The 144,179-nt window shown below is 33.1% G+C and overlaps 3 protein-coding genes across 3 annotated transcripts in view; 1 reads left to right on the top strand and 2 right to left on the bottom strand.

The window, feature by feature from the left end:
• The first annotated feature begins 68,383 nt into the window (after positions 1-68,383).
• Positions 68,384-92,076, top strand: LOC123668653 (hepatic leukemia factor). The gene is made up of 7 exons (XM_045602364.1): positions 68,384-68,589; positions 86,594-86,730; positions 87,067-87,274; positions 87,980-88,083; positions 90,675-90,866; positions 91,258-91,382; positions 91,960-92,076. Exons 1-6 carry the CDS (start codon positions 68,409-68,411, stop codon positions 91,342-91,344), a joined length of 909 nt encoding a protein of 302 aa, XP_045458320.1. The 5' UTR covers positions 68,384-68,408; the 3' UTR covers positions 91,345-91,382; positions 91,960-92,076.
• Positions 92,077-94,800: 2,724 nt separating this feature from the next.
• LOC123669036 (proton-coupled amino acid transporter-like protein CG1139) lies at positions 94,801-109,571 on the bottom strand. The gene is made up of 8 exons (XM_045602701.1): positions 109,495-109,571; positions 105,121-105,180; positions 100,527-100,677; positions 99,740-99,946; positions 98,136-98,414; positions 97,653-97,831; positions 96,768-96,949; positions 94,801-96,213 (listed from the first exon to the last, which is right to left on the bottom strand). The coding sequence occupies exons 1-8, from the start codon at positions 109,569-109,571 to the stop codon at positions 95,954-95,956; spliced, it is 1,395 nt and encodes a 464-aa protein (XP_045458657.1). The 3' UTR covers positions 94,801-95,953.
• Positions 109,572-140,825: 31,254 nt separating this feature from the next.
• Positions 140,826-144,179, bottom strand: part of LOC123668749 (L-lactate dehydrogenase) — an 11,143-nt gene continuing 7,789 nt past the window's right edge. The window contains exons 4-6 of the mRNA XM_045602443.1: positions 143,323-143,545; positions 141,766-142,007; positions 140,826-140,990 (exon numbers count right to left, since the gene is read on the bottom strand). Coding sequence (XP_045458399.1) covers positions 140,826-140,990; positions 141,766-142,007; positions 143,323-143,545 — 630 coding nt within the window. The remainder of the gene's footprint in view (positions 140,991-141,765; positions 142,008-143,322; positions 143,546-144,179) is intronic.

The following is a 144,179-nucleotide window of genomic DNA, read 5'->3' as shown; positions in this document are numbered from 1 at the left end:
ACAAAATTAATAATTCCATTCAAGGTACAACTGATAACTGAGGTCAGAGCACAGAACTTCGCTCTCAAACGAAATGTAGTAACGATGTTGATTTACGTTAGACTTTGTAACGGCTGCGTTGTTCGTGCGTCTTATTGTTAGCACATTGGTTATAAGTTTTTGGGTAATTTTAACTATCTCACGACGTTTTATAGCCTATAACCAGTCTTGAATACACTTACAATACATTACAGTTTGTGTTTAATGAAATTAGGTCTTCATATAAAAGTCATGATCTTAAATTTAATTTTTAAATAATATTTTGGATTGTATCTTTTTTTCTCTGTGAGTAAATATGTTTAGCATGTTTTTAGTCTTTCACCTTGAAATTTAAAAAGCCGGACGATGGAGGGATAACCATCAAACCGCAGGCTTTGAAATACACAGGCCGAAGATGAACAGCAGCGTCTTCGTCTGCCCAGCGTGATGACTATGGTCAAAACACATGAGTTCATCCAGTCCATTTTTGGCGCGAATTTGGGGAGGCCTATGTCCGGCAGTTAACTACGATAGGCTGAAGTGATGAATAAAAGTTCAATGTTGTTTTGTTCATCATATTTAAAAATAATAATAAATAGTTTAGAGCGCTTAAGCATTTTGCTCTCGCGCGCCTATCCATGTGATTTTTAACAGCGCACATTACATACCACAGAGAAAAGTAATATAACTTACGCGTTATACATGAATTTAGACATGACTCAACTATTCTCAAATTTTAAACAATAAAACGCTCGAAGAAATACACATATTTTTTATCTCTATATTACGCAGTTTGAAGTCAAACTTACTGCCGCATAGCAATCGCATTATTATCATATCAATTAGTGATATCAGCGTTGGAAAGAAAATACACAGCTTGCGAATTATTTGTCTTTTTAAGATGCTATTTTATGGATTCAGCAATTTTAAAGCAAGCAATGACATACCTATATAATACCGCGAAAGCTATAATAGCCGGCTTTTACCTAAACATAGGCATTAAGTTACCTTAGGAATAGACGACCATGTGTGTATGAGAAAAAATGATTTTATGAGATATTCAAGAAAAGGATCAATTTAATAAGTAGCTGCTAAATCTATATAATAATACGTAATTTTGTACCCCTTTTTTACGAAAATTGCGCGGACCGAGGAGTATGAAATTTTTCACACTTATAGTTTACTAGCGACCCGCTCCGGCTTCGCACGGGTATAAAATATAATTATAGCCTATGTCATTCACTGAAAAAATGATTAAAATCGATCCAGTAGTTTTGATTTATTCATTACTGCCCGTGGCCCGCACGCGTTAACTTAGAGTAAAAGCCGGCCGGAACCGCCGCAAACGCTACGTACCGCGATTTTTAAATCTGTAATATCTTCGAAAATATTCATTTAAATCATATGCTGTAAAGAGCCATATAGATCTATATTAAATAAAGAATATATTTAAGGTATTTAATTGGATAAGGATTAATGCTGTATTGGTTAAAATCGCTTCGAAAATTAGCCATTATTTGTCGTAAAAAGTAAATGACAAAAAAATGTTATTGTGGGATATCCATAAGAGATAGGTATATACCATCGCGGAGTTTTCTGTAGACCTTTTCAATGTGTACAATACTTAGTACATTATTTTGATTAATCTCGTAGGGTTCAGCCTGCGTTTGCAATTTAAGCGATTTTTTTTTATTATTTACGACATAACATTAGAAAACTCAAAAATAACACTATTTCTCCACTATTTAATGGATGTTATTATACATATAAACCTTCCTCTTGAATCAATCTATCTATTAAAAAGAACCGCATCAAAATCCGTTGCGTAGTTTTAAAGATTTAAGCGTACATACATGTGCAGGGACAGAGAAAGCGACTTTGTTTTATACTATGTAGTGATATAGAGTAGGAGCGCAGAATGCTATTAATTTTTTTTATCATTAAACAAAAACATTACACACACTACCATTTATTTGATGCATACGCTTATGTATACTCTTTTGTTTATTATTATAGAAGTAGAGACTTCGTCAACAGAACCTTAATAATGTTCAAACTTATAATTAAAAATAATTATTGATTGTGGTCGAATTTCGACCACTGGGTGACCACGAGTTGAGATAGTTGTCTAACATATAATGGTGTCCATTAGCTTAAGGTTTTTGATACATTTATGGATGACTTGCGATTTACTTCATATCAGCTTCTTCTGATATGTCTATATCTATTCGCAATCTTTGAAATCAAATGAGGTAGTTTGTTATTTGACGTGAGATAGACGTCGGATTATCTCTAAGTGTTTGATAGTCAATCAGGAGCTTTTGTGCGAAATACACATTATATGGGTATAAATACATCACCAGTTGATGAAATTTACAAGTTTTCTTGCATTATTAGTCGGTAGTAGCTTCAAAATAAATATAATGAATTAATCAAATAAATCACAACGCACGGGTTTCGACCTATGAAGTTAGTATGAAGCGGTCTTCAATATTTCGAAATTCTGTGTGGGCGACAGTATCGAATTTCGTCCCATTGAGGAGCGCTTGACACTTTGTGTGGTATTAAGGCATTTATTTGGAAATTCAACAATTTACCGACGTGAAACGTGAATGAAACACGGTAGTATGGCTTTTATTTACACTTTTAATACTTAAATGATATTAACTCATAATAACAAATATTTACATTCAAAATTATATTGTATTCATTATTTATATTATATTTATTTTAATACGATAAAGAATATATAATAATTATAATAAAAAAAAATGTTTGTATTTCGGATGTTTTTCGTTTTCTTATTAAATCAGAATCTACATAAAATATTACAATACATCAACTAACAATACACCTACTTACAACACTACAATACACATGCTCACAATACTACAATACGTTTACTTGTGATACACCGTAGTACAGGAATTTTTCGTAGTATACACTAATCTAAAAGGTATTAAGTAATTTCAACGAAAAATGGTATATTTTTTTATTAAACGGTTTTATTTAGCTCACCCCGTTTGTTTTATTTATTTTTTATTATTTATTCTTGGGTCAAATTTAGTAATTCAAATTTCACCCTCTTCCTGTCAACCGATTAATCTGAAATTTTGTATACACTTTGGATTTTGGTGACAATACAATTATGTTTATTCATTATCATTATAAATTCAAGATGGCCGCCGCTACAAAATGGCGGATAATTTATGTTTTATTAATCCCATCAATATGGGTATCAAATGAAAGGGCTCAACAAGCAGAATACAATATACTATAAAAAAATTGAAATCCAAGATGGCGGCCGCTACAAAATGGCGGATAACGTAGGTTTTATCAATCCCATCAATATGGGTATCAAATGAAAGGGCTCAACAAGCAGAATACAATATACTATAAAAAATTGAAATACAAGATGGCGGCCGCTACAAAATGGCGGATAACGTAGGTTTTATCGATCCCATCAATATGGGTATCAAATGAAAGTGCTCAACCAGTATAATCAATGTACTATATAAAATTAAAATCCAAGATGGCGGCCTCTACAAAATGGCGGATAACTTAGGTTTTATCAATCCCATCAACATGGGTATCAAATGAAAGGTCTCAACAAGTAGAATACAATTTACTATGCAAAATTGAAATCTAAGCTGGCCGCCGCTACCAAATGTCTGATAATTTTTTTTTATCAATCCCACCAATATGGGTATCAAATAAAAGGGCTTGACAAGAAGAATAAAGTGCACTATACAACCTCAATATTTAAGATGGGCCTTGCAATAATGAAGCACTAAATGAATTAAACAGAATGCGAAATAAAAACTAAAAACTAGAAAATAAAAATAGGTAAAAAAACTTTTTAAGTTAAACGGTTTTATGTTAAACATACATTGCAATGTTTAAGATAAATGTACTAAAAACCAAAAAATAATAAAATAGATACAGTCGTGGGAATTATAAACATATGCATAGACTAGACTAAAATAAAACCGTGGGGCACGTCAATTGTCTTGCAATGTATGTTTAACATAAAACCGTTTAACTTAAAAAGTTTTTTTACCTATTTTTATTAATAATAACCGACAACAATCCTTACCTATGAATATGTTTTATTCTTAAGTTGGTATATGTACGTATTATTCATCTCTTCCAAGTCAAAAACCACCGTTTTTGTGTAGTGGTACCAGAATTCTTTAACGCCCCTTATTGCGTTCAGTTCTCGCTGGATGAATTCATTTATATTTACAGTACAGACAGTAGATATTGATAATTGAGCTCCAATCCTTGTCCTATATGAAGAAAGTAGACTATGCCCAGCAGTTGGATGTTACCGGCTGAGTCGTCATCGTGGGTTGACCAGTTGCTGTGACTACAGTGTGAATATATGTAATAAAAAGGAATTATATATTATAATATTCAATAATAATTTATCGCAAGCCTACACTGATAAAGTTCAAGTCGTACTTAGTTCTGGAGCTGATAGCGATGATAACCTAATGCTCTAATATCTATACTTGTTATAAACACTAATTTATCAGTCTGTTTAAATGCGATTTTCTCAGGAACTACTTAATAGATTTCGGAAATTCTTGTGAAATTATGTAGCTATTAACAATAGTTACAGGATAATACGTATGACTTATATGTACGAGGCTACAGCCATGAAATGAAATGTAATGAAAATATTGATTTTTTTATTACGCCATTATTCGCAGTAAAGATACAATAAAAGATGTACAAAAATCACTTCTTCCAATCTTTACGATAGGTTTTTTGTTAAAAAAATAATATAATTTAAATCCGTAAAATAACGAGTCAATTGTGTCTCAGTTACTTAAATAAGTATTTTTTACTTTTATTTTAAGTAAAAGACTCATAATAGAAGCATAGAGGTTATAAATATTAAAAAATAACAATAACAAATTTAAAATTACAATATAAAGTAACAACTTACTTTATTTTTTATAACTTTAAAAGTACACTTTTTTAATAATCGACGATTAAACGCTATCACAGACTAAAGATATGCCGTGATTGATCCGCTTTACGAGTACGTTTAGTTAGATAAACTTGTGTGCTTGTGTGATAAGAATGTGGAAGAAAACACGCACGCAAGGTCAGGAAACGCACGGCCCTCGTGGCACAGAACACCGACAAATGAAAATGGTAATGCGCGATAATGATAATTATAAATAAATAGTTACATAGACTTTAATTGATCTAGGTAATATGTCTGGCCACTGACAAAGTACGCTGTACTTACAAGATTCCAGCAAAATAAACTGCTCGTAACTATCTGTAGTGTGTCTGAGAATTTGTTGTGGTGAGAGCAAGGGTACGGTGCGCAACGCGTTTATGCTGTTATTTTTGCAAGTACCCATAAGCTACGGTGATGGCTTACAATCAGACGGACCATAAACTTGTTTGCCTCCTCAGTGATATAAAAAAAATACTCGATGACCCCAATATGATGAAATAGGTGAGAAAATTAACACATCAATAGGAATTATCCCCTGCAACAAGACGTGTATTGGGCGTTATGCGTTTATTTTTGGTTATAAATAAAACATTCTTTCTTACAATTTTATGAATTCTAACGTTTAAGAAATATTTTAAATAATTGAAAGTACAACTAAAAACAGTCCACATAATCTACTTCCATTTCTGACCTTTTAGTCTAAATCTTTGTTTAACTCATAAATCATATTATAACTTAATTTCCATTTCCATTAATTCGTGTTCTGTGGTCGCACAACGTCTTGCGTGTTTTTAGAAAATATGTAAATGCGACGCTATTCTTTGACTTTGCGCAAACTTGAGTTAATATACATATGTATACCTACATTGTGGTGCTAATAGTCTAAGCAATTCGCATTTTCTAAGCATTCGAAATTTAAAATAAACTATAAATATATAAAAATTAAATCGTTAAAACTGACGTAAACGGAGATTGTTTTTATTTACAGTCTGTGCTATCAAAACAAACAGAAAAATGTTTGGATTTTTTTATCACTAATAAATCATAAAATTTATTGGCATTATGACAAATAAGCTTTTACGTCTTCTAAAATACATAACAACTATATATTATCCCGGTGTTTCATTTTATTTGCTCGAAAACGACAAAAAAAACGACATCAATTACATCGACAACACAACGTAGGTAAACGAAAAATTAATCATTATAGGAGCACATGACAAGCACTAACATTCTATTAAAAAAAGAATAATCAAAATCGGTACATCCAGTAAAAAGTTATAAGGTATAATACAACGTACATAAGTGGACGAAAAAATAGTAAATTAAATAATCATTATGCGATATGATTCGAAAAAATATGTCAGATCTCGATTAAATTTATATAGGACCACATAAGAAGCTCTTAGTAAAAAGTTTTGACACATAATTAAAATACAATCATATAGAGAACCTCCTCCTTTTTTGAAGACGATTAAAACGTAGTCTTATTCCATTTTAGATCAACTAATTAGCAAACTATAACCCATCTCTGTGTCAATTCGTTGAGCTATTCTGTCGTAATTGTGTTATAGACATCCGTCCAAACTATCTCGTTCATAGTGAATAGTAACACATATGTACATATGTATGTAACCCAACAAAGGTCCATATATGTCATTACGGCTACAATATCTTGGTCTAACCCAATAATTCCCGATTCCAAGATATTAAGACAGAAAGACAGAAGCCTTGACAATATCCTGTTAGTCTCCAACTAACGGAAATACAACGAACACGTAGATATGTTCCAAATATTGTTTTGTTTCTCATAACCGTAAAATAACGAACATAAACCAGAATAATGTTAAGACATTTACTTTTTATGTACATACAATTTTTTTTTATATCCTATGCACACCCACAAATATTCTCTGTATATCCTAATTTTGGGTGGTAGATAATGCTATTAGCATGAAGCCCATATGTGTGAAATATATGTATAACTAGCTGACGCGGCAAACGCTGATTTGCCATATATGTTAATAGCGTCCTTTAACACCCTCCCCCCCCCCTTGTATAATTATACACCTTATATAAATAGATCCCTTATAAATTGTGTGACCCCTTATAAATGTAGCTGATTCCGCAAACGTTGTTTTGTTATATATGTCATTAACTCACTTAACCCCCCCCCCCCTATAACTTAGGGGTATGAAAAATCGAAGTTGACCGATTCTCAGACCTAGCCGATATGCACACAAAATTTCATAAAAATCGGTTCAGCCGTTTCGGCGGAGTATTTTAACTAAGATTGTGACACGAGAATTTTATATATAAGATAAGTATATTTTACAATAACACATAAACAATATAAGACCAAATAATGGTTTTTCCGAAAACTTACCCAAAAAATCGATTTATCGGTCGAATAGCTACCGATCGACGGGCCGATGTATTGTGCATACGCCCGATTAAACGAACGATCTTCGCACATTTCGTTGTACATTAGCTGTACACAAATATACTAGCTGACCCGAAAAACGATTAAATACCTGATTTAATACCTGATTAGGGATAGCCTAATTACCTAGCAAAATGAAATATAGTTAGCAAAATATTCGAATATAAAAATATATGTACTTGATAATTCATTGATTGTTATCCAGTGGTTTGGAGAAGTACGACTACAAAAACTGTGACACGAGATTTTTATATCTTTGATTTAAGCTGAAGCGAAACAGTCTGCCTAATGCTGCGTTGTTGCGCAAATATCACTTCTTATGTAGAAAAAATGTTACATCTTAAATAGTTTAGTATTTAAGTAAAATCTATACTCTGTAAATTTCCATATGGATGTATGGTATAATTTCGTCGAAACCAAAACAAAATATCGAAAACAGAACAATTTACAAATTCGAAATTGTCTCAATCGTATGAAAATGCGAAACTTTGCTTTACAATTTGTTGTATTCCCTGTGGCTTTTGCTATTTGTAGTTTCAAAAGTGCCATACCGACGTACCAAACACGATTAACAATGGGATTCTCGGAAAAAATATGACATATTTTTCCCGTACACCCGCTTTGATAGGTATTTTACCGATTTTCAACGACATTCGTGAAAAAATGCACAATAGTCTCCCGTACAATGACTCTAGGTCTAAAAAACTACGATCGCAAACTTCTCATATTTCGTTCACTTTTGTTGTATTTGTTTAACAAAATCTTCTAAATTCAAATAAAAATAAATCGCTAATTGTGTTGTTAGGCACTAAACTTGAAGCCGTTTCAGCTTATTATTGGAACGAAATTCCTAATGGGGCGTTGCGAAAGAGTAGCCGGCAAAAAACGTCCGTAGCGTTACCTAAAAGCGTAAGATTCTTATGTATGACTATACATATGATGTGACTATATGTATACTATGTGATGTTGACTATGTGATATACTGTATGATAGCTCCATGGGCACAGTGTCTAAAGTGTAGTCTAGTAATGACTGTTATTATTATTGTAGTTTGCCAAGGTGTTAAGTTTGTAAAGTAGTTTTTTTATGATTTTTATTGATAAAAATATCATAATAAAAAATGTATACGCGAATAATTATTTTTTGTATACCTCGAATAGAGCTTGAAATTAATATTACATAATAAGGAACTTCGTTTCTATCTGGTTGTCCACGACACCACACGGCTTTTTCTAGTTTTCTAATATTTTGTCGGAGGTAAATGGACGATGAAGGAAGGAAATGATAAATTGAGAAGATTGCAAAGAAAATTGGAACATTTCGGAAAACATAACGATTATTTAAAATTCATGTATTTGACAGTTCACAACACAGGACGAATCAGCTTATTTAAAAAAAAAAAAAAAAAACGCACATCAGCATTGCATATACAACTTGAACGCTCTGATTAGGCGGTGATGACGATTCCAGAAACTTCTTCACAAGAAGAAGGATTGGTTATTTTTTTAAAATTCCTTCCCGATTTCACGAAACCACCTGATCGTTTTTTTTAACTATCGACTGAGGTCGTCGTTCCCAGTTGTTATCAGAAACACCTGATAACGATAGATACTATTGACTATTGATAGCGGAAACTATCAGCACAAACATACTCGACGTCTTGCAATGTGGTGTATTGAACTCCAAGCCCATGTTAACAATTGTGTTATCAATTGCTAGTCAGTCGCTAACTGAAATACTTATTGCTAGCACTAGCGCCAAACACAACTAAGTGCTGAACTAATTAGATAAAGTTCGTCTGTACTTTTGTGATTTTAAAATTACTATCGACTTAGATAAACGTGAACTGGGTCATCATAGGCTTATTTTTTTTATCTAAGCTATCGGAAGAGATTATTTCTTCTTTTATCTGTTCTATTATAAGAGTCTTGGCTCCATTTATGATCCGGACGTTTTATTTCCGGTTGTTTTTATTCAAAAAACGATTTGTTTTCAAATATAGAAAAACAGCTTTACAGACTACGTAATTTCTATATAATATGAACAGTTATTTGGACTTTTTCAGTTACAAAAAAACTTAAACCTTTGCCTGTTATCATTTTCGGTACTTGATCATTAATTTGAACTCTTAAAACGTCAATGTAAGTTGAAATATGTTCGTATTGATAATATTAATTATTAACCGTTGCCCTACGTGACAACTACCTACTAGACTCAAGGTGACGCGAAAATATTGCTGTCACGTCATCCATAAAATACACTGTGACATTAATTCAAGTCACGTGTAATATTTGTGTACTCGTCATTCCGCGTCGATTCGCGACGTGTCGTTCTTAATCGTATCGAGTCTGACTGCGACTTATCTCCAATACTTACTTGGCACACTTACCTATTAAATGTAAGCTTATTTGCGTCACATAATGATGCGTGAGTCAGCTCTTAAGGGTAAATAATGTTAACGTGTTTTTTCTTTACTTTTAAAACAAATCAAAATCTATTATACTGTATCAAGCCGACAAAGCCAGTACTGCGGTCACTAACCCGCCTGCCCAGCGTGGTGACAATGGGCAAGACACATGAGTTCACGTTGTTTTTGGCGTAAACTTGTGGAGGCCTATGTCCAGCAGTGGACTGTATAGGTTGTAATGATGATATTTACTAAAGTTCTGTATCGTCAATTTACAAACAGAATTTCAATGATATTGGGTACCTACCGTAGTATATAGAATGTAGTATCTGCTGAGATTAAATGCTAATAAATATAGATACTTTTGTAGAATATTCTAAAATAACACTCATAGTTTCACATTATTACTTTGGATATAATATTTAATGAATTAATTAAAATAATTAAGTAAATTATTACTCAAAAGACATATTAAAAAAGAATATTTTAGTTTCTTTAAATTTATAAAAGTAGTTTCTTTGTTTTCAAAAGAATATAAATTATATATATTAAAATAAATTTAAAATAAATATAGTAGTGCGTATTTATCTATTTTTAATATAGATTATCTTCCGTGTAAACAGATAAGTCTTAACTTTAGTTGACCATACAATTATCGGCGGTTATTATTATTACTGGTCCTCATGACTTCGACTGTATGAAATTTAGCAGGGCAACGTAATAATCCGATTTTGTTTATAATTTTTGTGGAAAAATCTCTTTTGCAACAAAAGTAAATCAGCGTTAGGTACTCCATATGACATTGCATATGGTAGATTTTTTTTTAAATATATAGACTAGCGCTTGATTGCGATCTCACCTGATGGTAGGTGTGATGCAGCCTAAGATAGTGCGCGATTGCCTAGAAGATGCCTATTCACTTTTGATTTGAAGATTATTTTTATTTATAATTTATAATTATTAAGAAAAATGGAGGTCGGCATTCCAAATTTTTGCGGTGTATATTAAGAAAGAGGAAGCAAAACGCTAAGTTCGAGATCGTGGGATTTCAACCACGTAGTGGTGCAGACTCATGCGATGCCTTGCGGTTCAGTAGTAGAATAGTGATGGTAAAGTGCTGTTAAAATTGTTTTAGCCGTTAAGAAGACAGACAGACAACTAAAAAAGTTAATTATGCTTGTACGAGTCATCATCATCGTCATCATCATCATCATCATCGTCATCATCATCACTTCAGCCTATGGCAGTCCACTGCTGGACATAGGCCTCCCCGAGTTCGCGCCAGACATCCCGGTTTTGCGCAATCCTCATCCAGCATACACCGGCAATCTTACGTAGATCGTCGGTCCAACGGGCCGGAGGACGTCCTACACTGCGTTTGCCAAGACGCGGTCTCCACTCCAGGACCCGTCTGCTCCAACGGCCATCGGTCCTGCGACACATATGAGCAGCCCACTGCCACTTCAACTTGCTAATTCTGTGGGCTATGTCGAAGAATACTGAGGTACCTCATTCTGTGTGATTAAGTGTCTGATTTGAATTACACGAGTCCGATTTTACTAGTGTTGACTTTTATGTTTATCAGACTAATTTAGAACTATACTTAATTTACAGCTCCTATGAGTCATGTGATGTTTTGTAGTTTACAAAAAAAAAAAATATTAAAAATACCGGATAATTAGTAGCGAATATAGCATATTTTAACAAATAAAATCTCAAACTTATTATAATGGAACTAATGAGTGCACACGCGTTCAGTATTTCGTATTAATTAAATCCTTATTTAATTCAAGCCTTTCGTACTATCAGTTTTGCTAAATGTTTCCAATATCCGACTAGCCTGGCGATAGTTAAAAATTATTTTCATATCACTGCTATATACATATAGGAAACTTTTAGTGAACTGTGATGTGAATACAAATTGAGTTATTAACTGGACACATCTACCTTCAACGATAAACGTATATAAGCGATGTCTAATCTTGATATTTGAAAAGAATTTAAACGGAACTAGATACAGCTCCATTGGGAGAAAGAATGAAAGCCAAATTGTGTTCCCATTTACAATTCATTAATGCGTATTTTCTATTTTATTTATTATATTTTTGTTAGGAAAAAAAAGATATTAGAACGATGATTCTAGAGCTATTTCTTGGTCTGTTTGTTCAGAAATTACAGGCTTATTTGAAATTATAGTCTTACAGTCTTTTAGCCTGGTGTCAAAATAATTTGATACTCTGAATGTACAGAAAATCTTTGTACACACGACTAATATTTATTCGTTTCGGTAATAAACTGTAATCAAATCACGGTGTTTGTGTAACGCGAATGCGAATTTCGAATCACAATCTGTTCCCACGGAGCTTAAAAGATTTAAGCATTTAGTACCGTCACGTCGCAAGCTTTGCGAGTTCTAGTGCAGGTTGGCTAGTTCGAGCTGTAGAGTGATGAGCAGAATTATATTAAATACAACAGAGAGCACATCGATATCGATAAATTGAAACATAAATTAAAACGCTGATCGACTAATTGTTGTACGGAAGTTTTAAGTGTGTCAATGTGCGTTAACTAGTGTATATGTGATGTGTGTGCTAGTGCGCTTGTAGTTGTGATTACGCTGTTTTGATGTGTGTGTCAGTTCAGCGATAGTTTTTGCATCGAAGCAGGAATTAATTTGTTCGAAATTCGAAACAGCTAGTCTGTGGAAACACCTCAACTTTACAGAATATCGCCGGTCAATAACACTTTTTAACCGACTTCTAAAAAAGGAGGAGGTTCTCAATTCGACTGTATTTTTTTTCTCATGTAATGTTGTGTTTTTGTAATGAGAGAGGTGACCAGAGCTACCGGAGAGGATCGTAGGTAGAGTCGGCAATGCGCTTGCGATGCTTTTAGTGTTACTGGTATTTATAGGCTACGGTTACCGCTTGCAGTCAGGTGGACCGTACATTCATTTGCCGCTCTAGTCGTATAAACAATAAATGTGGTTTTTGAATATTTATATTTTTCACGCATTATCCCGTTGAAATATTGTTATATCCCAGTAAAATATTTAAAAGTTTCAACATGCTGTATAATATAATATTTTATATCTGAGTACAATAATAAAATGCTCAATGAAAATACGCATCGAATAAATTTCCTGAAAGGAAAAGTTAACCGTAACCCTCCTCCGAACACCTCACCGACTCACAACAAACCGGATAAAAATAGTAAAGAGAAATTTATCGAGAAAAATTTTCTTTTTCCTGTGAACTGTATTTTTTTTTCAATGACCTTGAACTGCGAATAAAACTTAGCAGAAAATTCCGTTCAATTCTTTTAAATAGCGTTGTTTTATTACGATTTTTTATGTCAAATATAACTTACGCTAAATAGGGCTAAATGTGTTTGTTATGAAAGACACTTGATAGTTATCGTTCCTAGATGTAGGAAATTATCTGAGTTCGGAAAGGCAGGGTGGTGGAACATTTATGCCACATGGAGGATCATTACCCAGCACTGGGACACGTTAAGTATATTATACAAAAAGAAAAATATATATAATAATTAGTAAATTGTTTGTAGCTAAATTTCAAAACCATTTTTAAAAATATTTCTTATCTGTGATACTAAAATTATGAAATTAAGTACTTTACTGTTCATTACGATAAAGATTAAATATGCCATTCACTATCAGATAGTATTTACTAAATTATTAACATTTTAACTAAACGGGATTATTAATATTATTTACATAAGTGTATAATAGTTTGTAATATTTTAAGTTTTTTTTTTAACATATATCTAATACTAATGAATAGAGCTTGATACTGCGATTTTTTTTATTGTATGATTAAAGAGAAACATATTAACAATGAAACACTAGAAGGAAGCTCATAAAAAATCTAGGTTAAGTCTGAAATAGAATAGCCTCGACATTTCCAAGGCATTCAAAGTGCAAAGTACGAGTTCGTAATGTGGGCCATTCACGCTGCATCAGACGCACGACGACGCTAGAGTTGAGAAGATTAACTTACTAGATGCAGCATGCGGCTTATTCTGCTCTTATTCTTTAAGTCTCTAGAGTTATCTGCTTATGTTAATGATTCTGTTTGTGGCATAAAAAGTTTGTAAATACCTTAAATTAAACAAACCTTAAGTATCCTTGTTAATATAGATATCAACAAGTTATTGTGAAATGTACCCGCTTCGTTTTGAAAAGAAATATATAATAAGAACTAAGTCCAAGTAGACCTTCAAACAATTTTTGCTTAGTATGAAAAAAAGCAAAAAAATACACAACTACTTACAACTTAAGACACAACTGTCGTGACCAGAATGGTCGCCCTTAATAGCGGAGCATTGAGTTTATCGTAAAAAATATAAGTGCAACATTCGTGAGTCTTCTGAAACTTTTTTATGATTCTATTCTTAAAATTTTAAGTGCCGGTCTATTCTTTTAACACCAACCTTTAATTTTAATCTTGTATACAAGTAAAAGGGATATTTGAAACATTTGCGAACATTTAGACAGGACCAAACTATTCTTTAAAAATATCAAGTATCCAAATGACGCAAATTCAAAGGCACTTTTGCAAACGACAGACACCTTAGTTATCCCTTTAGTAACCCTATTGTAGCAGCTTTTGTGTATACGATAAAAATTATAAATAAAAAAATCATAACAAATATAATTATTTTTTTTTTAGATATAAATCGCGGAAAACTTTTATAAAAATAGTTCATTAAAATTAAAAGCATTAAAAACAATAAACAGAACAGGTAAACAGGTTTTTTTTTTAATTTTATTCTCACTCTCGTTTCGAACGTGAATCAGATTCAAACATCAAGCGGAACATTTTATTTACGGACGCACATAACAGAATTTTATTAGCCATCAATGCATTTTTATCGGGAACATTTTAATAGCATAATATGTTCTCTTAAATGTAAGCATGGTTTCTGTATTGTATGGTTAATTTGTATACAAGTTTCAGAAATTAATCGACATAAACGATATATATTGTTCGAAATTATCAAAACTAATCTGTGGTAGAAACTTGTTGAATACATACTTTGTCAAAATTAACGATTATATAATGTACGTAATGTACAATATTATTTATTATTATTGTTATTTCCTGTTCTTCAAAATTCAATTGAGGTTATAGACGTAACTATTAATCTCCGTCGTGTCTTTTTTTCTATGTAACAAGTATCAAGATATAATTGATTGATTATCAACGATAACTTTGAAGCTATAATGCGTAAGAGGTGCTCGTCATTACTTAAACATTTTCGCGGCAGCCACTATCGTATTCTGAAAGTATTTATAGATAGATGGGAGAGTCAGATGCTGCGTCATTAGATGAAATCAAAAGTAAATATAATAAAAATGTAACTATTTTAAATTTGTTTTTGTACTAACATCAGGTTGAAAACTTATAAGAAACATTGTTACACTATATGGGCTAGTCCCAAAATAAAGGTTTATATGATAAATTGACCTTTTGCACCATTGTTTTATTTCTAATTACCTACAATATTAAAGCTTAAGTTAAATTTTTGGTCAAAATTTTAATCAAATGCTCTTTACATTACATAATTAAATCGATCAAATAATCATACAAACTTGAATCGATTTATCGTGAGTATCGAATACTGAGTTGTATGGTTACTTCGCTAATTCCGTCCCGATGACAAATGTCCAAACGGGCCTATTATTTTGTGACGACTATAATTAGTCTTACAAAAAAGTCTATGACAGCATACATCTGTAGCGACATCTATCCTCGCCACATAGGAACTAAGAACTGACGTATTGTACATCGCGATATTAAATTTATCCGAGCGATTGAAAATATAAACAGAACCCAACAACAACCGTCGGGGCGATAGCCTACCAGACCTAACACCCGTCTGGTTGGAGGATCCTTCCTTTTTCTATGTTGTGTGAGAGATTTAACATATTTCCACCGCCCCTACCTATGATATCGAAATTTAAAAAAGGCACTTTACAGTTTATCGAATAAAAGTTTCTCGAACAAAGTTTATCGAATGTGATCCGTTTTTATACACAAATAAATCAAATCGGAGTGTCTATTTCTGATATTAAAATAACCGCTTTTTACCAAATGCATAGAGATATATACACAGTACATATAACAAATTAACATTTTTTAAATTTTTTGTCGTTGTGTCTGTCTGTCTGTTTGTTCCGGCTAATCTCTGAAACGGTTGGGCCGATTTTAACGGGACTTTCACTGGCTGATATCTGATGTAATAAAGAGTGACTTAGGATACTTTTATTATAGAAATTTATTTATTTTATAACTTTGCGAACTGAAAAACTTTTTTGTTAAATTGCACGCGGATGAAGTCGCGGACACAGCTAGTATATTAGTAAATTATTGGAAGTGTAATTTTCTATACAGTACGTCAAAATATTTAATACGTTTCGATACTTGGCCTGTAAATGAACTGTTAGGTAAGAAAAAATAATGATATTCTTAAACGATTTTATATAAAATAAAGACGGAAGAAACGCCACGGAAGACGACGCAAGAAAGCGGTATTCGTCCTGCTCGCACGCTCCTTATATCCGCGTATAGTAACGAAATTAAACATTCGATTTTTTACGCTGAATGATTTGCTAAGTATCGATATTATTATCATGGAAAATATTGTTTTATATGTATTTTATAGCTTTTTCTCTTTCTTATGCAATAAAAATAATTCAGTTTCAATACTATACGTAGGGACAGTCGATATACAGCCCGCGTCTAATGTATTTATTGTACAATGAAGGATTTAAATAAATAAAATACAAGAAACCCAATAACAACCGTTGGGGCAGTAGCCCACCAGACTCAACACCTGTCTGGTCGGACGATCCTTTCTTTGAGATGGTGATTGAGGAACTTTCCACCGTGTTACACACAGCTAGAAAACTGGTGACTCCGACGTGGTCACATGGTCACGTGGTCACACGTCGGGGGTCACCAGTTTCAGAACCGATGGCGGGATAATTGTCCAACTGCTGGCTTTGAAATACACAGGTCGAAGACGGGCAGCAGCGTCTTCGGTGAGACAAAGCCAGCCCTGCGGTCATTAACCCGCCTGCACAGCGTGATGACTATGGGCGACACACACGAGTTCACACCATTTTTGGCGCGAACTTGTGGAGGCCTATGTCCAGCAGTGGACTGCGATAAGTTCAAGCGATGATGATGATGATGATGAATGAAAAATAATTTACTGTGGCAAAAAACCTTCCGAACGAGTCCAACTCGCTTGATCGTTATTCTATTTAGGTAATCTCATCAAACAATGATTATAATGTAAACAAAAGCCGTATAAGTCTGGAGTTACAAAAAGTTATAAGGCATCTTATGTTCCCTTATAACTTTTACGTATATAACCATAATTTTAGTCGTGAATTCGCTTTGGTTCCAACGATTGCGTCTCCGTGTATATTTAGTAAATCATAACCCTTTTGGGATTAACCGCAGTTGGATAAAAGGTCCTAAACCTCCCAACAACTGTGTCACTGCTTGACATGAAATTATTTTGCAATCACTTACACATTCAAGTATATAGAACAGTTTTTCGGGATTAAGATGACCCAAATTTTCTGTCGCTCATTATGAATAGAGGTGGGTGGTATCATTCATATCAAAAGTTAACTATAACTATTAAACTAACGTAACTTTTTACTGGGTGTACCGATTTTGATGTTTTTAATTTAATTGAAAGCCCACGTTTATCATGTGGTCACATTTAAATTTCATCGAGATCTGATTACACTTTTGGAGTAATCTTTGATAATGCGTATTTACTTGACCTTTTTATCGTCGATCTACGTTGTATTACTTGTCGATGTAATTGAAGTCGGTTTTTTTTTCGTTTACCATCAAACACAATTATTACAAAATATAATTATTTTAATATTTATAAATAGCCGTACACCATAAATTTTCTCAATCGCAACATCTCCCCGTCTACTATCTTATCTATCACTTATCAGAAATCTGACGTTACTCGGCGCTATGATAAGTATACAAATTAAAATTCCTTAAGATACTAAATGTAAGTAGGTAATGAGGCAAAAACTGATAACAAATATAGAGTGTAGTGTCTTATAATAACTTTGTCTATCGTTAATTTTAAAATTGAAACTTTTATGGATATTTTATGCGCATTTAAATCTCACACACACACACACACACACACACTTCAGCCTATCGCAGTCCACTGCTGGACATAGGCCTCCCCAAGTTCGCGCCAGACATCCCGGTCTTCCGCAATCCTCATCGCATTAAAATCTGATATTTGCAAATACAAACTCATTTTTGTTCTAAAAAAAATTCCGTGTGTATAACGTCTGGATTCCGTGTGTACCACGCATGTCTGGAATTCTCTAACTCCTGTAATTTAAACAAATAAACAAAATTGGAGTGTCTGTTTGTAATATTAAAACAACCGATTTTTACTGAATGCATATGGATGTATATATGTATATGTACATACCAAAATAACATTTTTTTTTCAAATTTTTGTCTGTCTGTTTCGGCTAATCTCTGAAACGGCTCGATCGATTTTGACGGGACTTTCACTGGCAGATAGCTGACGTAATAAGGAGTAACTTGGGCTAATTTTATTTTAGAAATTTAATTATTTTATAACTCTGCGAACTGAACAATAACTTTTTTATTTTATTCCACGCGGATGAAGTCGCGGACACAGCTAGTGGATGGATGAATGGTACCTTTAAGCCTATCTACTGCTAGACTGTCTCCAAGATTTATGGGTTAAGTTTTTTATGGAAACAACCATCTAACAAGGGTTTGATCACCTAACGTTAAGTTTTACAACTTTATTGTGAACTAGTCGTGCCCGAGACTTCGTCCTTGTGGAATTTAACAAAAAAGTTATTGTTCAGTTCGCAGTTATAAAATAAATAAATTCCTAAAATGAAAGTAGCCTAAGTTACTCCTTACTACATCAGCTATCTACCACTGACAGTCCTTTCAAAATTGTTCCAGCCGTTTCAGAGATTTCCCGGAACAAACAGACAGACAGACAAAAATTGTAAAAAATGCTATTTTGGTATTTGTACCGTGTATACATCTACGAGTATATGCATTTAGTAAAAAGCGATTATTTTAATATTACAAACAGACACTCCTATTTTATTTATATGTATAGATAGTCAATAAAAACTCACATTTCTAGACTAGCAATCAAAAGGGCAACAGAAAAAGGTCTGAATCTGAAAAAGTGAACATTTTCTAGGTTTTCTATTCTACTATAGTTATTAAGACTACTTAGTATAGATACTACGAGTATAAATCCGTGAAGGTAGTTTGTTTAACTACTTTTTTTATATTGACTTAAAAAATATTTTTGTGTGATAGCCCATTTACCGAGGAAGATCTTTCTTTTTTCCTCAAATTAACCCGTGTGAAACCACAGGGCACAACTAGTGAAAATATAATTACGTGACGTTCGATATTATTGAGATTTTTATTTACTTAGATTTTTATCTATTGAATTATGAATCTAATCTAGATAACATCATTTCAATTAGTTCAGTACATTCGCTTAAAATATAATTAACAAACAAAGCAATATGATTGCTTAGCAATGTAAGTACAAGTTTCTTCCTTTTTCGTTGATTAGTCTGTATCATGATTGGATAACTCTGACTTTACAAGTTGTTTCTGTTCCTCACATCGATTATCGATTAGCGAAACGGAAATTAGGCTTCGTTAGGTCATTACTTCAATCTGTGAAAAAAATTTTCACCCTACGCCCACGTGACGGTAGCGAAACGGCCAAGCCACATATTTTGACTAAGGTGTAGAGTTTGTGAAGTTAGGGCTTGTAGAGTTAGGGCGTGTAGAGTTAGAAGCTTGGCTCTACATGAGATCTGATAACTTTTAGACAGTGCGAGCCACATGATCTCGTCTTGGCAACATTTTACATGAAAATGTTTTTGGTGGGATATTTTTTTCACGGATAGCTAGCGTAATAACAGATAGCGTGTTCCATAGTAAATACTTTTAAAATTAACAAATTAAATCAAATGGTACAATCTAACTCACTATGTTTATTAATTTCAATGTTTGACTTTATATGAATAAACTTGGCCATATTATCGGCGGTTGATTACCAGACCAGTGCAGTAAAATCAATTAACTTGGACAACGGTAGCGGATAATACACTCACGGCGAATTGTACAAATGGAACATTCGTGACGTCCAATGAAATTAACTTGATATAGAAAATTGCGTAACTCGTATTACATTTTGTTTTATTGTTACTTTTATCACGTTTAGGCCATTAATATCTTTCTATATTTCTTATATTTTGATAGCAGGAGATTTTTTCAGAAAATTATCTATCTGGACTATATTATTCTGTATATATTCGCTATTTTTCCAAAGATGAAGTTTTTTCGAGGTCTACAACATGGTGTTTATAGATTTTAAGGTCGATCGCAGCAAGATATAATTGCTCAAAATTTAGAGCAGCCTGACTGGGGATGTGATCACGTACCTCTGTCTTACAGAAGATCACAGTTAATACTGCTTATAAGTAGTGTTGTGTTCCTTTGGTGGATTTAGAGGTTGAATTTGATAGCGAGGGTAGGATTAGCAACGCGGTTATAATGCTTCTGGTTCCAAGTGTGTAATGTAATGTCGGGCGAATTTTACGCTTGTTTTAAACACTAGCAGTCCAAAAAAATCCTATTAAAACTAAAACTATTCTTGTTCAATCACTCTTACTTCCTCTGCTGCTACTGAAGAACAAGTCAATAAACTAGAGAGACTACAGAACTCATGCATCCGTTTTATTTTTGGACTTCGTAAGTTTGACCACGTCTCTTTGTTTCGAACTGAGCTCAAATGGCTTCCTATTAGACTTCGCAGGAATACTTATATTCTTTGTCTCCTTTATAACATTTTATTTAATCCCTTGTCACCTAATTACCTTCGCGAGCGTTTTGTATTTTTACATCCTCCTGGTTCCTCGTGCCGATCCAACGTATAACTACTGTTGCGTATTCCTTCACACTCTTCTAGTTTCTATACTAATTCCTATATCGTCCACGCAGCTAGACTGTGGAATTCATTGCTGTCATCAATTCGGACTTTACGAACTATATATACTTTTAAAAATAAATTAAAAGAACAGTATCTTTCCTTATCATTCATTCATTCATTATATTCATTTTAACTATGTGGGTATAATATATTTATATAATACTATTTTGTGTGTCAGCTATATATTTTTTTTCTGTATGTGTATATATGTATATGTTGTGTGTGAGTATATATATTTCAATGATTTAATGTTTTCGTTTGTACGTCTACCTTCTTTAATTTCTGTCTGTATCCGTTCGTTTCTGGGTATGCTGGATGAAATCTCTTACAGGGATAAGCACATCCATTATATGTGAGTCTTCATGACAAACATTTTATGTATATAATTTTGTACGTATAAAAATTGTTAAATAATAAACTAAACTTTGTCATCCATTCTCGTGTTTAACAAAGTCCGTGCAACTGCATCGTAGGTCTAGTTTTATACATTTCCGTTGGTAGTTGAATACAACGCAGAATAGTTGTTCAGTAGTTTTATAACGACAATTGTGTTTGATTCGGACTTGTGGATATTTGGTTCTATACATATATTGGTTTCTGGTCTGGATGTCAGTTCTTGTGAGTCTTTCGAACCCGCTCCAATTAGCTTGTTTCCGGTTTTCCATAACCACATAACATTGGCGATGACATTATAGGTAGCACATATTGGTAGGAAAATTATACCTCGACCACATGGCGGATTTATCGTTAAATCTTATGTTATATAATTTAGTTCAGGTCAGTTCAGATTACGTTACGATCTAGTCAACAATCGCCTCATAAATATTCTTGGTACACGCAAGTGCGTGGTCATTCGTAAACTATAGTACAGCCAGCAACACATTACATTGTATTCCTTAACTCGTTAATTACAATAAACAAGTAAACAGTTACTCGAGAACAAAGCATTACCGAATGTAAATTTTAATCGACTAAATCAAATATTAAATAGTATACTTGTATTGTTAAAATAAATAAGACTTATTTCGGATTTAAGCTACCTCTTACCTAAACCTATACAATATTACATTCAAATTTTATTATTATTAATTTATTATTAAAATTTATCATTATTAATAAAACTATATTTCCTGATCTTTTTACACATGGCATTATAAATGATATAATACTTTAAGCCTCTGATACTGCTATTTCGACATAATTTTATGAAAATGCATTTAAAATTAACCATTGAAATGTGAATTGTACTGTGTCAGACTCTGGTGTAGCAGTAGCTTCTATTGTTTTGCTAGCATTGTGTTGCCTCTGCTTAACGATCAAAGCTATTTTGATTAAGAGAGCGAATTTCACTTGTGTTTTATTTAATTAATTTAACTGAGACTATTATAAAATATTTTGATACGTTTCAATACGCATTTATAAATTATGAAATAATTCTGAAGGTTTCAACTAATCCTCGTAATATTACATATTCAAAAGTCTATTAGGATGGATATTTTGTGACTTTTTTCACGGAAAACTACTCAATTGATTATAATAAAACTTGGTACGTACATAGCTAGATATATTTTATATATACCACATAGGATACTTTTTATCTCGACTTTTCCACGGGATCGGAAACAGAGCGGGTTCACGTTGTTCGTATCACGTATCACAAGTTGGAAAATGCTAAGTTCCTATCTAAACATCACACACTATACAAAGTGCAAAACGAAGGAAAAAATATTTTTCTCTGATAATAAAATAAAAAGAATTCCTTGTGACATAAAATTTTAAATACTTTTTATAAAATTTTTAGACTATGGAACATATTTCGATGCCTTACTGTATGTACATTGGACAGAGAAAACATCAAAATATTTGTAAATAACAGAAGCTCGAGAGACGCTGAAACTAAAAGATTTCTAATTTTCTTTAACGAAAATAGAGTACTATAATAAATCTTATCTTGTTCCCTCCTCTCTTCCCGTGGGTGTTGTAAGTGGCGACTAAGGGATAACACAGTTCTACTACCACCTTGGAACATGGCGGGATAACCATCCAACTGCTGGTTTTGGTATACACAGGCCGAAGACGGGCAACAGCGTCTTCGGTGCGACAAAGCCAGCCCTGCGGTCACCAACCAAGCCCAGCATCGTGACTATAGGCAACACACATGAGTTCACGCCATTTTTAGCGCGAGCTTGCGGAGGCCTATGTCTAGCAGTGGACTGCGATAGGCTAAAGGGATGAATATTGGTAATGAAATAAAAGTCATTAACGATATAAAAAAAAATAATCATCCAAATCAGTACACCTAGTAAAAGGTTAACAAATAACACACATAAAAAAAAACATACAGTCGAATTGAGAATCCCCTTCTTTTTAAGACGGTCAAAAACTAAACTAACAATGTAATAAATTTATGTTAAAAATTGATAAAAATTTAAGTAACCCAATTTATTCGGAAATCAAATGGCAGTACTAAGAGGAAGTCTGCATTCACCGTACCAAACCATCGATTTTGGCGCGTCCTCGACCTTCGCTACTGTCTCACCCTAAAGGTGGGGGGGGGGCTCCACCCCTCCCAGCCACTTCCGAAATGCGACAGTGCGAGCCAATGAACTACATTCGTATGGCAGGGAGCGTTACAATAGATAGTTTTAAAAGCTTTATTATGTTTAATAATTCCTTAAATTTGTAATAGAGTTAAAATTGTATGTATTTTTTTCGTACATTTATTAATTAGTAATTATGTTATAGTTATTTTTGTTTCTTTTACACTAACAGTTCAATTAACCTGTTCTACCAATTTCGTTAAATGGATATCTCGACTAAATACCCTCCATTTAAAGTTTTTTTTTTTAGTTTCGGAAGCTCAAATATATAACAAATATACACTTTATTAAATACTAATTAAAAGGAAAGTAACAATTATCTTCTTATAAAATTTGAAAAGTAAACAATAAATAGAAGAAAAAAAAATCGATCTAATTAACCTTACCTCCTTAGCATTTACATAACTAGTTAAATACAAAAAAAAAAATCGATTTGAAAACTATAATCATATTGGAAATCAGTATATAAAGCTTTTTCGTTTCGAATGGTTTTTTTCTCCTATCTTTAAAGCTTTTAAAGGCGATCGCTTTGCATTTTATCCAATAAAAATATTTTCATGATAGCGAAGTCGACTTGAATAGGAAATACAGAAATGCGGAAAGCGAAATATGATTAGTTTTTATAAATAAATTACTTGACGAGTTTATTTTAAATATAATATAAGAAATAGTGGCTTATACTTCAAATTTTTTGCAAATATTTATTTATTTATTTATCTATATATTAATATGAGGACATGGACGAAGCTTGGGAGCGTATGCGTACTGCCTTCACTAAAGCCGGCGAAAAAGCCCTAGGCTATAAACACTCCAAACAAGAACCTTGGATGTCCCAGGAGCTGTGGTCTGCAATAGAGAAAAGGCAGAGTATAAAGCTAGACCTGCTGGCCGCTAATAACTTTACCACCAAAAAGACCCTCGATGAAGAATACGCAGCCATACGTCTCCAAATTCGTAAATTGGCTAGACGCGACATACGACGCGCCGCCGACGAGCTAGCCGACCGGGCCAACGCAGCAGCCAAGGTATCAAACATGAGGGAGTTGTACGACGTCACTAAGCGTTTGTGCAACAAGTCACGTCCCTCCAAAAAGCCGCTGAAGGACGCCACGGGACAGCTGCTTTGTACTACAGAGGAGCAACTTAAACGATGGACCGAGCACTTCTCCAACCTATTAACCCAATGCCAAACTCAACCGACGACTGTTCCGAACAGCCCAGGACCACTCCTGAATCTGCCAACGACTCCACCTACATACGCAGAAGTAGTCGCTGCCATCAAACAGCTAAAGGCAGGAAAGGCGCCAGGAGTGGACAACATCAACGTGGAGCTCTTTAAGGCGGACCCGGCTAGGTCAGCCGAGATACTCTGTCCCCTCTTGCAGCGCGTTTGGGAGACGGAGCGTGTCCCCTGCGAATGGAAGCAAGGTTTGCTCGTGAAGGTACCGAAGAAAGGTGACTTGTCAGTCAGCGATAACTGGAGAGGCATAACGCTCTTACCAACTGCTACTAAAGTACTGGCAAAAGTACTTCTCAACCGTATGGCCCCAGAGATTATGAAAACACTTCGGGAGGAGCAGGCCGGGTTCCGTTCTGGGCGTTCATGCACTGACCACACGAACACCTTGCGCGTACTCATCGAATCGTGCGTGGAGTGGCGAGCCGAACTTTTCCTGGCTTTCGTCGACTTCGAAAAAGCCTTCGACTCCGTGAAGTGGAGCGCACTGTGGTCCAGCCTCAGGCGAAGAGGAATACCGAGCAAGTATATAGGTATAATCCAGTCCCTATATAATGACAGTACTTGCAGAGTAGTGCACGACCAAGCCCTAGGGGAACCAATTTCGATGACTGCAGGAGTCAAACAGGGCTGCCTCCTGTCGCCGCTGCTCTTCGTCATCCTGCTCGACGACGTCATGCGGAAGGTAACCGAGACACCTAGAGGCATCGCATGGAGCGATGGCTCGCACCTGGAGGACCTCGAATACGCGGACGACATAGTGTTGATCTCGTCTTCACTGCCCGATCTACAAATGAAGCTGAACTCATTACGAGAGGTAGCTCAAGATAAGGGGCTACGAATCAATACTAGGAAGACCGTCGAAATGCGTGTTCAGTCATGCGACAATCGCTCCATCACACTCAACGGGGCACCACTGGAAACTGTCACGAAATTTGTATATCTCGGCAGCACCGTGACCAACAGCGGGGGCTCTGATGACGACGTCGACGCGCGAATCAAAAAAGCGAAAGCCACCTTTGCCCAATTAAAACCGGTCTGGGATTCGAACGTGCTCACCCGGCGGATCAAGATTTCCCTTTTCGATTCCTTAGTGAAGTCTGTCTTGCTCTTCGGCTGCGAGACATGGAAAGAGACAAAGGGTCTGACGCACAAGCTACAAGTGTTCGTCAACAAATGCCTTAGGTTCATCCTGCGCAAATTCTGGCCGAACACTATCAGCAACGAGGATATCTGGAATCGATGTCACCAAATCCCGATCAAGCAAGAAATTGCTCAGCGGAAGTGGAAGTGGATAGGACACACCCTCCGAAGACCAGAGGACAGCGCCGCCAGGGTCGCGTTCACGTGGAGGCCGCGCGGGAGTAGGAGACGGGGCCGGCCGGCGCACACGTGGCAGCGGACTATCGACGCCGAGCTGCGAGCGGCCGGGCTTAGTTGGAGGGACGTGGAGCGAGAGGCACAGGACAGGAGCGGATGGAGACGTCTCACGAGGGCCCTTTGTACCACTGGGGTACCTTAGGACAGCAACAACAACAACATATTAATACGTGAAGCAAAAACATTGTACCCCTTTTTACGAAAACTGCGCGGACGAGAGTATGAAATTTCGCACACTTATAATTTATATAGTGAAGGAGTGCAGAATGCTAATATCCTTTTTAAATTATGCATAAAAAGTACATTAAATCAATAAAAAAAAAACTCTACACACACTACCATGTGTCTGAGACACACACGCACATTATACTCTTGTGTTGTTTGTCAGTCTGTAGTCAAATTCAAAAATAAAAAAAGGTTTTTTATTTTTATGATTTTTTGGTTTTCTTTAATTTAATTTATGTTCGAATTTCGACCTCTGGGAAACCACTAGTATATAGTTAACATGAAGTTTAGTCTAATTCGAATATACAAAAAAAAAAAACTGTGAGAGTGGAAATATATCTATATTTTACAGATTTTTTTAAAATGTGTTTTGTTCGATTTTTGGCTTAAAATATATGCTTTAGTTATCGTTTTTGTTATTTAATTGAATATACAATACACAATACAATATTCAAACTTAACAAAGTGCAAAGGCGACCTTATCAGTAATAGCGATAACTTACTGACATCTCCAGTTCTTAAAGGAAATATTAATAGCATTATACAACTAAGACTATGGTGTTTTATCTTAGTATATAATCTACAAGTAGAGATAATTTAGTAAGCCTACAGAAATAGTATAGATCGACAAAATAGGGCAGTGGTTCTTAACCAGCGGTCCGCGGACTACTGGTCGTCCCTGGAAGAACCCAAAGCGGTCCACAAAAGTTGGTCGCACTGTGAGCGATTGAGTCTTACTAAGATCGATCATTCATTCTTTTTTATTATTTATTTTTCATTTTAATTCGATATCATAGACAAAAAGTAACTGTTAATGACGAAATTATTTTTATAAAGGACTAGAATTTCAGATCGTACCCCCCCCCCCCCCCCAATCAATTGGTGGTCCGCAGCAAAAAAGACATTTCGTCAAATGGACCGTTTAATTTTTCGTCACTAAAATTTTAGAATCATCGAAATAGAGAATGAACTAAATTACAAAATAAGCTTGATTAATTGAAAATGTTAATTAATACAATAATTACGTGGAAATGTTAAATATGTCTGTTATGTATTGTTAAATAAGTGAATAGGTCATATGCAATTGTTGCTTCATTAAGCAGATACCATAAAAGTCCAGTAATTCCTAGCTGAATATTCGTTGTATTTAAATTACTCCTTTTACATTAAATAAAAAATATACGCAAAAAAAAATTGAATAAAAAAGGCAAAAATTTCGAATCAGGGGATGATATCTTCTATTTTTCCTCTTCATATACTGGTACTTATTAAAACGACGCGTGAAAACGTCATTGTTATCGATGAGGGCGGAGAGGCTCCGAATCCATGATAGTGTCTCGCATGCGTTGATCGCGGTGACTAGACACACTAACACCTGTGTCTATTATACACCGACGACAAGGACGACGCAATCGGCCACTTCGTCGGCGGTGGAGGCAGATCGTAGGCAAATCCTCGAGCACAGCCTCAAAATGGCGATCCATAATAGGGATACGAACGTTATTAAGGATGTGCTCGCGAAGCTGGCAGCGGGCGCTGTTTTATAAAAATGAGTGTGGCCGTCGACAATGCGGTAAATTAACATTGTAGAGTTACACATGAAATGTGTAAAGCATAGAGCATGTAGCATGAAAAAAGTAAGATAGAAAAAAAACCACAGTCGTAAGTAATTATCTTAATCATTAACCTACAGAAATATATATGTATATATAGATATATATATCTCTCACGGTCAGTTTTGGACTCACCATCGAATTAGAGAAAATAAGTTTTAGTTCGCTATTTGAAGCAAGCAGTGTTGAAAATAATACGCCTCAACGCTTTGAAAATTAAAATGTAAATAAAAAAGGCATCGGCACTTAAGAGCCCATGGATGTTAAAACTTATATTTAAAAAAAAGTACTAATTAAAAAATAGTATGATACATTCTCTATTTCGTTCCAATATTAACAAAGTTAGTCGAATAGAAGAACCCAAAACCAAACACGGTGAATGGGTGAGCTAAATGAGGAAAAAGAGAACTCAACAAAAAAATCCGTAACATTGTGAATATTTGAAGAAGATACATTCTTCAACTAAGGAAAATGAAAGGCTTTATTCATATATATCTATAGAAATTAATACTTTATTAACAAAATGGATACAAAATACTCTACCACTACTACTAAATGAATTCAACCACGTGAATTATTAAACTAATGACGGTGTTGTTAGAACCATTACAATCAAATTTTTAATTTGCGTTAGTAGCGGGGAATAGATCGCGGACTCTTGATATGACACGTTCAATCGATTCAGGGCGGCTATCACCATTCTTGGGCACCAACCTAATCTAACCTAACTGAATAAACCAAAGATCTCTGCAGCAGTTTGATTGTAAAAATCTGCACATCTTATCGATCATGGTCAAAAAATTACGCTCTAAAATAGTGTCGACTTCCTGTGGTGAGTAAGGAAGCTAGAGCATAAGTAGTTATGATTTGATTAGTATGAATGATTAAGATGAAAGCATTTTTGAAGTTTTTGTTGATAAAAAAGTCTGATTCTTCTTTCCTTGTGTTGATATCTTATCCTGGATACCTTATATGTGTATATCTCCGTACGTACGGCTTTAAAATTCGCGGACGTAAAAACAAAAAGACAAATCCGGGAAAACCAATCACTAAACTAATTCGTAGCTAATAATTATAGAGCTCGTTTCTCAGTCATGCATTAAATTTACCGACGGTTTTTGTTACTTCCCTCATTTTTAACCGAGTTCAATAAAAGGTTCTCAATTCGACTGTGTTTTGAGTTTATTTTAAATATAAGAAAAAAGTGGCTTATACTTAAATTTTTTTGCAAATATTTGTTTATTTATCTATATATACGTGAAGAAAAAATTTTGTACCCCTTTTTACGAAAATTACGCGGACGGAGGGAGTATGAAATTTCGCACACTTATAATTTACACTCTTAACTCTCTAGACTTCAATAAAAGGTTCTCAATTCGACTATATTTTGATTTTATTTGTTTATGTATGATTCCTTATAACTTTTTACAGGGTGTACCGATTTTGATAAATCGACAGCTGGTGCTTGCCAATTGGTCCCATTTAAATTTGATCGAGTACTGACAATTAATTTTCGCGTTATCCGGAATAATGTCAATCATCGAATCATCAGTCGATGAGAATTTAAGTTGTTTTTTTCTTCGTTTGTGAGCGAACACAATAATTATATCCAATGAAATCTAAGACCTATAAAAATTTTATTACTACAAATGCATTAGAAATTATTCTAATCAACTTTGTACAAAACAAAAAATGTTACCAAGATTCTTTTAATTTTTTCCTTTCAATAATTGCAAAATAGGCATCCCCGAAAACAATTTATTAGCTGTTGACTTTTCTAATCTTCAGCGGGCATTCCGATTGAATCAGACTAATTTATGAACGTGTATATTTTCTCCGAATCTAAATTCGCTTTACATTTACACAAAAATAGATTTATTTTGTTTGTGACCAGCTCTAGGTAATTGGCTACATCGTCACGTATATTCTTGTAAAAATAGCTACTATAGCTAAGTTGGAGATGGTAACAAACATCCCTTTGATCAATCCTTCTAACTTATAAAAGCAATATATATCGCTCCCCTTCACTAAACTGAAGTGGAAAATTACTCTGATTTTGCACTTATACACGATAGCAATGACTTGACAAATGTACCATTATATAATATTTGAACTACTCGTTTGTTTTAAAAAAATTGACATTTTAGACAGGTAATGTTTTTCTGTCCCGCAATAGAACTATATACCTATATATATATATAGAACATATATATATATAGAACTATATACCTATACTATGATTTCGTTTTTTTTTTTTCTTTAAACGTTTCGATCTTGTAGAAATAACTAAAGATAAATAATTTTTTCATTATTAGCTCGTGTACTATATCTTTTATTTTCGTCTAGTTACATCTTAGTCCTCCTTTAAATATTAAGTTTGGAAAACAAAATATGTACTTCCTTTTTTATTACCACATTATATATTTATATTATTATCTCTCATCAAAAGACCATTTTCATGAATCCATTTAAACACTAATAAGATATACTTATTACTTTGTTAATAATGCAAAATTATAAAATCTGTTCCGATACTGTTACCCGCATACTGTATTAACGAAACTCATAAAAAAATACTGTTATGTCACCTATAACGTTGAATGCCAGAGTATAATGATAAAATAATTTAAGGTCGTTCTAGAATCGACGTGGTTTATAATCATTAAAATTATTATTTTAACGAAATTATGATTATAAGAAGCTCTACAGAATTCAGTGAGGCGATATTACGTTGGTTGTTAACATACAAAACAAACAACTTACTAAGCGAAAGGTTTAGAGGAAACAGAACTCGTGATCCGGACCGTAATTACGCGGAATGACAACTGCGTCAACAGTTTAAAAAAAATACGTAATCTTTAGGTATTCATATTTTTTTTTTTTCATTAGATACTGCTCAAAACTATATTTGCTTATTAAATTACTGTTAACATCGAACGTGAAATAGATTTCCTGCGTGGTTTTAGCCGCTTGTAATTTGTCTAAAAAATATTTTAATACATTTTTCTTCACTGATACAACTGCTTTTGTGTTATAGCTATAGGTGATGTTTACCTTAATTTAAAAATATTTCGAACATAAAACTTACTTTTAACCAGACCAGTTGATATAAGTGTTTGTCATAAAAACTCTACTCATGTCAGTGTTCATTTGTATGAATAGCAATTATGGCGGTACGTAGTTGAGGAACAATGTTGGTATTCGTCTTCTAAATTGATGAAATATGAACATTACTTCACATAACAATATGTAGTTACCTTGTAGAATACATACATATACATATTTATATTCGACAATTAAAATTAATGAACCTATAAATAACGATTAAATGGGTATATTTTAATATCGACTCAGTTTACAAAGTTTTGCTAGCGAATATTCATCGAAGTGTAATAAACTAATGAAAAGAAATATGTAGTCATGTCCGTCTACAAACTTATCTCTCGATGTTCGTTTTAATTAATTATGTAGAATTATCAAATTCACACGTTCACGTTTAACCTATTTCGAAGATATTTACTAAGTAGACATCTAGTTCAATGTTACAATACACTTCGCCCAAGGCCATGCTGCAAAATATACCAACATAATAACTTACAATCGCTCCGAACAACCTGCAGTCCGAACTCAACCGACCGGTTACAAAGTTTTGCTGTTGACGTTATGTACGTAATCTACAACGATTATGTGAAATTATGTCACAGCAATCAGTATTGTGGGTGTTGTAAACAAAACGTACAATGGCGCCATCTGTAATTCCCAGTGCGTGTGGCGCCCAGTGGCCTTCAGGCGGGTTTGTCACGTGCGTTCTTCTCGACTGCTTTACTGACGCGCCCTCAACCGACCAATAGCCAGCCAGACTGTTTTATCGACGCCAGCTCACACGCCAATCGCAACCAACTACACTTCTGGCATTGCGCGCACATGTGACCGCACTTTACTTTTATCATTTTACGAACAAAATATTTTAAAAAGTTTTTAGACCGCGTAAACTCTTAATTTTAGTTTTAGACGGGTAGGTTTGTGTCATAGTTTAATACTGTGAAGTTATTTTTAGGAATCATGAGTCGGCAGGGTAAGTCCGTAATTTTCCTTTTATAGGCACGTGTCTATCTAGCGCCACGCATACCGGTGGCAGTAAGTTGTACTACGTACTGAAATATTCGGAAAGCTTACATTCTCCTAGTTTGATTATAAAAATTTAGATGGCGCTCTATTCAAAAAATTGAAATAGGAAAATTGTACATAATAATTTAAGAATGAAATATGAATGAAGAATGGTAGCTACCATGTCTAATATTAATTTAAGAATAGTGTAAAAATTAATACGTAAACGCTTATATGTAAATGCGATATCTTTAATGATTCATTGTTTTATATTTTTTTTTATGAAGTGGAAGCGGAAATATTTAGTTTTTACTCGATAAGTTTCAGAAAGAAACCATAACCTCTTTGGTTTAAAACAATTTTCAGTTACATATTTATGTTCAGCTTCGTATATACTTTTTGTTTTGAGAATGTTTTATTATTGTTTTAGAGAATGACTTAGCTATATTTTGCTTTTTTCATTATTTTCAGATTTCCTGAGTCACGGGGCTAGTTTCAACAAAAAATACGGTTAGTACAAGTATGTTTCACATAATATTCACGCTTACATTGACCACATTCAAAATTAAATTAAATAAGAAAAAAAATGCGAGTTAATTGTGTAAATATGTAAAGATATTGTATTAATGTTAATAAAAATGTATCTTTTTTTATATACATAAGTAATAGGTACCTATCACTATTACGAAGTTCCTAAGAAAAAAAATTGCGTTGCGAAAATTTATTAAAAATAAAAAAAATAAAAAAAAATGTATCGATCTTCTAAAGCGGTGTTGTTTTTATTTTGAAATTTCTGAATATTTTTTAGTTAGTAAAACAAGCAAGATTCTATAAAAGTTGCTTATTTTCATTTTTTTTTATGCTTTTTAGTATTATAACGTTTATTTGATATTTTGTAGTCATTTGATAACATAAAAATATACCTATTACTTTGTTTAAACAATTTAAACAAGATTTAAAAACGGCTAGGCAGATTTTTGTAATTCTATAATTAAGTAGATACTTTTTTTTGGATTTGTTTATTTCTAATTTCTTTCGTACAAAAAAGGATAATTGCCTACAATTATTACATAGGTACGTGTTTATTACATATACAATTACTATATAGTACAATTACATAAGATATATTTTTAATTGTGCTTAAAATGCCGAAAACTAAAATACCTAGAACTTACATAATACGCAAGTTCGCGCTATTAAGCCTGGCCTATGTCCGACAGTGGACTGCGGTTAGCTGCAGTGCGAGAGCTTTCGGATAATAAGCTGAAAAAGACGGCTACTGCATCGGTTTCAGTCTGTGGGCCGATAAGGAACACATCATCATCACATCTAGGGAATCATATCTGAACTAGAACAATAATAATACTCGAATCACGCCGTATATCCTAAGCTTGGGTCCCCATTGAACGACCAAGGCTGGGTTAGCCAGTCTTGGCCCAAGGTTGTATGATCATTGGCATGGCCCAAGGTTGGATGATCATTGACATGGCCGAAGCTGTGTTAAACAGCCTGTCCCAAGCCTGGTTACTTTTTCAACTCTGGGGGTTCCTGCATGGGTTCAGCATTATATCTTGAACTAGCTGTGCTCGCGACTTCATCCACGTGGATTAATTTGACAAAGAAGTTGTTGTTCAGTTCGTAGTTATAATATAAATATTTTAAAAAAAGTTGCAGTAAGTTACTCCTTATTAGTCGGCATTAGCAGAACAAAGAGACAGACAGACAGATAAAAATTGTAAAAATGTTATTTTGGTATATGTACCGTGTACCATCCATCCATATGCATTTAGTGCAAAAAGCGGTTATGTTAATATTACAAACAGACACGTCAATTTATTTATTCGTATAGATAAAAACTTGTCTAAACACGTGTCTCTTTTGGTTCCAAAGATTACTAGATACTACTATACTACTCGGTGTCCCATAAATTGAATTATATGCGTCTTTTGAATGCAAACTTTATAAATCCATCGTTCATGAGGTAATTTTAAAAACTAGTCAAGCCTTCTCCCCCCATTTCACATCTTGGAAGTAAGCTAGTATTATATACATTATACTACAAGTCCATAGTTAAAAAGGAACTAAAATCGTTCCAAACCTAAGCAGATAGATCTAGATTAATAATTAGCTAAATTTTGATTTAAGCAGTCATCAAATCATTCATTTCTTTGGTATAATGTCTGACACTACTGATCTAAACATTTAAACTTGGAAATGGCCAAATGACTCCAAATTTTATTGAGATTGTAAATTCTAATTCACTGGACGATATCCCATGTGTCTTCTCCATAATCATTGGCGAAATTAAATAATGATCAATTAATTTGAAATGACCACTTTAGACTACTAGCTCCCGAACTAGCCTTTACTGTCATCTATATTTTACTAGCGCCATCTACCGTCAACACGAGTAGCTTCTATGTGCACAGTCTTAGTCATGGAGCTTAGTGGTCAGAACTTATGAAACGGGGCACAAGTTGTGAAACAGAATCTATATATTTTTGAATATTTATATATGGCTTGATCTGCGTCGTGGCCGCTCATCACGAATAACTATTGAATGAAATCGCACGATGTCTTAGAATCATTTTTAATTTTAATTTTTATTTTTGAATTGTACTATAAAAATAATTAGGCCCGTAGTGGGAAGAAAATGGGGCGTTAATTCGTATGAAACAACTGTTGTTCAGTGACAATGGTGCTTAGTGATGCTGAGTGTAGCGTTATTCACCACTTTTAGCTGTTTATGTAAATAGTAAATGTCAATTATTGTTTTAAATTTAGAGTTTTTATTTATTTATTAATGTTATTTTCAATATTTCAATTTCAATCATGTCAATCGCTTTATTGAGTACTAGCCGATCCGTGCAAACTTCGTTGGGCGCTAATTATTTTTGTGATACAATTATATAGTAAAGTTTTCATGCTCTTATTTCTCCGACTTGATTTACATATACTATTAGTTTTTACTGAATTTTTTGTTCAATAACAATAAAATATAGCCTTTATCACTCCTGAATAGTGTAGCTTTCTGTTAGTGAAAGAATTTTCATGATCGGATCAGTATTTGCGAAGGTTACCCCCTACAAACAAACAAAGTTAGCAACTTCACCTCTTTTTATATTAGTATAGACATGGCGCATGTCAGAACTAACTTTTCGAAGTAAAAATTCTTCAAGCACGCTTGACTTGGGCAGTAAGCTGGTGAATGCATGACGAGAGCGTTACGAAAAGTTTGATCGGGCGAGGCGAAAAGAAGTCGAGAGGGAGAAGTAAGTTAGTGAAAATAGAAAGAGACATTTCGCAAGTTTTACTTCAGTCGTGTGTTCTTAAAGCACATTCGTTCTTTACTATCCTAAACTCAGTAAATTTCCTGTGGGAGACGTATTAAAATGAAAAACATGTAATCGTTTGCGACTAAAATTATTTTTAAAAGGGTATATTAAATTGACGGCTCAATTATTGATATAACTTTGAAGCGTTTCATTAATTGATTAAAAAGAAAACTTTAAAAAGTATATTAATTTTTCATCACTGTTATAAAATACATAGACTTTAGACGCTACCTTACTTTAGGGTAATGTTCTTGTAGGATGTCGCTCGGTGCTAAAAATTACAAAATGACGTCACGTGTCACACAATCGCAACAATCAAAACTCTGCATCCGATAGTGTTGCTCCTCGTTCTTTAAGATTGTATTTTTTCACATATTAAACGTATAAGAGTGGATATGATGACACAGGATTAATAGTGACTTTTATAGCCTATTACAGTAAAAAATTAAATAGCTTTCAACGTTGTTTAGGTAAATTAATTTTGTCATTTAGAAAAACACAACAAGCTAGCGATGATCAGTGCTGTGACGAGTTTATTTTACAGTCTATTCAGATAAATAATGCTATCAATAGATGGTTTACTGTGATGACTGGATAGTTATTGATTTATTTTGATATTAAATTAATCTATAAACAGGAACTCTGCTTAAGACTTTACCTATCTTTTTCAAGTGTGGAATGTATTGATAACTTACTAAACGCCTTCAAAGCCCTCGAAACATCTTTCAAATATCCATGAGCGCATGTGAACATACGGTGGAGCTATCTGACCGTTTAATCACCCTCTTCGATTAGATAGCGTTTTTCCTTTAAAGGGAAACATTAGCTATTAGCAGTGACATAATGCTATAAGCTACTTTTTATTTAATTCTCGCCTTTGTAGTTAAATATAAAGTTGAAAAATATTTGGAAACCCTAGAGTAGATGTTACAAAGTATATAAAATGAACTTTAAAACTTTCGTATCAAACGTAATCATTATTTTGTAACAAAATGAAGCAATAGAAAGTTAAAATAAAAAGTTATTTAATTTGACATCATCGTTGTAATTTTATTGTTTTAAATTTATTTCTAGCTTACACAAGTTGTCCAAAGTATGTTTCATGGTTTCGTATTATAAAAAGAAATATAACAATTTTAATAAGTGGCTTTTTGTTGTACATTTCTTTTAAGTTATGCATTTGTTGATTTATGTTTGTACATTTGTTAACCGAATGAAACTGTGCTGTGTGGCTACGGCACCAAAGAATATAGCCACCCCCTCTCTTCCCGCGGGTGTCGTAAGAGGCGACTAAGGGATAACACAGTTCCACTACTACCTTAGAACTAATGAAACCGACCGATGGCGGGATAACCATCCAACTGCTGGCTTTGAAATACACAAGCCGAAGTTGGACAGCGCCTTCGGTGCGACAAAGTTAGCCCTGCGATTACCAACCCGCCTGACCAGCGTGGTAACTATAAGCAGTGTGTGTAGTCATATAATATATTAATAAAAATTAAAAAAAAAGTAAAATGGATAAAAAGATTTTCTAAGTACACAAATAAAGTACCTACTAACAATAACATAGGTTAAGACGTGTACATTGTAAGTAGCAAATAAGTGTACATATTTTGTAAAATAATAACTATAAAACAAAACAATATGTAGAATAGTCTTGGTCAGTGGACTTACGTCAATTTTTAGATATTCTAAGGCTAGCTATTAAGTTTTCTAGTTTCAGTGAAGTACCGATGCATTTTTAAACAAAAATAAAAAAAAATATGGAATGACCAAAGCACGGGCATTATAAGCCCGTGCTTTTGTCATTCCATTGGTTTTAGTGTCACATTTTTTTCAGTAGGTCGCCCAGCCAAATGTCAAGCTTGCCGTAAGGAACTTAGTTCCAAAAACGTATTATATTATATTATTCTATCCTAAAAATAATCAATAATGCCCTGCCTGAAAGTTAACGATACTAAACCCAGATTATTGTCACACATATTACATAAAAATCACGTTTTTTTAACAGCTTTTAGATCTTAATATAAATGTGTATTTATATACATTACAGTGGTACAGAATTCTTTTAGTGGGGGTGTTCGATTCGCGTATAAGTATCCATTTTATTTGTACCGAAGTTTTACCGAACTTATGTATATGTATATTTAAATATGTATATTTTTAATAAAATAATTTATCTCAACATGTTATAAATTTAAGATATTTCAAATTTATTTTTATTTCTATATATCTTTACCATATTATATCTACAATTCACAACTTAAGAACTAAATTTTAACAGATAGTTACGGTATAAATCATGTCCGCGTGGAATGGTGCCCAGACTGCTGGCAGCATTACCCCGTTGAATCGCTATGTCGACTATCTGGGCAAAATATACACCAGCCCTTTTATAACTAGGGGTCGGAATAAGACTTGAAGTTAATTCTTTTTAAAATCATTACATAATATCGACATTTATATCAAGATGTAATTAAGTATATAATTATATACGAGTAATGTAGTCAAATAATGTAAGCTGAAGGTTCAACGAATAAACACGCGAATTTATTCCAGATGATTTGACTTTTAATCTAGACTGATAGCCCCTTTTTTAACTATTAACAGGCCAGCAGTGAGTTAACATTCTGATAAATGAATAGCAAAAAAAAATGGAGTAAATAAAACCGCTAGACATCAATGTCTTTACAGCCTCATACGGAATGAATGATCTAATTTTAATATTTTACAAATATATATATCATCATATAAACTACGCTGTCATAATTTTGTATCTTTCATATTAGAAGATTCTTCAAAATATTGAAACACGATTTTTCATATTGAACTTACCTTTAAACGAAGTCCTTAGTATTTTCGTAGTGTAGTATCAAAAGAGAGCATATTAAAATCTTACCAAGCTCAAGATGAATAGGAAAGTTCTGAACTTCAAGATTATGTTTTAAATTAATGATCACGTTTTTTTACGACGCTATACAGCCTTTGATTTAAGATTTTTTAATTTGATTGGTGATTTGAGTAGTGGCTCTATTTTGATGGGTGGCTTTTGCGCTAGGGGCTCGAAGCAAGATAACGCTTTTTAAATAGAGGACATACACACAATGATCATTGTTTTTTGTATTAAATCGTGCTCGATTTAAACAAATTTCATTCAGTGCTTTTGACGTGTTCACCAGTGAGATAATCATCAGCATCTCGACAACGAAATTAAAAATTACGTTTAGGTTTGAAAAGTCGATTATAGTTCACAATAAAAAGTTTTTGATTTGTAGAACTGAACCTGTTACAGTTTTATTATGAGTCTACTTATATTTCTTTTTCATATTAATTAATTATAGTAATAAATATTGTTTGTAATATAATCCAAACGTGTTATTCAACTATAAACTGAATGCAGTGTGGCTTATCGTATATCGTAGTTAATTGATTGATCGAGTGAAAACCTACAGCTCTGCTAGCAATTTTTATATAAATAAACCGTCTTTTCAAATTTTGGATGTTAAAAATACAGCCTATATCACTCAGTGATAGCGTGGAATTCGCCTGGTGAAACAATTTTCAGTATAAGTTTAGTTAGGTTGATTTTGTTACATTACAAATATATAAAAAGAACCTAACTTATTTTTTTTTTATTAGGAAACAAACAGCACGAAACAATACAATTAATTCGCAAGACAATAAGAATGACTAAGCCAGCAAATTTTCCACTTATATCAATCTTTATAATATCTATTAGTACCTATATATAAACGGATAAATGAATTTATTAACTTGTGATAGACGAATACACCGCGAACTCTGAGAATTTTCATTGGCTGCCTTTTCGTTGGGGAAACCTAAAAATTAAATCTATAGAACATCTAAGAAGCCAAGCAAAATCTATAAACCTTTTAACAGCGCATCTCGTTGCTAGGTATATACTGGCTCATAGTGCGTTGTATTTAAGGGAAGGTCATTGCTTTAACACGTGAGGCAGGACACAACGGGATATATCTTCGCCAAATCTGGAACAGCCTATTTGGGGAAGTAATAATAATAGTAATAATACACTTTATTGTACACCAAAAACAGAAATAATACATAGTAAAGAATGAAAAAATATTAGCAATATATTCATTAGGTACAAAGGGCGACCTTATCTATATAGGCCTTATTATTATATCTTATATAGGCCTGTAAGTATCTCAATCTTAAAGATCATAGCTAAATAATATTGCTCTCATATAATTTTGTTGTGTTCCTGTGGTGAGGATGGTAGACAAACTCCTGGGGATGGTCGTGGGTTACACACTTGTGAAGCTTCTGGTGTTTCAGGTGTTAAGGCAATGCTTACCGCATTGTCATTTGAAACCACCTATGAACCACCAGTATGGAGATCACATTTATACAATTTGGGTTTTGACATGCACTGTGATTTTATGTAAATGTGTGTGTAACTAAGCAAATTGCATTTTTAGCACTTCTAACTAGTTCTTTTAAGCAGACTCTACATTCTGAATAAAAGCACTTTTGATGGCTAATTGAATAAAAAAACAGCCAAGTGCGAGTCTGATTCGCGCACCGAGGGTTCCGTACAAACAAAATTATTAAAAATATTATTACTATATTATTTTACCAAAAATGTATCCTTTTCGCAATGTTTCCTTTATCTGTGCTATAAGACGTTACTTCGTACCAAATTTCAAGATTCTGAGTTCACGGGAAGTACCCTGTAGGTTTTGATTCCCTTGCAAGTGTCGAAAATTTGCTAGATAAATGGCTGTATCTTTTGATTGCGTTTGCTTAGAAGTTTGATTTTTTCACAGCTCCAAGGAAAAGTAGACTTTGAGTATTTGACATGAATTTCAGTTTGATATGTCAACGCGTTCGTAAGAAAAAAAATCTTGACAGACAGACGGACAACAAAGTGAGTGATAAGGGTTCCGTTTTTTCCTTTTGAAGTACGGAACCTTAAAAACTAATTTTGACCAACCACAATTTAATTATATTTCCGTTACTAAGGAAATTCAACTGTGATACTTGAATTGAAGAATTTATTCTAACGGAAATAAATCGATAGTAGAAGATCCGTCTCATACTGTCGTTATGTATTAAATTTATTTCTTAGTCATCGGTGGAATGTTACAAATATTATATCTTTTTTTTTGTTTTTTTTTTTTTATTATTATTTCCTATCCAGGATCGATCAACCAATCCGTTAGAGATTTTTTATAGTAGTTCAAAAATAATTTTTATCCATAATAGATGGGTGAAGCTCGTTTCTAGTTAGGATCTTAGACTATTCAGAAATGCCTTAAAACTTGAATACTAATAGATCGTTTATTGTAATGAACTACAGTTACATAATAAAAATGTAATAAAGGCAGATTTACATTGAGTTAGTTACTAACGTCAGTGCATTGCCGAGTCAGTGCTGATCTGGCACTGCCATCGTGTAAATTGATTTCAAGTTGGTACAGCACTGTCGCGTCAGTACTGATTTCAATATTCCCGCTTCATATTTTTCGGCGTCAGTCCGCGCCCTCCACCACGCACGCTAGCGCAACTGACGCCGTGTAAATGGCGAAGTCAGTCGCTGCCACTTTATTGTACGGGGACCACGCTGCGTTGCACCACATCACAAAATTACGCGAAAACTGAGCGATACGGAGAACAAAGATTATTGAACTATACCGCGATAATTAATGCCTGTGGGATAATAAATTAGGGCAAGGCGTCTCTCATAAATGTGTGACGACGCTGAATAGAGCTTGATAACAACATAAGCAAATCATCAAAGTCTTTTGGCGTTATTCTCAAAGCCAGTTTGTATTCCCCAGGACCTTCAATTCTCAACTGGATTAACAACAGAGCTGAGCCTCCAGTTTGATCTCTGTCATCTATCCATTTTCTTACCCAAATTCGTGTCTTTTTAGATATCTCTTCTTCTAACATATCACTTAGTTCTTGCATCATCACAAAGGTACATTTTCTCAACAAATTATTAACTCTAATTTTTAGCTGTTTTCGAGAATTCATTTATCCGCACAGACTTTACAAACGTGTTGTACACCATAAGACTACTGACGAAATACTGACTGCGTGTAAATCATATGAGTCAGTTTTCGGCGCAAGCACTGGTGACAGCTACTGACCCTGTGTAAATCTGCCTTAAGGAATGACTCTGTTGATTGTCGTGATATTTTTGTGTCATTCATGGTATGAAGGTTTGGGGGGTGTGAGGATCACATCGGGTTCACCTGTTTGGGGAGTGTTTGAGGAACAGGGTGTAAAGTTCCTCACCCACCATTGCAGACGGGGTATCCTTCGACCAGACGGTTGTTGTCGGGTTCTTGTATATATATTCAATCGCTCTGATAACTTTGATAGCGCGATGTAGCATACATCAGTTTTTTTCTAGTTTGTATATCGCGAGATAGATGACGCCACAAAGGTGACCAAAAAACTTAGTTGCGGCAATCAGCATTAGGGTTCTGATTACGACTTTTTACTGATAAACAATTGTACCTGAATTACGTACTAGCGGCGTTTTAATGAAAATTACCCTTTTTTTTCTTATTTTGAAAACAAACACACTTATCTGTTAATATATAAGATTATAAATTTAAATCTTACTTTGCGTGTCGTATGAATTTAATTTTATATACGCTTATCAATCGCATTTTCTGATTGAAGGCCTGTTGATTTCAGTTTACGATTGTGCCGATTTACGATCAATTGTTATTTACGAACATACACTATCATGTCAATATAGGAAAAAAACTGAAATGAATCACTGAAAATATTTAAAGAATTTCTTGTTTCGAAATTTATGTTATGTCCCAATATTTGACTGTGAAATTGCAACATGTGAATACCAACTATGTTTACATGAGTAAAAAATTGCCCAATTACGCGCTTGCGTGCTAAAAATAAAACATTTTAAACCCAAAATTAGGTATATATTAACAATATTATGATTGAAGTGTTTATTTAAAATTTAGAAGATCAAAACAAATAGATTGTAACAAATACTCGATAGTCTTTATAACCGTTTCATTAAATATTATATTAGGGTCAAAAAACTTGATCTAGCAATCTTTGTATGAAAAATGCGTATATATACGTGTCCACGTTATTGTTCAGCATAATTATTTCGCCTATTTTTGACAGCACTAGCGTTGCCTCGGTTTTACTTGCTAAAATGCTAATCCTATAGGAATAACAAAATAAAGTGGAATGAGGTATACCTCAGTTTTGATTGTCGGGCTACGGATTGTCTGCATTTTTCCGTGAAATTTTATTTATTACTAATAAAAGATCAGTAGATAAGATAAGTGTATGTAGCGTTTGTAAGAATAGTTATTATTAACATGTAGGCTCGTCTGAGAATCGAAATCTCATGATGTTGATAGAATTAAATGTTACTTGTGGGTTTTCATAGTCGTCACTCAAGCCTAATCTCGTTCAGTTACCTGTTAGGATTTTTTACTACAAGTTCTCTATTTTGGTCTGTAATATACTTGAAGGTCTTGCATTTATATTGTTTAATTTTTATTTTTGTAAATATATAAATAGATATCATGTTACAACGTGGGCTTTATTCTTTGCTTGTGTGCTATTTAAGTTTTGTATTATATTTTTTAAAATAGTAATTTAAATAGAAAAAAATGTATTCAATAAACAACCACGTAACAGGAAATATTACGTGGGTTTAAGGCTGCAACAATGATGATACCTACTTTGGAAGAAGCCTACACATTAGTATATATACCATTACGACGATAGAAGATACTTGACTGTATTTTCGTCACATTTTTCTGTACATCCCACCACTGCACGGGATTGTTACCCATGAATGAATATTCCACTACAAAAAAAAAGATCTAACATTAAATTGAATTTGTTCAGTTATTACATCGTAGCATATCGTAGAACCGTAGTCGATAAAAATTTTCATAAAGGCAATAAAAAAAAAAAAGAAACTGGTTCTTTATCAGTTCGAAGGTTAAGGCTAAGGTTCGTTTGTGGAACAAAATAATGAATGAAGCTGTATCTCGGCTGAAGGTCGCGGAGGTGTTCGGAATACCTGCGGGCGGGGTGGGGGCGCGCACGTGGCTCCGGTGCGCACGTTGCTGGCGAGTGTGCGACCGCGCACGGAACTCGACACGTGCGAACTGCGCCGCCTCTCAATCCCGCCTTGCAATCGTCCGGGAACAGTCGCGTCGATCAAACCGCCACCATTGAGCTCGCTACAGCCAAGCCGGTCGGCGATTGTTCGCGATGGCCGACCCAACGCCTCGACCGGCACGGGTACATAGATATGGGGATAGACTCGAATGTCCTAGCGCATCCGGTGTCGTCTGATTGCTGTTTCCTCGCTCCTTCGGCGCCGCTCCAGCGCAGACGCTACCCCCAACAGCTGTACCATCCAGGTAGAGTGGTTTTATGTCTGTGACGCTGTTATAAGCCATTGAGGATCTCTCTCGTCGGAGAAGAAGATGTCAATGTTTTTACTGTGAGATTTTTTCCGAGTTGCCACTCAATACAAAAATGTACGAATTACTTAAAAAATCTTAGTGTTCACGTATAGGAAAATATACTAAGAATATATTTTATTTTATAATTTTTCATTCTAACAATAGAAACTAATACATAAATAAGCTTTATACTAGAAGTAAAAATATCAACACAACAACATATCTAGTTACAAAAAAAAAAAACTATTTTTGGAAGTAAGTATAAAATATTTATCTAACATAACATGGCCTATAAAGAAATAGTTAAACAAAAGCAAAGCAATTAGTTGCAATTTAAGATAATTCTTACGATAGTTTGTCACAGTTTTTAACACCTGTGGTTTTCTACAATGATATGACAGTTATCGCGTATAACTTAATAAAACACTCAAGTATAATTACACGCATTAGTTGGCTAATTCTATAAACTTAGACTACTTGACTATATGTCACTTCGCTTAGAATTATATATCTACTAGCTGACCCGGCAAATGTCTTGTCGCTAAACGCTAATAAAAAGTAGGGGTTGGTGGTAGAAGGTGAAAGTTTAGGGTTGTATGTATTTTTCAATGCCAAATCATATTAAAATGAAAATATAATATTTTCTCAAAAAAAAAATAAAAAAATATATATTTAGGGATGGGTCGGGTCACCCTTATCATTTAGGAGTATAAAAAATAAATGTTGGCCGATTCTCAGTTACCCAATATACACTTGAAATTTCATATAATTCGGTCCAGCTGTTTCGGAGGAGTTTGGCAACAAAACACCGCGACACGAGAATTTTATTTATTAGGTAGACATGATTACTGTCCAATACCTCAGCCTGATAATGGATGTTTTCATTTATATTTTTATTACATCTGTTACTTAGTTGTGAGAAAATTCTATTAATGAGCTCTTGGGAATGCGCTTTGACAGCGGGATTAGGGTCCAAAACGCGTCTGTGTACTTCCTAGTGTTTCAAGCGTCCACAAACCACGATTACTGCTTACCATCAGTCAAATCAAACCCAAAACAGCTTTATTCAAATTTGCTTCAAAAGCACTTTCGAAACGACATTTTACAAATTAAAATTTTGAAGTGATTATTATTTTTGAAAAGTAAAGCTACCACCGATTCGCAATGTAGAGAAGAATCGGCAAGAAACTCCGCGATAACTATTTTGAAAATAATATATAAAAATTGTGTTTTAGTACAAAATTAGTAATATCTTGCGCGAAATACAGCGTCACTAAGTCTACATGTCCTTATCAACTATCTAATCTGCACCGAATAAAATGCTTTATCTGTTAATTTCTTTTGAATAAAAACTTTAAATAATTACGGTAATTTAAAAGTTGATATTTGTTTTGTTTTGCATAATATTTGCTTCTAATTTGATCCGGATGGGTTCCCCGCTGTCTCGATGCACGTCGAGCTGTTGATTCTGGTTTTTATCATCAAACTTGATAACGATCATTACTCGTAACAGGTAAATTATCCACTAACTAAGAACTAAGAACTTGTCTTTGTACAGAAGTAGGACATTTATATGCTCCTTTGGTCTAATTATAGTTATGTATTCCATAATTATCAATAAAAATAACCCACCGTAGGTGTACAAGACGTTTCCACTATTGGTATTGTAGGAATAAAGCCCACAAATATTATATTCTTTAAAGAGACGCTTTCGTGTAATTATAATGATGTATATTTATTTTTATCAATTCTCACAAATTTTCACAAATTCAATATATTAATTTGTTTGTACTTTTGACGAATGTAGATGTACTTATTTACCTCTGAGGGCGTGAATAAACTAGCACGTAAGACTTCTGTGCTCGTCCCTTGAATCCGTGTTCATCGGTTAAAATTTGTGTAAAATATCTAATTAATTCATGACGGTTACTGATAAGACACATCTAACCTGTATCTAAAACGAATAGTATGCATATCCGCCAACCCGCAGTGGAGCAGCGTGGTGGATTAAGCTCTGATCCTTCTCTTACATGGGGAAAGAGGCCTATGCCCAGCAGTGATATATTACAGGCTGAAGCGAGTGTATATATAATCATTTAATTGCAATGCGGTAAAAAATACATTTAACTTAACTATACATTACATATATTTACAACTAGCAGCTCTGCCCGCGACTTCGTCCGCGTGGAATTTAAAAATAATTATTGTTCACTACGCAGAATTACAAAAAAATACATTTCTAAAATAATAGCCTATGTTACTCCTTATTATATCAGCTATCTGCCAGTAAAAGTCCCGTCAAAATCGGTCCAGCAGTTTCGGAGATTAGCCGGAACAAATAGACAGACAGACAAACAAAAAATTGTAAAAATGTTATGTTGCTATTAGTACCGTGAATACATCCATTCATATTCATTGAGTAAAAAGTGTTTTTTTTTTATATTACAAACAGACACTCCAATTTTATTTATTTGTTTAGATATACACTACACTACATAATTATATATGTAATATACACTATATAACATTAAATATTATACGTACAAAATATGTTAGATACATTTTTTTAATATTTTTTATATAACAAAAAAATACTTTTGAAGTACATTACAAACTTAATTTTCATTTAAATGAAAACACGTGTTGAACATATTACGAGTAAAAACAATATTGTCGAAAATTTAGACTAACACAAACAAAATTTCAGTGAGCAATTGTTAACATGAGTTACACACGTGAGAAGGCAAAACAACACGTGATAGTCATCTAGGGTTTACCTTACAATATTTTTTTATAGTAAACGAAAAACGAAAATAATGATAATAATTAATTAATTAAATAACGAAATTAATAATAAACAGAGATAAATTAATAAAATAAATAATAAATAACGCCTCACACTCAACGGCCACTCTTAATTTTTATTAAAGTTATTTCGGAATTCCGAGATCCTTTTGTAACGTAAATATATATGTATAATTATGTTTTTCTAATAAAGTAATTAAATAAAATTACATAATTAATAAAGATGTGTGGACTTAGTTACGCTGTATTTCATACAAGATATTACTAATTTTGTACTAAAATACAGTTTATATAATATGTTCGATAGAGTAACTGTGGAGTTACTTGAAGATTTTTCTGTACAATGTACAGAATCTACTACATTCCGAATCGGTGGTAGCACTTTTAAAAAAAATAATCACTTTAAAATTTTAATTTGTAAAATAACGATTCGAAAGTGCTTTTGAAGCGTGTTGAAATAAAGTTGTTTTTGATTTTGAATGGCAATCGTAGCCACAACACTGGCTTATGGTTTTCGCGCTAGTACTCGCGGATTCGAACCCCGCATACAACAAACATTACACAACAACAACAAAGACGCCGCGTTGGCGCAACGGTCACAGCTATGGATTGTGCCGGTTGTGCTGGCGGTTGCGGGTTCGATCCCCGCACATGACATACATTTGTATTGGTCATACAGGTGTTTGCCATGGTCTGGGTGTTTGTGCAGTCCTTGTGGGTCGCCCCACCGTGCCTCGGAGAGCACGTTAAGCTGTTGGTCCCGGTTGTTATCATGTACACCTGATAGCGATCGTTACTCATAGTAGAGAATATATCCGCCAACCCGCATTGGAGCAGCGTGGTCGATTAAGCTCTGATCCTTCTCCTACATGGGGAAAAAGGCCTATGCCGAATAGTGGCATATTACAGGCTGAAGCGATACAACAAACATTTGTATTAACCATACAGATGTTTGCCGCGGTCTGGGCGTTGAGCAGAGGAGTAAATCCTAGTGGCCTCTTTTGAGCGTAAGGCGTATTTTATTCCATCTAATCTTTCTAGAAGTCCTTAGAAAGATGGGTTGGGGTTCCTTTAAAACACTTATAAAAAACTTATCAACTGTTAGGAGCCCTAGAAATAAGGATTAATAAATGATAATACAAACTTCTATTGTAGTATGACGTTCATCATAAGCCTTTCATGAAATTGAAAGTATAATAGTGTTATCGATATGACTTTTTAATGCGTCGTTTGTAGGACAGGTACAGATATTTGTAAATTGAATGTAACCACGTCACATCGTCACGAAGAGTATCTGTCTATATATGTACACTAAAATTACTACATGTACCCATTATATCTGTGACGACTGTGCCGTTACCAGCATTTACTGTACCGGCAAGAATAGCACAAAAAACTAGAAAAAATAAAAAAAGTAATGAAATTCATATTCAGATTTTTGAGTTTTTTGTTATAATTTTTAAAAATCATAGTGATTCTTCTTGTTCTCTTAAAAAGTTGTTGACTGCAGACTGCATAATACACGCGTTCTTTATTTGTATTCTTTACATGACATGACATGGTTTATATAAAAATATATTATTATACCGCTTCGGCTCTAGCCTTTTGCCTGTTGTTGGCCATAGGCCTCAGCCATAGGGATAAGAGCTTAATCCACCAGGCTGCTCCAATGCTGGTTGCCAAAAAAAATAGTTATTTTTTAAGTTCCATTGAAATTGTAGGAGGGGGTTGTTAATTTTGAGAGCTTTTCCATCGCTCCTTTATATTATTTATATTATTTTCACCATTATGCATATAATAAAATGGTAGGAAAGTCAAAACTGTACATTGAATATTTTTTTAAAAGAATACTTGAGGTGTGATCTACAATCGATACCGAAGCCAAAAATATAGTTTTTAGAATTTTTGTCTCTTTGTCTGTTTGCCTATATGTATGTCCGGGATAAACTCAAAAGTACGGCATGGATTTACCTCAAATTGGCACAAATATTATTAAGAAGTCGGGTCAACATATAGGCTACATATTATCACGCTATCACCTACGGGGAACAAGCAGTGAACCTTTATTTCTTCAACGCATTCTGTAACAACGTGTAATCTAACGACGCATATTTGAATTTTGTTATTATGTTAATAACCATGCTATAAGCTAGCTTCATACTATAAATAAAGACATTCTGTAGTATATTTAGTATTAACCTTGCACCCGTGCGAAGCCGGGGCGGGTCGTTAGTAAATACATATATGCGTATATAGGACAGTACGTACTATTTCTGCTTAAGTATTTACTAGTACTGGATACAAACGTTCTTTTACGAAAATTACCTAATAAATAACGACGGAGACACGTGTAATAGCTTGTACATAAATAAAACATAATATCGTATTTATTCGCATCGATCGTTCAAGTATTCACATAAACATACGTCCCACTTGACAATACTTAAATATACGTACGATAGTAATTTATTTTCTATATTTTTAACAAGCTAACCATACTTTTTTTTCGTGAATATATAGATTAACTTCAAAATTTTCTTGCGAGCGTTGGAGCGCCTTACTTTTTAACTGACTTCAAAAAAAAGGCGGAGGTTTTCAATTCGTTTTCTAATTTTTTTAATGCATGTCACCTTTGAACTTGACTGGGTGGATCGATTTCGATGGCTTTTTTTAATCGTAAGGTTCGTGTAATGTATTAGTTAAATTTGATTGATATCTGCCAAGTACCTTAACTTGACAATTTTTTATTCGTCTATGTTGTATTATATACCTCATAACTTTTTATGGGTGGACCAAATTCGATAGTTCTTGTTTTAATCGAAAGCTGATACTTTTTTTTGGTCCCGTTTAAATTTAATCAAGACCTGATGACTACTTTTTGAGTAGTCATTGAAAACGCGTATTTACTTGACTATTTTTTCGTCTACCTACGTCGCCTTGTCGATGTAATTGAAGTCGGTTTTTTCCGTTTGCGAGCAATTACAATAATGTATTGCATTCTGTAATGTATGTGAATTATAGTAATAAATAAATGCAGCTACATTCAGACGTAGAACATTTAAAAAAAAGCTTCATCTCTATGTGATGTATTGACTAATCATACGCCATAGTTCCAGTTACACCTCCAGCATCACAAATGTGACACTACATCCAAATTTGAGCAAATTCAATTCGAAATTACATAATGTTAGAACAAATAATCAGACAAAAAATCAACTTTCTTCAACTTCGTTCTTAACCTTCTTATTAATTACTAGCTGTGCTTGCGACTTCGTCCGCGTGGAATTAAAAAAAAAGTTATTGTTCAGTTCGCTGAGTTATAAAATATTTTTTTTTTGAATAGTCGAAATCGGTCCAGCCGTTTCAGAGATTAGCCGGAGACAAAAATTGTAAAAAAATGTTATTTTGGTATTATGTACCGTTTAAACATCCTATGCATATCTATAATATATATATCATATGCATTTAGTAAAAGCGGTTATTTTAATATTACAAAGAGACACTCTTCATTTTTTGTAAATATGTACAGACATTGGTTACAATTTTGTTATATGTATAGATTTCACACTAAAATGATTTCTTTTTTTTTTCAATTCAATGACCGATTCAGCCTGCAACACCCCATGCATAGCCCTCTTTCGAGATGTAGAAGGGTTCTTAATGAAAAATTATACTAAATGCCAAAAATATGGCTCAGACAAATTTCATTTTAATATAGGACATATTTAAGTTGTTATCCTGCATTAACTGAGGTAGGGCACAGCAGGAATGTCCTGCTCAAAATATGGAGCAGCCCGACTGGGGTAGTACCTCGACCTTACAAAAGATCACAGCTAAATAATACTGCTTTCAAGCAGTATTGTGTTCCTGTTCATGAGTAAGGTGACCAGAGCTCCTGGGGGAGGGGGGGATTGGGGATTGGTTCGGCAACGCGCTTCTTATGCTTCTGGTGTCGCAGACGTCTATAAGCTACGGTAATCTCTTACCCTCAGGTGAGCCGTATGCTTGTTTGCCGACCTAGATATATATAAAAAAAAAATTTGCCCGATTACAAACGTATCTTCTTTATATACAATGTACATAAAAAATACCTAGTATTTTGATTCAACAAGTTCTCGATTCATGGACAAAAACATATTGTTTTTCACCAAACGTTCAATAACTTATGATGTAAATTTTAAATTCAAATAACTTCAGATCTAAAAATAAAAATGTGACAACGCACAGAAACATTTTACAGTTTTTGTAAGTATACACGTCAATCGAAAGTGAAAGAATCTAACAGATAAAAAAACAAATTTATTTGAAATATTTATAATTATTGAGTGATGCAACGAATCATTAAATAACTTGAACACATTTATGAATTAAAATTAATAAATACCAACTTTTTAATTCGTATTTCCCAATAAAACTTATAAATCTTATAAATGTGAGAGACCGCACGAGAACTTACGAAACGTAACTCTTTTTCTTTCTATCGTCACTAACTCTTATCTCCCTCTTAACTTCCGTTCGCTTCGCCTGATCACGCTTTTCGTAACGCTCTCGTCACGCATTCACCGGCTTACTTCCTAAGACAAGCGTGCTTAAAGAAGTTTTATTTCAAAAAAAGAAAAATATATCAAAAACTCTTATCTCTTAGATAGCGTCGTCCGTCAAAAAGCTTATGCCTAGCCGGTAAACCAGGCCACTAAACTGCTAATACATTAAACAGTTTGCTCAAGACAATATGCTAAAAAGTCACACTCATACATACACACATACAAAACGCAAAAAAAAATCAGATTAATAAACAATATTTTAATAAAAACGATTTCTTGAAATATTTTTATTTTGATCTGAATTTCATAAAACTGATCGAGTGGAAATACGAATCAAATGTGTCTCAAATAATGTATGAAGATGTATTATTGAAAAATGACAATACAAAAATACATACTATACTACTTAATATGTTTGTTTGAACGCGCTAATCTTAGACACTGGTTCGAACTGAAAAATTATTTTGTGTCCGATATTCTAATTACCGAGAAAGGCTGTGAGCTATATAATATTTAAGTACAGATAAAAAAAAAAATAGTAGGTACATAAGAAATATTCCCTAAAATTAATCTTGTAAAAATCTTGTATTTTAATCTTGTAAAAGCAACAGCCACATTAATTATTACTTGTTTTGTACATTTCGTTTTTGATACTGTATCACGCAATAATTCCTTCTTTTCTTTTAAATAAATAACTATCTTTAACACACACGGTCGTCTGCTCCTTAAGTAAGCAACTTAATGCTTGTGTTATAGGCAACAGCCGACTTGTATAACTAAATATTTTATAATTATATATATAACATGCGGACTCAGGCGGGAACTGCGCCAACGCGCTAGTCAAAGAAACTTAGTTCTTGAATCCTGGATATTTAACTTAACCGGATTTAAGTTTAATCTGGATACATACAGAAGTGGAGTTTTCTACAAGCAATTGTAATGAATCTTAAGCTGTGTTAAAACAAGGTAGGAAAATTTCCATATATTGATATATGGAGGAGCTCGACTGGGGAGTATACTCCTCATCTTACAGCTAATTTAATACTGTTTTCAAGCAGTCTTGTGTTCCTGTTGGCGAGTAAGGTGACCAGAACACCTGGGGGGATTGCGGGTAACTGAGGTAGGGCATAGCAGGAATTTCCTGCTCAAAATATGGAGCAGCCCGACTGGGGTAGTACCTCGACCTTACAGAAGATCACAGCAAAATAATATTGTTTTCAAGCAGTAGTTGGTGAGTAAGGTGACCAGAGCTCCTGGGGGGATTGGGTCGGTAACGCGCTTGCGATGCTTCTGGTGTTGCATACGTCTATAAGCTACGGTAATCGCTTACCATCAGTTGGCCATACGGTTGTTGGCCAACCTAGTTGTATGAAAAAATAAATGAAATAGTAATGATGTTGTCTTATCATTATAAAAATGCAGATGTAATCACAGGTGTCGACTAGTGTTTAATCCATTTAGTTAATTTTCAGATGTTATGATGATTCATGTGATTCAACCTCCATTAGGTACTTTAATAACGCTGGTTTTGTCCTTGTATCTTTTTGTCCTTGTATCTACGTGTACGTATGTGGTATTATATGCAATGATTCATTTATATTTAATGATGCAGTAGAAATATATTAGAAAAGATGACAATTTTATTTAAATATTTTTGATGGGTCTCACAATTTGAATGGATTATTGAAATAGTATAAGCGACTGATCCTGTTCAAGACCATCGACTATTTATAAAAAAAATAATTAATTGGTCTTTTTCTGCGTAGTTGATGATTCAGCTGTTTTTTTTTTTTTAATTAAAAATAAATAAAAAGTAAAAATGTTTGTCTATTCAAAGTATAGATAACGTAGCCTATGCCATACATATGTATGTCGTGGTCTGGGTGTTTGAGTTTTTATTGCGTAATTCTCCGGAACCGCTAAGCAGGATTGAACGACGAGGAGACATTGATTGTTAAGGTGAGTCGTATATAATTAAAAATCTACCTGTGTATTCAAATGTTGAAAATGCTATATAGTTACATAGACTAGCAAACTTAAACCCCCTTCCTATCCCGGAGATGGTATATACCTTTATGTACGGTATGTACCTTTACATGGCTTGTAAGTATTCTTGATACGCTATAACCAATTGAAAAATTAATTACCTGATTAAGAACATAAATTTATTTATTTATATTAAGTATATAAATAAATACGAATTACATAATGATTAAATGTTAATAATATTTTTCGATCTTAACGTCATAATAATAAAAAAATATATGTACTGGTTATTTAAATAAAAATCTTGAGTAAAAAAAACAGGAAATCTTCAAAATAAATTATTAATACGAAATAATAAAGTTAGATTCATGAATAGAATATCCTCAAACTCCCCGACGCTCTCAACTCGTCTCGACGTAGTTCGCGCCTCGGCCGCTAGATGGAAGCTTTTGTACCCAAGTTATCATAAAATACAATGTTTTTAGTCTTGCCTCATTCATAATTCAAATCATTTTAATTCAACAACGTCAACTCGTTTAGATACCCTCTTATGATCATCACAATAACATGTATGTATAGATACCGACCGACTCTATGTAAATCGCTTTGCAATTCAAAATACTTGACATATAAAATGTAAACGGAAAGCTTAAAACCTTTTTTTATATTAAAACCGTTTTTATTTTACTATATGATAATACATCTTACCTTACACATAACCAAAAAGATACATAGACACACACACACACACACACACACACACACACACACACACACACACACACACACACACATACACGTGCACAAACAAAAACTACGAGTATATATAGAAAAATTAACATAATCATTTAAATATTACGTATGTCATGGAATAATCGTCTTGTTTATATATAACTGGCTGACATCGCGATTTTTTTTTATTTATTTTTTTTATTTTCGTTTGTATAAAGTCCTGACAATAACGAAACCAAATTAAAAAAATATATATATCCATTTTCATGCAATCTTTCTAAAGTTTTGCGCGTAAGTAGATACGTTTTAGTGATTCATTTTTATTTGTATAGATTATATATTTAACAAGAGCTACTACAGCTTTTTTAAGCGTCAATTACTGCTAATATAATTACTATTTGAGAATTAACAGTTTGTTGACGTAGGTTTGCTCGTTAATATAAACAAACAGACTGATTTTCCATAAACGTAAGATTGATATACACTAATCTGAATGAATGATTGATATACAGATGTCAAAATTTTCATGTGCTTATCAATAAACTAAAAATATGAAGTTGAAAGACAACCGTAGCTGCTCACGACAGGATGGACGCTGATATATTATTCGGTGAATTTAAATATTTATTTACATATTTTTCGTCCAGTTGACCTCGACCGTGTCTTGAAAATACCTAAAGATAAGTATAACTGTTACAGGCTGCTATTTATATAAAAAATATTGCTATAAAGCGCTTTAAAAAGATAATAACTTCTGCGAGCGCGACAGTTAATTAATAATTATGTTTTCATTTTGTCAAATATATTTACTGTTGACTAGCGGTCGTCCAGTGGTAGAAATTCGACCCTAATAAAAAATTATAAGTTTGAACATTATTAAAGTTCTGTTGTCAAAGACTATACTTCGATAATAATAAACAAAAGAGTATATATTATGCGTGTGTGTTTCAAATGCATGGTAGTTTATGTAATGTTGTTTTTTATTAATTTAATGTATTTTTTATGAAGAATTTTAATAAAATATTAGCCTTCCGCACTCCTTCTCCTATTAGTGTGAAAAATTACATACTCCACCGTCCGCGCAATATTCGTAAACAGGGGTACAAAGTTTTAAGAAAATAATCAATTAAAATTAACGTTGATGTTGGTTGTGATTGACAAAGTATTTCATAAGTATATTTTTTCAAAAGTTAAAATGTAATATTTAAAACAGCCTAATGAAAAATGATTAATGTTTTTGTCCATCGATGGCGGGATAACCATTCTACTACTGGCTTTGAAATACACAGGCCTAAGAAGGACAGCAGTGTCGTCAGCGACAAAGTCAGCCCTGCGGTCACCAGCCTGCCTGCCCAGCGTGGTGACTATGGGCAAAACACATGAGTTCACGTCATTTTTGGCTCGAGCTTGTGAAAGCCTATGTCCAGTAGTGGACTGCGATAGGATGATGTAATGAATATTTTTGTCAGACTGAATTCCTATATAAGCTGTTTGCACCGTGCGACTGTCATGATGTTATTTTATGATATGTTATGTCATTTTATGTTACCATTATAGACATGTTTCCTTTATAGACAAACAGTCAAACGAACTACGATCCGTTATAGACCCCCCTCTGCACTGTGTTAAGTTTGTTTTTGTATTTTTCCTTCATGTTAGGTACTTTTAATGCCACAATATTAGTTCAATAGCTGTCAGTGTCTTTATAAATTATTAGTTAGTATTGATATTTTTTCGGATAGACTTGCTAATTTTTTTTATTCATATATTTCACAGACATCCAATTATTATTAAAAAAAATATTTATAATTTAATAATGATGTAATCATTATAAAAATATTTATTAGACGTTCGAATAAACTAAAATTTTACCACATAAAAAAAACTACATATTTCGGGCAAACATCCATAATAGTAATCCGTAATGTATCGTGCGACAGTTGTTAATAGAACACACTGCGTTTTATCACAGGCGCGTAATATAGTAATATATAATAACCGAAACATCAAAAGCAAATTGTTAATTCGGTAAAGTTTATAGTTCAACGCTAATTCATTTTATTATCAATATAATTTTATTTAAACTCTTAACGCCAGGAGTTTTTACGTTACAGTCGCTTTCACTCGCCCTAGATATTCAAACCAATATCCCTACAATCACTTTACTTCAGAATTTCGTATCAATTTCACGAGATCCTTTCGTTTTTGTTCAGTTTCTTGTCAGCTTCCCTTAGTCCACGTTCTGAGCTGGCGATAGCTTCTCATTGACGTATATATTATATTACATATTTACTAGCTGACCCCGCAAACGTTGTTTTGCCTTATATGTTATGAAGCCCCCCTAATCCCCCCCCCCCACCCCCTTATAACTTAGGGCTATGAAAAATAGATGTTCGATTCTTAGACCTACTCAATATGCACACAAAATTTCATGAGAATCGGTCAAGCCGTTTCGGAGGAGTTTAACTACAAACACGAGAATTTTATATATTAGATTATTACCTGTTCTGATCTCAGTCACGTTCAGGTCCTATTTTGCAAACTATCAAACCCTTGAAGCTTGAAAAAGCTTTTCTGGAATTTTTTGCGATACTTTCTATATATATAAGGTAAGTATTTGAAAACTTTAAAATAAAAATTTAGCTGAATCGGTCCAGCCGTTCGATGTTTGCGCTTAGAAACACATTAAGCGTTTTGTTTTATTTATACTTATAGAGAGACTAGCTGACCCAGCAAACGTTGTTTTGCCATATATATTAATAACACCATAACCCCCCCTACGTATAACTTAGTGGTATGGAAAATAGATGTTGGCTGATTGTCAGACCTACCCGATATGGACACAAAATTTCATAAAAATCGGTCCAACCGTTACGGAGGAGTATTGTAACTAAATTAACTACAAGTTTTGGATTTTAAAATCGTCTGAGAAATATATTTGAATTATTATATTAAAAAAAAAAATAATTCATTTTACTTCAATGTATAATAACTTTATATAATTTAAAATAAATAATATATCTATCTATCTTTATATATTAATACGTGAAGCAAAAACTTTGTACCCCTTTTTACGAAAATAGCGCGGACGGAGGAGTATGAAATTTCGCATACTTCTATATTGAGAAGGAGTGCAGAATGCTAATATTTTTTTTAATTATGCTTAAAAAATATATTAAATCGATAAAAACACATCACACACACTACCTTGTATTTGACACACACACGCATATACTTTTTTGTTTATTGTTATAGAAGTATTTTGTAAAACAAACCATAATAACGTTCACTTATAATTTAAATTATGTGTTAATACGTGAAGCGAAAACTTTGTTCCGCTTTTTTCGAAAATTGCGCGGAGGGCAAAGTATGAAATTTCCCACACTTATAAGTTTATATAGAGGAGTGCAGAATGCTAACATATTTTTTTTAAATCATGCCTAAAAAATACATTAAAACAACAAAAAATAAAATACAAAAATTATGTGGTGTCATGGGACACCAGGTAGGAACGAAGTTCCTTCGTATAGTAAAGAAGCAAGCAACTCAATTTGAAAAAAAAATGTTGAATTTTATATATATTTTCTAGTTCTTGATTTTTTTTTTTTTGTTGTTTGGTTTCTAATTAAGTTCATAAAAGTATTTAGGAAATTTACTATCTTAGAAAATAACAAATACCGTAAAATAAAATAAATCAAACAAAATAATAATAATAATAATAATAATTCAAACTATTAAGTGAAATAAAAAACATATGTCTTTATTTATTTTTGTCGACAGTATGAAATTACATAAATAATTAAAAAAAAGTTTAATTAAAAGTTTAATATTTTAGTTTTACAAACGTCATATTATACAGTCGTGTGACTGATATAACGTCACTTCCGTTATATATTTTTCTTACGGTTTTAGTATCACATTTTTTTCAGTTCGGTGGCCCAGCCAAATGTCAAGCCTGCCGTAAGGAACTTCGTTCCAAAAACATTACACACACTACCATATATTTGACCATATGTATATTCTTTTGTTTATTATTATAGAACTTATAGAACTCTTAAGGTTCTGTTGTCAAAGGCGTATAGTGGTAGTCATTTATCATCAAACTTATAATTTAAATTTATTATGGTCGAATTCGACCACTAGTCGACCACCAGTAATTGTTAATCTTTGTAATGCAATTATACCTATACTTTTCTTACATATAATCTGCTATGTAAGCATTAAATCACATTGTAAATGGGACGCTAATTATATACTTCTTAAACCGACTTTGTATGCAGGTTCAAAAGTAGAAAACTGTAAAAACACTGTAAAAAAATAAGTAAGAATTTCATTAACTAATTTAATATTTCTGAAATCGTTAACAAAGTTTAGTCGATAGATTTTATAATACAAGGCACGGTCATTAAAACCTCCGTGATAAGGATAAAATATTCAACAATTATCAGGATTTACTATCAGAATACTAAATATAAATATTAATATATTACGTTTAGGCGATTTCTGTAAACTCTCGAACCGGTCAAAAATGGAGAAAGTTGCCATATCTGTTGAGTTGAAGTCGCCTGCGATGATACGGTTCAGAGTCCCTCGCTCAGAGCACTAAACTGCATTGGATTGGATACGTTCGCAATTTCAACTTAGTTTTAAGTTCAACTTACATAAATATACCTATTTAAAGATACCTTTAACTACGAATTCCGCAGATTTTTCTAAGTTTTGTCTGTCACTAACTCCGCTTTGCGATTTGTTCCCCGTAAGTTATAATGATCCCGTGGAAATTTCTGGATAAAAAGTATATGTATATTTTTGGATATACAGTTATTAATTGGGCAGTTTTTCCATGAGAAGAGTAACAAACATAATTACTGCCAAACATCCGTCTTCACAAGCGTTTGCATTTATAATATTAGTAAAAAAAAAAATCATAACGGATAAAATTAAAAATACTTTGTGTAAATGTTATTATATCAAGAATAACCTCGTAATACCGGCTCTTAGCTACACTGTTATATGTATTAGTAAAATAATTAGAGTGTCTTTTTGATTAAATTTAGGATTTACTGTTTTTTTTTTTAATTCACTTTTAGTTTATGTAGCGATAAGCGTAAGCTAAACAGCGTGAGACATTAGCTTACAAAACTTTTTTTAAAGAAAAGTTCTCTATGACAGAAAATTTTAGACTATAATTTCTGTTGTAACTTATTGGAATGGTGCTATAACGATATATGCGTGTGACGGTTTTCAAATGATTTTAAAAAAGATATTTGAATATGGTTAATTTTATTTTGTTGTAAATAATAAGAAGAATTATAATTTTGATACAAAAAAAAATTACATTGGATTTTTAGCAAAAATCGAAAGTGAGATCACTTTTAATTTCATTCAACAAATATTTTACGATTTCAATTTAAAATTCTAATATTTATTGGAATATGAATTTAAGTCATTACATTAGCGTACCTTCTAAAATCAAAAGAAATTTGTATTAAACTATTCAATGGAAAGTTGTATTTTGTATCAAAAGATATTGTACATAAATAATATACATATATTCACACAATTTCACTTGAACATATTCGATACATATGTTACTTTGCACATTTAGTGGATATCACAAAGATCAAAAATCTTAATTTTCTCAACGCGCTACTTTTAAAGAACTTTAAATAGCAAATTAAATAAAATAAAAATTATCAAAAATATAAAATAAACAAAGAATTGAACTGTGATGATAAATATTGACAAATAAAAGCTCCATACATAAAAATATATTAATAGAAATAGGTCATTTCATTATTTCAATTAATAATCACATGCGAATTCCATCAAAATAAAATACCGATGCAGGATGCAGAGCGCCTTTTCGACCAGTAGTGCAAGGCTTCTTTGGTTTCGTCTTGTGAAAGTTTATATTTTTGAGAAAGGAAAAGTCGTTTTTTTTTCGCTGAGAGTCGAACCGAGTGCCTATCCCCTCCCCTCCCCCCCATGAAAGTGAAAGCAATTGAAACTTTCGGCCAAACGACCGCCAAACAAGACAATGGAAGTGATCTTATTTTTTTTCTACAGTTTAAATTAAATGATATTATTAAATTAAATGTATGACTCATAAATGTTCATTCAGTTTTTTTTTTGTCGAATTATTTTTTATATGTTGTATTTAAAGCTTTTAATTATATTAATTTATATATCTTTTTATTGTTAATGTTACAGAAATAAAATAAATAAATATTAGTCAAAATAAAGTTAAAATGGTCGGGACTAAACTATTGTATCTAAAACATTAAAAAATACAGTCCGTTAAGTTTCTGGTCCGCTTATTTATTATTTTTTCCTTTGCTTAAAACTGTGATTTCGGCAGTCAATAAAAAGTAAATAAACCGATGTTTATTATTTATCGTTAATTTATTTTGAGTTAAATTGAAATCACTTACTGCTTAGTTATTTTTGATGCGGTATGCGAAAACGAAAAAACTGAAAAAAGCAAAATGTTGACCTAAATTTAATTTATATGTTCATTGAGGAACAATACAACGAAAACGTTTAACTAAAATTTCTATTTTTTTTTAATGGAAGCGATATTTTTTTTTTTACAATGATTAAGTTTATCAAGCAATTACTTTTAGCATTAAACTAGTCTTTTGTGTAAATAAATAATCTTTAGGGTAGTAAATAATCAACACGAAATCATACTTCCTGATAGACTAATACTTAATTCGAATTTTTATTAATATTAACCCGTTGGCTCATTTTGTGGTGACCCTGCTTTCGGCTCTTGGGGTTATGGGTTCGATCACTGCCTCGAATTTGAGTATGGTATATACATCTACTGTATATTTATTTATATATGTATTATTTATTTGTATTTATCGAAAAAAATATATATATAATGTCTTAATTTATATATATTCTTTGGATATTAAGGTGAACAATGAAACTGTAATTGAGATACTCTGAAAAGAGATGTTTTTTTTACTTTATCATGTAAACTAATTTTACAAAACATTATTTAATATTAAATTATTTACAACTTACTTGAAAAGAGAAACAACATTTAAAGCTATTGTTTCACCAGTTCTTAATGATAACTTTTATTTAAATATTTACAATTACAATATATAATTCTTATAATCGTTTAATATGAACCTATTCACAGATCAAATATACATCAAAAAACAATTACAAATTATATTATTCATTCATTCATTCATTACAGCCTATACAGTCCACTGCTGGACATAGGCCTCCACAAGTTTACGCCAAAAATAACGTGAACTCATGTGTTTTGCCCATAGTCACCACGCTGGGCAGACGGGTTGGTGACCGCAGTACTGGCTTTGTCGCACCGAAGACGCTGCTGCCCGTCTTCGACCTGTGTATTTCAAAGCCAGCAGTTGGATGGTTATCCCGCCATCGGTCGGCTTCTTAAGTTCCAAGGTGGTTGTGGAATCTTGTTATCCCTTAGTCGCCTCTTACGACACCCACGGGAAGAGAGGGGGTGGCTAAATTCTTTAGTGCCGTAGCCACACAGCACGGCACAAATTATATTAATAACTACTTAAATGAAGTGTCACGCACTTTGTTTACATATATATGTATATGTAGCCATATCGGCTATTTGTTACCTATATAAGTTAAGCATGTAGTTGCTTACCTTAGAAACAAACGAGCGCGTCTGCTGTTATAGATTTTTATTTATTACTAGATGACCCAGCAAACGTTGTTTTGTCATATATATTGTTATCCCCCTTAACCCCTTGTAACTTAGGGGTATAAAGAATAGATGTTGTTCGATTCTCAGACCTACCCAATATGCACACAAAATTTCATGAGTATCGGTCAAGTCGTTTCGGAGGAGTTTAACTACAAACACCGCGACACGAGAATTTTATATATTAAACTAGTTGTACCCGGCGCCTGTTGCTACGCTTATTTTATTTTATTTGGTCGTAGCAACTCCGAAACCTTTATGGGCTCATGCACACCACTTTGCTGAAGATCGTGACATGATCAAATGCATAGTTTACGATCCTATAAACGACATACAGACAATCATACATTTATATATATAGATTAATTACAAAATTTGAAAGAGATGTGGCAGTGACAGACTGCAATATCGTGATTGGTGAATGAGTTTGTGTATCTGGGTTCAAAGTTTACAAGAGATGGAAAGTGTGAGAGTGCTATTGAAAGAAGGGTGAATGCAGGAAACAGGGTGAATGGAGCTTTGCACTCCTTTATGTGCAGTCGGAAGGTGTCTAACAAGGCTCGTTTGGCTGTGCATGAGGGGGTGTTGGTTCTGACACTCATGTACAGAAGTGAAAGTTGGGCATGACAGAAGAAACATGAAAGCAGAATAAATGCAGTTGAGATGAGAGCGTTAAGAAGTATGATAGGAATTAAATTGAGTGACAGGATACGAAATAGTGAGATAAGGAAACGTTGTGGTCTGACAGAAGATGTAGTGTCAAAAATTGAGAAAGGTATTCTCAGATGGTTTGGCCACGTCGAGAGAATGAGTGAAGAACGATTGACGAAAAAAGTATATAAGGCGAGTGTGAATAGAAGGGTTGGAAAGGGTAGACCTAGGCGGACGTTCCGAGACCAAATAAGGGACGTCTTGAAAAAAGGCCAGGTCAAGAGTACCCTAAACCGAAGAGCATGTATGATGGGAATAATTAAAGTGGACGAAGCAAAACAAGTATGATATCGTAGCAAGTGGAAAGAAATGGTCTCTGCCTACCCCTAAGGGAAAGAGACGTGATTATATGTACGTAAAATTTTGTAATATATTAAAATGCAACTTCAAAGTGCATGAAATAACTTGTAATGTATTTTATGTATATAAATTAGTTTAGTTACTTTTGAGTTTTCTTACAAATTCTCCTAAGCAGAATTTGAACATACCTATACATGGTGATGATTTTTAAACGCACATAAATAAAGAAACATTACGTGTGACAAAAATAACTACAGAATTGGTAGTATAAAATTATACGCACATTTTGAAGAAATTATGAAACACGGATATCTACTAATCGTTTAGCTCGCTAACGAAAAAAAAACCGACACTGAATTCAACGTAGGTAGACGAAAAAATAATCAAGTAAATATGCCTTGTCAAAGATCACTCAAAAAATAGTCACCAGATCTCAGTCAAATTTAAATGAGACCAAAACACCAGTATCAACTTCCAAATAAAATAAGAATGCTCAAAATCAGTATACCCAGTTAAAAGTTACGTTGTATAATAGAACGTAGGTCGACGAAAAAATAGTCAACTAAATACGCATTATTATATATAACTCGAAAAGTACCTATATCATCGCATATAACATCTATTAGATCTTAATTAAATTTAATTGGGACCACATGACACGCATCATCTTTTGATTACAAAAAAATGTAATCGATCCGATGGAGAACCTCCTCCTTCTTTGGCAGTTGATTAAAACACCCGACTGTGGGAAATTCCATAACAGATTATATTACCAAATTAAGTATACATTAATTAGAAATCAAATAAAAAGACTAAATTTTAAAAAGACTATTTTTAAAAACACTTAAGACTAAATTTTTAAATTCAGAATTGTTGTCTCTAGCCTATATTCTACGCTAGGAGATATCAGTTTTTTGTGCCGGGGCCCGGAGGTTTCGTCCGAGCCTACCGAGGTGGCGAATGCTAGCGCGACTCCTCGCCCCACCCAGGCGGATAATAGCTAACACGTGGTAGTTTTTGGTCAGTAAAAGTCTGATATAACCTCTCCGGTGCCCCCGCGCTAGAGGTGTATCCATGAATATTTTTCCCACGTTAAAAAATGAGATATTAGTGAGTTACTGAATACATTACTGCTTATACTATACTGTGTGTACCTACATTGTAGAACGAAAACAAACTTCGTATTGCCAATTTTTTTAATATATACTTTTTAAAAAAAGTAAATAAAATTTGCCGTAGCAAAACGAAAAAAAAAAATGTAGAAAAATGAATATATTTAAATTTGTAAAATCACAATTCTAACGTGCTTTCTAAGCCACTTTAAAAAATAATTTTCAATTTCGATTATTCATTGTCATTTATACCTATAGATAGATGATACCTATAAGATTATAGATTATTTGACAAAAGAATAAATCACGTAATGTAAAATCGCTAATCACGGCGACACATCGCGTTGAACGTCGAGACAAAATCATGCGTCAGTCGTACACGTTTTGTCGCGAGTTCAAGTGCGATCTGATAGTACAGGGTTATCGCTTAACCTGCTTCCTGCGTCTTTATATTTCGATTATAGAGGATTATATGTAACAATAATATGTTTATTTTTGTACATTTATACAGCACCAATTTTAAAAATATTTTTTATTTATAACCTAACAATATTAAGAAAAAATTTATTTTGTAAGAGAAAATCTTTCAGATGTATTTCCGTCAATTCAGGTTTTGCTCTACCATGAGCAAATCTTATTTTCTGTGTCTCTCTTTTGTTTTTCTCTGTTGTACACACACAAATTACAGACTACTAGCTACATTTATTAGTAGTAAATAAGAATTGTTCCGACAGAAAGAAAGATTCTCTAAATCTAGAGTCGTCCTTACTAGTCGCCCTACTCATTAATAACTATCTCTGTATTTACACGATTTTTTTCTGAAGAGTACAATTTTAAAACTGTCAATAATATATGTAACTTAAATAATGAAGTTTTTAATAAACATTTGATATAACTAATAGTTCAAAACCTACCAAATAAAATCTGAGTCATATGGTTGATAAATATAAGTACGACTATTGATGATATTAAAAACTTTAACGCCGAGTTGCACGAAAGAAAATTAAAATTTAAGTAGAGATTAAACTAATTTAATCACAAGTATTTCATACAGTTCTTGCGATTAAATTAGTTTAATCACTACTTAAATTTAATTTCTTTTTGTTTAACTCGGCGTAAGTAACCTAACATAACATATAAATTAAAAAACAGAAAAATTGAATAAAAAACACTTCACTGAAAAATATCTAACTGACGAGTGATTGACCAGGTGGCAGCTTGTTTTATAAACAATGTAACGTCACCTGCGCTCACATGCTAACTGCACTATACAAGTCACACACATACACAAACGCACACACACAGGCGGGCGCGCGCGCGCTCGTATTACAAGCTTAGAGTAAAATATTCAAGTGTTCATCGAATTTATATACACAGACTATGTAGCATTTTTATAACTGTATTTTTATGTAATTACTTATATGCGGTATGTTCATAGACAATTATTTTATTCGAAACGCGTTTATAATAAAATAAATATGTCGATGTCGATAATTTTTTTTTTATAAATAATCTCTACATACGACTCTACTTAAACGAATGTCATTTATCTTGATTTTGTTTTTACCCTATGATTCGGGGAAATATTCATTTCTTAATATAGGCTTAATAACAATGCCTTACCTTCGACTGATAAAGACCCTGATAGCCAATCAGTATAAATTTGCAACTTTTGATTTCATTGCTTGGGAAAATGAAACTGGTGGAAAAGTGAAAAGTATCAGTTTCAAAATTTATATACTGCTATGTTTCAGAAAAGTAGCTGGGGTCAGTAAAAGTTTAGCCCCAAACCATTTATACTAGTAGATTAATAATTGTTCATTATACGTTTTTTTATCAGTAACGAGATAAATTTGCAACTTTTGATTTCACTGCTTGGGAAAAGGAAACTGGTGGAAAAATCTCAGTTTCAAAATTTATATACTGCTATGTTTCAGAAAAGTAGCTAGGGCCAGTTAAAGTTTAGCCCCAAACCATTTATACTAGTAGATTAATAATTGTTCATTATACGGTTTTTTTTTTTTATATTTAGACCTTTACGTTTTAAATGAAAAATATAGTAATTTCAGAAAAAAAAATTCTTCTTCTTCTTTTACTTTGGCAAAAAGTTAGTTAGTTAAGGCAGAAAGTTAGGGCAGAAAAGAAAAAGAAAAAAATCACATTAGTAAATACTCCTTGGTAGGTAGGTGGATCTTTGACGTAATGTCGTACTCAATTTTTCATAAAAATTTTCGTTTCTCTTTATACTCTTCATGATTTTGAAAACGACTCATTATAGAAAATATTGGATTGTTTTAACGTTTCTGTACAATTTATTTTCGCTAAATAATCAAAAATGTTGTTCTCTTTTTCAATAAAAAGATTTATTTTCAATTAGTGGCGAAGGATTTCCATAATCAGATCGAAAGAAATCGTGGAATTATAAGGATCGTGGAATTGTCAACTTGGATATGTTTAAAATTATGGATAGATTTGAATATTTCATATAAAAAGTGGAAAATACTATCTACTACGTTATTATTTTTCGTTTAAAAAACTTATAACTTTTCTTTATAAATTTTGCCATACAAATACATGAAATAAAAGATTGGAAAGTCGGTTATAAAGCAACAAAATTATTGCAAGTGTAGTACTTCAGTGCTTGCATCTGTAATTACTCTAGCCAATATGCGGAAAAGCATAGCTATTAAATATTATAGAAAACTATGGCTTATAATAACCGGAAAAAATCACGTGTAATACAACCCGTAGTTAAAAAGTTGTGACGTAATAGCCTAAATGTGTTTTAGATGTTTTGAACGAGTCTTTCTCAGACTGATTTTATATTTTGACATTTACCTAGACATTTACTTAGATTGTGATTTACGATTTTGATTTCGCCTATCGTACACAATATATAATTATTATTAGCGCGGGGTGTTTGATATATTAAATGTAACAATTATTCTACTTGCAACTATCTATGTGCGGAGAGTTATAAAAACATAGTAATACGTTATGAAAATATAGTAAAATGCACGCCACGTTTTTTACTCTGAATTGAATTATTCCCTTAATAACTTAAATTTTATTATAATTTTATTTTGAAGTAATTAATTATGATTGATTGTTCGATCTTCTACTACTGTAATATAAACTCTTTGTAATTAAAAATTATTTTCTACTTTTTAGTTCGATTAGATATAAAAGCGTGGTTTTTTAGTTTTTTTTTTTTTTAAACTATAATTTATTGTCTGACTTTCTTGTACTTTTGGGTGCATTTATAGAAAATTTCAATTTCAAGGAAGGCGATAAAATCTAATGTTTATGAAATGTGCAGTTTTCTTATCGTTGATATGTCGTTTCAAACAAAGGGTTTCAGAAGCTGAGCCATCTGGTTTGGACCAAAACACTATTGTTTGATCAAGACGATAGCGCGCAGGTCGCACCTGTGCCGTTTATTTCGCGACCATGCTCTGGAATGTTTAAGCCTTGATTCATAATATGACTATTGAAAATATCCCTGGCATTTCTTTCTCATTATTATTATTTATCACACTCAAAGCAGCAATGTCTTGAACGAAGCTATGTTTGGTTATTTTTGAAAGCAGTAGTTGATGATGTTGATTGATGAACATTTATTGACTAGAATTATTGGATAAAACCATAATCAGCTTTGGGGTAGATATGTTTCTAACATAAAGACGAGTTATTTAATAAATTAAATAAATAATTTACTATCTAAATATTTAACTAGTAACCTTCATTTTTATAAACTATCTTTAAAATATTATAGGTATAAAAGATTGAGATAAAACCATCCCAATTGATTTTAAAATTACGCATTTTAAATGATCTCTTTATTAGAAGCGAATAAAAGGCTCTTACGCTAGGTTGCACGAAAAGAAATTAAAATTTAAGTAGTGATTAAACTATTTTAATCGCAAGAATTGTATGAAATTCTTGTGATTAAATTAGTTTAATCTCTACTTAAATTTTAATTTTGTTTCGTGCAACTCGGCGTTAAAGGCAGTGTCTTATCAGTAAATGGTTCGATGTCCAAATTTAACGAACAGAAGAATTCAACGCGCTATGATGACTGAAGTCGACGTTCTCGCGTGTCGTTTGATCATAATTAATATTGAGTTGTTTGTTTTTCAAATAATGAGGAAATGTCTTTGCGGTATCTGCCATGGAATTAAATTCGATTCATTTGCTCTAAACCGGTTTACATACGATTATATTGTTATGGTCGTACGTGAATCTCGGTCGCCTTAACTCGTCTCGTGTCACAGTAGCGACGGTGCGATCGCTTCGCTATTCCAAGATCGACCTGATCAGTGGAATCTTAGGATGTATCGCTTGTTTACAACGATGCGCGTGCGCGTGTTATGTGTGCCGGTAATCGGTTATCATCGGTGAGAGTGATCGTGCATCAGTGTTATGTCACCAGCTCGGGGGCCCGGCGCGCCAGGGTGGGGCGTGGGGTGGGGCGGCGGGAGGGGGCTCGTACGCCGGCCGCTCGATGCGAGGCGACTCGCGCGCTGCTCGCCGCCGCGCACGCACGCCCGCGCACCGGCAGCGCCACCCGCGCGCCTCGCGATGTGTTATCAGTGACGGAGCACCCGCCTCATGGAGTACCAGCACCCGCAGCCCGTTCAGCCCCTCGGCCCGCCGGCGCCGCCCCCGCAACTATTGCCACCGGCGCCCCCGCCCCCTCTGCCCTCGCTGCCCCAGCTCCAGCATGGACACGTCCAGGACGACGACCGCTGGAGCCAGTACCACATCTGGAGGCAGCACGTTTTTGTCAATGGTCAGTTTCGCGGTGTGGTCGCGGGAACTGCGCGCACTTTCTCTCGCTCGTCCCGCAGGGCTCGGCCGAAAAGAGAAAGTGCGCGACCGTAGCCCGCGATCGGATCTTTTTGACTCATCGAAATTTCTTTGTTTCCGTGTTTCGGCTCTCGCTTCAAACTTTCTCATCTTCTTACCCTTCGTCTTTAATTTTTGAGTATTTGTGACTCAATGACTTCCACCATATTCGAACATCTCGTTTCAGCACGAATACCTCAAACATTTGAAAGTTTTGTTACAATTGATCACAAGTTGTCACGTTCTTCAGATTCTTTCAAACGTGTGTGCGAAAGAAAGAGTAAAGGGGCTTATGTAAATGACACGAGGCGTAGGTTTACGGAAGGCCGCGTGTCCGGCCACAAAGGCGATTACCGCGGAATCGGGAAGCCCTAGTCGACCAGCGTACTGTGCACGGGCTGCCCATCAAACTCTATTCCTCGGCAATTTGTATCTCTAGTTCACTAGGTCAAAGATTAATCCCGCGCTCATTATCTAAAGTCATAGTTGATATTCAGTTATTTCGTTGACGCAAACCATAGAAAATAGATTTTAATTTATGTATAATTATGTTAAATTATATTCACTTCCGAATTAGTTTGGCACAAAAAAAAAACTAACAATTAGCTTGTCTCTATTGATTGTGTGATTAAGTACATATTTAGTATAGCATAATATAAACGGAATATGGTCGTAAAAATGTTGATCAAGTCGTTACATATAATAATTTAGTGATCGCACGTCTTGCACACGTTTCGAGCTGTTTCGCTTGAATAACTTGAAACTCAGCTAATAGAGACAAATCTTATCATAACAAATAGAGTTATTTACGTAAATCTACCATACCGTTCAATACTTCGGTCTCTCTTACCACTAAACTTACTATAATTTAACTCCTTAACAGAAACACTTTTTTACAGAAAACTCGATGTATTTTCTGAGGTAAATATCAACCTTCATTACTACTTATTGAATTCTTTGTATTACTATTTATAGATAAACTAAATTTTCATATGCTATATATCGACATATAACAAATAATTCGTGTGGTATGCTCGAACTAAAGGTAAATTATAACTATTTCGAGATAAACCCGAGCATATGCACTATTTTATTCATTGTGATTGCGATGAATCAGTCCTCTTCTATGTCTATCGAGGAAAATACTTCAAGAAATAGTTATATATACTACATAGACCGCGAATAGGTAATAATAATTAATTAAAGTTTAAAATGAATTAGGTATACATGATAGAGATGTATATATTTTTATTTATAATAATATAAAAATATATATTTGTTTGTTATTAATACAAATTAAAATAAATACATGTAAAACTAATAAGAAATAAATACAAACTTCGTTTCACAGCCCTTATTTCATATGAATTTTTATATATAAATATAAAAGAACAATGTAAAAAAGTGTAGAAGCTATATCGCTTTTCCTTCAAAGAAGAGAAGTCCTAAAGAAATTGACAATATATTTAGTGTGACACGGAAAATTTTGTTTGTCAAGAAACAGATTGTTTAGTATATTTCAATAATTATTTTACCATTATGATAACTTTATTATTCAGTTACATAGGCTATAATATATCACGTTAAAACTGTTAGTAGCGAAACACTTTTATAAATGTCTAAGTGAAACCGGGAATAACTTCTTTTCATTTATGTTACTTTAAAACAAATAATAATATAAGAAATATAATTGAAAAGAAATTATTATTTGTATTATAATTATTGAATAAAAAATAAGAAAAGTTTATTTAAGATTACACAAAATATATAAAAAAAAAGATAACTGTATATTTGTAGGAACAGAATTCCGATTGAATTGATAGACTATTTTTCATGTTTATGAATTTACTTCTATGAAACATACATAAGGCAAAGATATCAAGAAAAATTATTTCCGCATCAAACGATGGAAATATTTTGTTTCCAAGACAGTGTTTTATTATTACAGTTTGTTCATTGAATAAATGTATTCATAACGAGTATCCAGAAAATATTCACAATTATCGCAATCATTTATCTTATAAGAAACAAAAAAAAAATTAAAAAAATTCATCTAGGTACTCCTATTTAAATGAGTCAACAAATTATTTCGAATTATTTCTTTTTCTTTTAGTAATTTCAAAGATTATTTTCAATTAAAAATTCTAAGTGTTGTGCTACATTGTCTATCGATATAATTTAATTTATAATTCATTTAAAATCTTACGATAAACCGTAATAAGAATTTATCGATAAAACGATCGCTCGGCTATCGCTAGACAAATGTTTCGAAGGCTACACGTGTCTACAGCATTCAATCACACGTTGAAATAGCTATAAGTGTTATTCACTGTATATATATTTTACGCCTATTTTAACATAAACGCCGTCCTATCTCATAGCTATGCCTTTTAATCTCGAAACGATTGTTACGAAGTTAATTGTTGTTAAGTTTGAGTTATTTAATTCTCTTCATTTTTAAAACGTATAAAGTTGAGATTTAAAATAGATTAAGAAAAAAAAAATTAAGACGCCATCTTTGTAGTTGTAACAATCAAACAGAATGACATTTACATTTTCCTAATCGTCACATCTGTACAGTGTAATGAAAATAAAAAAATTACAAAGATTCCATATTTCATTTACGCCGCGCAAGATTAGCTCCGTGGGTTATTTTGATCAATTCGAGCATGGCCGCGCACTTTCACTTCGAATATTTGGGAAAAAGTAGCGACCTTCTCGTGGCTTTCTCTAAAGGCCCCTCGCCCCTGCCCCCGGTCCCCCGGACACGTGCTTTCTTCCGCGTTCTGCCTACAGAGCACTTTTACTTTTAAACTTTAAAATGCTCTCGCGAGGTAATTTTTCGTATAGAAAGACTACGTCACTACTATGACCCGCCATCTAATATCATATCAAATATTTATTTACGTACTAAAGTTGTGTAGGGTCGGGTCAGTGCGGAAAAAAATGTATTTGTTTTTATCGATAAAAATTCTTACATCGATACTATTTCCGGAAACATGATTCGTTGATGTTACTGTAGTTTTATAAAAATATCGAAATAAAATAACAGGTTTTTGAGAGATAATTTAATGAAATATAAAAAAAAAACTTATGACCATATATGTGCTTCATCTTTTATTTTTTTTATAATGACAGATTTATTTATAAAAGGAAACAAGTCTAAAAGTATAAATACATATAGAATACATATTTAAACTATATATTAGTAATCGTCACTTTTGATAAAAGTTAAAATTAATAAAAATAGCGAAAGTTAACATAAAAAAAGTGTATGTACAAATCATCCACTTTAAACTATAATAAAAAATTCTTATTCAAATTTCGAAATGAAAAATTATCAACATATTATAGATTACATTTAATAAAATAACGTGTAGCAATATTTCAATTGATTTGATGTCAACAGTTCCGGATGTTATTATAGTGTTAGTTTATATTGAAAAAACAGGCTGCAACGGAACCTTGAAATATAACCTTACGAAGCCCTTTAAGTTTTTCTCGTGAAGGTTCAAATCAAAATTTTTTTTTCTCGATCTAACTTAGATTTATTTGGTGATGTCACTTGAATTACAAATTAAATTTACATACATTTACATCCTAAATATATCGAAAATAGAATATGGTGTTAAATATAAACCTTGTTTAAATTCTTAGCATAGTTATAAAAGAATGAAATAAATTTATTATAATTTTACAATACAATTTTAACAAAAAAATTGAAATAAAAAGAGACACCACAAAAATACTTCCAAATAAAAATTGAAATTGAATAGACAAAAAAATAATAATAATAATAATCGTATTTAAAACTTTTAAAACAGTAGTTTGTACTGAATGCTTTGATGAAATATATTTAAATAAATACAATAATGTTATGTATTAACACAAAACTGTAATGAATAATTATTTATTTATTTACAGATTGTATTGTATAAATCATGTCCGCGTGGAATGGTGTCAAGAATTAATGTAATTTCCCGATGTATCTTAAAAAATTAAATATCTCTGCTGATCAATGATGTTGAGTAATATTTAGCAATTATTTCTAATCAAAGAGATACATAGTCTAAAATATAGACTTTTAGTAAAATTTGATTAAACGTTAACTTTTTATGTATAGAAATAGGTATCTTATTATTTGTGTCTATAATAACAAAATGACACGTATCTCTATTTTAATTATAATAGTTTTTTTTTTTTTCTAATACAACTCGTAAAGATTAAAATTTCGATCTGTTTTTGTGCTATTTCCAAAAAGAATAAAATTATAAATGCAGACATTTAAAATGTATTTAAAATTAAATTAATATGTATTTAATTATTACATTTACAAAAGTTTTAAGATTTATTTATTTCTTTACGGATTAAAAAAAATTTCATTGAGACTTAACTCATTGTATTAATTTCTTTGTTTACTTAATTCAAATGCCGTACAAATGTAGCAAGCGATGCAAAGTTTTCCTTTCTACGATTTCAATTCGTAATTCAGTCTAAATGCTTTGTTTCAATTACATTTGTTTGTTACATCATCGAAAGCTAAAGGACTGACTCATAATTTACTAGTAATATAATAGTTTTATATTTACAAGAAGATCTTAAATAAATAATAAATAAATCTTATATTAACTGGATCATGCGGAGTTCAGGTTTATTTTTGTAACTACTTACAGCGTGATTGGTCTCAGTGGTACCTTTTAGAGCTTATAAACTTCATCGATAAATAGGCTTTCAAACATATTACTACACCTTTCAATCATTTCAACATATAATTGTGATGTTTTAAAAAACCAAACTAGTTTTCTTTAATATATTAGTAAACAATATCAATAAAAGTGTGTTTTAAGCATTTTAGGTACCATAACGCAGTTTAGTCTAAAAATATCTAATATCTATTCGTAACATTATAGAGCTGAATTAAGTTTGTTTGAACGCGCTAATTCCAGGAGCTGGTTAAAATTGAATTTTTTTATTGTGTTCGATAGTCCTTAGAAGTCCCTAGAAGCTAGAAAGGTATTTGACAAATAAAAAGGGACACCACAAAAATACTTCCAAATCAAAAATTTAAAACGACTACACTAATAACAATTTTAAATCGTATTTTAAAACTTTTAAAATAGTAGTTTTTACTGAATGTTTCGATGAAATATATTTAAATAAGTATAATAATGTTATGTATTAACACAAAACTGTAATGAATAATTATTTATTTTACAGATTATTTTATAAATCATGTCCGCGTGGAATGGTGTCAAGAATTTTTTTATATCAAAAATGAGTGTGCTTTGGACCACACGACTTACGAAACGTAACTTATCGTACGTAAATATCTCTTTCTATCTTCACTACTTATATTTCTCACTCAAATTCCGTTCGCCTCGCCCGGTCACACTTTTCGTAACGCTCTCGTCACGCATTCACCAGCTTACTCCCCAAGTCAAGCGTGTGTAAAGAATGTTTTACTTCAAAAACTGCATACATTTTCTTTCTCTTTTTCTCTCATAGCCAATTACGTTTCGTATATCTAAGAAACAGTGCAGGTCTATTGCTAAAGAAGTTATGCTAGAGTCGTGTGGTCTAAAGCACACTCATAGTTACTTCAATGTTTTAATTCATTTTTTCCTTAAATTAACGCGAGTAGTTTCATGGGGAACAGCTAGTTAACTGTATAATATAATATATCTATATATCTAAATGGTATAACTGTATAATCTTTTAATACATTTCTGTGAACTTAAAATGTAATATTTAGATAGCTATGAAAGTTACATTGCACTGGCTCTTTAGTTCCTGCTGTAATGCTAATTACAAACATAATACGATGTACTAGTAAATAAACAAATAAAAGGCATAATAACAGTAATTTGTAGGAAAATTCTAACTGCGTATATTACCAAGTTTTCTTTCAAGATTAGATCGGTCAATAAACTTTTGACTCTACTGTCCTATTCTACACACACTATGAAATTATTAACGATACTACTATGTAACTAAATGTATTTTTTATTTACATTATTTACAATACTTTGATATAATTACACAAAACAGTCGACACACTTTTTGCTATAAAGTTTCATAGATCTTCAAGAGAAATCATTTGTTAACGATAATAATATCACCTAAAAAAAATTAGCTTTTTTTAAGTGCAATACATCTTAAACTTTTACTTGTTATACATATGAAAATATCTCACGATAAATAAATACACTTCGACGATAATTGGAACTAATTCATAACAACGACTTTCAATGAATCAAATTAGATTATTAAACATTCCATTAGTACATATGTATTTTCCAATACATCTTCGAAATTACGTCGTAACCGCATTATAAAACGTAAACAAATTCAACGATCGCACTCAGACGTAGCCATAATTTCAGTCCGAGTATTTTGTAATATTGCATAGAAATTGAAAGTTTCTGTGATAGTGTGTACGCAGTCTCGGCTAGCGAGAGTAAAAGTAATCTTCGTTTCTTCCGCGTCCCTCACTCCCCTCGAGCCTCTAACACCTTCCGACTTTTACTTTTCCGCTGTTGCTCGCTCGCGGCGATACGATAACAGTCATTCTTACGGAGTTCAACTTCCGTCATCTAATTACGTTCCTAAATAATTATACCAAGGTTGATTGATTCAGCGTTTAACATCCCACTGCTGGGCATAGGCCTTTTTCTTCTTAAAGAATAAGGGTTATTACTATACCAATGTTGAGCCAACGCAGTCTTGCTGACACACATAAAGTGTACGTATGTATTGTATGTTCAGATATGTATTGTTTCAAACAGTTCTTTCGGTGAGATTAAAAGAAAGCAAGTGAAACTATATTATTATAACGTTCTCAATGCAAATTTTTATGGTAATTTATAAAATTTCGCGAATTAATTCTTTAGAAAATTGTCGTTTTTTGTATGTCTTATATTTGAGAGATTAAATATAATTACGTGGATTTCGATAATTCATTTTATATACCTTATTATATATATATTAAAAATTTGGAAATAATAACATTTAAAACATATTTTTAATCTTTAAGTTAGTTTGGTTTAGACAAATCACTGTATCTTAAATATAAAATTCTCGTGTCACAATGTTAATTACAAAACTCCTACGAAACGGCTGGACCGATTTTTATGAAATTTTGTGTGCATATCGGGTTGGTCTGAGAATCGGCCAACATCTATTTTTCATATCCCTTAATTATAAAGGGGAGGGGTGTTAATAACATATAGCTAAACAACGTTTACGGGGTCAGCTAGTATTATATAAAACTGACTATATTATAGTAAATACACATTAGTATTTAACGACTTGAATAAAACATATTATTTAAAAAATTAATAATTTATTAAATAGCGGTAGTATACAAAACTTTCTATTTTCCGTTGTGAAACGATTAATTATTAATTTTACATAATTGATGTTTAATTTCTTAGATAATATAAGTATATAGAATAAGAGTCAATTAAAAATGATACACGATGTAATGATATTGTAAAAAAATATACTGTTATGAATATTATAAATATAATTATATGACTAGTACAAAACAAAGGGATTTAGTTTTCTGTTTGTTAATAAAGTAGCCGTACACCTTTCTTGTCCGTGCGTCTGTATTTGTTTATGTTTGTTGTATTTATATATCTTTAATAACCCAACCAACCAACCCAACTGAGGTAGGGCACAGCAGGAATTTCCTGCTCAAAATATGGAGCAGCCCGACTGAGGTAGTACCTCGACCTTACAGAAGATCACAGCAAAATAATACTGTTTTCAAGCAGTATTGCGTTCCTGTTGGTGAGTAAGGTGACCAGAGCTCCTGGGGGGATTGGGGATTGGGTCGGCAACGCGCTTGCGATGCTTCTGGTGTTGCAGGCGTCTATAAGCTACGGTAATCGCTTACCATCAGGTGAGCCGTACGCTTGTTTGCCGACCTAGTGACATAAAAAAATATATATCCCTGGATAGTTTTATAAATCGTTGAAATCACATTTACTCGTTAGGTAATATTGGTTTAGGTTCCGTGCGATTTTCCTTCTTTTTAGAACAGGTATTTTCATTATTCCAATCTTTACATAAACGTTCAATATTAAAGGAAATGCAGGTACATATACGAGTACATGTTTAGTATGTACGTTGTGGTTAAGGCACGTGTTCTCAATGATAATTTCTCACTTTTACTGTTCAATGCGTTAAAACTTGATAATTCTGATCCTCATCTACACAATGTTGTATTACTAAGCAGCTTAGTACTTACTAATAATTGAACAATATTTGTATGTATATTTTTAATTGCGTTCCTGAAGACGAATCCGAAGAGCGGTGTGAAGATTTCGTTAGAGAGGATTGTTTGAAAGGGCAAAAAATAGGTCTATCTAGATCCCATACCTTAGAAATTTGTTGTTATAAGAAATAGGTAATATATATGTTCTTTAGAACAGTGATTTTGTTTAGTTTGTGGGGGTTTACTAATCTTTAATATTACATACCAATAATTAAGTTTATTCAGGCTTTCGCTTTGTAGCTTGGGAGTTTTAGTCTTGAAACTAATATATACAGACTTTTTAGACCATTATAGACTATTATAATTTATATCAGACTATTAGAGAAGTTTGATTAAAATTAAGACAGATAAAAAATAAAACTTGTTTTCGTTCACGTGTTTGTAGAGTCAAGTAAAGTAGAGTCGATTTACTAAGATTCTCGTTTAACTAAGCTAAAAATAACATAATTTTTATCATAGTCTAAATCTGTAGCAGACAAACATACTAAAGGCGCTTGTGTTTTCGTTTGATTTTAATTTGATTTATAATTAGATTGTTTGACATTTCGTCTTATCTCTGTTCCTGGGTGATATTGTAATGCCCATGACCCTTCCGAATTAACGGGTTATCATATAACAACCGCGCTAGTGTAATAATACGAGTATTCGCTGAAGAGACCGATGATTTGCGGTTCGATTTCCGCTCATGATGGATATTTGTGTATGTAAAAATATTAGTTTTAGCTCCACTTATTGTGGGTCTCTACACCATGTCTCATTAACCATTAATTACGCTAAGCCGTTGGTCCCGGTTGATATCGTAAATACCTGACAACGATCATTACTCATAGTAGGGCACATACCCAACGACAAGCAGTGGAGTTGCGCGGGGGATTGAATTTCAATCCTTCTACATGGACAAAAACCGTGGGTGTCACAACCGTGGCTGAATCGTCATACAATATTACAAAAAGCACCAATAAACAGCCTTTCCTTAGTTTTATTACATATGTAGATAATGCTTTGTTAGCATTCCTCAAACGTCTATAAAACATCAAATACTACTTATTATATATATGTACAGTGTGTAGTAATTTTATACTTTGTCACAAATAAGGAATTTCTTATCAAACTCAATCATTTAGAGTTATTAAAATACTTTAAATTACTCGTAAATAAAACAATGTTAAAGTCTTTAGTTATTGGAAGTTGGATCGTTGGAATATTGGTTCCAATTTGGTCCAAATATGTTATGTTTATTTTACTTTTACAAATTTTTTTAAAATTATATTAGCACTCTGTAGAACTGTGAATTAATTTGGAGAGGATGAGGGATGCCAGAATTCATTTTGTTTATTTGATTTCATTTTGAAAAAAATATAAATATGATGATAATATCGATCATTAATCAAATGTAATTAATAAATCTGAAAAGTTTGATAAAATAATAATACAATAAACGTTTTGAAAATTTACTTTTAAGTAGATTTTTTGTTTTTTTAATTTAAAACGGAGGTTCTATGTCTCTACATGTTTTCCTGTCAGGCTTATTGGTCAAAATTAATTGTGATTTCATTTTGTAATATTTTTGTAGGTTTGAAAATACTCCAGTGGTAGGTAATAATACTACACATAATCAACACATTAGAATACGATGGTTGAATCTCGGTCAAAACAAGATAACTTAAAATAAAAACACGTATTATGCGTTGTATTATCTGTCGTTAAAATTGTAGGTATGCGTGATTTGAGAAATCAAATTGTAAGTTTTCCGATGTTGTTTTTAAGTTGAATATTTAAAAATTATCGGAAATATTCTAATTTTGTTGTTAAGAATTTCGCCAATGCATAGCAACACACGTTTCATTTATATTATTTAAAAAAAAATGATTTGATTATATTCATAATCCAAAATGATATGATCATGGGTGTTACGCTGTTCAAATTAAAAAAAAAAAACGATGATGCTGTGTTCGAAATGGAAAAGTTCGTAAACAAAATGTATCGTTTTTTAATATAAAAAATTTATCTATAACTATTCAAAACGTCTAAAGACTGGTCTTTAGTAATGTAAGCTAGAAATTTGTCGTAAACTAGACATAAATCTGTCAGAAATCTGTCATCTTTATGTTTAATAGTACAAAACAGACTGGTAACGTGTTCACGCGTGTTTTACGCATGCGCGAGGCTCATACATTTGTTTGTAAACACTCGATTCTCGATCGTGTCACAAAAACAAATTTATTGCGTAATACATATACCTAATACATGACATAATTATTACAATTGTAACTGTTTGTTTTAATTTTTTTTTTTTTTTTTTTTTTCTATGACGGGTAGAGTCACCAAATATTTTTTTGACTTATCTTGTCAGCTCAGATTTTTACACGTGCACTGAATGGGGTAAAAATGTATGTTTTTTCTATGGACTTTAATTATTTTGGTTTAGTTCTTGTAATAGAAGTCATTTATTATTTTTTAATTAACATTTTTGTAAGTCCAAGATTTAGTTCCAAATATTTTGAGCACGTCAGTTTATATGTACAAAACGTTCTTTTTATCCAATTCAACTGTTTTTGTTTTTATAATATTCGTAACGATAACCTATTTTAATACTATATTGTATGAATATATAATATTCAAAATCGAAAACATAGTCATTGAATATATTGTAAGGATGATTTCGTTGGAAACTTCACTTTAACACCTACGGACGCTAAACGAGCAGCTGTGAATATCTACTTATGTATAACTTTCATTCAATTCACACATTTACGAAAAAGAACGTCAGCGAAAAACGACTGCTTTCACCATTACGCAACTGTGACCACTTCCCGCTTCCCCCACTTGCCATCCCCCCACCCCTTTACCGTCTGTACCGGCACTCCTTACCTATATTTTCCGACTAGGAAGTAAGTTGCGCAAGAGTAGCTTTCCATTGGCCCCCGCGTGGCATTTCAATCGCTACATCTACTATCATATCATTTTAATTTATGTTTTACATATTTTTATTCAAATTTTATAACTTTTCAGTTCGTACGTTTTAATATTTATATATAGCTATTATTTTTTTATAATATCATCTTACTAAACATTATGGAATTACGTATATTATGAATATTACAGCTCGGAATAAATTACGCGGCTTTTTTTACAATATTTTTTATCCCTCCTCGGAAATGTGAAAGTAAATTTGTTTATATGTCCCACTTTCACGCTTTAATGCCTCGATAAATAGCGGTTGTACTGGACACGATAGTTCGGTACGGTGACTAATATTCGACTTAGCATCCCAGACGCAATGGACAAGAAACAAAACCGAACAAAACACGGAGATATTATCTCAATTTAAAGAGCACGTCAAATGTCATTAGTTCATCAGATAAGCCACGTGTTGTGCCACAAGGAACTTCGAAGAATATTTAAGATTATCAAATTTTTTGAATAGGATCGTCTGGAATCATCCATTGTGTATATGCGACGAAAATCGATAAGGACGTCACACAATGTCGCATAATGCGACTAGTTTACACGTGTCAAGGCGACATCTTAGGACATGTAGCTGCCTATTTAGTGTATTTATGTCGAGATTCTTGTCGCGTTTATTATGTAGTAGAGCATAATACTTAAAAAGCAAAATGTAGATCTCGTAACTAACTACATTGGTCCATGTTGATCAATTTTTTTTTTTTTTGATTTGCCATTTTAAAATATTCAATGTTTTATTTTTATAAATACCTTATTTTGATTGACCGTATTCTTTCAATTTGTAGTTTACTAGGATAAATAATTACAAATCTGTAACTACTTCTCATATTCCGTTAATTATTTTTTAAATAATTAAAAATAAATTTAAAAATCAATTCGCTAACAATCACGCTTACGACTAAAACTGAGAGTTTTATAATTATAGCCACAAAAACTCGACGCTACATTTATAATTCGTTCAAATGTTTGGGAGTCGTTTGCAGCTAAGGGACTCACAGTCGGTAACTTTCGCCGAGGCCGATAAAAGTGAGAGTCTACGGTTCGTTCGTAAAACCGATTCGCACATTTCGACTCCTACTTTCTCCGCTATAATCCGCTACCAAATAATAAAATATTCGCAATGCGTTTCAGTACAATAATATTGTTTATCGAAATAATTTACTGATAATTTTTTTTTTAATATTCTCCGGATACGTCCCTAAATTGAATTTGTGCAGTAATTGTCGATTAAATAATTGTATTTACTCGCAAAAGAAAAAACCCGACTTTAATTACACCGACAAGTAATATACAACGTAAGTAGACGAAAAAATCGTCAAGTAAATACGCGTAATCAAAGATTACTCAAAAAGTAGACATCAGATCTCAATCAAATTTAAATGAGTCTTCGATTAAAACAAAAATCATCAAAATCGGTATACCCAGTGAAAAGTTATGCGGCATAATACAACGTTGGTAGACGAAAAAATAGTCAAATAAATACGCGTTATTATTTATAACTCGATAAAACATTAAAAAAATAAAATCGAATTGAGAACCTCGTCCTTTTTCTAAGTCGATTAAAAAGTGTGTCAGTTTGTGTTAAATATACAGTAATTTATAAATAAAAACGAATAGCTAAAATGTAAAATGAATAAATTCTTATTTATTTATTTTTTGTAATCATCAAAACAATGTATATTTAATAAAATCGATATATTTAGGAAAATAAAATAGCGGTACTGTTCAATAAATTAGACTTATATTAATATTGAATCTGACATTAAATCTATAAATTGTATGATTCGTCTTTTATGTACCAGGAAACTGTCTAAATGTGAATTATGTGACATAATAGAGGAAGTGTCACGTTGTCACTTTGTCGTGTAGTTACAGGGAAACAGTGAGGATGGGAAAATCAGTGATGTCACTTTGAATAGGTTTTACAACAAAAAGTCGTTTTCTTTGATACCGAGCTAGTATTCTGCGAAAATATTTTATAAATAAAAATGATCATTCGTTGAAAGTCACAGACTTATTATTTAACAAATAGGCTTAAATTGAAACGAATATTCATTAAGAAAAAAAACTATCTTTGTACTGAACGTAACACTACATATAGACATACAAAATTATTACATATACCATTGATTACACCAATCTCAACCTTCTCTATTTTATTTAAAATCTCGTTAATGCATACACATCATTACATTTTAAATCTCAGCTTTCTTGTCAATGACATTTCAATATTCACAACAGATAACAAATGGTAGTTAGTTGGTAGTTGATAGGATAATAGAAACAACCTCATCAACTACCATTGCTATTTAAAATCTACTAATCATCACCAAAAAACGAACACCGTCAAAAAAATTGAAGAAAACCTTAAGAACACTACTCAGAAGAAAAATAAAGTTACTTCAGACTTGGCTCCGGCCTTTTGATATATCAGAACGAAACTTACAAATTCAAACTAGGCTGTATGGATTATAGTCCTTTGCCTTTCCCTATTGGGGATAAATTTTAAAACAACAACAAACAACTTAAGAACACTACCAAACGTTGCATAGTGTTTGATGTCGTCACCGGCAAACTTTCTCTAAGGAAAGTGAGAGCGGTCTGACGAGCAGCCCGGAAGCGCTCTGCGCCTTCGACGCTGTCTCACTTCCACCTATGTAATAACATACCTCCTTCTCTCTCTAAAAAAAACCTGACCTATAAATTTTCAGACGCAAAATTGAGCTTCTGAAGTCCAAGGAGGATATTTCGTAACTTTTGTTCGCTTAGTAAAGACTAATGTTAAATTATAATATTTTAAATTTGCTGGACAATTATTACGTACGAAATAAAATTATAGCTATAGGTTGTTGTTATGTTTGGTGATATACCCGTTTCGTTAATTATTTATAGATTTCGGTGTCAAAATTACAATTACCTATAATTTGATATTTAAATTAATGATGTATGATATTTTAGTGCAGACTTAATTGTGTTATTAAAAGTTCTTTCTAAAGATTCTTCGAAATAAGATCATCTTAAATAATATGTAAAATTAACGAGCTCATTATAACTGAGAGTACACTCAGGATTATTAATAACGAACTCATACGCATTACAATATTATTTTGTCAGAAAAGCCTACTTATCTTCAAATTTTATAAGCTATAAAACAACACAATAAGATACATAGAAGGTATAAAATACCGTGTGTATCACCTAGTGTTACATATATTTTTTAATCACTGTCGTAAGTGATCGCCGCCAACTGGCTGCGCGCTCTCCGTAACGGCTAGAAAAGCGTAGCGTGCGCACGTAACTTCAACTGGGTTACTTCCCGTTTCCTCAACTTCCTTACAACGCTAAGTTTTTTCATAAGGAAATATATTAAACTCCCACAGTACTATATATGCACTATTACTGTTATGTACTATTTTTAAGTACTGAAATTATTACGCGATACTAATTAAATGTTTTACAATACTGCGTTCTGAATGCTACTGGAAATGTACATTATACTGTATTGTTTTTTTATTATTATTAGAATTGCTATAATTAATCTAATTTATGGAAAATATATTGGATAATGTAGAAAACTCAAAGAAATCATATACAGAGGCGGACCTAGGACACTTCCGGATGCCCCTTTTACCACTGTAAAAGGGGCATCCGCTAGGGTTCCACTGATTGATTCAGCCTATACTACCCATAGGCACAGGCCTCTTTCTCCATGTAGGGAGAAATATCCCGCTGAAAACATAATATTTTTTATCCCGACTCACTGTAAAAAATTGAACTGAAGGGAAACTCATTCCGTCAGTCAAGATTAATCCAAAGATTAATCAAGAGAAATCCTTCGCGACTAACAAGGGCTTCGTAAAGACTGGGGTCGCCATTGATAATTCAAATACGTCATAAGTACACCTATATAACCTTATTAACAAGATACTTGACGACATACAGTTAGCTATGTAAAACCTACGATGGTTCTAAGACATAAATTATTAATTAGCGCTATTAATCCTTTGAAACAATGGTCGGTTATTATTTTCTTGTTAAGCTTGTGATTACGCATTAATTTAAGATCTCGTTAATTTGATTACAATCAAAATTTAATTTTTTATTAGAAAATGTTAGATGATTCAATTGCACAATAATTCATTTAGTTTATTGTACTAATATATTATATTTATTTAACTTGTTTTTTTTACATACATATTTATTCATAGTCAAGAAGTAGGTAATGACTTGTAGATAATTGTGGTATGTCCGAGAACATAGATAAAATGGAAATATAACACTTTTGTTTTTTTAATGGTTAGAATAAAAAATTAATAAAGAAAAAATTACCATTGATACTTCTCGCTACCAAGAAATAAACTGCAGTACTTTTCCTTTACATGAATAAAAAAGTGCATAGAACATTTTTTTTCCAAAGGAATAGGAAAAAAACTAAAATAAACCAGCTTAGAACACGCCATGACCTTGGGCTGTCATACATCGTGGTGATGACGAACGATGTTAAATTAGTTCTCAACCTTTCGGTTCAAACAATCAACACAAATCAAGCCGTATTGATTAAATTTCTTCATCGTCGCTAGCAACAGCTTCTATGGTACATAATTATCTATACGAATAAATAAAATTGGAGTGTTTGTTTGTAATATTGAAATAACCGCTTTTTACTAAATGCATATGGATGTATACACGGTACATATACCAAAATAACATTTCTTACAATTTTTGTCTGTCTCTCTGTGTGTCTGTCTGTGTTTGTTCCGGCTAATCTCTGAAATGGCTGGACCGATTTTGACGGAATTTTCACTGGCAGATAACTGATATAGTAAGGAGTAACTTAGGCTACTTTTATTTTAGAAATTTATTTATTTTACATTTCTGCGAACTGAACAATGCTTTACTACTTTTTTGTTAAATTCCACGCGGACGAAGGCGCGGGCACGGCTAGTTCTAAATATAAATTAATTAAATAATTAATAAATCACAACTTATTTAAATAACTACTTGAACAAATTAAGGTTTAAATTATGTGTTCTAAAGATTGATATGCTTTCCTGTTTAATATTGGACTGAAGTAATTAACGAATATTGAACCTTAAAATATACACTACATGCATAAGAAACATGATAATAATTTTAAAATGTATTTTCAAAATTATACTAAGCTAATCTGCTTTATGTTGGGAACTAAAGATCCTTCACGGTTTTAGAATAACCGATATATAGAATGTGTTTTTGTTTTCTATTTGATTCGTCTGTTTTATTTAAATTAATATAATTTATATAGCGCAGCGTTAAAGGAAAGGAATTTCACGAGGAATAACACATGCTACAAAATATTGTGACGAATATCGTTGCAAATCGCATTTATTATGTATTATATCTAAAAAAATAGATCCTTATTTGTGTTAAAATTATTTGTTATGAATTTAGCCAAGTAAGGAAATTAAGGGGCATTTAAAGGGGCTCAGGGGCCAATCAAAACCATCTTAAATTCTTAAGTTCAAACATTTATTTTACTAATTATCAAATATTACAATAATATTATTGACGATACGTTATGTTTTTCAATATTGATTGTACCTACATTCGTTTAAAATGTCTACATTTATGAAATAAACGTTTAGAATACATTAGTATAAAACTATAAATAGTTACCACGAGGTTTTGATTTCAACTATTCAAACTCGAATAACATTATAGCGTATACTTTTCCATATATAAGCGTGTTCGTAAAGTTAGTTTATATTTGTCATCGACAATGGATCGTATTTCAAAAGGTTGTGATAGTTTCAACTGTTTAGACTTATTAATCACGTTGGAAAATAAATAAAGTTGAAGATTGAAGATACTTTATATGTAATCGACGTGTTTCTAAGAATATACAGGGTCGCATGCAAGGGTGACACGTGACACACACTTGGCGTAGACTTTTCTATCCCTAAGGTACGCACTAAATTTGTGTTAGGGGCGTCGTAGGGTCTACCCTGTCACGAGGCGATGTCTCGTGTGTTGCCTCGTGACAAGACTCGCGCCCACAGCGCGCCGCACGTGCTTGCTCGCTCGTGATTGTTTATTACTATAAAAACGTTAAAACAACACTTATCAACTATTTACACGACTGTATTATTTGTATAGTTAGTTTTACGCATACGTTTTTTTTTAATTTGGTAAACGTAGTAATAATATTGTGGTAAAATTCGTTATTAGAATTATTTACTATTTAGTAGAATTAAACATTTTTTTTTCTTTTCCCCTTCTTTATTCTTTAGTCTTTATTTAAATCGCTGTCGTGCATGTGTCCATTAAAATGATTGTAATTACGTTATTGTCTTATGACGAATCAGTTTTTTCTTTATAATAGTCCACTTGTTCTAATAAGCTGTAAATATATTATAAGTGTATCTGCTTATGCGATATATGATTACAATATTTATAAGCCGATACGTGTTTCGAACGCTCAGCGAATGACTACTAAATACTATTGGTATAGAATAAGCCGCCTACAAACCGGCGTCGCAACCGCTAGCCCTGTGTCCCTGTGAGCTTAGACTACCGCGCAGCCCTACCCCTACCCCGCTATGTTGTGCACCGTGTGCATTGTTGTCTGTCGCAACATCGCGGTAGTGAAGCGCAGGGGCGAGTGGCTGCCGGTGTCGGGCGCGAGCTCGCAGTGACCGGGCTAACGCCCTCCTTGTTGCAGGAAAATCGGTGAATGCCAAGGACGCGCTCGAAGATAAGAAGGATGACAGCGAGCTCTGGGAAGCACAGGCAGCGTTCCTCGGCCCCAACCTCTGGGACAAAACGCTGCCCTACGATCCAGATCTCAAGGTACAAGAAGTCAGTAATCGCAACTTTATTACCTACTGCGTGTTGTGTGTCGTGTGTTCGTCTCTCACAGGCTTTCTAACCCGCCCGCATTAGGTAATAGAGTCGCTTCCCGCTCCTTCCACGGGCAAATCCCTAGCTATCTATGTTGTTCCTAGTTTAAGATTACCATTTTTTGTTTTATTTTGATTAAATTTTATGCATATATGATTGTTTTTGAGCTTGCGAAATATGTCTGCAAAGGCGAATATGCTGCTGCGAATCGATGGAAATAGAGTGTCGACCGCTAGCGCCTCCGCTGCCAGCGCGGTGCAGAGCGCGGCGTGTGACGTGTCATTTGCATTCCAGTACGTGGACTTAGACGAGTTCCTGTCGGAGAATGGCATGCCGGGAGAGGGTCTCGGTGGCGGGCACCTCGGGGGTTCGGCGTTCGGCGCCGGCGCCGGTCTCGCACTCGGCCTGCAAGCGCCCGTCACCAAGCGCGAGAGATCGCCGTCGCCGTCGGACTGCATGAGCCCTGACACGATCAACCCGCCGCTGTCGCCCGCCGACTCCAGTATGTACTCGATCTTATTGACTTTAGTCAGCTATCAAAGTTACGTTAAATTGAATTTGAATTCCATCTTCGTTAATTCTTTTGGTATACTAGTTTTGCATTCCCTTATAGAGACTCATATCGTTTTATGTCCTTAAACAGTCTGTTGGTATCCAAAATAAATACCATGTATTATAGTCATTAGTCATGAATATTTTTGTCATGGAATGTAGTCCAGAATATTACTATCCGAAATATTATGATATGTATAGTTCAAACAATACATTTGTTATCTAACATATAATTCTAAAAAAAATAATCATCATAAAATTCTCGTGTCGCGGTGTTTGTAAACTCCTTCGAAACGGCTTGATCGATTCTCATGAAATTTTGTGTGCATATTGGGTAGATCTGAGAATCGAACAACATCTATTTTTCATCCCCCTAAATGTTAAAGGTAGTCCACCCCTAAACTTTTTTTAAATATTTAGATAAATTATTTTTTTTTATTTTATTATGATTTGGCGTTGAAAAATACATACAACCCTAAATTTTAACCCTTCTACCACCAACCCCTATTTTTAAATAGCGTTTAGCGGCAAGACAACGTTTGCCGAGTCAGCTAGTAAATCATATAGAAATCGCTGTGTTCAACTAATAAACGAGCGGACGAATTAAAATGGACGGTTTCACGGTCAATACTAACAATTAATCCTATACTTCCAGCGTTTTCTATGGCGTCTTCGGGGCGCGACTTTGATCCTCGAACGCGCGCCTTTTCTGATGAAGAACTGAAGCCGCAGCCCATGATCAAGAAATCCCGGAAACAGGTAAATGAAGTTAGTGCGCTGATCATTCCTAGCGGCATGCTGCAACTGCCTGCGGGGTGCGGCGTCACTCACACACACTAAACAATTACTACATTACACGCGGATAGGACGCCAAGGAGCTTCATTTTTTTATCTTTTTTTTTATACAATGATAAGCTTGCGTTTGACCACTATTTCACCTGATGATAAGTGAAAATGCGGTCTAAGATGGAGCACGCTTACCTAGAAGTAACCTATTCACTCGCGACTTAAAGATCCCCAGGTTATAATTTTCTGGAAACACAGACATTTTTAAACTCATTTAGACTTAATAGCGTCAATAATCCACTTACTTATTGAAATTTTAGCGAAGGAAAGCTTACCGAGATAAGAAACATTCTGACCGTTAAAATATTATTCGAACTTTTGATAGCAGTTGGTCTAAAATTACAAATATTAAAATTGAAGGAAAAACTATGAATAATATGATAATCTGTGACGTACTAAAACATGATTTTTATTAGTTTTGTCATAACATTTCTAAAACTAAAATTTAATTTAGTCTACCATTTTATTGTATGGCACTTCACGAATATTAGAAGCATATATAAATATTTTTACTAGCTGTGCCCGCGACTTCGTCCCCGTGGAAAAAATATATAGTTGCAGTTGAAAAAAAATCTAAAATAAACGTAGCCTAAGTTACTCCATATTCCATCAGCTATCTGCCAGTAAAAGTCCCGTCAAAATCGGTCCAGCCGTTTCAGAGATTAGCCAGAACAAACATACAGACAGACAGACAAAAATTGTAAAAAATGTTATATTGGTATATGTACCGTGTATACATCTATATGCATTTAGTAAAAAGCGGTTATTTATATATTACAAACAGACACTCCAATTTTATTTATTTGTATAGATAAACCTACTCATTAGTTCGTACTTCCCCTGTATTAATATTTGCATATCACCCGCTCAGTTCAAATATATTTTCAAATTTCTTGTGCAACACAATATTTCTTGTTAACGGTTTTTTGAAAGATTAATTCATTTTTAAATTTTTTATTATTTTGATTTTCCTTAGTAGGAATTTACTTTTTTATATAATTAGTTTACTATATAACCTTTTTTTATTATATTTCAATTTATTTTTTTAATAGAATACAATTCTAAAATACTCCTTTAGACTTATAAATATTTACACTCAAACTCAAATTACACACAGCATGACAAATGCTTAAGTAACGCTTTCTCAAAATTTACTAACAAGTTGTAAATACAACATATATTATAATTATATCAGTATAAAATCCACTCCACACAAAGCGTGTTTCTCATATCAAACTGCATATGTATCAAATTATGATTTAAATGAAGTCAAATATTAAATTAAACATTTAGTTTACTTATCATTCATATAATGATTCATATACGTTTTAGTTACATTTAAAGTTAGTCAATATTAAATCGATATTTGAATGCAGAACATATAAAATATTTGTATCAATATTAGCAAGTAAATATTTTGTGTGGTGCGGGATTTATTTGAAAGTATATTTTAATTTTAAGATATAATAGCTAAATCAAATGTTTAGGCTAATTTTTATAGAGCAGGTTATCGTTAATATTTTAAAACTAGAATTTCTCATTCTAGTATCAAACTGCATTTCACTTATTGAATTCATATAATAATATAAATAAAATTATAAAAAGTAGTAGACGCTTCAATTTATTTTAGAACAATATAATACAGCGTAATGAATAATATTTATTATAAAAAAAATTATTGACGAATTGAATATAATAATGTAAAAATAAAGTAACTCTATATATATATATTACACTTGTGTACATTACGCTGTGTTGTCAAATTAAAGAAAGCTTTGCTACATTCCACACAGACGCACATCGTCGCCACTACTCGCAATCGGGTACTGCACACACACAAAAACCATTATTGTAGATAATTTACTAACACGTAGATGCCAATTACATTTTTATGGCTGATCGTAGCACTACGTAGCGCCGGGGCTCTAAATGGTTCATATTTGGACATTAGTTTAGCTTCTTCATTGTGTAATGTTAATTGGTTCCATTACTCCAAATATAAATTATGTCGTTTTGTACATATGTATTTTTTTACATAAAAAAAATATGTTTAAAAATAATAATGTTTCGTAAAAAAAATATTGAAGTGATTCCCATAAATCATAATAAAAACATCGCTACGTCCGTTAGAAACTTTAAGAACCGAAGTAAACGGAAAATTTATAACAACTCTTAAACAATACTCTTTTTACAAAATTACTCTCGTTCGCTTTGGTCAATATCTTGAACTTACAAAAAAATATTGATATCAATTGTCCTGCATAAAAGTAAGCGATAATAATATAGCACTTAAATTAAATAAATAATTGTCTATGCTACTCTACATTTTTACCCCGTTATTATTTTGTACATAAGTAATTTAATACAAAGTGCTACGGTCAGCCTTAAACAGTTACACGATTAGGAAATAATAAAGTAGGGTAGCGTGCAGGTTGCGGGTAGGTAGCGAGGTAGCGTCGGTAGGAGTAGCGATGCGTAAAGCGTGTTATTACTGATGGGTGAAGGGTGGTATTAGTCTGTGGCGCGGCGTGCTAACCCCATATCGACGTCGTCGGCAGTTCGTGCCCGATGACCTCAAAGACGACAAGTACTGGGCGCGCCGGCGGAAGAACAACATGGCTGCCAAGCGATCTCGTGATGCGCGCCGGATGAAAGAAAACCAAATCGCGCTCAGAGCCGGCTACCTTGAAAAGGAGGTAGGTTTGTAGGATTCTCGGGGTGTGTTTTGAAATATAAGAATCCTAGGATCCAGGTCCAGAAATGGTGACACCTTGAACCGTGAAGAATTTTAACGGTTAGATTATTCAAAATGTCATTATTGGTTAAAAAACTTATATTTCGGAAAATACCCTTTCTCTAACTAAAAGAACTTGTAAGATTGAAACTTCTGGATCTATCTGGAGTAACAAAATGTATGTAAATAAATTAACCACCGTATAATGAAACTTATTAGATATTACAAATGAAGGTCTTGGGATAAATAATATATGGATTTAGACAAGATCCTAACCAATCAGATGAGAGCAGATGACTTTATGTGTTCTGATGATGTAATCAATGTTAATATGGTATGCGCTAATTTTCCAGAACATGGGCCTGCGGCAAGAAGTGGAATTGTTGAAGAAAGAGAACCACATCCTGCGCGAGAAGCTGTCCAAGTATGCGGACGTATAAGCGGGCTCACCGCTCAGCACAAACAAGCCACACGATATGTAAGTTTGTAAGGACGGATAGATGGATGAATGGACTCTTACGCAAAACTTACTGAAAAGATTTTGTAATAATATAAACGTCACAGTAACATTTGAGGATACGTGTACTTATTCGTTTCCTCTACCGAGTAATAATTTCATTTTATAGATAATAAAGGTGAAAGTGGGAATATTAATAATGTAAAGAAAATGCTCAAATAGGATTTTAATAAGTAAAACTGTATTGAAAGCAATAATTGTATCACAATTCATAAATCGTTCTGAATTAGTCTAATTGCTTACCCAAAAACATATGTCGAATTCAACTAAATATCGACAATTAATCATTTCGACGTGTTTATGAAAGTCTGTGAAGATTATGCCGTGCCTGATATTATGTTGCTTAAATGTAACTTTCCAATGGTGTGAATATTTTTAAAATTATTTTAATATTTCTAAATTTACTACTTTCATAACAAACTTTCATCTATATCATTTAAATGCTTGTTTTTTTAAGAAATATTAAGATTCTTAGGTAATTTTGTTTCAATTTTATTTTAGCTATTGGTTAGCAATAACGATGTTTTGTTTGTTCCAGGTCGCGGGCATAATCGCGCGTTGCGCCGTCTCGGGGCACACAGCTCCACCTTCTATTTGTAACGCTTTTCAAATATTCGGTTATATTGTACTTTACTGACTAATCTATTGTTAATTATTGTAACTCGCTCTGTCTGTATGGTCCACTCCCTCCCCCCTACTCCTCCCTCCCACTTCCGCTCTCCTACCTAAACGATTCGATTCGCTAATGCGTTCCCCGGGTACTTATAGTAATGTTATAATCACAACCGTAGTTTAGATAAGCTGCAAGCTGTAAGCGGACGCTGCGCGCGAGCCTCAGTGGAGCGGTATGGCGAATCGACTAGTTTAACCCCCTATCTAAGTTATTTGTTTGTTTGTATATCATAGGCATAATCAATACGCAGTTACCGTAAGTTAATCTACTTAGTTTAATAGGTGAATCTTTACCAAAGTTCCGCTCGAACTCTGATCTATCGTCGTCTCTAATTCCTCTTTCGGACTCGTTTCGACACTCTACAGGGTTAGTCAACGACGTACGGACCAAATTTTATGAAGAATCGTTATTTTTAAAGAATGTTTGTCGTGTCCCCGTCCCGAGCGTGCGTGGCGCCGCGCCCGCCGCCCGCGGGTTCGGTCCGGTCCGGTCCGGTCCGGTCCGGTCCGACCCGATCCGATCCGGCGGGTGCGGGTCGTCGTCTAAGTTAATGTTGTTGAATATTTATATGTTATCGGCACAGGTCGCGCACGGCGCGGGCGCTCCCGTTCCGTGCGCTAGTTTGCTCAAGTGGCTCGCGTACGCATGCGCAAGTGTAGTGGCTGCGTCTGTATATAGGTAGTTTTAATAGGACCCCGAGTCGCCCGGGCCTCCCCGGACCGCACCCCGGATACCCGGTCGCTCACGATCTCTCGTAATCGTCGCCGACACCAGCTCCGACCCCGTCCGTCCCTCTCTCCGGAAAGCGCTCGTCCGCGGTGTCCGGGGCGCAGTGTCTCGCTCTAGCTCGCTTCGTAGACCGCTCCGTGTGAGATCAGCCGCGGGCCGGCCCGGCCGCGAGGCCCGCCGTCTCGCGCGTGCCCTCTGTCGTTCCCGTAGTGAGCGAACACTAGTTTCGTTTCAAATTTACTTAGTGAATAGTTTAAGTAGGACGTAGATTCCGTAGCGTAGTCGTTATTAGTCTATTTTTGTTATGGCTGTAGTTGTTAACGTTTTTAAAAGTTTATATTATTTTTTTTTAGTTTCGAAACTCGCGTAACCGCGTCTATTTGGGTAGGACCCGCGTGTAGAGATCGACCGGCGCCCCGTGCCCCCGGGCCGCGCGCCGCGTCGTTCGGACTCGCGCCAGCTCGTACGTGTTCGTGCGTGCTCGTGCGTGTTCGTGCGTGCTCGTGTGTGTTCGCGCGCACGCGGCGCGCGGCCCGGTCGCGGCCGCGTCCCTATGCACTGACTGCATCACCTGGACGTTTCCTCCGCACTCTATTTGACTCGTGCTAATGTTATAATATATTTTTGTAGGTTTTTGTCGTTGATAAATGAGTCAATTGAATGTTTATTGAATTGAAATAAAATTAATGTTTATGAACTAAGACTAAGAAGTTGTTGCATTTGAAAGTATTTTATGAATACAAAGCGAGAACAATAAAATGTTTTTTCTATAAAGGTTTACATGTGAGGGGTTCTATAAAGGTGTGACGGTTGAACTTTTAAAATGCACTGTTTCATATCAAATGATATTATATGTAATGAACTTAATGTTATTCGGCCGCACAGTGCGGCATTTGATATTCCATCTTGTTTGTTAAAAAGTATACATTAAAAATTAAATTATGCAATATTATGTATATGGTACTTATACAGTTTACATAATAAATTATAATTGTTTCCGCAGACATTGTAATAAATGGGTATATAAATAAATGTATAATGTACATGTAATGGTAAGGTGTCGTGATAAGAAGGAGTTGTGTGTAAGCGCCGCGGTCCGCGCCGCACCGCGCCGCACCGCACCGCACCGCACCGCACCGCGGGAACTCCGCCTCCTTATTTATTTATTTCCCTCTTGTGAGAATTAATCGCCTCTGTGGACATATATCTGTATTGCAACAATATAAAAACCATATTGATGTACGAGTAGTATTTCGTTTGATTATAATTTATATGGTTCTATGGATTGAAATAAACGTTAATTGTTGTATTTTATTTTTATTTATTTTAATGGCGGGCTGACGGCCGGAGCGCGGTCGCGCGCCGCCTCTAGTTACTGACCGCTAATTATATTTCCTCGATCGCTGTTTTATGTAATAAATCGTGGTAAACAGTACCTTGCACAAACATGACTTTTCATTATCCCCTGCCATCTGCCGACGACGGCGATCTCGTAGGTCATAGCAATCCCACTAAATAATCTATAAATTATTTGATGAGTAAAATCTCGTTACCATTTTAGAAAATCTTGAAAGTTTATCCTGTTTACTCCCCTATATGTATAATAGATGTAAATATGATTTTTCATATATATGTACCTCTCATACAAATAACACTTCTCGGAATTATTAAGTAAATAGAATGCGTATAAACAGGATAAGTTAAAATATATATATAATATTAATAAATGAATTCCTAAAATGACTAGTCATTATCAATAGTTAATTCTATAAAGCATGTAGAAGTTTAAAAAATTAAAAGATTATAAATTAATATTGAAAAAAAACTTTAAAAAATAATAATTTGGTCATCTCTTTTTTTCTGTCTTGTAAAATAAAATAATTTTTAGTTATCTCGATAAGCTTGTCGGGATTATTACCATAACTGTATTTGTATACCTTGTTCTATAAATTGTGTTGGTAGAAATAAAACATGTCACAGATATATTAAATTTAATTTCCAATCTTAACTATTCTCAAAAGTCTCATTCAAAACGGAAAGTGAACCAGAATTAGCATAGCTTCTAATTGAAAAATTATCAATTCCTTAATAGATTCTGGTCGAGATTGATCTGCCAAACTTTCTATTTTGATATACAATATATTAAAATATAAAATTAAAATGTAGCTTAATGACTTCGACGAAGCGACGAATTCAGTTTCTTTTTTCACAAATCGTAATATTTATTATGTAAATTTAATTCAGAATTAATTAAATTTACAACAATGTCAAAGAAATTATAGCTATTTAATGTATATTTAAATATAATACAGATTGCATTAATTAATAAATTTATAATACTTATATATAATTAATTGCGCTTGAACAGAACACATCCAATGAAAAATATCATGTACGTAAAACAATTCACTATTAAAAATAAATAACTACAATTTTCACTACAAAGGTTTCTACAAAATTTACACTAGAATGAGTGCTGGTTGTATTCATCGCTAATTCCCGTGGTGGTCATAGTGTTATAGCAATTGACAAATTCCTTTATCAGGATGTGTTACAAGATTAAAGAATCGTAATTAAATTAGTCGAATCTATGTACAATTTCAAGCTACTCAGTTTTTAGTAACCCTTAAGTCACTTAATATCACACCAAAATTGAATGTAGGGATAGAGTCACGCGGGATGAAACTATATACCTAAAAGGAGTGTATACAATCATTCGAAATTTTTACGAACGGATATGTCAGCGACTATAAATTTCGCCAGCACTATTAAGATACTAATAGACAGGAGCTCATGCAGAAGCTCAGCTACAAGGCACGTGATCCTGGAAACGTCACACTCTCACAAAACATTTACTTCATAAAATCCAAATCAATTTTTTTTTCGTCACCAATAAACATTTTAAAAAAATTCGGTAAAAGAAATCAAGAACCATTTTTAAGGTCCTCGAATTTTTTTCTACAAAAACAGCATGTACAACTCATAACTTATTCTCTATAGTCTTATGTATGCCTATAAAATAATGATACTATATATATAGTAAATAAGTGCAAACATTAAATTTTATTTAAATCAAGTCGACGAGAGTGTGACAACCCATCCCAGAGCGATAAATCTTGCTTTTAGAAGATTAGGCGTTTGCGGTGGGCGCAAATGATCGAATGATACTGTCCAAGGCTGTATATGTTCCAGCTAGTAGTCCAATAACTCCTATCACAAATAATATGACATCTTTTCCGAAAAGTATGGTCCTCGCAGCGCTGGCTCGTTTTGGGAATGCAACGCAGATTTCCATTAATGCTGGAAAACATATACCTAACGCTGATAGGCAGAGCGCTCCAAACAGTGATATGAAAAGTCCCAGACGTGGAACTGCTACCGCCAAGATAACTGTAAAGAAGAAATGTTCTTAAGAATAAATTATCTAAAATGATTTCTTCGATAGCAATGGACATTAAAACTATAAATATTCAAAAAATATTTTAGGGACAATTTTTGCTAAAACTGAATACTAAAGCTACAACTACTAATACAATAGTCAGACACAAAATCACGCTGATTTGGACAAGTTTCTTTCATATTTTAAACAACTGTTTCTCAGGCTGATTATCTAAAATGTATTTACTTATTTTGAGTAATAATATATTGGAATAAAATATATTTTAGGATATATTTTTTAAAACTCTATTACGATAACCTTTGTAAGTAATCTCATGTCTTTAAACAGGGAGATAAACAAGGACAAAGTCGAAAAGATATCATTGTTTTAGGCATACTCAATATATTAAACTTGATGTGAAATAAACTAAACAGGTTCAAAGTGGAAAGACACGGTAAGTTGTGTTCAGAGTTAAAATTTGCAAATGATCACTTTTGTATATTACCACCCACATCTAGCCAATTTATTTACAAAAGAAAAAAAAACTAAGTGATACCATACTAACAAGTGAGTAAACACAGTCCAATCCGAAGAGCGTATTCGTATAGACGAACTTTTTGTGGTGTCGAACTTTCAACGCGTGGCAGCAAGTAACCTTTCCATAAAACTTCCACCGGTACATAGCAGTGTAAGCCGTAGCTGATGAATATCGCAATCGCGAATATCACCATCACGCTGGTAGCTAGCCTGTGGTTTAAATGTATATTCATATTACTTCATGGTAAAGCTACAACAAAATTAAGAAAAATTTATAATTCAACTTGATACATTCGATTTTTTTATACGACCACGTCGGCAAATAAGCGTACTGCACACTTGATGGTAAGCGATAACCATAGCTTATAGAACAACACCGGAAGCATCGTAATCGTATTGCGCACTCTACCCCGAATCCCTTCCAAGAGCTCTGGTCACCTTACTCACCACAGGAACATAACGTTGCTTGAGATCAGTATTATTCAGCTGTGATCTTCTGTAAGGTCGAGGTACTTCCCCAGTTGGGGCGATCCAGATTTTGAGCAGAATATATCATGCTCTGCCCTACCTCAGTTAATTGTATTAAAATAGAATTATTAGAATTTTTAATTGGTCTATAATCGCAGTAGGTACCTACTGGAACTGCTTTATTTAACCTGTCGAATCTGGTTGTACCAACTAGTTATTACAGTGGAGATAAGGCAGAACTATTAGGTTTGCCTCCAAAGCAAAAATTCCTAGAATAAAGTGGTAACGATGACAACTCATAATAAGCAGGCTTTCCAATATAGCTACAAAGTATAAAACCAGAAATTTATATGAAAGAAGTGTAAAAATAATCAGGTACCTCAGTCGTATAATATTCATATAAAAAATGGACTTTAAAAACAACGAATGTGCTTAAGAAACTTACGGATCTTTTTCTGGCAGATCCAATGTGATAGAATCTCTACAATCTGACACGCAGTACACGTAACCCAGAGCCCCAACCGCCACGTAGAGCAACACAATGATTGTCATTCCAACGTTCAACACTCCAAGAGGCTTGCCGAACGCTTTTGGTGTTTTCATGTTATTTTCCAGTGCTATAACCTGTTGAAGATAATAATTTTTGTTTATTTATTTAAAAATCAAAATAATATTAAAAGCAAAACGAAGGTAAGAGAAGCGGTTGCAATAGCCTGAATAGAATAATTACTCGTTTCTATAGTAAGTGAATTATTAGACTATTGTTCATAAAATGGAAAATCTTAATAATATTTTGTTTCTGTGAGCTTTTTCAAGTTAGAACATGTTTGTAGTAACGTAAACCAAACTTAAGCGTAAAGTAAATCATATGAGCTTACGTTAAAATAAGTCTGAATTTTCAAAAACATAGAAATAGTCTCATACTCACAACACCAACAGCTGTTAATGCAAACAATACTGTTCCAAAGAATAGTGGAAATGTCTCTATAGACCCCCATAAATCTAGCGGTGTATCTCTTGCGCTAGGCTTCTTTCCAATCACCAAATAATATACCACAATACCAAGTCCCACAAACGTCATTAAATTAGCCAGTGCAGAAAAAGGGGCCAGTAGTTTCAGACTTGGTATCAAATTGAACGCTATAAGGGGACCAAGTATTATCAGCATGTGAATCTCCGCCGGCATGACGTAGTATGAATCGACTACCTGTAAAAATATATTACTGTTACGAAGCGGAAACGCCTACACAACTATGCGTCTGCGAGTTAGGAATCCATCTAGGAAATCTATTTTTCTTAGAGAAATTTAAGACCTAATATATATGTATTATCGTCTTGTATTAGTTAATATTTTATTTTGTATTTATTTGTTATTTAAAAATTATAATAATTAAATATTAATATTTAATATGTAATTACCCATGTTGTAATAATTTCGCTAAACTTAACAATATATTTAAACGAATTCAAAAAAGAAGCATGTTCCCAATTAGGCTGAATTTTTTTTTGTGTGTGTTACCTCATAACATTTTACTGGGTGAACCAATTTTAATGATTCTTTTTTTAAATTAAGATCCAATTATTGTTTCGTAGTTCCATTTACCTGATTAGAACTTTCTGGGTAATCTTTGATCGTATTTACTTAACAATTTTTCGTATACTTGTCATTGTACATTGTTTTTGTTTTCGAGGTTGAAATTGGTTTTATTTGTCTTATACTGTAAATATTTAGATAGATTAGAATTTAAAATTTCATTTTGATTTTTTTAAACCAAAACCTGATTGATCAAGTAAAATTAATTTTACGTGACTACTAAATTTATAACAATCTTATACTCAATAGTAACACTAAATTATAAAACAAATAAAAGGAGGGTACAAGAAATCAGCTCCAAAGCAACAGCAAATTAATAAGTAACTAACATAAATAGAAATAAATCTGCTAGCTCGTTCAACCACCATAATAGACAAATGAACGATGATGATAATTGATGGATTATTATAGGACCGGCATACGTATAAACGAGCGTACATATAAGTGCCCTTGATGGTTATTGGCGTGCGGTCACAGTACGATTTGTGACCCGCGCCACATCGCCGCCGCTGACGTTCAACCATTTAAACCAATTGCAGTACCCTTGCATAATACCGAGGAAACTGTTACAGATCGCTTATTAATATGCTAAATTCCAACAACGATATCTGGAGCAATCTTGTCAGTAGTGCGCAATTGTATGCATCTGAATAAAAAGTGCATGAGAAGATATAGTCATGCGGTAATGCAAGGTTCTCTTAAAAATCATATCTCAAAATGTTACTGAAATGTTATTGTCCTACGTATCAAATCCAAGCTCTCCGAGGCAGGTTAAAAGTTGAGTCATTTTTACAATTTCGGCTATATTATAGAAATTAGCGTTTAAATCTAAAAAAAGATCGTGGGTACTCATCTCGAATTAGGATTCGCCAATAGGCAGCTATTAATAGTAGCAGCATTAATAGTGGCAGCTATGAGTAGTAGTGGGTATAGGTTACCTTCTTTATATTGTCTGCGATGAATACAATATAAACACAGCAGATGCCGAGCTGATAGACGACGAGAAAAATGTCTACTGCAAGAGCTGCGGGCCGAGCGAATTTGCGAAGAACTTGTGGACCACAGCCCAATGTCGTGGCTACGGAATCGGGGTACGAAAGAAGAGGCACTCGGAGATGCTTGCACGCCGCATACTGTGACCGGACCTAAAAAGGAATAACAGGTGATTTGGTAGCAAATTATAACTGAAATCATTCAGGCAATTGTTTGAAACACTTGGACCTTGGAGTAGCAGTGCAAAAATTTTTTTAAATGAGATAACTCCTCGTGCCTCCACTGGTGACAAGAGGACTGGTGCATTTTTTGCCCGGAGAATCGGCTTAGCGATTCAACGGGGATATGCTGCCAGCATTCTTGGCACAATTCCACGCGGACATGATTTATATCAAAACTATCTGTAAATATTTAGTTCTTAAGTTCTGAATTGTAAATATGTATAATGTTTAATAAACTATTGTTGATAAAAAAATTATTTTATAGTATACGATAAAGCAGTTTAAAATTATGTGAAATGTAAGCTTGTCAAGTACAGTGTTCTATAATAACCCGGTAATGTTCCACTTATGAATAAGTATCGGATACATAAAATATTCTCTATTAAAATTCGATGTATCTTTTGTCAAAATCGATTAAAAGCTGTGTTAACTGATTTCAATAGATAATTACAAGTATTTGACTGCAATATTAACGAAGTCGTGTGTATTGTAATTGAAATAAATGACTTACGAGTACATGCAGACAATGGGTGACTAGTATGCCAACCAGGACAGTGGCTATAACACCAGTGACAAGTCCAGAGCGAGCAAACGCCTGCGGCATAGCCAGGATACCAGTTCCCAAGCTGCACTTCAGGAGATGCACTAGAGTTTCGATGTTACTGTGAAACAACACTTTAAGCTATAATTCTAGACATCATTTTTCGGTCCCTGCGTTTTTTATCTACATAATTATGTAGATCTTGAGACGAAATCAAAAATATTTTAGGCAACGGCCCATAAAAAAAGGTTTTATCTGTCATTGCATTTATTCAATTAAATATTATTTGAAGATAGTTACGTGCGTAGGTTCAGTGTAGGTTGTAATTCATAAAGAGAGTGTGGTCTTATTTCGCCTATGTATGTCACTGTATTATTGTGAACATTCGTATGTTATCTACCTAATGCCTTTGGTACAAAATGAAACAGTTACGTTATATTATTTTTGTCTAGTCCACGTACAGTAAACTAGCCAAATACCATCTTAACAAGCGACGTTTGACTTCCTTTAAAAAAATCAAATGAAATTATTTAATGCTAGTGAAACAACATTATCAATTTAAAAATAAGATACAAAATATGATTTTTAGACAAAAACGAACGCACCAAACCCATTTGCGAGCATGGTTCGATAATTAATTAACGAAAAAGTTTTTTAGGACACGCCAATCTCGATATAAACCAACTGAAAACTAAATGCTACACAAATATAGGAAGATATATATATATATCGACGATGGAAAGGCAAAATGTATTATCCGCCATCTAGTAAAATGTTCAGGAGAGACGATTAAAGTTTTAAAAACTTCATAACTTTTAAAGTATTGGAGATATATCTATGAAATTAAGTGAAATAGTAATAAAATTTATTACAAATGTATACATTTAATAAAAAATAACGTATGTCCAATATTTGTATTATTTTATGGAGTTAATACAAAATACCATAAAATCTCAGATAGGTAAAATTAGTTTATATCCAAATATTAGATCCATAAAATGTGAAGCAAAGTGTTTTATATTCAGAATATAATTTAATATTTTCAAGTAAATTGTTTTATATCCAAATAAATGTGATATTGCTATCGCGTAAAATGACTTAAAAACAAATCCAGTCAGGACCAGAGAGAGGTAAACACTTTTATGTAACCTTTTCATATCTATGCGAACCTGGTAAAACTGTTGTACAGACATCAGTGTATTCGAACAAAGAGGGTCAAGAAGCTTAACCATACACTTAAGTACCATTTAAGCCACAAACTAAACTTTAAAACAAAACAAAAAAAAAATGAAAAATAAATGTTTAACTCCAATATATTTATCATGAAGTTACAATTAAAAAACTGAATTAAACTTTCATATTGACGTTTACAAACATACTATATATATAACATATAATTATATTATTAAACTTAAATTAATACTTGATAAAAAGAATTAAGCTACAATGTGTTCTTTGGACAGTTTTAATATTTTCAGTATTTTTAAAAGATTTACAAAAAATAACTCAAAATCTTAACACCTAACTATTAAAAAACTTTTCAGTCCACCGTAACGAGTGGTTTAATTAAACTTCTTAGGTAATACTCAGTTATCATCTATCTCAACATTAGGAATGTCTTCAAAATCTGAGTCTGGTAGAACATCTGCCTTACTGGCGGAGGTACGAAGATTCAAATACTCACTATGATTTTATTTGTAAAAAAAACCAAGTAAATTTGTTTTATTGTATTAAAATAGATTCTAGAAAGAACAGAAAAACGACTCAACGCATAATGTTACCTTATTTTGGATAGGTAAAATGTATTATCTTGGAAACAATGGCATTTTAGAGTAGAGTAAAATGTATTAACTTACAATGACTAACATTTAAAACCAGAGTAAAATGTTTTAATTCTACTGATCAAGAAAAGTCAAGTTGGGTATAATGTATCAATTACAAAAATGATAATATTATAATTTGGTAAATTGTTTTAACATTTAAATCTGGTTAAAGACAAGCAAGGCAAAGTAGCATAAGATAAAATTTTTACTCATGAGGTGTTTTAATGACAAAATCCACTATTTACTATAGAGTTAAAACACGAGAAAATATGAAAAACTTCAAAATCACTGGTGTATTAACGACCATAAAAGTCGTCAGATCGAGCTGAAACCAGAACCATTCGAAAGAGTTCATTCTCCCGATTCCAACGGTATATATAACTCGATATCGCCAAAAATGGCGGTTAATACATTATGCCTTTCCACCATCGATATATATATTTTATGTATGTTCGGGGATAATTTCGTCGTTTATGGACCAATTTTGATAATTCTTTTTTTGTTGGTAACGAGATATCCCAAGTGTAGTAACCATGATAAAAAAAAAACAGTATCTGATGATGGAATCCCAGAGAAATCGAACTAAGAAAACTAAGTGTTACACAAATATAGGAAGATATATACGATTATCTAGTCTACGAGTATAATGAATGCATGAAACACAGAAATAGTGTGCAGTGACGACAAAAGGTAGCACGTGCGGTCTGTCAGGAATTTAACATCCCGACTAGAAAAAAGGTCAGGCTCAACCAGATCATGTATCTGGACCGTATCAGGATACAATGAGGCATGCCGGATCCGGCATGCTCTATCAGGACCAGGTCTGGTCCAGACAAGGATAACCTGATGTAAAATATAATCAAGTAGGGTAAGGCATACTGGATCAGGACCCGGTCCGGTCCAGATCAGGATAGCCTGATGTAAAATATAATCAAGTATGGTAAGGCATACTGGATCAGGACCCGGTCCGGTCCAAATCAGGATAGCCTGATGTAAAATATAATCAAGTATGGTAAGGCATACTGGATCAGGACCCGGTCCGGTCCAGATCAGGATAGCCTGAAAGAAATTACGCGAACTGAGCCTGAATCGCGCTATTAAAGTTTTTAAACGCACTTAGTATATATACAGTTATTAGGACAGTCTAGCAAGGAGTCCATTTCTACACAGTGGAGCAGTCGTAAGTAATAGGAAATAGTTAATTAGTAGTTAAATATTAGAAGTTAAGAAATAAAATTTAATTTATAATAATTAATTAATAACATAAAAATAAATAAAAATAATTAATATCTAAAGTAAAAACATAAATAAATAATACATTGGAAAAAATAAACGGAAATAAATATCATAATAATTATGTTAAGTAACATTTATAATATCGTCGTTTTTTTTTTTTTGTTAAACAATTTTTTCAAGAATATACATTCGTGTTTTTTAAAAGGACCGGACCGAACCGGCTGATCAGGATGAGATGAGATTTCCTGATCTGGACCTGATCAGGATGAGCTAAGATTTCCTGATCGGGTCCAGACCAATCATCTGCGTTACATGCCTTATCTAATCCTGATCAGGCATGCCTGGTCCGGTCCTTCTCAGGAAGTCGAAAAAATTTCTACTCGGGATTCCTTTTAAATTTGATCGAGGAGCATCAAATCTATTTGTTAATTTGACACATTGAGGCCATTGACACGTTTGTCAGAATTCGCAAATGAGATTCCTTTGTCTATTGGGTATTTTCTGTACATTGACCGTAAGCTGGAATATATGTATTTATGACATAGTTTACGCACAGTCCATAATGTGACCTATTGGCGTTTTCCTGAATAATAATGTACAATGTCTTCCATCATATATAACAAACGCTCACCCAATTTGATATCTAAAATTTTGATTCTACGTGAATTTTTTACATAAGATATGAAAAAAATTACAATAATAATAATATTATGTAACTAGCTGTACCTTGCGCGCGTTGCTACGTTTTTTTTTTCGGTCGTACGCACCTTGGAAACCTTTATGGGTCATGCCCAACACTTCGCTGAAGATCATGACCTTATCAAATGCATAGTTTACGATTCTATAAAGGAAACACAGACAAACATTCATTTTTACATATATAGAATGCCTTTGGTACATGATAATTACTTCCTGACAACCCCAAATTTAACAGGAACAGCATAATAATATTTCCTTATTTCTTTTCACAAATAAGGACAAGAATTGTATGTCAAGGGGTCTCATTAAAGTAATAGGGTCTATTACCTTCTGTCATTAATCAGCCTTTAAACATTGCAATACTAGACCGAAGCTTCATCTTGATATAGGAGAAGAATTAGGGATTCATCCACGCTGTTCTACTGGTTGGCGAATACATATCTTGCCATGAGTAACGATCGCTACCATGTTTCTATGATAACTACTTCATAACACGAGAACGGTTGGTTTCGTGCGAATACCGTTGTTAAGGTAAATAACAATGGAGATATTTGGTATTTGCGTGCTTGTCTGTGTGTACTCCGATTATGGAATATATGTCATCGACTCGATAAATATTTTAAATCGATAGAAAAGAACAGCCGCTTTACTACGTATTTTTATCAGACTAATATATTTCTTTTACGTGTAATTACATATTTTTTTTATGTAAAGCGCTATTTTTTTACTCCGTTCTTGTTCTCATTTTTTTTATAATGCAGATAAATGAAGAAGTTATTTTATAAATATGATATTGACATACTCACTTAGTCGGTTTCGACACCTGCCGGTGTCGATGTGGATCGTAATCTTCTTCGGCTTCATCTCTGAGAATGAGGAAATAAAATTTAACGATGTGGTTATAAAATATAAAAGCTTCCAATTAAATTTAACACGTGTTTCCGACCCATCTGGATTTCTATACAGTATTTGTTGTTATGGCTTACGAATGATATCACACGCGCTGTCGAGACCCGGAGTGCTAGCAAGTTCGGTCTCGGTCTGATGTTATAAACATTTGTGTAAGTCATAAAGATGTTTGTTGTGGTCTGGGTTTATAATTATAAATGTATACTGGCTGTGCCCGCAAATAATTTGGATGTATTACAGATATGTTAACTAATAGAATATCATTTTTAAGAATATACATTCTTACACGTACTGCGTGTATGTACTTAGTGAGTGTAATTTAATACGTTTAAACTGCCGCTGTATATACTTGAAAATATTTAACTGCCAGCCGCAGCTACTTCATTTTTTTTTTGATTCTATACATAGCTTTAAATTTCTTCGAGTAATTTTTTTTTCAATTTAGAAAATAATTCAGTCACGCCTTCCAAGACCTTAACCCTTCACCTAGTATTTTGTCGCGTTCACACTTGGTCATATTACAATCATGTACTCAAAGCACATAGTTGCTAGATATTTGATATTACATGCACAACAATGCATTCCGTACTCAGCTTAACGTTAATCCAATACATTTTTAAAAATAAACAAAAACTAATACTAAGAACTGAGATGTAGGAACATAATTACAACAACAGACGACGGTTTTAAAATAATCAAAAGAACATTATGTAATAAAAATGTTCAACATACACACATGGCCAGATGTTCTTAACGTAGGCAACTTAATGACAGGTTTAAGATAAATGTACAGACAAATAATGGATATTTAAATTGTTATTATAAAACCCTTTTCATTAACTTGGGACGGGAACCGTTCACACAGCCGTTAGACGAATCACTGCGAATTGCGCCAACGGTTTAAACAATTTATTTATTAAATAATCTAACAAATCGAGTGCAAATAAAAAATTTAGACAAAAAATAAAGATCATTTATTTTATAATTGAAATTAATGTTAACATTCTCATTATTCATATTTTATTATATTTCTTACCCTGAATAAAATTTATAAATAACTTTTAATCATCAATTAAAAGTCCGTTATTAATAGGTAAAAGTTATTAACGACTTAGGTCCAGGAGCGTAGCTGACGCCTCGTCAGACGTATTGATTACACGGTAATCGATCTACGTAGCTGAGTTTCATATACTTCTAATATTTCTAATTTTTTTTTTTCATTTGGTTGTAAATACTGGCATAAAAATTCCCTTTGTAAAAGTTTAGACATTCTTAAATTTAATTATTGTACGTAAAAATTATTTTAGTTTTTTTTTTTATATAATTTGAACCGAATGGTTAAATAAGCGTCTTACTATTAACAGAATAATAGAAAGACTAACCTAGCTTTTCTATTCGTAAATGCTGGAATTCAAGCGGATTGCTTAAAGACATAATCATTTAAATTCTGCGTAACTTCGTTAAATTAAATTGGGATCAATTGTATTGACTTTTTTAGCAGCTTAATATATTACACAATTCAATCAATTGTAAAAAAATATGATTGGAATATGACACTTCCGTTTTTTATTACAAAGTTGACAAAAAAGCGTACGACCCGATTGGTGTTAAGCGGATACCGTGGTTTATGGTTGCGAGCAACTCCTGGAGAATCACAAGTGACGATACCCCCCACCCTCTCACCCTATATACCTTCAATTCATCTTCATAAATTTAAACTAAATTGACTAATTAACATAAAAGTAACGACAATAAGTTCTCTGCCAATTAATATTCGTATTACATGCGAGAATAACGAATTTAAATTGAAATTAATTATGTATCTATAATTAGTACTATAACAGATTACTGAATTTATTTTTAAATATGTGTATTATTTTGTTTATTAAAGCTGATATGTGTTATAGTTTTACGTCGGCATTATTTTGTTCGACATTTATTTGATTCCACACAAAATTTAAAATATATTTCGCTAATATTGCTGGGATTCCTTTATCTGTAACTAAAATACCACGATAAGAACGAAATGAAATAATAATATTTGGAGCTTGATTTAATAACAACTAATATGTACATATTTAAATTATTAAAAGTAAAAAAAAAACTGAATGTGCTTTAGACCACACGACTGAAGTAAAGCTTAATTAGCTTTACTATCTTATGTCTTTCTTTCAACTTCCGTTCGTCTTTCCCGATCGCACTTTTCGTAACGCTCTCGCCAGACATTCATCGGCTTACTCCCCAAAGCGTGTGAAAAGAAGTCAAAATAAAACATTAATATATTAGATATAAAGGAAAAGAAGGTCAACAGTTAGATAATACCTAAAGCGCCAACGGCTTTTACCCCCATCAAGAGTCAGTATTTTAACTGGAAAACAAATAATTGACTTAATAAGTACAATTTTTTAGTGACCCAGTAACAATGTTTAAATGATAATACAAATCTATCTTAACAATCACTAGAGCAGGGGTGTCAAACTCAATTTTGCATATGGCCATAATTATATTAAATTTAGAAAGTGTAGGCGGGCCAGATTCAAAAAAAGTAGTACATGCATTTTAAAACTTCCGTAGAGGAATCGAGTGAAGTCATGATTCTTTTTTAAGTGACACATTGCGATCGCGGGCCGTATCTTTGACATCCCTGCACTAGAGTCAAAGGCCAGCCGAGTCTGTGACCATTGCTTGTTGTCAACACAGCGATTGCAATAGTAAAAAAATTGTTATTTTGATGCTAATTTCTAGGTTGATCCTTTTTAACTGGCTTCTCGAGGTTATCGATTACTTTATATTTTTATGTCTCATAACTTATTACTGGGTGTACCGATTTTGATGACACCTTTTAATTAGAAAGTTTGTAGTGCATGTCGTATGGTTAAAATTTAAATTTCAGTGAGACCTGCAACGTAGTTTTTAAGTTACCTTTGTCAAAAATTACTTTTTATTTTTAATAATTCTAGTTAAAAAGTGCACATTATTGTAATGACATTAATGTAATAAGAAAAACGACATACTTTTAATTAAGTGATAATAATATAGGTCAAAAGTCTTCAACGGTTAAACCCGAATGGCGTCCAACGAATCGTTAGAATGAGGAAAAAGTATGCAAAAAGTGATTGACATATTTTTTTTTTTTGTTCTTTATTACAGCCTTAAAGACTAAGTCGGCTCTGACCGTAATATCAAAAATGTATATTTTTATAAACTCACTAGCTGACCCCGCAAACATTGCTCTCCATATGTGTTGGTATAGTATGGTAAGCACGGGCTGGTTTCCGCAACTCGACGACTTTGCGCCTATTTTACTTCCATATATGTTACTAACCCCCCTAATCCTTCCCCCATCATAACTTAAAGGTATGAAAAATAGATGTTGGCCAATTCTCAGACCTACCCGATATGCACACTGTCGGAGGAGTATGGTAACTAACATTGTGACACGAGAATTTTATATATAAGATTTGAATTAATCGTTTCAAAAGACAGCTATAGTTTAATAATTTTGAACTTTTCGATCCCCAAAGTGTACGAGTATATCCCTACAGATATAACCAGCAAAAGTACGTATATGTATGTGTATGGTTATGTGTCGCAATGGTATCTAGAAAATAAATATCTTAACTAATTTTGTGTTATAAAAGAAGGTTATATTGATTCAAGAAAATATATGTGCAGTCATTATAAATTATTGACTTGAATTTAATTTAATCGGTTATGAATATTATATATGTGTGTGTAATTTGATATAAATATCCTATGTTATTATTTTCCTATGTTTATTTTTGTTTTCTTTTGTTTCTTCATTAATTATGTTTGTATAATGCTGTTTGATTGTATGGACTTTGTCTGAAATAAAATTATTATTATTATGATATTGTTTCCTTTTGATGTAAACAAAGCTCGGTGTGCGTAATAAGAGGGGTCATTGGGTCACGTTTCCGGTCTCATTAATAAATTAATCTCAAGTAGTTGAAATTGAATTTATTTATTTTTATTTATTTCAATCATAACTTACAACTATCATTACAGGTACTAACCAATTCGATAGTGAACCACACATAAATTAACTTATATAACAAATAACATATAACGCTATCCTTGTGAATTCATTCAGAATTGTATAGAATATATTGCTACATAATACTACGAACCAATGTTATAATTTCTTTTTCTTTTCACGGTATATAATATAATAAAATTTAAATTTACGGAACGCTTTCACAAGTGTGTAGTGCACGAACATGTTTATAGAAATAAAAAAAAGTTTTTACTTGGTGGGTAGTGGGGATGAGGCTTCTGCTGAGTCGGACACCGGCTGCAGGCGCACGGACTCTGCCTTATCGTCCATTCCTTGGTCGTCCTATTAGGAACAACTTCTTCAGTCACGACTGCTTTGTTTGTCACGTTTGCTTGTTGTCACAGCTATCGCCTGCGATAAAAAATTTCGTATAGCCTTCGACATTATTCACAAATCAACATAATGTACGCTACGCTTATTATTAAATGATATTTTATGTATTTACGAAATTAATAATTACACAAATATTAATAAGTATATACAGTTGAATGTAATTAATATTATTGCTTTATATAAATACGTTAGTAGATAAATGGAACTGTTCTTGACCCTAATAGTTTAGTCAACAACTGTTTTTACTGAAAAACAAAATAATATAAGTGTTTTAGAAGTCTTGTAATAAATATTTTGTTTATCATGTCATGTAAATAGATACATTTTAATATCACATAACCATTCAATTAAGAGTTCCCTGTTTTAATATCGCCTGAGCATATCACAAGATATTAACACTTAAACACACGATTATTGACGATTCTATGGTTTATTTCACACAAACAACTTCTGCACAGATGTTACGGAAGGCGATTATGTAAAAGATCTATTTAAAACGTTCTTGTAGAAAAAAATAATGAGCGCATTTCAACATTTCGCAAAGCACTATTTACGATATTTCGGCGAAAAACATTTTTCGAAAATATTGAAACAATTCGAACATCAATATGTATACATATATGTATTTGATATAATTTTACACAGCACAATTTGGAAATTAATATTGTAATAATATTAAATATAAGTAAGAAATCAAATTTTAATTAATTAAATAAATAAATAAACATTGTTAGAAAAACATACTTGTGTTAGATGTCGGATGATCGTATTCTGTTAATATTATTATATACTCGCGTGACTATGCCATGAGTGGCAGAGATGATCTGACGTCTGGAGAGGCCCGTCCGTCCGAAGAACCGCGCCCACTAACTCCCGCACATCTCATTCATTTAAACTTTATCGTACGTACACTCGGAGACAAAAACTAAATGCTGCTCTGATAAATGTACAAAACATATGAATAACACTTTATCAGTCTCTGTATTCAGAGAAAGAGAGGAAAAGGAAATTAATTTGATTTTTAAATGTTTATAACGATTTTTATAAATTGTAAATTTGTTTAACAATCGCTCACTTATTGTTTTTTAGGCTAACTTATCTTTACAAACATATACATGTAAGGACCAAAACATATAATGTTTTTTTAGATAACACAATTCACAAACTTCATTATATGTATAGTACATACATGTGTCGTTTGTAAAAAGTTATACATATAAAAATATGTTTAAGTCTTCTATTTTATTAATTATAAATAGGGGCAGACAAATTGTATTTCTATTTCTGTACATCAATGACTCTTAGTCATAAAGTTGGACTTAATATTCATAAACGATATTAAAAAAAATCATTTCAATACTATGTTGTAGAGTTTATATATAGTTCTAATGATTCAAACCATATTTTTCCTGTGCGGGGATCCAGAAACACACACACAAACATCTATATGGCCAATACAAAAGTTTGTAGTGAGCGGGAATCGATTCCGCGACCGCCAGCGGAACTGCCAATGCCGTGACCGCTGCGCCAACGGGCCGTCAATAAAACTATAATACAAATTTATTACGTGTATTCCAAATTATTTCTTTAAGAGTTACTAAGCGCGAAACTATAAATGAATAAATTAATTTCAGCTTATTATAGGCTATAATATATCATTCTGGCACACATAAGTGGGGACCGAAACGATAATAACTTCCCGGTCATGTTACGTACCTAATATCGATAATGCCCAAACGTAATCAACTAGGTTTCCTTATTCTGATTGGTTCCACAAAACCGGCGTGCATTATAACTAGGAAATGAGAAAATTATTAGAGGAAGAAGGTTATCATCGCAGCCGACAAGAGGCCGCTCACATACAAGCTATTGTGTGTGGTTGTTCACGTGGGAAGTACGATTAGATTTAGTTTAACCTATTAAAACTTTTTCGTTAATCTTCATTTAGGTGCTCGAAATAGTAGCTCATATTTTTGCCACATAACGTCACTTTTTATAATGTACATTTTACTTTTAAATTTGTATGTATTTGTACACTTTTATTACGACTATGTTTAATTTGATATATACAGCAAATTATAAGCCTCGTCAGAATTATTTAAGCAAGATAAAGTTCCGGTAAATAGAACGTTTACAACGTTGTATACTCAAACGTATGGCCGTTGAGCAGTATAAGTGACAGTTTTTTAGGTAATTTTTTTGATTGTTAACAACGTTGAAACAACTTTTTTAAGATTTTATCGCGGTTTATAAAGTTTTTCGAATGCCCAATGTTTCGGATACTTTACAGCAACCATCATTACAGGAGGACTGCCGTGACCATGGTTGCGTCGGGCTTTTAAGAAACTATTAGAAACGTAAATATTTGAAAACAATACCTATATCAACAATGTTTCCAATAAAAGCCAAATTATTATTGCTTATTTCTTATTATATATATATTTATGTTTAGTATTAATACTTTTTTTATAATTATTATTTTCATTATTCATTATTAGATTTATTTCGTTACTTATGCTTTATTAAAAGTAAGTATGATTTTTTTCACATTGTCCTAGACTTTTGACCTTGAACTGCCGTAGAAGCCACTGTTACTGTAATGAGTAAACGTGTCATATTTTATACTCTTCCGAATTGTTTGCATTTTAAAAATCAAAAATAAGTATTTATTTGAGGAATAAATTTGGAAATAAAATATTTCTCATAATATTTAAAAAATATCAATACATCTACACATATAACAAAAACTAGCTGTGCTCGCGACTTCGTCCGCGTGGAAAAGTGACTACATGTTCAACGTGATTCTTTAAATTGGCATAACTTTTCTATTTATGAACAGATTGAAATGAAACAAACACTAAATTTTAAACAAAGCTCGCCACAATATATCAGTGAAAACCACATCTAAATCGAATAAGCCGTGTCTGAGTTTACCGTACACAAACTCACAGACAAACAAACAAAAATTCCAAAGGTCCCAGTAATATTTTTTCTCATATATCTTAAATGTACAGACAGCGACCCATTACATTTTTATTATATGTATTGATTGATGATTAAAATGTAATATGTTTGTGCACGCTAATCTCAGAAATCGATACCCTATTTAGATGTGGTTTCATTAGTATATTTTGATTAGCTTCACCTAACATTTAGTATTAGTTTCATGTCAATTAGTTCATAAATAAAAAAGTTATGCCAATTTAAAGAATCACGCTGAACATGTAAATATCCAAACGACGGTGTTTATTATCCAAAATAAACCAAAAGATATATCCAAAAAATACTGTAAGTCACTATTCCACGCGGACGAAGTCGTGGACACAGCTAGTTTTAAATAAATAGAATATATTTTTGCAGTCAAAATTTTTCAATGTATAATAAAAAAAAGCTTAGGAAGAGATCAGACAAGGACACATCTATAATAAAATAAAGATTCGTATGAAAAAGTACGAGCGTACCAATGACCTGATTCTCTTGCCAAAATGTAGCGAAAAACTAAAAACTAAACTATGCAGTTTTTTATTCAGACGACGCTATTATTAACATTTGTTACTAAGAGTTAAAACACTTTTTCTATTATTCAGCTGATTGAGTGAGAGATGGGAAAGGGGTTCGATTAAAAAAAATGAAATATTTTCGTAAATATATTACGATTTAAACTAGCATTCAACGATGTAGGCTGGATGAGGATTGCGGAAAACCGGGATGTCTGGCTCGAAATTGGGGAGGCCTATGTCCAGCAGTGGACTGCTATAGGCTAAAGTGAGTGAGTCATTCAACGAAGCTATGGTAATATATATGGCGGTTTCGACAACCATTATTATCGTATAGGTAGGACACAGTATGACTTATCCCGGACAAAACTTGGAGCAGCGCGACTAGGACTTTGACTTCACAGAAGATCACAGTTCTTAAATACTACTCTGGAGTACTGTTGTGTTTCTGTGGTATATAAGAAATCCAGAACTCCTAAAAATGTACTGTTGAAAGCGGGTGTACGGTTATAATCGCGCTTGGATGCTCCTGCCATTGTAAACGTCCACAGGCTACGATTGCCAGCACAGTATAAAAAGGCCTAATTTAAGCATTTTTAAAGCAATTTTGAAACATTAAATTAACAATACAACGATCAATATAATAAATAAATAAAAAACAATATAAGAAGAAAGAGACAATAATTACAACATAATTTACGTTTATAGGTAAGTTTCTTTTTCTAATACAATTAGTCTATTAAGGTAAAGCGCTGGTTAAATTTAGTGTATATTTTTTTTCAGTTTAGACGTACATAAAAATGTATGTAATTATGGCTATACTACATGGCCTATTAACCTAACAAAAATTTGTAGTTGCCATAGCAACAACCATACCACACCAATCGAGCCAGACAAAATTTTTTGTTTTAGTTCTATATGATACAACTTTTTATCAGCAATGTTTGTTCGACTGAGATAGGGTGCGGCGGGAAATATTCTGCTCAAAATTAGAGCAGTGCGACTGGGGCAGTACCTCGACCATACACAAAAGACCACAGCTAAATAATACTGCTATCAAGCAATGTGTTGCTGTGGTGAATACGATGACCAGAGCTCCTGGGGGAATTGGGGGTAAGGTCAGCAACGCGCTAGCGATACTTTTGGTACTGTGGACGTCTCTCTATAAGCTACGGTAATCGCTTACCATCAGGTGAGCCGTTTAAGTTTTCAATTAATCATTTCAGAAAAGTTTTTTTATCAGCCATTATTACCGGCACAAATTCGAGGTTAACACTGTTAAATTTTAATTGCTAAGTAATGTAAGAATTCCCAAAAAGAAAACCTGCAAATTTAGGGAAAAGATAAGTGATTATAAATATAATGTCTCCAAGCCATCTTTCCGTACAAAGCAACATCGCAAAATAACTGAGACAATCTTATTCCATTAAGAGCTGGTTTCGTCTCGTCTGGTTAGTCAGCATTCCTGCGGGTTTTTATTGGGGGATGATTAAGGATGTATTACTTACATTATCCATGTATGGAGGTGTACCTGTCTTACGCCGAGTTGCAATTTCATACAATTCTTACGATTAAATTAGTTTAATCACTAATTAAATTTTAATTTTGTTCCGTGCAACTCGGCGTTAGCGTTTTAGTCTTAATTCATATTTAAGTAGTTCAATGAACTATAAAACTTTAAATTTTCACTCGTTATACACACTGAAATAATGAAAACTACAATAAAAATACCAAAGAATTAAAAAAAAATCCCTCATTGCCTATAATCTAATTGATACACAAGGCGCACCCGTAGGTTAAACGTAACAACACGCGTATTAAGTAGCGATTAGGAGCGGTGATGTACTTGTTAGTACAGTCCGAGAATGTATGCATGTGTCACATTAATTATTGCAAGAAAAAATGTTTTTTCGCCAACCTCGATGAAACGATTGTCAGAAAGTTCTTAGTAGAAGCAGGGGCTACAAATATCTTTTATACAATGTAATTGAGGCGATGTTGTCTCTTTCAGCAAACGATTTGCTGAAAATATATATACTATAAATAATAATAGATACACTTGCGACTGACGTTTTTGATTGGTTATCTATTATCATACAACAAACAGATCTAAAGCAATCTGTCTGTATGTTACAACATTGTCAATAACCTTTCAACGGTTTTATTAAATTAAATTTTGTTTGCATAGGTGTAGCCGGGTGAGTAGGTGTGGTCATGTGTCCCTAAGAAACGCAATTCCTCAGAAAACATAATATTATTGAGTGCATGATCAATCATTGTGATATGGAAGATTTTAACAAAATAATGCAAGTAAGCTCCGATACCAATTGTTTTAGAGCTATGAAAATATATTTTTGTTTAAAATACTTTTATAAGTATTCTTTAAGAAACAAAGATGCAAAGACGCAATATAATATAATGCAATCAGTACGCAAGTCACGCAAAGCCGTTGTCAAGAGCATGCCGATAAAACCAAGAAGGTAACAGAAATACTAAGTATATAGTACTCTAGATTCTAGACGAATTATTTACGTTAACTGTACTTTTAGTCCAACTTTTTTGCTTTTTTTTGCAATAAAATTTTCTAACGTTATCGCTAAAAGGTTTCTCTGGTTTTTTTTTAATTTGTTCAAAAATACAAAAAACAGATACTTAGCACTTATTCATAAGCCTACCGAGAAAAATCACAAGAGCCCATCCGGACAGGCCTCCGCGTCGCATACCATATTATCATATAATATTTATACCGTACCGTACCATATTATAGCAATAACTAAGATTACCAAAGTTTTGTGACTATTAAACGATTAAAGATTTCAATAAATGTTCTTTTAGTGATCTTCTATGTTTGCTTATGATAAATAAATTGCGGGAATTGTACAATCATCGCGCGATTGATAGTTTGAAGTAACCGTATACTCGTAATATAAAATACAAGTGTCTACTACACTGACAACGGTGATGACGCAATCGGCAGGTTGAAAGAGCACAACCTGAAAAGAACCATCCACAAGCGTGATATGTCGTTAGCAAGGGCTCTGCTCAAGATGCTGGGATCAGGCGTGGCTCATGATATAGTAATAAGAAAGTAGATATATAAATATATAAATTCTTATATCCTTTTGGTTTATCAAATAGTTACAAATAGCAGTTATTTTGCATGTTGATATATTTATTTAAATTTTAGTTAAGCTAAGTTTGATTATTAATATTATCTCAACTTTACACTTTATATAAATTTGATTGATGACCTTTTTAAATGAATTTTATTATTAACAAGTAGTATCTTTACTGTTAATTTTTTATGCGAACTAATTTTAATTATACTTGCTACACGGCATTAATATATTGTGGAATGTTGTGTACCCCGTGATGGGATACATATTAGATAATAATGTAATAGTGAATTATATATAATGTTCCATATGTATTTTGTGGATGTACCTATTAAAAAAAATAAAAAAAAATAGATAAATAAATAGTTATGTAGTGTTGGGGCCAGTGCCCTTGGCCGTAATGGTTAGGGAAAACTGGTACCCGATGCTGGTTAATAAAAGTGGACTGTATTTTTTCTAGATGTATATTGTAGTTTAAATTATAAAAATATATAAAACTATGGACGGCTTGGCGTCGCGGATAAAGAAAATATTGATGTTGACGGCTCGGCGTCGCGAATGACAGTTTTAATGCGTCGGCGCTGCGCTCGCATCGTCGCCGGCACTCCCCGCCCCTTGCGTCGCGCGCGCCCCACGCGATCATCAGGCGCGCGCGTACTCAAACATGTAGTGAAATTTAAGTAAATAACAGAAATAGATAACTTATACATAGATAAAAAAATAATAACTATATAAAAAATAATATATATATATAAGAAAAAAAAAATCCTTACTAACAGTAACATAGGTTAAGTGTACATTGTAAGTAGAACATAAGTGTACATATATGGTAACTAGGAAATAAGTGTACATATATGATAACTAGGCAAATAAGTGTAAATATAGACATAGATAAGAAAAATAATAATGTTAGAAATTAGAAAGCAATTATGTGTATACTTCTGCATAAACAGTATTCAGTAAGGAAAAAAAAAAAAAAAAAAAACCGTCGGCGTCGGACCCCATCCTAGTTTTACTAGGCAGTCACAGGACTGTCGATCTGTAGTATAATAAGTAGAAAAATCGCCTGTAGTATTATAATGCATGCATGATAAACAAAGGCACGGGCATTTTGAGCCCGTGGATCAAAATTTATAAAAAAAAAAAAAAGTATATAAAATACAAATGGTTACTTATCAAATTTCGCTATTACTACTACTATTACCCATCTAGCTTCAACATATCGCTTCACTTTTGAACTGGAATTTGATTTGTAAGCAATAGTTGCAATATATAGGCTCCACATTGCTATCGCTCAGCTATCCCTAATAACCAAGACCCTCATCTCAAAAATCCATGTTAGGCATGGTAGTAAGGCTTATGTTATTTCAAATTTAGTAGCATATGACATATTTACAAATAAACAATAATTAGTGACTACATATATTATTAAATTGTCCTTATAAATAAGAAATAATTCATAACATTTTACTTATGACCAGCCCCTAAATTAAGTTGCATTGTCCCGATCTGAAGTATTTAAGGTAACCAAACATCACATTATGACTTACAGTCAAAGTGGAATAGTCGTAAATGTCATACCAACTAAAACCACATGAAATGGCTTGTAGCTCGTAAACTGTGACACCTTTATAGTCATAATCAGGCTCAGCACACCGTCTGACATTTACTGGTATAACAGAGGAATATTACCGGGAAATGTATTAAATCGTTTTGTGATAGGTTTGAATTACCAACATGAAACCAGAATTAGATTTAGTACGACAGTTAAAATTATAATAAAAATATAATTAAATGGTATTTATCATATTATTGGGCAAAATTCTCTACTTCTAAATAAAAAAAGTGTGGATCTTCATCCACCACATCGCTATTGTATTAAATTCATTGGTATGAATAGCTGGATCGTTGTTAAGGCTTTTAAACAACAGGGACCAATAGTTTTTCCTTGGCGCGATGATGAGACCAGTTAAGAAAAACATATAAATCAGAAAAAAAAATGTCTATGCAAATTCTAGAATCAATCTAGAATCTAATCAGCAACAGTTTTTGGCAATGGATCATAACTAATATAATTTCGAAACGTTTAATGCTTATAGCCTACTAGCTGTAAACTGCGCGCGTTGCTACGCTTTTTTTCTATTATTTTTTTGGACGTACCAACTCAGAATCCTTTGTGGGCTCATGCACAACACTTTGCTGAAGATCATTACATGATCAAAAGCATAGTTTACGATCCTATAAACGACATACAGACAAACATTCATTTTTATATATACAGATAGATATATGCTTAAAGAAACCACTTCATAATTTTTTGTTGATGCTTTCAAATTATTTAACAAACGTCTTTAGCTACCTAACTCTAGTGGATTTGGGCCTTTTGTGTGGAAAATAATTTAAAATTTAATAATAATTTAAGAGAGAGATTAATTATACGAATTATTTCTTGTATCTAATCCGTTTAGAATTCTGTCAATTCATGTCAATTCGTTAAATTCGACCATACAATAGTAATACATTACTGGCAATACTATTGTATTGTCGAAAAAGACTTTAAAAGTTCAAGTTTATTTTTAAATCTACAAACGGGATAAAAATTCATACACGTGTCTGTACATAAAGGAGAATGGACGAGGAAAATGTCTACAATGGGATTATATAAAATCTATGTACCTACGTTGGAATTGGCGACGAAGTTTGATCCCTGCTCTTGATGAATTTTTAACAAAAGGTTTTTTTTTGTGTCTCATAACTTTGAACGCTTTGATGTTTTTTTCTATTTTTACAAATTTAACTGCTTCTTATGTGATCTCATTTAAATTTAATCGATATCTGACGAATACTTTTTGAATTATCGCTAATAATGCGTATTGACTTGACTATTTTTTTACTAACTATATTATTTATTTATTTATTTATTTACACATTTTATGCACACCAACACAAAAAGTAACATAAATTTAATTAAGTAAACAAAAATAATAAAGTTGCATTAGTTGCAACAGGCGGCCTTATCGCTAAAGCAGCAATTTCATCCCGGCCACCTTTGGGAAGAGGACTAGAATTGATTGTTAGTGGGTATAACTTATATTGTATAAATTGTCAAATGTCGTTTTTTACATTTACGAGCAAACACAATGATTGCGTGAATAATTCATTTGACTATCGTGTTATGATCTTACGACGCAGTACATTATCTTACGTTGAGCTCGGGACCTATATTATAATTTCTATTTAATTTATTATATTTCTAGCTGCCCGGACCGATTACGTTCTATCATAATAAAAATTAATTTTTTTTTTTTTTTTGTATTAAAACCTTACGTGGCCCTTAAAGTACATACAAAATAAATAAATTACCCGAATTGGTCGAGCCATTCTCGAGTTATGGCGCTTAGCAACATTCATTTTTATTTGATGCAGATTTAATAAAAATAGTATCGATTGCACTGCATACAAATTTTATATAGGATTTTTAAGTTCATTTTAATTTACCGTTCAGGATTTTAAGTGTGTACCTTTCTTTGTATTCGATACAAATAAATATTTGTGTAGGCGTGAGATGTTGTGCTCCATAATAATAAAATCATATTATATACTAATTTTAATTAAGTTTTTTTATTTATTAACGCTAATTGGTAAACTTAAGGAAAGGATTTTCTTAGTTATACAATCGCTTTAGGCCATAATTGACTTTTAAAGCAAGATTAATTTGAACCGCTTGTGGCGAGTTAAAGTTATTTCAAGTCCTAGTTAGCGGGCCGTGGTTTGAGCGTCAGCGAAGTACTTCAAAGATTCGCTTGAGACAACATTGTATCTGTGACAAAGGATAAGAGACCATTGTTGATGTCTACGTGTGTTCTTTTATTCATTATTGATCTAATTCATGGAGGAATACACTGGTATATCAAATTCGTTTATTGTTTAGTTAAAAGCCACACACACAGCATTATTATTTATGGAGTAGCGAATTTATTTATGGAGTATGATATTTTATACATATTTTTGTTGTATTTATAATTAATAAAAACAGATAATAATTTTAAATAAATAAAAATGAGTATGCTGCTAGGCGTAAAACTCGAAAACGTCTTCTCCGATTCAGCACTTTTATTTCAATTTCCTAACACTTTGTAGGAAAGTGAAATAACAGTTTCCTAATACTTACTTACTTACTGTTTGCTGTGTGGTTACGACATTAAGAATATAGCCACCCTCTCTCTTCGTGGGTGTCGTAAGAGGTGACTAAGGGATAACACAGTTCCGCTACCACCTTAGAACTAAAAAAGCCGATAGCGGGATAGCCATCCCAACTGCTGGTTTTGAAATACACAGGCCAAAACGCAAAGCAGCGTCTTCAGTGCGACAAAGCTATAGCCCTGCGGTCACCAACCCGCCTGCCCAGCGTGGTGACTACGGGAAACACATGAGTTCACGCTCGACAGTCGATATAGATCGATAATGATTACATAAGTGTCTTACTGTTAACAAATGGTTAGTAAAGCTTTTCTATTCGTAAATGCTGGAATCCAAGCCGATTGCTTAAAGAGTCAGTCAAATTGATGTAGTTGAAAACCGCCAATTGTTAAAACGTTTGAACGATCTAAATTCTGCGTGACTTCGTTAAATGAAATTGGGATCAATTGTTTTGACTTTTGTAGTAGCTTAATATATTATACAATTCAATCAAATGTAAAAAATATGATTGGAATATGACACTTCCGTTTTTTATTACAAAGTTGACAAAAAAGCGTACGACCCGATTGGTGTTAAGCGGATACCGTAGTTCATGGTTGCGAGCAACTCTTGGAGAATCACAAGTGACGATATCCCCCACGCTCCCCAGGAGCTCTATCTACCTTACTCATCACAAACGACCATAAGTGAAAAAACAAAACTTGAGAGTAGTGGTATTCCCCTACTCGGGCTGCTCTAGATTTTAAGGAGAATATTTCTGCTGGGTCTTACCCCAGTATCGGTTGCTGGGCTCGTTTGTTTCAAAAATTTAACTGACTTCAAAATAATGAGGAGATTCTCAATTCGACTGTATTTTTATGTTATATCATAACTTTTCAATGGGGGTACGATTTTGATAATTCTTTTTTATCCTTGTCGTGTAAGTCAAGTAGTCTCATTTAAGATGAGCGACATCTGACGAGTTCTTTTTGTGTTATCAATATCAATAAATATAATAAAAATGTAACGGGTCGTAAGGTATATGAGAAAAATTATTATTGGGACCTTTATCAACGCAAATAGCACCTAAAACAATGATTGTCAGAATTTTTGTCTGTTTGTATGTGCGTTTGTGCACACTAATTTCAGAAACGGCTTATCCAATTTAGATGTGTTCTTTACTAATATATTTTGGCAAGTTAAGCTTAACATTTAGTGTTTGTTTCGCGTCAATCGATTCATAAATTAAAAAGCTATACAGATTTAAAGAATCACGTTGAACATTTAAAGTCACTATTCCGCGCGCAAGTCGCGATCACAGCTAGTTAATAATACCTACTTAATTGCTTATTGTTTCGACAACCTACATGGTATTACTGGTCAATGTAAATTGAAGCCGGTTTTTTTTATACGCGAGCAAACACAATTCTAATTAATCGTTATCACGGGTTAATAAAACGCTCTCAACATTAAGAGCAATCAATTAGTCAATATTCATATGATAAAATAAATATGGTTCGAATTTCCGATATTACAGAATATTAAGTTCAATTGTTTATGCCAACAACGTAATATAAATATCTTTTTTTTTTGTTTGTAATGATTTTCAGAAATTAGTAATTAATTTGTTAAATTTTTAGTAATGTGTATACTTATATGTAAAATAGATTTAGAAAATATTTATCACTAGCTAGCCCCGCGCGCGTTGTTACGCTTTTTTTTGTTTGGTTGTACCAACTCAAAAACCTTTGTGGGCTCTTGCTCTACACTTTTCTGAAGATCATGACATGATCAAATGCATAACAGAAAAACATTTATATATCTATACATATAATAAAATGGTAGAAAAGTCAAAACTGTGCATTGAATATTTTTTTAAAAGAATACTTGGGGTGTGATCTACAATCGATACCGAAGCCAAAAATATGGTTTTTAGAATTTTTGTCTGTTTGTCTGTATGTATGTCCGGGATAAACTCAAAAAGTAATGCATGGATTTACTTCAAATTTGGCACGAAGAATTAAGAAGTCGGGTCAACATATAGGCTACAAATTAAAACGCTATCACCTACGGGGAACGGGCAGTGAACCTTTATTTCTTCAACGCATTCTGTAACAACGCGTAATCTAACGACGCATATTTGAATGTTGTTGTTATTATGTTAATAATAACCCTGCTATAAGCTAGCTTCACACTATAAATAAAGACATTCTGTAGTATATTTAGTATCAGCATTGCACCCGTGCGAAGCCGGGCCGGGTCGCTAGTATATAAATATATAGATTAATCGTGTATTGCGTCATGTCTCTTTCTAAGTTAATTATTATTTTATATCAATAAACCAATTACACTTTCGTTCCCTTTGTGCGATGTTTTTGGCAAACGTGAAATATTTACTGTTTGTTTTAATTCAGTTCAACAAACAGTCAAACAGTCTCTGTTTTATTATACGGAGTATTTTTTATTAAAAAGTACCATCCACAGGCTCTACAATGCCCCATGCCTTTTGTTAAAGTAAACAGCATGCATTATAATTATACTTATCCTATAGAATATACAATTACTGTTTTTATCTTAACTGCTATTTTTTTGTATGTAAGTACACATTTTTGAGTATAGCCCAATAACTTTTTATTGCTATACTATGTATTAGTATGCGTTATGTATAATATATTACATAATCATTATCGAGTATATAATATTACGTTATATAGGAAATATCGACCCAGCCGCCACGGTCTGCGGTTTCGCGGTAACAACCAATGAACCAACAAATCTGTCATTGATACGTTTACTAACATCATGTATTTATATTAGACTAGCTGCCCCACGCGGTTTTATCCGCGTAATGTCCGATCCCATGAGGATAAAAAGTAGCCTATCTATTAATCTAGATCTCCAGCTATCTACGTACAAAGTTTCATTAAAATCGTTACAGTAGTTTTTGCGTGAAAGAGTAACAAATACTATATAATTTATAATATTAGCTGGATATTAGAAGAAGCACGCGGTTTTACCTGCACAAATTGATATATCCAAATTGCTTAACTTCTTTATTTACTTCGATCGTTTTTTTAATTACTTGTGCAGTAAACTAGGAGATTTTCTTTAAATAACGGCATTCTAATATAAAATAATATAATGGAATGTAAAAAGTGGGTTTTTCAGAGACCGCTGAAAATTGCCAATTTTTAACTCAAATCTGAGACCGAACGGTTGGTCTCAAAAAAACTATATAGTGATATTTGTAGAGAATTTAAAGTAATTTAATTTCTTCATGCAAACCATTTACTAAAATTTAATAGTTTTCGAGTTTTAGGCAAAAAACCGAAAAAAAGGCAGATTTTTTTTTGCTTTTTTGCGATTGTTACAACGCTGCGTCACGAAATTTTGTTCACAAAACTCAGATTCAGCACTCCAAAATACGCATAGAATGAAAGAAATCAGATCTACCCCAAAACTTTCACAGTAAAAAAACAATTTAACTCAATTAATAATAGAATCACAGACCTGACAGACGTCTTCTCGTGCAAACTCTTAAACGCGTACCTAATGTTTGATTAAAGCAACACAACAGAATCCAATAAAATATTTTAGATTCATTCTCTGTCTAAAACTTTAAAAGTCTGTATGTTAATTCTATCGTCACTTAAATTATGTTTCACTAGAATAAGGATTTCAAATATGTGTTCCTGGACGTCTTACTTAGAATCTGGTGTGATAAAACACCGTCTAGAAGTTGACTTTTCATTCTATATATTGTGTTATATGACCATTGATCAGAGTCGGAAATAGTTTTGCTCTACAAAAAAGGAGACCCACAGAATATTAGTAATTATAGACCGATAAGTCTGCTACCTTCACTATACAAACTTTTTTCCTCCATAATAGAGAAAAAAATAAAAGAAACCACAGAAAAATTCCAACCAATAGAACAGGCGGGCTTCAGACGAGGATTTTCCACAGTTGACCATATACACTCGCTAGAGATGATAATAGAAAAATTCCAAGAGTTTAACAGACCACTCTATGTTGTCTTTATTGATTACCAAAAAGCCTTCGACACTCTACATCACTCATCGATTTGGGAAGCTCTAATATCTCAAGACGTGGCATTGGATTATATACAAGTCCTAAAAAACATTTATGATGATAGTATTAGCAGAGTGAAGTTGGAGACCACTGGGCCACTCATACAAATAAAAAGAGGTGTAAGGCAAGGAGACCCAATCTCACCAACAATCTTTATAGCGGTGCTAGAGTCCATCGTCCGCAAACTTAACTGGGAGAAAATCGGCATAAACATAAACGGATCTTATTTGAGTCACCTAAGATTTGCTGACGATATAGTTCTGCTATCAGGAAGCACAAACCAACTACGGCTAATGATAAACTCTCTACAAGAAGAAAGTTGTAAAGTAGGCCTAGAAATCAACTTAAATAAAACGAATGTCATGACAAACCATAAAAAAACACCTATATATCTAAAAAATTTGCCTCTATCCTATGTTGATACCTACTTTTACCTGGGTAAACAAATTTCATTTAATCAACACAACAACGAACTGGAAGTAGAGCGAAGAGTCAATATCACTTGGAAGAAGTTCTGGAGCCTAAAGGAAATTTTAAAAAGCGACTTGCCCATAAGGTTGAAGAGTAGAGTCATGAACAACTGTCTACTCCCCTCACTAACATACGCCTGTCAGATCTGGAAATTTACTAGGAAAATAAAAAATATGATCATAACAAGTCAAAGAAGTATGGAAAGAAGCATTATGAAGATTAGGAAGATCCAAAGAATCCGCCACACTGCCATAAGACAGAAAAGCAAAGTCATCGACGCTCTCAGTTACTCACAGAAGCTGAAATGGCGATGGGCTGGACATGTAGCCAGACTTACTGACAGTCGCTGGACCAAAAAGACTACATCATGGTTGGGACCATCGGGCCAAAGAAAAAGGGGTAGACCAATTGCACGCTGGGCAGACGACATTACAAAAATAGCTGGTAATCAATGGATGCAGGTAGCAGGGGATAGAGAATATTGGTCATCTCTGCAGGAGGCCTTTACCCTCCGTTGAGAGGGGTTCTTGCTTTTGTAGATTTACATCCAAAATTCAATTTAGAATATTCACAGAATTTATTAAAACACTTTTAAAGACTTTTTTATTTTTTTTATTTTATGTTTATAGCATTGTTTAAAATTAATTTTGCATGCACGCTGTCTTTTTAAATTGTAAATATTTACTGTAATGCAGGAAATAAAAGGCTTTTTTTTTTATTTTATTTTTTTTTATTTTATTTATTTTATTATATTGTGTTATATACGCATCAAGTGAACCCATGTGTTATAGCTAGTATGTATGTTAATCTTGTTTTAATTTCGCAGTATTAATTCTCCATCCTGTTTTTTACGTATAATGAACGTCTGAATACAAGTTTGCTTTTAATTAGTATTTCGTTTATGTACAAGAAAAAGTAATGACTTATTCACGTTTGAAACATGAGCTTATTTACAATTCATTTTTATATATTAATTATTTCTTTTATCGTTCGTTCTTTATTGAAATTTTTAATATTATGTATACTAAAATGTATGACTTAAGTTTGTTTGCTTGTGAATTTTAGTATTTGCCACGAGAATTTACGAATATGTAAAAAAAATTGTGCTTGGTTGTACGTTTATCGTATGACGAAATAGTTGTTAGTGGTGAAAGTTCCAATTAAATATACTTGGAAATCGATTCCTCCCCGGATAGGATGTTCTTGTTTTTGATCTGAAGAAAATATTTGTACAAATGAAAACATCTGATGCGCGCGGTAATCGAACCTGCGAACGCTGGCGTTTTTAAGGCGATTATACCAGAACGGTTGTCATAAATAGTAAAAAAAAGTGTCCTTGAGACCACACGACTGAAGTAAAAATTTTTTAGCTCCACCTGACATATCTTCCGCTGACCTTCCGTTCGCCTCACTCTATCACAATTTTCGTAACGCTCTCGTCATGCATTCAGCAGCCTACTTCCCAAGTCTGGCGGGCGTAAAGAAGTTTTACTTCAATAATTGTGTTTGCTCGCAAACGAAAAAAAAACCGACTTCAATTACATCGACAAGTAATACAACGTAGATCGACGAAAAAATAGTCAAGCAACTACGCGTTATCAAAGATTACTCAAAAAGTAGTTATCAGATGTCGATAAAATTTATATGTGACCACATGATAAACATCAGCTTTCGATTAAATTAAAAATTATCAAAATCGGTACAACCAGTAAAAAGTTATTACGGATTTTCGAGAGTTTCCCTCAATTTCTCTGGGATCCCATCATCAGATCCTGGTTTCCTTATCACGGTACCAAACAAGGGATATCCCCTTTCCAACAAAAAAAGAATTATCAAAATCGGTACATCCAGTAGAAAGTTATGCGGTATAATACAACGTAGGTCGATGAAAAAAGCGCCAAGTAAAAACGCATTATTAGATATAACTCGAAAAGTAGTTGTTAGATCTCAAATAAATTTAAATGGGACCAATTGGCACATACCACCTTTCGATTAAAACAAAATTTGTCGAAATCGGTCTCCCGGTCAAAAGTTCTGATGTAACATACATAAAAAAAAAAAAAAACCTCCTCCTTTTTTGGAAGTCGGTTAAAAATAAAAGTGTTTGCTCGCAAATGAAAATAAAACACTATTTACGTCGACAAATAATATAACGTGGGTAGTTGAATAAAAATCATCAAAAATACGCATTATTAGGGATATCACAAAGTACTCGCTAGATCTGAGTCTTTAATTGGGACCACACCTCAAGCACCGGCTTTCTATTATCAAAAGAAACATCAAAATCGGTTCACCCAGTAAAAAGTTAGTAAGTAAAAGTCAGAGGTAACACACACAAAAAGAAAATACATTCGAATTAAGAACCTTCCTTTTTTTTAAATCGGTTAAGTCATAAGCGCGTGTTGTTCAAACGGGAACTATAGCGACACACAGATGTCAAGTCTAAGTAACAATAAGAAAACACAGACACCGTGCGCTCAAACCTACTTGGTGGGGAATACACGGTGAGAGCGTTACGAAAAGTGTGATCGGGCGAGGCGAACGGAAGTTAAGAGGGAGATATAAGTTAGTGGTCTAAATCACACTCGTTTATTTCGCTATTAATTAGCTTATATATTTATTTAAATTTACATTTATTCGTTACTAGCTGTGCCCACGACTTCGTCCGCATGTTTACGTTACAATTACAAAAAAAAAATGAAATAAAAGTAGCTTATGTTACTCCTAGTTACATCTGCCAGTGAAAGTCCCATCAAAATAAGTCCAGCCGTTTCAAAGATTAACCGGAACAAACAGACAGATAGACAGACAGACACAAAATTGTAAAAAAATGTTATTTTGGTATATGTACCGCGTATACATATAAAATTTTTGTAACACATGAATTTAGTAAAAAGCGGTTATTTTAATATTACAAACAGACACTCCAGTTTTATTTCTTTGTATAGATTATACACCACACACAGAAAGTAATTAAATGCAAAAACGTGAAGTAAAAAGAAAAATGCACAATGAGGCGGCCTTATCGCTCGATAGCGATTAATTCCGTACTAAGAAGAATTAATAATACACAGTGTTCACAATTGTTTTGTGAACGTCGACTAGCTAATGTTTATACCCCGTAATTTTACCCATGTAATAATATATCATAACATTCATGGGGCTGTGACCCCACGTGTATCGTGGTATAAAATAACCTTATTGTGTGTCAAGTTGAAAACTTAAAATGGCTACCAATTTTTATAAAAAAAGGTTAGTAGGTAGTTAAAGCTTAGTTAAAAAATATCCAATTTTTTTTGTTAATTTAGGCAGGTTCCAAAAGCATCTTGTAATATTTTTTTTACTAATTAGAATCCTTTTATTCATGAAAAATTTCATAATTGGTTGCTTCTGTTTTCGGTAAAAAAAATTATGTATGTACACATTATATAATTCAGTTTGAAACATATTTGTAAATCGCATTGCTGCATAGCCCAAATCAGAACACAATATGTAAAATACTTTTTAAAAAACAAATTCATTAATTGAAAAATGTTACGTCAATCTATTACATATAATTAAAACTCATCACTCTATAAAATTTAAAAAAAAATACACATACAAAACTTACCAGATATACAGATTAGAAACTTAGAAACTTACCAAACTAACCTTTTAAAGTTAGTAGGAAAAAATCTGTAAACAAAATTGACAAGACGCAAGAACTACGCGTAGCTAATCACGTTAAAATATAAACTACACTTTACATAAGATAACACAATCTTACGAAACTTTACTTTGTATCCTATTATAAAACTCAGATTATTACATAAACATTTGATTTTTAACACTGAAAATTCTAAAAAACACTTACGTCACTATTCGACACGAGGTTATGGTGACCGGAGAAGTTAACTATTTAAACTTATAGGTTAATGTAGTCGCTTCTGAGGCGAGTGGAAGAATGATACCAGACGCAACCCCGATGCACGATGTTACGTCACTGCACCACCCTACATGAGATCGGGGACAAAGAACAGGGGATAGCGGAAATGGTTAATGACAGCTGTCCTACAATTACGATGAAATAAAAAAGAAGTATGCACCTATATAATATAAGAATCGAAACGGGTTTTGATTGTTAGACTATTACTCATTTTTGTTAAATTTTTTTCATATATTATAACGATCCTGTGAAGCTTCATTTTTTATTCTAATTGTCATTTTTGTAACATCTCTAAATACTAAATAACGAACACTATTATTTAGATAAATAAATTTAGTTGTTTAATTAAATTGATTAACACGAAGATAACTTCGTCTACTCTATGATAGACTTCAAAACAAAAATTCACCGACGTCAACTAAGCTAAGCCATAAGATCGCCGCTGCCATTTCTGTCTTTATCTTTGTGCACAGCACAGCATGAGTTAGAAAGAGACAACTACAAAACTATCAGCTCGTTTTCTTTATGGCGCCGAAAAAAATGAGACCTCATTTAATTACACGACTGCGATACGACTTCGATATAACAATACTTGCAAATTAAATAGCATACTTTGTTTTCATTGTGTGTGTTTTATAAATTATACTAACGTGATTTTTTGTATGGTGTGCTGGATCTTTGTATGGATGTATGTACTTATACATGTATGTATATAAGTATGTATATAATTATATTTAATTCATCAAATACTGTTATTATTCATCTTTTAAATATTCGTATACACTATTCACTAACTATATTATACACTTTCTATCCGTCACTACTATATCGTGTCCAAATGTCATCTGGAAGAAAACGCTCTTCACCGATACGATCACCTTTGTATATCTTTGTTTTTATTAACCGACTTCAAAAAAGTCCTCCTTTGACAACTTGGTACTCAATTCTACGGTTACTCAATTCGAGCATTCATACATTAAAATTTTTTTTAATGTGTGTTCGGGGATAATTTCGTCGTTTATAGAACGATTTTGATAATTCTTTTTTTTTGTTGGAAAGGAGATATCCCAAGTGTAGTTCCATGATAAGAAAACCAGGATCTGATGATGAAATCCCAGGGAAATCGACGGAAACCTTTGAAAATCGTATTGACTCTTATGAGTCCAGGCTGATGGGTATTGACTCCAACAAGGTGGTGTACCGCCAGAGCGGCACTAAAGAGAATAAAACCTGTCTATTCCTAGCCGAGGCAAAATTTCAAGTACGGATGTAACAGCCTGTTGGCTCCCTCAATATCACTCCGCGTCGTAGCATTAAGGTAGACACTGGAAAATTATAGTTTCTTTTCCTAAAGCTAGGTTAGCTCCCCGAACCTCGAAAATCTCCTCTTGTAAGATATCTCTCATCTGTTCTTTTGAGAGACTGCTTCTTCAGCAATCGTGTCCACAGTTACTTCGCTACGAACGCGTTATTGTTGTGTGTTGTTGTGGCACAGAGCCGCGCTCTGTGGATACAGAAGCAGCTTCATGTTGAAGCCAAGCTCTGTGGCGTCACATACGCTTTTTCACTGGATATACCAAGCTCGACCTGCTAGGTTCTGTTATAAGGGTCTATTTTTGCTGTGACAGTAAAACTCAAGCAGCAGCTCGCGATACATTACTGCCCGGTACCAAGTCCATCCGGTTTCCCCTCCCACAGCCTTATAGTACGCACGCATGATACTCTCGTTCATCTTCGGTAACGATTTCATGCAGCTTAATCCACCAGCGGTGGGTACCGTATGCTGAGTCCCTTGGAATTCTGTCGATGCTAAGCCATCTGGTAGGAATGGTGGATTAGCCAACCGAATTTATGGTTTCGGTCGATGGAAATGGCTGGCGACACGCATACGGCTACATCCAACGCCGGTCCCAGACGTGTCCTGGTACTCTTTAGGCAGCGACACTATGTGCATTGGATGGATCCATATAAATTTTTTGAGCGCCAAAATACTCCCTCGGAGAAGCATTTACGTTTCAGGCCGCGCAGGTGTTATACAGCTTTCATTGCCTTTAGCCACCTTTTACGACACCCTAGACCTGGACAAGAGAAGAGAAGGCCGTATCCTAGTCTGCCGGGACCACACGGCGGCGGTTATTGTTATTACGTACTATTACGTACAATTTTTTTCTTTCATAACCTGTTATGTAATAATTTCTTCAGGTACATTTTGTACTACATCCAAAAAATTATAATTATTTAAACTAAAATTATATATTTACTACATTATTTAAAAGTTTACACTGTCTTATAAACAGTGTAGTGACCGTACAAAACAAGTTTTGTTAAGTTTTTTGCAATAATCAATTTTCAGTTTCAACCAGACATAACCGGATTACCGATTTTTTTTGACACAACTGCAAAGCCAGAAACAGATAGACATAATTAATTTAACAATGGCCTGATTCTGATGTTCCAATCGTATAATGATGGCCATAACGAAGAAGCGATGACATGTATAAGCTCTTAGTTAAATACATGAATTAATAGATAATTTTTTCGACTTATACTATATGTTATTACTATATGTACTACTGGTCGATTTTAAACAAAGTCAACTTTTCTTTAAAATTAATTTCGTGTGATTTTTCATTGTGTATTCTTTTCAAAAAATTAGCGAAATCTTCCGTTCTATTTTGATACTAATAAAAGCCATTAATTCATTATAATATATTTATATAAATAAATACGAAAAACCTCTTATAATAAATGTCCCAACCTTTAGATAACGCCGTAAGCAGAACCGGACCGCAAGCCGTTGCGTTTAGTTTGGGGAATTCTGAGAACTCTACCGACTGCCGAGGGAGTTATTTTCTCAGGAAAGTTCTTGTGAGAACCGATATTAAATACCGCTCCTCATCGCCATGAATTATTTATAAAAACATTTAAATTATATACTATTAAATATATTGGTAAATTATACACTTCTGTTTTCTATATTATTATACTGACTGCATGCTTTTAACTATACCTACCTTTGCTTTCCTAAAATACAGCCTATTTTAGTTAGCGATAACGCAGATAACGTACTAATCTACTGGTAAAAGAATTATGAAAAATAATCTGGAAGTTTTTAAGTTTATCTTTTACAAACATATAAAAAATCTAATCTTTTCTCCTCTCTTTCTTTTTATTAATATAAATCTAGCTTTAGTGGGATATAATAAAGAGGTCATCCATTACTTACGAGATGTTTTTGGAACGAAGTTCCTTACGGCAGACTTGACATTTGGGTTATTATTATTATTTTGTTTGATTTATTTTATTTTACGGTATTTATTATTTTCTAAAATACTAAATTTCCTAAATACTTTTATGTTCTTAATTAAAAATCAATCAACAAAATTAAAAAAAAAATCAAGGACTGAAAAATATATATAAAATTTAACATTTTTTTCTTTAAATTGTGTTGCTTCTATACTATCCGAAGGTACTTCGTTCCTACCTGGTGTCCTATGACACCATATAATTTTTTAGCAAATTTTTGACAACCCCTCCCGATGATTAGTGTTGAGGTTTTAGACCTACGTATGTACTTCACGTGTATTTATTTGTGCAAAGTAAATTGAATTTTTTGCTTATATTTGAATAAATTTTGGAAAATTAAGTCTCGATACTATTTTACTGGCATAAAGGTTGTAGGGTGTTTGTTAATTGTTTTTTTTATTCATTAGAAATCATACATTCAACGAAAAATAAATAGCCCCCGACCCTTGTGATATTTCGTGATCGAGTGGGGGAGAAAACTCCCCCCCCCCCTGGCCATTCGAGCCTCACGTGATTAACGGATCTTAGAAGTCAGATCTTGTGTTTTTATTCGACATAACAAAACTTCGTTAACATTTTCCACTAACTCTTTATTAATAGTACCAGATGACAAAAGTAATAAATACGAAGAAGACATTATTGCATAATAACATAAACAGTAAACTAGCGCTCGTCCTGTGGTCGAAATTCGACCATAAATTATTTAAATTTTAAGTTTGAACGTTGTCAAAGACTAGACTTCTATAATAATAAACAAAAGAGTATATATGCGTGTGTTTGTCAATATATGGTAGTGTGTGTAATGTTTTTTTTTTATTGATTTCATTTATTTTTTATGCATAATATAATCTATAAGTGTGAGAAATTTCAAAATATTCCGTCCTCGCAATTTTCGTAAAAAGAGGAACAAAGTTTTTGCTTCACGTTCACGTAATGATATGTAGATTATACTCTTTTGACATTGACATGTATAAAAATGAGATTTTATGTATCTACGGCAGTATAAAGTTTGTATATGTATCTGAGTACGCTACATAGCTGTAGATCAGTAGATATATTATATTTTGTGTTATTGTCTTTCATTGTGTACCTTAAAACATACTTTCGTGTTCGAAAGAACTGGCTCTAGGGGTAATCTCGTATGAACCATACATATTGTACAATAAAACCTAGTTAAAATATTTTTACATTTGTAGTTCATATTTTTGAAGTCGGTTTGTAAGTTTGTTTTGTATTTTTATATTATTAACTACGTGCTTCATGCAAGAACAAAGCTTGATATAGAATTCGACAAGCTAGACTTTAAGCTTTCAGACTTAAGCTGACAGATAGTGTTCTGTGAGGGAATTTGAAAGCCATTAGAGTAGCTGAAATCCAAAATCGATAAGCTTGAAAAGCTTTACCGCTTGGTCCCTGCTGAGACTGTCTAGTGCTGTTCGTTTAGAGTAATAATATTTTAAATCATTATTTAAGTATATTGTATAGGTTTTTTTTTTCATGAGTGAGTCTGCGCGTGTATGTTTTTTCAAAATGGATATATCGATTTGAACTAGTTTTTTTTTAAAGTGATCTGAGTATTTTAACTTTTAAATATGTTGTTAAGATTTGATTACTAATAATTACATACAAAACTTTATTACTATGTTTTACTTACTTTATAGAGATTTTTTTTTGTTTTTTGAAGTTATAATTCTATTTACGACGTAAGTTTTAACGATGCGCGCGTACACCGTCACGAAAAACCGACACCCTGAAATTAGCTAGTCAACGAGGAAGAAGTTAGCAACGTGAAGTTAGTTAGCCAATAAGATATAACTTCTTACGTGCGTAAATAAGAACACACGCACTTTTTTATTCAGCTTGTACGTATACCACGCTACTTTTTAACCGACTTCCAAAAAAGGAGAAGGTTCTCAATTCGACTGTATTTTTTTTTTATTTTTTTTTTAATGTATGTTACATTAGAACTTTTGACAGGGTGGACCGATTTCGACAATTTTTTTTAATCGAAAGGTGGTATGTGCCAATTGGTCTCATTTAAATTTGCTTGAGATCTAACAACTACTTTTCGAGTTATGTATATCTAATAATGCGTTTTTACTTGACGCTTTTTTCGTCGACCTACGTTGTATTATACCGCATAACTTTCTACTGGATGTACCGATTTTGATAATCCTTTTTTGTTGGAAAGGGGATATCCCTAGTTTGGTAACATGATAAGGAAACCAGGATCTGATGGTGGGATTTCAGAGAAATCGAGGGAAACTCTTGAAAATCCGTAATAACTTTTTACTGGGTGTACCGATTTTGATAATTCTTAATTTTATCGAAAGCGGATGTTTATCATGTGGTCACATTTAAATTTTATCGAGATCTGATAACTACTTTTTAAGTAATCTTTGATAACGCGTAGTTACTTGACTATTTTTTCGTCGATCTACGTTGTATTACTCGTCGATGTAATTGAAGTCGGTTTTTTTTTTCGTTTGCGAGCAAACACAATTATGTACTTAGATGATAAGCGTGGCAAACAAAATGGCCGTCCAAAACAGGGAGGGTAATTTAGTGAAACTTAATTTAGGTAAACAAATGACGGAAAATCGAAGATAGTTTAACCCAAATTACTAGCGGACCCACGTCACGTAACTGCGAGTATAACGAACATAATTATGATTGCAGATTATTGTGTTACGGAATTTAGCGAGTTCGGTACAGTCAATATCGGAAAATACGATATTTGACAGAGTATCAAATGCAAAAATTAAATTAATTTATTTAACACTTATAGGATTCATTAAACAAAAAAATTGACGAATGAAATTAATTTACAACATGTCTAATTTTGCGTGACAAAATTTTTATTTAATTTTTTTTTTTGTGTGTAATTCTATTTTTGAAAATATGTGTCACTAGGATTCTGCTAAGGGATCGTCCATAAATTACGTCAGACTAATTTATATTTTCGACACGCTTAGACTTATATTTATACCCATGTATAAACCATGAGCATAACAAGGGATAGGAAATTCCTACTGTGCCCTACCTCATAAATATGGTTATTTAATCACCATTGTTTTGTCACTTTGTTTGGTTAATTTTGTTTGATAAAACTGTTTAGCAAAGGCGGTATTAGCTTTTGCGATGGTTAAAAAAGAAGGAAGACAAACAAATAAATGTGATCACAACTTGCAGCAATACTAAATTGTTATTCGATGGTCATTATTCTAATAGACCAGTGTAGAGAGCTTTTGATACCAAAAAAAAAATAGTATGATTAAACCCATTGTAAAAGTACTATATAATAAAACTTTGCAATTGAGTTTTTTTCATAGGACTTGTAGTTTAGCCGGAAGTCGAGATAAACCGTTTTTACCCTTAAATCTCCTACTCCCTACTAATACCCGACCTCAAATCGCCCGTAATTTATTTTTCTTTTCATTTTCGTTGTATTCTTTTCCTTTTCCAGTGGGTTTTATCTAATATATAAATATCTCGTGTCGCGGTGTTTGTAGTTAAACTCCTCCGAAACGGCTTGACCGATTCTCATGAAATTTTGTGTGCATATTGGGTAGGTCTGAGAATCGAACAACATTTATTTTTCATCCCCCTAAATGTTAAGGATAGTCCAACCCTATTTTTTTTAATTTCTAGATGAATTATTTATTCTTTATTTTATTATGATTTGGCATTGAAAAATACATACAACCCTAAATTTTCACCCTTCTACGACCAACCCCTATTTTTAAATAGTTTAGCGGCAAGACAACGTTTGCCGAGTCAGCTAGTCCTACTATAATTTTTTCACTTTTTACCATTTTCAAAGGCGATCAATTAAAAAATAATATCTTTTTTACATATTAAGTAAAGAAACACCTAACAAAGATTTACTCATTATTCTGGAGCAGTTGAGAAAGCTGATTTTCAATAAAGCCTAAAACGAGTTGCGTCAAAGACATGACCAATTTTCGCGATTCACGTCAGGTGTTCTTTAAATAACAAAAAAAAAAAAAATGGTAGCGAGACAAATGAAATACATTGTAATGGCAAATAACTTTAATATAAAAAATTTAAATTTCTCGGCGGTATCTATTGTGTTTAAATATAAATATCAAAATAACCCTTATTTATTTTTCTCTTTCGTTTCTTATAAGCGTTTTTTTAAAATATATATTGGCACACATTTATTTGGATTTATTTGTAAAACGACGATGGCCATAATTCGTCTTTATATAGTATGAAATAGTGTTTGTATAAATTATACTTTCCCGAGTACTATCCCTAAAAAGCAATAAATAAGAGCAGATGTATTTAAAAGGCTGTCTTTAGCGAAGTATTTCGAGTGGGTCTAGTATTATAGAAATCAATAAAAAAAGTCGATACGAACATTTAAAAAGGCGGTTCTCTGATAGTTGTCTGATAGTAAGCTGTGTGGCTACGGCAGTAAAGAATATAGCCGCTCCCTCTCTTCCAGTGGGTGTCGTAAGATATAGTTGTCGGTCAGTCTCAGTGACAATCTTAGTATTCCAATGTTCACGTAAATTTCACTCATTATTATGAAACAACTTTTTCGGCTTAAGAGGCCGATAGGAGTATTCGGTTGGGCTGGGCGGCGTTTGGCAAGCATCGTTGAGTTTTCACTTCGTAGATTTCGCAATGCTTGAAGACAAAACTCTTCGATCAATGCTTCCTGCGTGTGTTAACATACGGAGCCGAGACGTGGATACTGACGAAGGGACTGGTCCACAAGTTTAAATTCGCTCAACGTGCAATGGAACGGGCTATGCTTGGGGTCTCTCTCAAAGATAGGATTAGAAATGAGACCTTCCGCGAGAGAACGAAAGTAACTGACATAGCCCACAGAATTAGCAAGTTGAAGTGGCAGTGGGCTGGTCATCTGTGTCGTAGGACCGATGGCCGTTGGAGCAGACGGGTCCTGGAGTGGAGACCGCGACTTGGCAAACGCAGTGTGGGACGTCCTCCGGCGAGTTGGACCGACGATCTACGTAAGATTGCCGGTGTGGGCTGGATGAGGATTGCGGAAAATAAATAAAATTGTAGTGTCTGGTTGTAATATTAAAATAACCACTTTTTACTAAATGCATATGGATGTATACACGGTACATATACCAAAATGACATTTTTTACGTTTGTCTGTCTGTCTGTTCCGGCTAATCTCTGAAACGGCTGGATCGATTTTGACGGGACTTTCAATGGCAGATAGCTGATGTGTAATGAGGAGTAACTTAGGCTACTTTTATTTTAGAAAATTTATTTTATATTGCGAACTGAACAATAACTTTTTTGATAATATCGCGCACAACTAGTATTAGTTAATAAAATAGCTTTTGTTCGTCCGCTCATGTTCAAATTCACTTTTTTTATTCTTCTAGTAAATAGCACTTTCCGTTTTTTAAAATTAAAATTAATCGCTTTGGTGTAGCGGTGCGTACACCGTGTGGGCACTCACACACCGGCGATTCCGGGTTCGAATTCCGCTCGGGCTTGATATTTGTAATTGTACAAATATTTATTTTTGATCTGCTTGTCTGTTATTGTGGGTCTCCCCTCCGTGCCTCGGAGAGCATGTTGAGCATATCCCGGTTGTTAGCATAGACACCTGATAGCGATCGTTACTCATAGTAGAGAATATATCCGCCGACCCGCAAGGAGCTGAGTGGTGGATTAAGCTCTGTCACTTCTCCTACATAGAGAAACAGGCCTATGCCCATTAGTGGGATATTACAGGCTGAATCGTGATAATTAATTAAATTTCCTTAATTTATTTACGTTTTATATGAAAGAAATTGACCCAAGTTGGAATTAGCTTTTAAAATAGGAACGTAAAGTAGGAACCATCTTTATGTCATCTTTATAACCAGCTTGGACTGCGATTGGTTGAAACAAGCGAGTGATCGGAAATGACTTTAATATTTTTTGACAAAAAGACGTCTTTAAAATTACTTCAATATGGAGGCAACTGAAAAAAAAACGAACGATTAGAGAATAAGGGGATACAGTTTGGTGTTGCAGCTACGTGTCTATCTTGTCCATTCAAAATTCTATTACAATTTACAACGCAGTATAGCTGTCCTTTTTCTAAAGGTTGTCTGGAAGAGATCGCTCTTTAGCGATAAGACCGCCTTTTGTACATTCCTTTTTTGTTATTATTATTATTATTTCTCACTTGTTTCTTTTTCTTTCTCTTTTATGTTATTTGTATTGTTTTTGGTTGTACAATAAAGTATATTTGTATTTTTTTGTATTTGCTAAAGGATTAAATATTTTTTTACGCTAAGGTCACAACGCGTGCGTTTGAGGAGGAAGCGCTGCCATTTTTTATTGTTTCTTGCTAGTTCTATTTATTCTTAGAAATCACGCAAAGCTGAATGACGATTGCTAGCACTAATTTTAGTTTTATGTTGGAGAAGTAGGAATATTATATTTAATACTCTTTTTTATTCATATAACTTCTCCGTAATAAACATCTCAGCTTATACCCTAATTGACCTAATGAGAAGTCTTTCCTTACGCGTGGGAATTAAAATCTGTTTCGTGTCATATGACATCCAATTTGATACTGTTAGTTCGTCATATATGTCAACAGTTTTTAGAGTACCTTATTTTTTTTTTCTTGGTACTAATTTTTTTTTGAAATACCCTCATGTACGTCGTTATTAAATACAAAATTTAATAAATGTAAAAGTTATAATTAATTGCTAAAACTTCGTACACCTGCAGTTGCTTACCAAAACATTCTTAACAAAACAGACACACGCACATATTTCATGTGTGTTTGTGGGACTATGTACATGTGGTACTATGTTTCTGTGGTGAGTAAGGTGGCCACTACTCCTGGGATGTAGGAATAGGATATGGAAGAGGATAGGGCCGGCAACGCGCTTGCGATCATGTTTTTGCTGGCTTTTTATATATAATAAATATGTTTTGACATTGACACACGGTCGTCTGTTCCTATAATAAATCAATGTCTTTGTTATACTTACGTATTAGTCGACATGCATATTCATATTTCTAACCGACTTCAAACAACGTTCAACAACTTCGTTCCCCCGATTTAGACTTTAAATAAGTTGGCTAAAAATATATCGGAACTATATAATAAAAAACAAATCACACATAACAACGTTTAATACAAATAAAATCGATACAAAGTCCATAGCTTTAATAGACGTACAAAATTACAGTAACAGCACATATGATTAAAATTCCTTTCAAACATCTGCCGATATATAAAAACTCTTTTGTTATATAGGTATTCCAAATATTTACTAAAATATTCAATAAAAGATTTACCATCATAAAAATGGGCTTATATGATAATTAGAAATATTAACTTAATAAATAATTTTTATCTATAAAAACGCTTAGACATCAATTCGGCACTGGTTAACGTCATAATAAAAGTATAATTTAGTAAATTCTTGTGTATTAAATAAATCAAAATATTACTAATATAATAGACAAACCGTCAAGCTTATTCATAATTAACAACGAATTACTTTTCACTGTTATTCCAAGTTATTACCCCGTATAAATACTAAAAGAAAAATAAACAATAAATATTCTTGTCATTTTACAGTTTACAGTAACCTGTCTTTAATGTTTTTAAACTCATTTATATTTATAAATAAATTCGTAACCACAGTTGAAAGCAATCAGAGAAATTTGTAAAATTGTATGACTGTATGTATAAAACTAAACCCTGTCTGTCATTATAAAAAAAAAGAAAAAAAACTATAGACAAAAAAGTATCTCGATACTGATTGCAATAAAAAAAAAGAAATGTCAACTTTACATGCGTAGGAATTTTTAATAATAATTTCATTGATTAAATTTTTAGGAAGTTGCTAAAAATGTCACTAACTTAAAAACTAATAAAAAATACATGACTGTAACATCGACAAATAATTAATATTTCAATTTTTAAATGCGTGACAAATACAGCATGTAACAAACTACTTAAAATATGAGAAAATTATAAAAAATCCTCTAATATAATATAAGTGCGTGGACCTACTACTTAAGTATTAAGAGTGCCACACGATAAACCCTATAAAGAATAACTTTAAATAAAAGTAAATTGACTATATATATATATATATTTTTTTTTAATTTGGACTTGAAGAATAACCTCACAAACTCTTTTCAAATCCAAAATAAAAAATATATATTATAGTATGGCGTAGACTTTCGACTGGCTTGAACATAAAACAATACTGTTTTCTACTGTTTGTGCAAATTTCACTCATCATAATGAAACAACTTTTTCGGATTTTATAGCGGTCCATTAAATTTTCAAAAGCCAGACGCAACAATGATCACGGAAGGAATTCTGCGATCATGGTTGCTTTAAAGAATCCGAATCGTCGGGTTTGTTGTTTTGTTATGATTAAAACAATACCACAAAAAAAAATATACAAAACCATACTAAGTAATTGAAATTTACGGAAATATTTTAGTGAAATACAAACATTTTATTGTATCGCGTCCCGATTTACGAGATTTTAAATGAACTAAAATTTAATCGAAAAAAATCTCGGAAAGTGCAAATTTAATTGTCCCTATTTGTCCGGACAAATATTTATTAAAAATGTATGCCAGCCTGTACTTGTGCCATAATTTCTGCTGACTTCCGAAGCTGACTCAGTTCTTTCTCCGTCAGTGGTTGACGGATTACGTCTGACACTCCGCTGCTGCCCAAAACACATGGAAGAGATAGGAATACGTCTTCTTCGATTCCGTGTTCGCCCTGTTGAAGTTCATGCTTATTTTTATTATATCGTGGTATAAAAAAGCATCTAAAAAATATTTATAGAATATGATTATGTTATAATAATTTAAAGTTCAGTTGATGTTCTAATGCATAAAAGTTTAAATATTAGTTTTTTTTTTTTCATATCCTGAGGAGGAACAACATGCCTTGTACTTGACTCTTCTATTGTTCAATGAAATGTTCATAAGACTTTGAACATATGCCTTAAAAATTCCAGTAAAAATTAATGAAAGATTTGTATATATATTTGAACAATGAATACAAAAAACGATGCATACAAAGTAGTACGCCTTAGTAGGCTGAAAGCGCTCGAGTAATTAGTGAGTATAATTACCAATTGTGTAAGAAAAAGTAAACCTAGGTAATTTTAATTAATCTGAACTTTGAACAGAAGAAAATAATTGTCGCGCTAGTAGCGCTATCTAGTAGAGTACGAAATAATTATTTTACGCTACTACCGCCACCTAGCAGAGATTTAAAGTACTTCGTCGACGCTTTTACAATATAATGTCACTTTGTTACCCTAGATGGCACTAAGTTAGTAGAAGAGCAAAAGTTTTACAAATATTTTTTGTAGTAGTTTAATATTATAAGCCACTTATATATAAATGAAGTTTGTTCTAATAAAATAATTTGGTTGTAATGTACTGGTATGATTTGAAAAATCCGTTTTATTGAGGAATATTGTAGACCGAAAAACAACGTTATGTTTTGTAGGAAGTAGAAAAAATGCGAGTTAAGTTCAATATACCTTCAAGTAAGTAGATACAGCGTGAACACTGTTCGCGTTGGTCAGTATAGCCCTTGCCAGCTGTGCTAGTGATAATCCGATCGCCCAGGAGGTATATCCCTTCAGCTTGATCACTTCGTAGGCGCTCTTCACAACCCTGTCGTGAAGTTCCTGCCAATTCTCAGGGTCGCCATCAGTGCCTATCTTCACGTTTAAGTCGCTGAGGCGAACTCCAGCCACGTTCACACCGGACCAGACTGGTACTGATTGTTAAAAGACAATTATGATTAAATAGTTTCAGTTACCACCGCTCTGGTATAGTGATGCGTGTGCCATTTACGCGCCTACACACTGGCGGTATGCGGGTTCGATTTCTGCTCTGGATGGGTATTTGTATTTGTACAAATATTTCTTTCTCGGTTTGAATGTCTGTCTTTATGGGTGTCCCCACCGCTCCTCGGAGAGCACGTTAAGCCGTCAGTCCCGGTTGTTATCATGTACACCTGATAGCGATCATTACTCATAGTAGGGAATATATTCGCCAAACCGCAGTAGAGCAACGTGGAGGATTAAGCTCCGATCCTTCTCCTAATGCCCAGCCAGCTGCCCAGCAGTAGGATGTTACAGGTTGAATCGTGGATCAGGTAAAATAGTTTGGAGAATTTGTACGTTTTATGCAAATAATTTTTATAGTAATATCGCAATATTTTAACTGAGGTAGCTCACATAGCAGAAAATATCCTGTTCAAAATCTGGAACAGCGACTAGGGAAGCACCTCGACCTTACAGAAGGTCATAACTAAATAATAATGCTTTCAAGCAGTGTACTGTTCCTGTCGTAAGTAAGGTGACCGGAGCACCTGGAGTGATAGAAGATAGGGTCGGCAACGCGCTTGCGATGCTTTTGGTGTTGCTCCTTTTGGTATAAGCTACGGTAATAGCTTGCCATAAGGTGTATGCTTGTTTGCTAGTTGTATAAGTGTATAAAATTCAATAACAGGTAATTACAAAGTTTATGCTACTTATATAGTTGTTCTCACTCATCAAATTCAAGTCATCTAATAAAATTTTACTTAATGACGCAAAAAAAAAATTAAAAAAATGGAAATGTTAAATTGAAATTAAATTTATAAAAACAAATTTATCGAAGAATATGGTACAATTGATCAATGGAATTTTTGTTATAAATTATCTTTAATTTAAATCGCATTCATTTATTTTATGAGGTGAATGAATAAACTATTAAATGTGCTTGCTTGCTAACGAAAAAAAAAATGACTACAATTACATCGACAATTAATACAACGTAGGTTCACGAAAATATAGTCAAGGAAATACGCGTTGTCAAATATTACTCAAAAAGTAGTCATCAGATCTTGATAAAATTTAAATGGGACCACGTGACAGGCAAAAAGCACCAATCGAATCGAGGAAGTCCTTTCTTGGAATTGAGCTAATAAAATTAGTTATAGATGAAGAAATAAATACAAACTTGGCTGAAAATTTCTGAAAAATTCTAACAGAAATAAACATGATACTTGTCAAGTACAATATTTATTTATTTAATAAAATTCTTACCACTGCTGTCTCCGTGTTCACCAATAATATAACCATGACAGGATGTAGCAGCCACCTGCAGCTTCTCAGACAGAAGGTATCGGAATCTGGCAGAATCCAGGTTAGTCCCGGAACCGATAACTCGGTGCTTGGGCAGTCCGCTGATCTTCCAAGTGACATATGTCAAAATGTCCACTGGGTTACTGGCAATCACGAATACCGCGTCTGGACTGTATTTGACGAGCTGGACGGGAAAGAGGAGATTATGAATACATTAAAATAAAAGTAATTCTAGTAATGTCGTTATACATATACGCAGAAAATTTTATCAAACGGAAGCGACTCATAAAACATAATCTGCGACCTTATCGCTAAAAATCGATCTTTTCCAAACAATCGGTTTAAGAAGTACAATATAGTAATTTTATTTAATGCTATATGTTGTGCACGTGAATCGATACTGATCGAATCCGATTCAATCCAGTCCAATCCGGTCCAAATACGGTCTGGTATTACTTGGAAATATAAAACGTACTTACTACTTATGAAATTTTCATGTACCTTTTAAATACCTTACCTGATATGACGGTGAAATGGCAATTAAGTAGTTAAGCGATTTAAGAATATTTTACGTAATTAATCTATACTAACACAAGCTGGCCCAGCAAACGTTGTTCTGTCAGACGGATGAGAAAACCATTATAATATAGGAGTATAAAAAAAATTGCCTACGACCTATTATCAAACCTACCAAATAAATATACACAAAAATTTCCTAAAACCGGTCGAGAGGTTTTGGAGGAGATCTATAACAAATACTGTGACACGAGCCTTTTATATATAAGAACTGTGAAGCTGGATAGTTTGTTTGGCTTAAT

This window comes from Melitaea cinxia, chromosome Z (genome assembly GCF_905220565.1).
Source record: "Melitaea cinxia chromosome Z, ilMelCinx1.1, whole genome shotgun sequence".
Classification (NCBI taxonomy): Eukaryota; Metazoa; Arthropoda; class Insecta; order Lepidoptera; family Nymphalidae; genus Melitaea; species Melitaea cinxia.
The sequence above is the reverse complement of the archived record's forward strand: the minus strand, read 5'-3'. Positions and strand labels throughout refer to the sequence as shown.

What these genes read in the sequence shown, in the direction of transcription:
- LOC123668653 (XM_045602364.1), top strand. Translation starts at nt 68,409, where the DNA reads ATGGAGTACCAGCACCCGCAGCCCGTTCAGCCCCTCGGCCCGCCGGCG. An exon ending in GCTGTCGCCCGCCGACTCCA is followed by an intron (nt 87,275 to 87,979) that starts GTATGTACTCGA and finishes CTATACTTCCAG; the next exon opens with CGTTTTCTATGGCGTCTTCG. An exon ending in TCAAGAAATCCCGGAAACAG is followed by an intron (nt 88,084 to 90,674) that starts GTAAATGAAGTT and finishes TGATGGGTGAAG; the next exon opens with GGTGGTATTAGTCTGTGGCG.
- LOC123669036 (XM_045602701.1), bottom strand. Translation starts at nt 109,571, where the DNA reads ATGGACGATAAGGCAGAGTCCGTGCGCCTGCAGCCGGTGTCCGACTCA. An exon ending in CCCATTGTCTGCATGTACTC is followed by an intron (nt 99,947 to 100,526) that starts GTAAGTCATTTA and finishes ATTCCTTTTTAG; the next exon opens with GTCCGGTCACAGTATGCGGC. An exon ending in CATTAACAGCTGTTGGTGTT is followed by an intron (nt 97,832 to 98,135) that starts GTGAGTATGAGA and finishes TATCTTCAACAG; the next exon opens with GTTATAGCACTGGAAAATAA.